The 142,128-nt window shown below is 36.6% G+C and overlaps 8 protein-coding genes and 1 long non-coding RNA gene across 12 annotated transcripts; 4 read left to right on the top strand and 5 right to left on the bottom strand.

The window, feature by feature from the left end:
* Positions 1-16,952: 16,952 nt before the first annotated feature.
* On the bottom strand, positions 16,953-36,876 carry slx9 (SLX9 ribosome biogenesis factor). Its single transcript, XM_056265867.1, has 6 exons — positions 36,607-36,876; positions 36,329-36,455; positions 27,107-27,175; positions 20,758-20,923; positions 18,362-18,430; positions 16,953-17,391 (listed from the first exon to the last, which is right to left on the bottom strand). Exons 1-6 carry the CDS (start codon positions 36,796-36,798, stop codon positions 17,271-17,273), a joined length of 744 nt encoding a protein of 247 aa, XP_056121842.1. The 5' UTR covers positions 36,799-36,876; the 3' UTR covers positions 16,953-17,270.
* A 1,741-nt stretch (positions 36,877-38,617) lies between these two features.
* Positions 38,618-55,042, bottom strand: plcd4a (phospholipase C, delta 4a). Its single transcript, XM_056265848.1, has 16 exons — positions 54,494-55,042; positions 53,004-53,057; positions 52,082-52,240; positions 50,468-50,696; positions 50,083-50,212; positions 49,693-49,924; positions 49,268-49,469; positions 48,962-49,106; positions 48,101-48,253; positions 44,794-44,961; positions 40,752-40,908; positions 40,544-40,660; positions 39,715-39,893; positions 39,501-39,633; positions 39,033-39,182; positions 38,618-38,941 (listed from the first exon to the last, which is right to left on the bottom strand). The coding sequence occupies exons 2-16, from the start codon at positions 53,041-53,043 to the stop codon at positions 38,850-38,852; spliced, it is 2,286 nt and encodes a 761-aa protein (XP_056121823.1). The 5' UTR covers positions 53,044-53,057; positions 54,494-55,042; the 3' UTR covers positions 38,618-38,849.
* A 4,492-nt stretch (positions 55,043-59,534) lies between these two features.
* cnot9 (CCR4-NOT transcription complex subunit 9) lies at positions 59,535-65,036 on the bottom strand. Its single transcript, XM_056265866.1, has 8 exons — positions 64,859-65,036; positions 64,092-64,274; positions 61,940-62,055; positions 61,729-61,838; positions 61,537-61,646; positions 61,288-61,386; positions 60,977-61,068; positions 59,535-60,060 (listed from the first exon to the last, which is right to left on the bottom strand). The coding sequence occupies exons 1-8, from the start codon at positions 64,874-64,876 to the stop codon at positions 59,892-59,894; spliced, it is 897 nt and encodes a 298-aa protein (XP_056121841.1). The 5' UTR covers positions 64,877-65,036; the 3' UTR covers positions 59,535-59,891.
* Positions 65,037-65,817: 781 nt separating this feature from the next.
* Positions 65,818-71,537, top strand: ftcd (formimidoyltransferase cyclodeaminase). The gene is made up of 14 exons (XM_056265862.1): positions 65,818-65,927; positions 66,746-66,929; positions 67,017-67,145; positions 67,243-67,331; positions 68,176-68,355; positions 68,507-68,644; positions 68,747-68,878; positions 68,951-69,012; positions 69,107-69,236; positions 69,952-70,113; positions 70,295-70,338; positions 70,777-70,915; positions 71,083-71,178; positions 71,377-71,537. The coding sequence occupies exons 1-14, from the start codon at positions 65,874-65,876 to the stop codon at positions 71,458-71,460; spliced, it is 1,623 nt and encodes a 540-aa protein (XP_056121837.1). The 5' UTR covers positions 65,818-65,873; the 3' UTR covers positions 71,461-71,537.
* Positions 71,538-74,404: 2,867 nt separating this feature from the next.
* On the top strand, positions 74,405-77,563 carry mstna (myostatin a). Its single transcript, XM_056265864.1, has 3 exons — positions 74,405-74,911; positions 75,859-76,229; positions 76,847-77,563. The coding sequence occupies exons 1-3, from the start codon at positions 74,557-74,559 to the stop codon at positions 77,213-77,215; spliced, it is 1,095 nt and encodes a 364-aa protein (XP_056121839.1). The 5' UTR covers positions 74,405-74,556; the 3' UTR covers positions 77,216-77,563.
* A 1,547-nt stretch (positions 77,564-79,110) lies between these two features.
* Positions 79,111-98,193, top strand: stat1a (signal transducer and activator of transcription 1a). Its single transcript, XM_056265853.1, has 25 exons — positions 79,111-79,248; positions 80,364-80,508; positions 82,097-82,247; positions 82,328-82,423; positions 82,652-82,741; positions 84,731-84,809; positions 85,669-85,760; positions 85,850-86,001; positions 87,018-87,176; positions 87,757-87,849; positions 87,943-88,002; positions 88,161-88,184; positions 88,834-88,921; positions 89,009-89,050; positions 89,701-89,784; positions 89,876-89,974; positions 91,804-91,939; positions 92,032-92,087; positions 92,213-92,304; positions 94,021-94,160; positions 94,356-94,544; positions 94,650-94,725; positions 97,178-97,250; positions 97,345-97,368; positions 97,492-98,193. The coding sequence occupies exons 2-25, from the start codon at positions 80,381-80,383 to the stop codon at positions 97,513-97,515; spliced, it is 2,247 nt and encodes a 748-aa protein (XP_056121828.1). The 5' UTR covers positions 79,111-79,248; positions 80,364-80,380; the 3' UTR covers positions 97,516-98,193.
* Positions 98,194-100,549: 2,356 nt separating this feature from the next.
* glsa (glutaminase a) lies at positions 100,550-120,272 on the bottom strand. Of its 4 annotated transcripts, none has more exons than XM_056265858.1 (18): positions 120,027-120,272; positions 110,609-110,705; positions 110,303-110,421; positions 109,382-109,511; positions 109,212-109,291; positions 108,890-109,053; positions 108,421-108,479; positions 106,610-106,642; positions 106,453-106,511; positions 106,002-106,068; positions 105,869-105,919; positions 105,521-105,697; positions 105,278-105,409; positions 105,091-105,183; positions 102,317-102,378; positions 102,110-102,186; positions 101,918-101,981; positions 100,550-100,819 (listed from the first exon to the last, which is right to left on the bottom strand). In XM_056265858.1, the coding sequence occupies exons 1-18, from the start codon at positions 120,182-120,184 to the stop codon at positions 100,666-100,668; spliced, it is 1,776 nt and encodes a 591-aa protein (XP_056121833.1). In that variant the 5' UTR covers positions 120,185-120,272; the 3' UTR covers positions 100,550-100,665. The 4 variants fall into 4 exon arrangements, with proteins under 4 accessions (XP_056121833.1, XP_056121834.1, XP_056121836.1 ...); XM_056265859.1 differs by having other exon boundaries at positions 110,609-110,699; XM_056265860.1 differs by lacking the exons at positions 100,550-100,819; positions 101,918-101,981; positions 102,110-102,186; positions 102,317-102,378 and adding an exon at positions 104,034-104,275.
* Positions 102,778-103,042, top strand: LOC130100405 (uncharacterized). The gene is made up of 2 exons (XR_008808862.1): positions 102,778-102,880; positions 102,983-103,042. It is a non-coding gene; the product is annotated as an uncharacterized LOC130100405 (long non-coding RNA).
* A 2,959-nt stretch (positions 120,273-123,231) lies between the features above and the next one.
* Positions 123,232-134,575, bottom strand: nab1a (NGFI-A binding protein 1a (EGR1 binding protein 1)). The gene is made up of 8 exons (XM_056265872.1): positions 134,300-134,575; positions 131,907-132,691; positions 131,629-131,762; positions 130,512-130,563; positions 128,932-129,051; positions 127,579-127,738; positions 127,321-127,464; positions 123,232-124,443 (listed from the first exon to the last, which is right to left on the bottom strand). Exons 1-8 carry the CDS (start codon positions 134,400-134,402, stop codon positions 124,370-124,372), a joined length of 1,572 nt encoding a protein of 523 aa, XP_056121847.1. The 5' UTR covers positions 134,403-134,575; the 3' UTR covers positions 123,232-124,369.
* Between the last annotated feature and the right edge of the window lie 7,553 nt (positions 134,576-142,128).

The following is a 142,128-nucleotide window of genomic DNA, read 5'->3' as shown; positions in this document are numbered from 1 at the left end:
TATCCCTTTAAGATAGTGGTTCTCAACGGGGGCGGTACCGCCCCCCAGGGGGCGTTCAGAGAACAACGGGGGGCGTTAGACGCAAGAGTCTTGAAAGGGGGGCGTTCAGGTGTTAATGGGGGGCGTTCACGAGTAACGGAAATTTGTGTTCATTTACTGTGATTCATTTTAAGCATTTAGTCATTTATTTGTAATAAACACTTTAAGTGGGCTATTAAAAAAGTGTTAGGACCATATATGTTAAATGATGTTGTAAAACATATGCGTAGATTGTGATGTCATATTGTGTGTGCGCGCACGCCTATGGTGCGCGTGAAAGAAAACGTCAGCAGCGCTCAAATAAAAAAAGAAAATCATTCGTCCGCGGCCGTTCTAGCCTACTCCTGACCGCAAGTCCACCGTCAGTATACTAGCAGGTTTTTTGTGTTCATTTCTATTGCATTACGATTGAAAGCATTATCAATAATGTCAAAAATATAATGTGCAGTCAAGTTCGGGTGTGAATGCTGTTTAAATGAGTGTTCTCACCGACACGCTTGTTGTGATTCTTCTTCCAGTTTAATGTACATGTAGCCTAAGCTATGTATCGTTACTTTTGCAACGACTATATTATTTTTCCAGTTATAGACCAGCGCTCTGACTAGAATCCAGCGCTGGCTAGAATCTGCATTCACGCGCTCAAACATGTGTTTCGCGCTGACAACAATCCAGCGGTGGCTAGAGTCACGCAGCGGAGGAATGGAAAGTTGACATGCCATTAAAAAGTATTGACTTAAGTATTGAAACACTTCTATTTTTTCAAATATTTTCAATAAATCATGTTCCCATTTACTCCGGCGACGAATTTCAAAATTAAACTAAATTCTATTTATAAGGTAAAACTTTAAATTTTTTAGGCATTAACTAATTCCAATGCCTAATGCCAAAATGTTTTCTTTGTTCACCAAGTAATTTACTGGTCAGGCATTATTGTTAACTCAATTTGAAAATGACAATTTGATGGATAATTTTTATATTATATTAATATTTAAATATATTCTGCAATCACATTTTGGTAATGTAGGCTATTCATTCCGCCATCACATCTGAGAGCGAAACGCTGCTTGGGTAACGTTAGTTTCAAGATATAAAAACAATTAATAATACAATAATAATTGAATTGTTCGTGTGTTTATTCTTGTTAGAAGATTTTTCTTTTTACTGATTATGAAAACAAATTAATCACGACAAACCACATTAATTGTAATTGTATTAATTATACCTGATACCAAGGTATTTTAGGCCTACAATTTTAACATAATTTTTCATGAAAAATCATGATTGTATATTTATTTTTAAGTAAGGTTAATGTAAGCAGCTTCTTGCAATACTCTCCTAAATGCTAATAAAATCTACGTGCAAACATTACCGCTTTAATGACTGTCCTTTATTTTTCAGTGCATTTGTTTTATAATATATGGCTATTTATGTCATGGGATTAATATAATATAACTATTATTATGTAGTAGTGTAATGTAGACAAACACAACTAAAAGAGGTTTGAATTTTTCTTTGTTTAATTTGCACACTGAATATGGGTTGGAGCTTTTAATTTTGAACTCTCAAAGTGCACCAGATTGATGCATTTAACATTAAAATGCACACATTTTTCTTACGGGGGGCTTGCCCCCCGAACCCCCCTAGAAGGCCCGAGGTTCACCCACCACAGATTTACCAAAAATCCTGTGAGAAACACTGCTATTGCTATTCAATGCAGTTTATAGCTTGTTTTTTGGATTAATCGCTGTGGAGTATAGTTCGATTGTATTAATAAATGACAATTTTGTACTTATTTCATCTGTTACTCGTTCCTGCTCGCTCATTAGTTTGGGGGTGGGGGGCGGTCGGGGACCTGGATATTGGATAGGGGGCGCTGGCCCAAAAAAGGTTGAGAACCACTGCTTTAAGAGGTGGTTTGAATGTGTTGAAATCTTAAACGCACTAGCTAAATGCTGCCAGAAGACGGCGCTGTAACCTCAGTGTAAACACAGGGTGAACTTCCTGCGTCCTCAAGCTGATGTCTAATAAATTAGAACATTTAGAGAGAGTGATCCAGACTTTTTAAGGAAACAAACACAAATAAACAGATACTCCCAAAGAAAACAAAATATCATCACAAACATAGTGTCGCTCTTTGTATTCTGTATATGACAAAATCTACCAGATGTATCAAAGCCAAACTCTCTTTCCTTTTGTGTCGCGTTTGTCATGCTGTGAAGCTCCGCCCACCCAAATCTTATTGATTCAAAATCCTGCTCCTTAACTGTAATTTTAATTGTGCCACCCAGCACTTTTGCTTTTTAATGTGGACAAATTTGTCACAGTTAAAGGGATAAATGAAAATTCTGCCATTAATTCCTCACCCTCATGTTGTCACAAACCTGTAAGACTTTCATTAATCTTCGAAACATAAATGAAGATCTTTTTGATGAAGTTGGAGAGCATTCTGCCCCTCCATTGACAGCTACGCAACTACCACTTTGACGCTTTAAAAAGTTTATAAAAATAGTGACATGTGAAGTAAAAGTATTGAATTTGTCCTCTGCGCACACATAAAGCCCGGGACACACCAAGCCGACGATCGGCCGTCGGGCAACGTCTTGGCGTTTTTGAGCGCCGGCCGACGTAGTTTTTCCGGTGTGTTCCACAACGTTGGCTCTAGTTGGACGCCGTCGGTGAAAGAGGGAACTCTGATTGGCTGTTCAGCTTAGTGAACGAGGAAATAATAGCAAAACAGCGAGCAAAGAAGTCAAAACGGTACAGATAGCTTATCTGAGTCTTACCTAAGTGTTCCCTGGCGAATATTTCAATATTAACACGAGCGGAGTGGAATAAATAAAGAAAGTGTTTAGCAGGATTGATATTCAAAACGGAAAGCACACACTGCTTTGTTTACGGTTTGTCTATCTGCAACCTGCTTCCCTTTTTGAATGACGAATATATCTGCAGAAATAGACAGTTGTATTATTTACACGCAGAACGTAGTTCTCTAGTTCTCTCGACGTGTTCTTCAAGTGCAGCTTTTTTTCCCCTGACGCAGGCGACGCGAGGCGACAACACAGTCGGCTTTCATCAGCACTAGTTCATTGGCGTCAGTTTGGCGTGTCCCTACCTTTAGGAGTAGTGAGTAGTGAACACACACTGCAAACCATGTATACGCACACCCGGAGCCCGGGGACTGATTGGGGTTAGGGCCTTGCTCAAGTCATTTGCCAGTAACTCATCAACTCAACCTGCCAGTATTTAGAATTGAACCCGCAACCCTTGGGTTACCAGTCTGACTCTCTAACCATTAGGCCACAACTGCCCCACTATAGAGATAAAGAGATACTGCCCCACTAAAGAGATCTTAAAACTAATCCATATGAATTGAGCGGTTAAGTCCAAATTTTCTCAAGAGACTCAATCGCTCAATATGATGAACTGATTGAATTTAGGCTTTTATTCACATTTAAACATTGATCAAGGAACACAAATTTGACCTAATAGACCTAAGCCCTACCATAGACCTAATGTCTGATGAGGAAGACGGCATCGTTGGCGGGGTGTCTGGATGGATTGTGCGACCTCCGTCTTTTCGCAGCCAGGAGCTCACAGAACTCTGTGCCACACTGCAGTCTAGATTAGACGCGATGCCAAAATACAGGGCAACGCACCACAGACGACTGCAAAATGGACCAAATTCGGACAGAATTACCTACAGCTCCAAAGCTGAAAACAGACACTTCATGGTGCTGTAGGATTTTGGGCTTCTCGTGAGCTTCCAATTTGTTGTGTGGGCAGATCTCATATGTTTGTATAGTTTGTGTGTTTGTGCAAATAAAGCTCTTTCTTTGAATAAACAGCATGTCCCTGGCAATTTATTTTCCTCAAATTCATTAGCATATGATATGAATTTATTTATATATAAATAATTATAATTAAATATAAATAATTTTATATATATAATTATTATAATTTTGGGGTTTAAATTTATAATGAGGCAGGGTGACCAATAGTAACAGAGCTGCCAACCAATCACGAGTGATTTTTCTTGTTTAAATGTAGTGGTTCAACCAATACTGAGTGAGGAAATTCAAGCCATTCTCTGGCAAGGCGCGGGCGCTGCTATTCATATGCTAATTAGAGCCATTCGCACCTCCCGCGAGCTCTCCAAATACGTCATGGTTCGTTTCCGTCAATATGTGGCACAGACGAACGCGACATTCACATGCTGTAAATTGTCGTTAACTGACGAAAATTATGGAGATTTCTGGCCGTTTACGGGGACGAAAATCCCACTTTTCATGCAGTGAAACAGAAGCTCAACCGAACCTGCTTGTGAGTGTAATGGACGTATGGGCCGGTTCTAGACATTTGGAGGCCCTAGGCAATATTCATGTTGGAGGCCCCCCACCCCCAATAAAAAACTCTTGAAACAAATATGATTCCAAACCTTTTAATTTATACAACATTTAATTTTAAATGTTGTATATTTTTACTTACACAGTACATAAGTTTGGACACATTATACTATTTTTAATGTTTTTGAAAAAAGTCTCTTATGCTCATCAAGCCTGGATTTATTTGATCAAAAATTCAAAAAAAATAATATATAGTGAAATATTATTAAAATTTTAAATAACGGTTTTCCTATTTTCCTATACTTTAAAATATATTTCTGTGATGCAAAGCTGAATTTAGTGTCACGTGATCCTTCAGAAAACTTTATAATATTATGATTTATTATCAAATGTTAGAAATGGTGCTTAATATTTATTTTATAACCTGTGACACTTTTTTTCAGGATTTTTTTTGATTATTAAAAAGTTGTTTTAAAAAAGTCTTCACTATCACTTTTTATATATTTAACACATCCTTCCTGAATATTCCTGTTTTTTTCTGTATTTTTGATCAAATAAATGCCGACTTGTAGAGCATAATAAAGAACTTCTTTCAAAAACATTACAAATAGTTATTGGTCCAGACTTTTTACCATAGGCATATGGTATGTACTAATGTATGTATGCCCACACTATGCCCTGAAGAAGGCTCCATGCCGCTACGCGTGGATGTTTTAAAGTTGTCCGTTTAGGACATGTAATTTTTGCAATAAAGACATTTTAATTAAGGAGTGCCTCGGTTATCAGAGAATTCTTTCTCTACACTGTCTATTTAAAAATGTTGTAGTGTGTTGGCTTTTTAACTTTGAATACAAACGTCTTGTCTTTTACTTTTGTAGCGTTTTTAGTCAGCTCCCGACGCGATGTTATTCATTGTACGCGCAAATTCAAAGCGTCGCGTCTGGGCACGTTAATGACGCTCGCGCTCTTTTAAACACGCAATAAAGCGGTGAATCGTTTTCCCAGAAATGACGCTAATCTACAGTACAAGTTTATATTTAGAATATATTGCAATCCCTGCAAAATAGATGACGACAACGCACACACCTGCATTACGAGCTGTGCTTCTTTGCGTGCCTATTTAGGCTTTTGCTTCGCAGCACCTGATGGATGCGTCCGTTACACACACTTTCAGAAGCCGGCACCCGCTTTGAAACGGAAACATTAATTGGTTTAACTGCTGATGAGTGACAATTCAACAATATCCAAGGAACAATGAGGCTAGTATTTCTGCCCGTCTGGTGGACTATCTAGGGGATGTTACGGTTATGGAGGCCCCTCCTCAAAGCCCGGGGCCCTAGGCAATCGCCTGCTCTGCCTATAGCTAGCGCCGGCCCTGGACGTAGGCCAGTAAGAGCTGAGTGTGTTAACCTCACTCCACTGGCCTCGAGGGGCGGGCGAGCGGCTGTGGTCTGTAGTGTCCTTGGTTTGAATCCTGAGTAGGACCAGTTACATGGGAACAAACCTAATTGGTTCTTGAGGAAGCTCAAACGTGCTGCGTAACACGGGAATGTACTTCATTGGTTCTCACACGTCAAGTGAACATGCTTGAGCTTCCGTTTACCGTATGAATGTGTATATGTGAATAAAAGCCTAAATTCAATCTGTTCATCATATTAAGCGATTGTGTCTCTTCATAAATTTTGGACTAGACCGCTCAATTCAAATGGTTTATTTTTTTTTAAATCTCTTTATGAACTTTTTGAAGCATCAAAGTGTCAGTTGCATAGCTGTCAATGGAGGGACAGAAAGATCTCAATTTCATCAAAAAGATCTTTATTTGTGTTCTGAAGATGAACAAGAGTCTTACGGGTTTGGAACGACATGAGGGTGAGAAATGAATGACAGAATTTTGAACTATCCCTTTAAGTTAATAAACTTAAATTTAACGCTAATTTGCCTTCAAAAACGCATAGATTTAATTTTCATGTTCTTTTAGACATATATCAGCATCAAATATGTAGGTGAAAAAAAAAAGTTTTTTAAAAGAAGAATTGTAAGCCTAATTTGAGAAATGTTAATTTTGGGTTCTTCGTGACATGAGTTAGATCAGAGGAGAAGGAAACCTCAAAAGACCTTCAGTTATGATTGGCTGTCATGACCTTGCGTAAGCTCGTTAGGCCTAAAATAAGAGACAGCCAGTTTCACATCATGTACTGGATGTTAGTATGTGCATTTTGTGTTGTGCTTCACTGTGCTGAAAAGGAACAGGAAGTCCTAGAACAGTCTCTTTCATTCAGACTAGAGGATCTGTATATGGACCAGACGTTAAACGATAGCTGAAGAAATACTGATGTAGAAAAAAAAGACAAATGAGTTACTAAAGACAAAAGTTGGGATCGCTTACAGCTGAAAAAATCTGATTGAACAACACAGGAAGTGCTACCAAACATATTTGATATATGGAGTTTCTCACTGACCTCTGAGACACGGTAAAAACTCACACACAATAAAACACCACCTGCTGCGATAAGAGCCCACATATGTGCACAAAAAAAAAAAAACATGAGCTAGAACAAGTACTGACAGGACATTTTCTTTACAAACTATGCAGGAAACAAATGTTTGCCTAATTGAATTATGTTGAATTACTGAATTATGTTGTTATTTTGAAACATAGCTCTCATGTGTGGTTACATACAAGGTTTAATATTTAATAAGGTTTAAAAATTAAAATTAGATTTAAAAAATAAATAAAACCATTTAAATAAAAATATTTCAACAACAACAAATGAAAATAAAATAATTTAAATAAAAATATTACAATAATAAATATAATAATAATTAAAATAAATAATACTAATTTAAATAAAGTATTAAAAATAAAATACAAATTGAATCAATTTAAAAAAAAAATCTATTTAAATAAAAAAATGATTTGACAAATCAAACTACTTTTGATTCTCGAACTTGTTTAACCCCCATTTCCCCTGCACAAGGTAGGTTGGATATCTGTGAAATTCCTCACAGACACTACCATTTAACTGGGGAAAAAAATGGTGATTGAATGTTACATACATTCATATGAAACCACCATGACACCGAAACTGTATCTCTCTCTCTCTCACTCACACACACACAAACTGCAGGGCCCGGCTGAGGATCACATCAGACCCTTAGCATTTATTCCTAACATAACGGTTCCTTCGTTAACTCATTTAACATTTAAGACTAGACCTTCAGTCTGAATCATTTAGACTCAATTTGGATACATTTAGCATTTAAGTGCTTCTTAACCCTTGCAAATACCTAGAGAATTGGCTCCGTATGGAAAATGTTAGTAACTCCCTATTCTTTGGAAATATACTGATACATTTACAACAAGAAAACAAAACACTAAAATGAGTTTTCTTTTGCAGTCCCTCGGGAGGAAACGTTCCCAACAAACACCATTTACGACGCCGCACGACAAACATGCAAAAAAATGTTTTTAAAAACGACTCCCCGTCTAATCTCCTCCAGTTGTGTACGGCCGCCTTTTGCTTAATATTTACAATTAAAGCTAAAAATAGATGCAGCAGTCTCCGCAGTTCAACTGCGGTCGCAATTTCACTGCGCAAAACACACACACAGTCCCATTTATGAGACAAATACAAGCTGATAAAAACAATGTATAATTAAACACAAGCTGTTTTGTATCCAAATTAAAATTTAACATCAGGAGGCACGTCAAATGAAACCACAGGGCAGACCGTGAAAACATATTATCGGAAAATTAAATATTAGGGGTTGAATGAGCAAATCGGTGTATCTGTTATAATAGGATAATATGGATATAATTCATAAAGTAGCTTTCCTCCTGAAGAGAAAAAATACTTTGCCTTAGTCTCCAAGGCCAAAACATCTAATGATACTCCAAAGAACACTTAAATACATGAATATTGTGGAAATTAACATTTCAGTTTCTGCAGATAATGTGTCTCATGTAAACATCGCTTAAATTCATCCAACCAGGGTCAGGTGACCCCAAAACCAGTCTTAATTAAACAGGGCTTCCTTAAGACTAATTATTGGAATAGTCGTGCAGGCAAAAAACAGGCAAAACAAGCTTAAAAATGAACGCCAAAAAATGGTTTGACCTGCTCTGAGGATATCAAATTAAAATGTTCCTGTTGAGTAAGTTCACAGAGTCCCAACGCCTCTAATGGGCTCGTATCTGCAAGGGTACAAACTAATGTTTCGCGGTGTCAGCTGCAAACGAGTATTATTCGTCAGAGGACAATTTGCAAAGAAATGCACAATATATCAATTCAAGATGAAAACGATATTAAAGGTAGGGCAGGCAATGTTTTTCATACGCACTTTGTTATACTGGTTAAAACGGTAAAAACTCTCTTCAAATCCTGATATTAACCAATAATTAAATAAATAAAACCAAAAAAAATTACATATATCTTCTATGGAAGTCTCAGGACCAAATAAATGTTTGTCCAATCATTACATTCTGTTCGAATGATAGGATGTCCTGCCTGTCAGTGTCAACATAATGTATTTCCATACCTCTGCCCACCTGCCAAAAACAAACTGCAGCCGCCTTTTACAGTTCTTCCTGAATCAAAACAACGAGCTTATGCTACGTTCACGCATGTCATAATTACCATAATTAAGAGATGGCAACTTAGCTATACTTGGCTAACTTCAACTTTGACAAGAAAGATACTCTCAAATCAGTTGCTTTACTAATAGCAGTAGTTGAAATTAGCTATGTTTGGCTACTAATGTTAGCTATACTTTGCTAACTTTAACTTCCACAGCTAAATTATCTTTAAACTGTTGCTTTACCCTTTCTGTTGTCTATTTCGGGTATGGCCAGTTGAAGGCGGTTTACACTAATGCATCCTTTGCAGTAACAAAGAATTCAGACACAATGAAGTATGAAACAGAAGTTGTGCAGCCCGAGTTCATAGAACTAGACCTAGAAAGACGCATTTCCAATTTTCCGTCCTTCTTAAAGTCCCACGTTGTAAATCAAACTAGACAGTCAAATCTTCAGTAATCTGTCTTTACTCAACCCTGCTCCAAAACCTCATTCATTTGCAGGCAAAAGCACTGCACAGATGGGACCGCCTGACAGAAGATCATTAAAAGAGATGGATTAAATCTTTTTTCCTCTTGTAATGCACTCAATAAAGATCAATACTTAAATGGAAACAGTTTTATGCTTGAACAATGAAATCACAACTAATTTTATATATAATTCAACTCACAGAATAGAGAAAACGATTTAAAAAAAAAGTGTGTACAACTTCTGGATTGCACTGCAGTAATAACCAAGGATAGCTATCGATTAGCGTTAGCATTTGCATTCTCAATCTAATGAATTTATGGAATGAAACCCTAATGAACCCTAATGAAAATTAACCATGTTTTAACTATGATTTACCATAGTAACTACAAGAATGTTTCTGAGGTAATACCATGGTTAATTTTTAGTTACTAAGGTTTTACTACAGCATTTGCAGTAAAACCATAGTAACAAAAAATTAACTACTACAGTAGCCATGAATTAACTAGGATATTAGCAGTAAAACCATAATAAATACAAAATTAAATATGGTTTTACTATTGTGTGTTTACTACTGACTCATTTATACTGAGGGAGAAATAATTAAGCATGATTTTATGAACAAAACATTTCGTTTTCAAAATTCCAAAACAACAAGGAACAAGATTTTACAGTCGTTCAAAACTTGAAATCTGCCATGTAAAGTTCGACCTATCTGGTCCAAGTTACCTCGACTAACATTATTGGTGTACTTGAGGGAACATATAAATTACAAGAGTGTAAAATACTGACCCTTTAAAGAAAAAGTGCACTGAGGCCTCTCACGTGACGCAACCCATGAGCCAAAAATGATGAATCATGCTTCGTGACCTGATGATTCAGCTAGAGACGCTTGATGTGTCTTTGCTAACAGCTGGCTCGTGACTGCACAAACAGAGATAAAGTACAAATGCATCTCATCATGACGGGAAGAGCCACTTCACCACAAAGACTCCGCTAAACGCCCACCTGCTGCATATTTTTCAGATCACCTGCTTTTGGCTTATTAATTAGCTTCAGTTTATTAACCAAAGGGTCACGGTTTGGCATGATAACATGGCCGATTGAATTAGCTGCTGGAACTACACCACGTTTCGCACCTTTTAAGGTGCAGAATATTAACTGGAGACCTGGAGGGCTTCTGGGTTTGACCTACGACTATATTCTCCACACACTGAATGGAAATGTATCCCACAATGCAATGTCCTTAACCATCTACACTGTAAAAAAAATATTCAACAAGTCATGGCAACATATGTTTTTCAAAATAATAATTGACATCCTATTTTTATATGGAATATTGCCGTATTTTTACTATAAAAACGAGGTCGCAGCAATAGCGGACAACAATCCAATGGTCCAATCAATTCCCAATGGACAAAATCAAGTCCCGCCCTACATTTTTTCTTGTTCTAGAAGCAATTTCACTCGAATATACGGCAACTTCTGTTTTATGCCGACTTTAACCTGGATGAAATATCTATTCACTCTCGATATAACCGGTTAGCACTTGTTGAACTAAATGTGCAACAAAGTAGGGTAGCATAGCACAGTTTGAAAAGTTTGTATATTGCATACTGTTTTTAAAATGGAAAAGAATGCAGTTTAAAGCTGCTGTGTGCGCAGTATCCAGAACTCTTGAAATCTGATTCACAGGGATTCATTCGTCACACAGGGGTCAAGTCGGACACATTGCATTCTGGGATATAGGCTAGTATCCAACGCAGCACACTTTACTTGTCAGGTGCATTTGCAGAAAACGCAGTATGCCAACTATGTATTCTATACAACCGAAACATTTTCATATTGTGCGCATACTATTTCACATAAGTAATAGATAACTCAAAACTCTTTAGCAACTTTACTTTCAGAAAGGAATATTTGTATGATTTAGTGAAACAAACCTTGTGGCAAACCAAAAAGCAGTTAAAAAAAAATCAAATTAATCAAAAAATGGAATCCAAAAAAATATATAAAAATACGACTGGGTAAATATGATTAAATATGATTACTCAGTAAATATGAGGTCAGTGTTGCCAACTATTTTCAATGGAAAATATCTAAAGCCTGCTCAAAAAGTCGCTAAATGTCGCAGTTTACACCTCTCCTTTTAATATATAGCCGAATGTCCAATAAAGCTTTTCTCATCTACATATTTTCTGTCAGACAACGGAACAGGTATAGACTAGTGACTGACTACATGTTAACCAGCAATCCAAAAAGTCACTAGATTTGCCGCTAGTCACTTTTCTGAAGAAAAAAAAGTCACTACAGGGTTTCTGAAAAGTCACTAATCTAGTGACAAAGTTGCTAAATTTAGCAACACTGTATGAGGAAAAAACAACCACAAAGGTTTCATCAATAAGCTCAGGGTTAAGATTTCAGCATAAAGCACCAGCAAAAAAAACATCAAATGCTACGATACGGTAATTGACAAAAAGGTGGAATCAAACAGGAAAGGCAAACCAACAGAAGACAAAAAAGATATTTTCAAAGATAAAGACATGCATATACTATTTTTTTAATAACTAAAGTTCTTGCAGATGTTAGAATATATATTTTTGTATTTACCCTGAAGAAGCTGCAAACGATATTTAAGTATAATCTACATCAATTTTAATGTAAAAATATGAATTGAATTAATCAGTTGTGTGTACGTCCGTCAAATTTTCCTGGATCTCAACATCACTGAGCAACAGTGCAGAAAAGCGCAAATGTGCAGAGCATGCTGGGAAACAAAAGAGGACTCAAGAGCAGTGGGAAGATTCACTTCAGGACAAAACAAAGACTAATGCATCACTAAACTATCAAAGACTACAAGAACTCAAAAAATGTACACTATTGAACAGTATAGATGGTAAATATGTTAAAATTATCTTTATTAAAATATCATGTTTTATTATTATTTATTTACACTAATATATTTATGAATTGAAAAATAATAATTATAATAAAATATACAAATAAATAATACAAATATATTAAATATTACAAATATATTATTTATTGCAATTTTTATAATGCCTCTTTTTTGCTAAATAAAAAAAGCATGTTTTTTTTTAAGGGTATGCGAGCTTTTGCGCTCCTGATCTATAGTTGTTGTAATATTAATGCAGTTTAAGTGCAATTAGTGTAATGGACTTAAATGTAGTATTCCCCATCCTGATTCTGAACAGTTAGATGTAAAACGGGCTGCCGCTCAGCAATTCAGTAAGATCATCTAACCAAAGCTTTCAAAACCAACCCACAAACAGGAAATGAGGAAGATCCTAAACCAGTAAAAAGCGTTAAACCTAGTCTAGAACGTTCACCAAACTTAAAACTGTTCTGCGTTCTGTATTCTCTTTGACTTTTGATTGTGCATTTTGTTTTTCCTTTCATTTAATCAGACCAGGCTCAGTTCCACGTCTTTGCACACCTCATTTCTTTACTTGCAGAATTCATACTCGCCCGGGCAAGAGTTTTAGATTGTTTTTCTTAAAACAAACTATGATTGGAATCCAAACAAGAGGAGCAAAGCAGCTTTCAGCATCAGTGTAGAACTGCGACAGTTAAATTACTATTTGTATTAATTGTTCACAATTTGTGTCCTTTAGTTAATGTGAACATTTTTGAACATTTTATAACAACATACCAATATATATATATATATATATATATATATATATATACACACACATATTTTATGACTATATATATATATTGTATGTATAGACATACACTACTGGGCAATCGGATTAAAAAAAAAATTAAATAATTTTACATTTAAGAAGTCTTTTCTCTACATTACAACATTGCATATCTAATGCAAACACATTAATTATCATTTGAATTTTCACTCAATTTAACCTTGTATTACCGGTACTTCGGAACACTGTAAAAAAAGTTGCTGCCTTAAATTTTTAAGTACAATCAACTTGGATTATTTTGATGAGTTAAAGCAATGTAAGAACATATGTCATAATTTATTGATCATATAATTTTTACAGTGAAGACTTTTGTCTTTCAAACACATTAAAATGTACACATTTATGTTGATTTCATATTTACATGCAATCCAGGGATTCCCCAACTTTTTTGGCAACTGAACCTCTTTGCCCTAATATATATTTACTTAAAGTAAGTCATTAGATTAGAAGTAAATAAGTTAGGTAAATAATAAAATTAAGTCCGTAATAATAATCAATAATAATAAAATTGTTGACATGACATGCAGGTAAAAACATTTATTTTTTATTTTTATTGTTTTTATTTTATTTACATTTTAATTTGACATTTTTATGACTTAATAGCTTTTTTTTAAAACACACGAAACAGATGGAAGCAGTTCCATCATGAACCCCAGTCTGGGAAACCCTGAGGTAAGGTAAAATTTAATACACTTCATGTTGTTGATAACAAAGAATGGAATATATTTTCCTTCTCCTTGTATTTGTATATCAATATAAGATGTCAATGTGATAAACGAGTTAGCTCAAAAGTAATCTAAAAGTAATCTAAAAGTAGTCAGAATACATTACCTAAAATGAGTAATCTAGATTACATTACTAACCACAATTTTTTTTCCATGTGATTTTGGAAACAGTAACAGACTACAGTTTGTAAGTAATCTACCCCACTCACACACACACTCACACACACACACACACACACACATATATATATATATATATATATATATATATATATATATATATATATATATATATAAATATATAGGATATATTTACTTCTTGACAATATATCAATATTTCTTTGCGTGACAAAAGCAGTTGGGACAGATGCTCAGTTCACTGGAGTGTCTAAAAACTCTTCAGTCAGTGCATCTGTTTAATAGTTAAAGAAAAGAAAAAAAACGGGAAAAAAAAGAGATCAACCACATCAGTATCTAAGTCAAATCTGAAGCTCATGGATGCTGAACTGTAGATCACGGACCATTCACTGCATTCATCTATTTATATGATAAGACTACAGGGATCTTTGAGTATTGGTAAAAACACAAAATAATGTAAATTAAATGCATGCTTCTGTAGGCCTATTTTTTTGTGCATGAATAGCCTAAATGTGAATATTACTCACAGTACGATGTTTGGTTGATATCCTAGAGATGAATCCTGATGAACAAAAAGCTTCCGATGAACAGCACGTAATATAAGGAATAAAAGATAAATACCGAATGCAATATGTTACAAAGCAGGCGTGTAGCTCATGTCGACAACCGTTGAATTATCGCACGCGGAGCATCACTGCATTTCACACCGCTAGTCGTTTAATTATGCCTGTTTGCATCTGTGATACGAATAGAGTGATGATACGGAGTACTAGGCGATGCTGAACCCTGATTGGCCAAAGAGTGGGGGGGCTCTTCACTCACTGCCGTTTGATTTGTGGATCAGGCTTGACAGGTAAAATTCTCGCGCTGATTGGTCAGAGAGACAGTCGTATTGTTTAATTTATACGGAGAAACTTAAAGAGCTGTAAAACTCCTACTTTGAACAACAGAAAAAAAACATGTTTTTTTAATAACATAACATTAATATTATATGAGATTATATATGTATAAGGTGTATTATTTTTTGTTTTTATATAGGCTACATTACTATACACCATGATGGATATATCTGTCATATAAGATAGATAGATAGATAGATATATTGATTGATAGATCTTTATCACATGCACAAAAGCATATTTTATCTTGACAGCTGTCTCCTCCCACAATATGTATCCTAATACTCATATCATGGATTCTTTCTTCAAATGCGGCTTGATTATTTATGATTCTTCTGTGTCACACAACGAACACTCTCCGCTTTTAAATCTCTTCGTGGGTGTTTTCTTTTGCATTATTTATATATAAATAAAATAAATATTTTAAAAACATTTATTTCAATGTGAAATTTGTATGTATAGGCCTACACAGTGTTTTAGTTATTTACTGTAGGCTATTTAGGCTATTTGCTTGTTTATGCATGCATGCACAAAGCCTATGCCTAAATAAATAATGATTTATATAGCCTAAATACTGCACATTTTAAGGCTGATAAAGATCAGGACGAACAATCGCTCCATCTCCTACTGACCCCGTGTGTGTGTGTGTGCGCTGACTCACATGAGTGGGGATTCTGGGGTGGCGTCGCTTGTGGTTAAGAGGCCGACCTAGTGAAGGATGAAGAGGAGACGAGGAGGAATCACAGCACGGGCACGCGAGCAGCGGCCACCCGCCTCCATACACTGACGCATTTCGCTTTATATAACTGCCAGTTCGTTATTTTAGAAACACTCAAATCATTTAAGACCAAACATCTCACTTCACACACATGCCATTGGCCTAATTATTGTCTAAGTTGTGTTGATTTCACACTAAAACCATAATGAAAATGAAGCTTATTTTATGGGCCATTAAGACCGTAATTCTCATTACTGTAATAAAGCATTTACATGTAAAAGTAAATAAAATAAATACAAATGTATAAAATAAAACACAAAAAACATTCTGCAATACTACAAAACACACACACAAAAGATTAAAAAAACAAAACAATAAAAACAAAAATTGTCACATCACATATGAATGTAACTAGATTAGTAACTAGATAGACAGACAGACAGATAGATTGATAGATAGATAGACAAATACGCATAGATAGACATGAATTTTAAAATAAAAATATAATTCATAACGTGAGGAAAAAATATATAATACATGCTTATAATAATACATGTCAATTTACTTGACAAAAGTATGAAACTGTGTGCTGACTGAGGCAAAATATAGATTCCAGGGGTCAATATAAAAAAAAAACGATTATAATTTCTAACACTGACGGCAAATGTGGCAATAATTATTGGTGAGAAGATATTAATGTGCAAAAGTTGCTTTTCTTTTTCTCTTTTAACTACATGTCACTGAAATCAAACACATTCTAATATCTTACCTAAAATAAAAGGATTTAGGACAAAAGAACACATTTGTGTGGGTGAACAACATCTAATATCTATACTCACATTCCCATCAGGTTTCTCAGATTATCTCTGGAGGACTAACAATCACATTAGTCCATCGCAAACATGAAACATTACATTCGTGTTCACTTATGCTGGTGTTATTCGATAATGTTGCCCGTTTATGAGAAACCCAGCATTTGACAGGGTTGTGAAGTGGATCTAGACGAGATCCAAGAAAAGATCCTCCTCAATATCAGACATCCAAGAGCCATGAAGCGATGAAGAGAAGTCAGGGTTCGGGTTCCCATGTCTCCTTTATCTCTAAAAGAGCTGCCGCCCTTTCCTTCTTTTTGCAACGTGTTGTCATGGAAATGCAGAGGCATTTGATATATTAGATCTCACTTTAATGAGAGGTTTTTGTCTGTGAAACTCCAGCAAGTGAACAAATGCATCAGGTAGAGTCATTTTTATCGCCTGTTTTATCGTTATAAGTCATGCTTGTCTTGGGAAACACCCCTAATAAAGAAATATCACCGTAATTATTTTCAATTGGATTTATTTGTATCTAGCCAAAAGCATGTGGAATAGACAGCATGAAAACACTCATAATATCTGATAGCATGATCACTAACGCAATTCATTTTACACTTCGACTCATTTTTGAAATGACACAGAGGAACATAGCATCCATAGTGTTTATACAGTGCCAGATAATGCAAAATTATGCTAATCTTGGCATTCCTCTTCGTTTCATAATCTGTTATGAAGTACAAAACCGATTTGAATGTTTCGATGTACCAGCGTATAATAAGATAGTTTTTGTAGTCTAACAACAGGGCGGCGCTCCAGAGTTGCGATTAAGTCTGTTCGTCTTCCTGTTTGAGTCGTTTTCGCAGATGATCACCAATTGCAGCCAAAGGGTTGGTCTTGAAGGCAGGGTTTTTCATGGCTTCGTTGAAGTAAGATGCTTCGGTCTCGCTGGAATTAAAAAAAATAAACAATTTGATTAAAATTTGACTTAACTGCACAATAAAAAAAAATGGCGTGAAAAAAACAAGAATATATATTTAGTATAAAGAAAATTAGGCATATTTGTATAACCTGAGACAGTAACATTATTTACATGGCAATTATATGTTTGGTTATTGTATTTAAATATTTAAATTTAATTTAATATAAATTAAATAAATAATTTATTATAATAATACAATACACATACAATACTACAATTATTTATAGTAATAAAATAAGTTTTAATTATATATGTTTTTACATTTAAATTAAATATATTGCTTAAATAATATATAAATATGAATTTATATGCCATTTTTAATCATTTATTTTTGCATTAAGGTAATCTGCTTAATTTTCATGACAATGCAAAAAATAATGAATTAATAAAAAAAAAAAAAAAGTAATAATATCCCTGAAATAGACATTAGTTATTTTAAGCAAAATACTTATTTTTCATTATTATTATTGACTTATTTATTCTTTTTTTTAAGGTAAAATGTGACTTGGACATGTTCTTGGTTTTGTGAGATTTTCCCATTAACCCCTAGGTTTTTGTTAATTTAATTTATAAATAAATAAATCATTTATAATATTAAAATGTATGATATATTTACAATTAAAACAATTAAATTATTGAAAATAATAGTAGTATAAATATAAATTTTGCATTTAAAAAAATATATTATTTAAATAATATATAATACACAAATAATGTTTGTAATAATGTATTGGGTTTTTTTCATTAAGGTAATGTGCTTAATTGCCATGACAATAATGCAAAACAAAAAGAAATGGGGGGGGGTTACTCTTACAAAAGAGTAAATGTTTTTATTTTTTTTATTTTTTTATGATTCTATATGATTGATAAAATAAAATACTGATGTGAAATTAACATTAGCAAAGTTTGGAAGTTTGAGGGAAGCCATTATCTTACAGTAGTTTTCGTTTCTGGGCTGGTTTCATCAGGCTGAAGTCTGTGGGTTCTGGTTTCTTCTTAACCGAACTGAGACGAGAAAACAAGAACAAACATTTGTGTTACATGCAGAACCATTTATATTTAGCATCATTAACTTACTAACAAAAAATAAGGGGAAAAAAGCCTGTCTGCTGAAATTTTTATAGAGAGACTTAAAGGCATGTTTGAAGATGCGCTTTGAAGTTGTCCAGAGCACAGGCTTTCCTCACACAAGTGGGGTTTTTTTTTTTTTGAGTTACTAATGCAAGACAAAGCAAGACTTCACAACATACATTCAAATGACTAACAGATAAAAAAGTACCAACGCAAACAGAGAAAAACAGACAAATGTGTTTTGGATCAAAGCAATTACACAGTTGTGAAAAAAGCTTCGGACCTTCGCACGCTCAGCCAAACACCCGATTAATCTAAATAAACAGCAAGACTGCTGCCGACCCGTGGCATGCTTTATTTCTTAAGAAACACATTTAGTGTGTGTGATATAAATATACTTTTTTTTTTATTATTAGTACAATCTGCTTACAATATTTACAATTTGAAATATTGATAGCGGGTATTTATCTTGAGTTGATACAGAATTCATTTGTAAAACAAAATGCAATTTTATGTTTTGGGTTTAGCATTTTATTACAGGTCTTTTTGGGGAAAGGGATCTAAAAAAATTAAAGTGCCCCTAATATGCTTTTTTTGATATGGTAATGGGCGTTTGGTTTCCAACATATGCTGCAAGCAGTAGATCAATAAAAGACTGGCAGCGAACAGCCAATCAGAGCAGCGAAGACCAATCACAGCAGACTGAGTCATCTGACCAATCAGAGCAGAGTAGATCAATCACAACAGACTGGGCCATCTGACCAATCAGAGCAGAGTAGATCAATCACAACAGACTGGGCCATCTGACCAATCAGAACAAAGTAGATCAATCACAACAGACTGGATCATCTGACCAATCAGAGCAGAGTAGACCAATCACAACAGACTGGGTCATCTGACCAATCAGAGCAGAGTAGACCAATTACAACAGACTGGGTCATCTGACCAATCAGAGCAGAGTAGACCAATCACAGCAGACTGAGTCATCTGACCAATCAGAGCAGAGTAGATCAATCACAACAGACTGGGTCCTCGGACCAATCAGAGCAGAGTAGACTAATCACAGCAGACCGAGTCATCTGACCAATCAGAGCAGAGTAGCCAATCACAACAGACTGGCTCATCTGACCAATCAGAGCTGAGTAGTCTAATCACAGCAGACCGAGTCATCTGACCAATCAGAGCAGAGTAGACCAATCACAACAGACTGGGTCATCTGACCAATCAGAGCTGAGTAGACCAATCACAGCAGACTGAGTCATCTGACCAATCAGAGCAGAGTAGATCAATCACAACAGACTGGGCCATCGGACCAATCAGAGCAGAGTAGACCAATCACAGCAGACCGAGTCATCTGACCAATCAGAGCAGAGTAGCCAATCACAACAGACTGGCTCATCTGACCAATCAGAGCTGAGTAGTCCAATCACAGCAGACCGAGTCATCTGACCAATCAGAGCAGAGTAGACCAATCACAACAGACTGGGTCATCTGACCAATCAGAGCAGAGTAGACCAATGACAACAGACTGGGTCATCTGACCAATCAGAGCAGAGTAGACCAATCACAGCAGACTGAGTCATCTGACCAATCAGAGCAGAGTAGCCAATCACAACAGACTGGGCCATCTGACCAATCAGAGCAGAGTAGACCAATCACAACAGACTGGGTCATCTGACCAATCAGAGCAGAGTAGACCAATCACAGCAGACTGAGTCATCTGACCAATCAGAGCAGAGTAGCCAATCACAACAGACTGGGCCATCTGACCAATCAGAGCAGAGTAGCTTTCAGAAAGGAGGGGTTTAGAGAGACGAATCTTCGAATGAACCGTTTCAGACCCTGTGAGAAAAGAGGTGATGCTGCAATGTATATTATGATATATTAAGTGGTTTTGACCTTGGATGCATGTAAACCTGTTGTAGGAGACCTCCAAAACAAAAATAGGAACCTTTAAAATAGAATAAAAGGGGCACTTTAATAATACTATAAATATTGAGTAAATCAAGCGGCAGAAAGAGAGAAAAAAAAACATGTACACTGGGTAGCAGAAAATGAATACAAATTCGGTTTGAATCCCATTGCAAGAGAAACAGGTGTTACATGAAATCTGTTAGTACAATGTGTTGTTTAGAGACTATTAACGAGCGCTTACTCATGCCAACAAATACATGCATATGCACAAATGATCACAGAGGATAATATGCTGCCAGCATACACAATCATGTTTCTGTGTAGAAATGAGGAAAGTGAGTACTTACGCTTTATTTTTCCGCTGTGCCCTGGTGGGGGTTCTGAAAGAAGGGAGGAGCTGGGAGAGTTCAGGAAGAGCGTCGGCTAGCGGCCTCATGTCGCCCACAACAGGAGTGGCCTTCCTCCGCGCTTGTGCCACCTGCTGTTCACGGGCCAGCTTGATCCCACTGATCTCTACAGATGGTAAAGAGACAAACAAACTTCAGACCAAGACGCATACGCTGGGGGCAAAAGGGGGTTTTCTGATCACAGAGCAGTGGATGCAAAATCTTGTGCGCTCGTTCATTCAAATTCAGACACGCTCTTTGAACTGTTGTGCTGATGTGGGTAACACAAGTTTGATCCTCCTCTTCTTGCCATATCTTGTTCTCTGGCAAACAGCATAAAAAAGGAATAAAATAAAATAATTAAATAAAAGGCATAAAAAAAGCTGAAACAGTTCATATTAAATTTATATAAAATAAAAACCAACAAAATAAAATTAATTCATAAATTAAAACAGCATAAAAATTAATTATAAAAATATAAAAGCCTAAAATAAACAAATAAACAACAAAAAGTGTAAAATAAAAAGCATATACATTATAAAAGAGATGAAACCGAAACAACAAAAATAAAATACAAATTAATAAAATGGCAAAAAAAAATAAAGCAGAAAATAAATGAATACAAATAAAAAAAAGCATACATTACAAAATATAAAATAAAAGGCATAAAACTAAACATATAAATTAATTCAAAAAAAGCATAAAAAAATATAAATTCTTAAAATAATAGGTATAAAATAAATGATGAAAAGTAATAAAAAAAATAAAAGAGGGGAAAAAATTAAAAGGCATATATTTAAAAACAAAAAGAATACATAATAGGGGTTGAACGACTTCAGATTTTTTTAAGTCGACTGTTATGACATCAAAGTCGAGTCGACGTCGACTAGTCGATGACGTCATTCATAAAAACACAAGAGATGGGACTGCTTTGCAACATGCCACAATTTGCAATTAATTAACAGAAAATTATACAGATGCTGACAGACAGCTCATAATGGGGCCGTTTACACCTCACTTCATGTTTTTTTACTGATCTGATTTATCAAAACGATTCCATTTAGCCACACCTGGTCACATAAATATGTTTTCGCAAAACAGATATAAATCCGATCTTCAAACAACGCGCTATGCAGATTTAACGGAGTTCACGTCACCGAAAGCAACAATAATGAGCTGCATTTTATTGATCATCAGCTAATTTCAAAATCAAAGACCGCAATAAGAGAGACAGCACTGGTAAGATCATTTCTGTTTCTTTACTTTTAATGAAGATGATTGTGTGTTAAGCGTCTGCGACTTACTTTCACTTTGATTTGCGATAGTTTGCACGTTGGGAGAAGTCCAGTTTCAACAACCAGATGCATTTACACTTGTCCAGTTTCGTCTGTTAAGCGGCCCAGACCTCCTCCTGAGGCGGTTTGAGCGATCGGATTTAAATCCGTCTCGAGTGCGTTTCGGAGGGCATTTACACCTGGTCTTTTCACGATCGGATATAGCTATCAGATCACAGAAACACATGAAGTGGCCTGGTGTAAACAGCCCGCAGTTACATCATCATTTAGGATGAAAAGAAAAGGAAAAAAAGCTATAAATTCACATCTGTGCCTTAGTGATGCGCAGATCCAAGTAATACAAAATAATATTCCAATTAACTGCGGGTGAATTAGCTACATCATTAATATGTTTAAATAAATAAATGAAAAAAAAATGTTTTAATGATTTTAATAAAGAAACTGAACTCTCATTTCCGGTGAGCGTGCGTCATGCTTTTACTTTCGTTTTCAACAATATCTAGTGTTAGGTTAGTAAAGTATTTACACACATTTGATGTACCAATGCTGCTTTCTTGCTGCAATGGCCCTCTGGGCTCTTCATCTGTTGTCGTCTGCAACATGTTAGTATCAAAAGTAGCGCAATCATAGTGTCACATGATCATCGCGACTAGTCGACGTCAAGCTTAAAGCGTCGCGGTGTTTCATTAAGGTCGACTAGTCGACTAATCGACTAGTCGGTTCAACCCCTAATACATAATAATAACTACGTTATTACTACATTATTACTACCTTATTAATTATTACATAATAACTAACTAAAATACAACAAAATAACTACGGAAATTTAATTGAATTTAATTGTGGTAAAGAATCGGATAAATGCATTGCTTTTAAACAATGGTCTGAAATCCCAGACATCACAGTAATGTTACAGTAGGTCACATCATTTCTGATAAAAAAGTTGGGTCAATTCATTCTGGAAGGCCTTTATCCAGAACGACTTCCTGTCCAGGTCATAGACAGAAAATAATAGGGGTGCACGATTCAGAAAATGTCACGATTCGATACCGATTTTTTGTCTCAAGATTCGATTCAAAATCGATTTTCGATTCAAAAAACGATTCGCAGTATATAAATGTAGTTTACTTTTTCCTATGTGATTGATTGCAGTAGACACAATTTAAAAGAAAAAAACCCACAACAAATTAAATGTAGTTTAAATATTACTTTATATGTCTTCATACAAAAATAAAAACTTTTGCAACTAAAAAGTGCAAAGTGCCAAGCTTTGGCCAGCTTTCAAATAGCCTACATTTAATTCAAGTTTAAAAATAAAACTTAAATACATTTACATTTACATTTAGCTTTAAAGTGCTGTAGTCAGATCAAACAAACAATTATGCTAAATGTGGTTTAAGGACTACTTCAGCTACCAGGTTGACTGTTGAAATGTGAACTCGACTGGGCACATTGAACTTCCTAAAAATATATACTAATGTCATAGAACCCTTGCGAAATTATTTTAAATAGATTTAAAAAAGCCACCGCTACTGGTAACATCTATGGTTAGATTGATTTGTTTAGATCCAGTGAAGTCGTTCATATCTCCAGTTAACTAGCAGAGCATTAATTTAGTTCGCTATTAAATAAGAGATCTGTTGTTTTTGAAATCAAGCTGAGCGCTCGTGTCCGCTGCTATCAGTGTCACGGATACAGTGTTCTCTGTGGCGCAGTCTTCACTCGGACACGCGCTTCAATCTATCGCCGTTGTGGAGACTCTGGTGAAATCACAAAATAAAATGCACACAAACGTGATGAACATATGCGGTTTTGATGAGAGAGAGAAAACACTATACGAGTGCGGTTTAGAACCCGTAAACTCTGACACGCTTGGCAAAAGATCTGAACTCAAACATAAGATCTGCGGATCGATGCATTTATTTACGGGTTGAGCAGAGAGGCTGCGGTTTGACCAGCGCGGGCGGCAAGAACTTGCAATGTAACCAGGGTTCTCAAGTCTCACGCATTGGCCGTGAGACACGCAATTCAACCAGTTCACACGCTCACACGCCACACCATGTATTTCTCACGCTGAAAAGGCAATGCCAACCAAGTTATCCTGCAAGCTTTATACACTCACCGGCCACTTTATTAGGTACCCCATGCTAGTAAACGGGTTGGACCCCCTTTTGCCTTCAGAACTGCCTCAATTCTTCGTGGCATAGATTCAACAAGGTGCTGGAAGCATTCCTCAGGGAGTTTGGTCCATATTGACATGATGGCATCACACAGTTGCCGCAGATTTGTCGGCTGCACATCCATGATGCGAATCTCCCGTTCCACCACATCCCAAAGATGCTCTATTGGGTTGAGATCTGGTGACTGTGGAGGCCATTTTAGTACAGTGAACTCATTGTCATGTTCAAAAAACCAATTTGAAATGATTAGAGCTTTGTGACATGGTGGAAGTAGCCATCAGAGGATGGGTACATGGTGGCCATAAAGGGATGGACATGGTCAGAAACAATGCTCAGGTAGGCCGTGGCATTTAAACGATGCCCAATTGGCACTAAGGGGCCTAAAGTGTGCCAGGAAAACATCCCCCACACCATTACACCACCACCACCAGCCTGCACAGTGGTAACAAGGCATGATGGTTCCATGTTCTCATTCTGTTTACGCCATATTCTGACTCTACCATCTGAATGTCTCAACAGAAATCGAGACTCATCAGACCAGGCAACATTTTTCCAGTCTTCAACTGTTCAATTTTGGTGAGCTCTTGCAAATTGTAGCCTCTTTTTCCTATTTGTAGTGGAGATGAGTGGTACCCGGTGGAGTCTTCTGCTGTTGTAGCCCATCCGCCTCAAGGTGGTGCGTGTTGTGGCTTCACAAATGCTTTGCTGCATACCTCGGTTGTAACGAGTGGTTATTTCAGTCACTGTTGCCCTTCTATCAGCTCGAACCAGTCTGGCCATTCTCCTCTGACCTCTGGCATCAACAAGGCATTTCCGCCCACAGAACTGCCGCTCACTGGATGTTTTTTCTTTTTCGGACCATTCTCTGTAAACCCTAGAGATGGTTGTGCGTGAAAATCCCAGTAGATTAGCAGTTTCTGAAATACTCAGACCAGCCCTTCTGGCACCAACAATCATGCCACGTTCAAAGTCACTCAAATCACCTTTCTTCCCCATACTGATGCTCGGTTTGAACTGCAGGAGATTGTCTTGACCATGTCTACATGCCTAAATGCACTGAGTTGCCACCATGTGATTGGCTGCTTAGAAATTAAGTGTTAACGAGCAGTTGGACAGGTGTATCTAATAAAGTGGCCGGTGAGTGTATAACGTTGTATACGAGGCGCAGACACACAAAGTGAAGTTTCCTGCCGCCAGCGCGTCCGTATCTCGGCCAGATTGCGTTCGTTACTAGGCAACATAGATGCGCGAACCACACGGAAGTTGACGGAACATTCTCGGCCATCGCGCGAACGTACGCACACACATTCTCGGCCACCGTACGTTCGTTACTAGGTAACCAACAATATCGCGCGAACACACGTCGTTATGGAGAAGGTAAGTTGGAAGAAAGCTCGTCTAACATTTTTAGGCTAGAACATTTAATATATAGCCAATCGTATACATTATTATTGATGCAGTCAAAAACTCTACAACTACTTTGCAACCAAGCCAGAAGCTTTTGCTAAGGAAAATGTTAGTGGGTATGGGAAGGAATGAAGTTTATTGAAGAATTGAATTTTATTTTAAATTATATATTATACTGTATTAATAGTCTTTCTAGTTACATTAAGGCTACATGTATTAAGGCAGAGTGCTCTGGGTAATATTTTATATCCTGTCAAAACATACATTATAATCATTGCCATTGGATTTGTATTTTTCAAAGATGTCAGGGAAAAATGCAAAAAGATTTGTTTTTCCAAACTGTTTGGATTTTTATTATATTTATATTTATTTTATTATTTTATTATATTTATTTATTATTATGGACCAATTATTATAATTTTAATTTATGCTGGTTAATTATGAACAATGGGTAAAATTGGGGGGTGGGGTGGGCGGGGCTCCACTGGGGCTCCTCCCCTTGGGCTCCTCCCCTAACCGCATGTGATCTCACTCCAAGCTTTTGATAAAACTTGAGAACCCTGGTAACTATTTATCAGACCGGCCCTCGCGGCCTCGAAACACTACCGGACCACCGTTAAAAGTCCCGACTCACCCGATTGCCACTCCGCCCGTGTACGCCATTAAAAATATATATATATGAATCGATTTTTGGAATTATATTAATCGATTCTGAATCGGTAAAGATTGAATCGCGATTCAAATGTGAATCGATTTTTTTGCACACCCCTAGAAAATAACTACAATCACCCGACCATCTAAAGGCACTAAGCAGGACACACCAGGTGCTTCAGTCCAAAAACAACACAGTACATGTAGGGAAGAAAAAAACAGATCTTTGACAGAAGCACTTAGTTACATGTTCGTCTTTATGCAAACACAAATGAAATGTCATTCTTCACCTGATAAGTGGCCATTTCGGGCGTTAAGATCTTTTATTTTACAACTACATCCCTGTATATAAGTGTTACTGTACACCATTTGTTAAAACCTTGAAGGTCTTTGAGCTTTATGAATCCATCAACATCTTAATCCTCCCCCCTTTTTAATTTCCTGAAAATCTGACATGCAGTCTGAGGCTTGGGTTTCGGCTGGAGCCGTGAGCCCCATTAGATCCTAATTATAATCACCTCGGACGGAGCTTGTGTTACCCGACGCATTGATCGGCCGGAACGATTACAGGCGTCAGAAACGGGGTGTGGCGTTAATGATCCTGCCATATCCATCTCTGAGGTTCCCGTCGGCCCACGAGAGAATCGCAGATCAGTTCACGATGAAAGAAATATCCTCATACGAGCGTTTCGGGATTGTGTTTTCTGGACTTTTGATGATATTTGCGGGAAAGGAAAAGGTCCTAAGAAGAGAAGGATAAAAAAAAAAATCACTCACTGTTGAGCCATCTTTCCCTCCGCTCCTTCATTTTTTCTTTCTTCGACTGATGTTTCTTTTCCTCCGTGCCTGAAAAAAAAAGGCATTTCCATATGGATCATTCATTATTGATCAATTCAACAACATGCATGACTGGCCTGTGAAGATCCTATGCATTCAAGCATTTAAACAAAACAAAACTAAAAACTAAATAACAACTTTATTTGCAAAAAGGGGATGAAGAAAAAGCAAAACAAAAAATGCTTGATATTTACTTTAGAATGTAATGCAGTTTGGTCAATCATTTTAATAATCAATAATTTAGCTAGAGAAAGAAATAATACATAAATATTAAACTAAATAAAAAGTAATTAAATAAATTAAATAAAAGACAAAACAGGAATAAAATTTAAAAAAGGCACAATATAAAGCCACAAAAAAAGTTGTAAAACGATAAATGATTAAATTGGTATAAAATGATAAATACATAAAATGGAAAAAAAAAGAATAAAAATAAATCTAAATAAAACGGCATAATATAAAGCCATAAAAAGTTGTAAAACGATAAATGATTAAAATGGTATAAAATGATAAAAATACATAAAATGAAAGAAGAAGAAAAATCACAAGAAAGGGGAAAAATAAGAAAAAAATAGAATAAAACATAATAGAAAGGCATAAAAAGGAGTAAAAAAAACTCATTACTTTTAAGAGGAAAAATTTAAACCAGTGTTATTTTAGTATTTATTAAAATTTCTAATTACCTTTTTTATATTTTCAGTTCTTATTTTAATTCTAGGTTAAGTTTTTGTAATTTTGTTATATGCTTGTCATTTTTATATTTTTTATATTTCTATTTAGCTTAAATGTATTTTTATTTCAGTGTAACAAACATTTTTTTTCAGTTAGTTGCAAGGCTATATTTCTAATTTGAAACAAATTTAAATAAGTTTTAGTTAATCACAACACTGGTTCAAACAGAAACAAAAACACACACAAATGCACTGGAAGTTATTCTTTGAAGAGGGCTTTATATTTGGTGTGAATGCAGGTGTTTTGGTTCATTCTGGTTTTGTTTAGTCTGCAGAGATTGAACTCTGTGCACCTGTCAAAATAACGTAGTGGGAGCCAATCAGTTAAGGAGACGAACGGCTGCTGACACAAAGGTTGCAGGTTCAGTTCCCACCAGGAACGATGCAGGAACTGCACTGCTTAGATCTCAAACCCACATAAACACTGTAAATCAGCATTAGCAGTATGTTTCTTCTTCATATAAAATAATGTAGGGTTGGAATAAAATAAAATTCTTTTTTTGAAATTACACACTATTTTTCACAATAAGTCACTATTTTTAATCAAATGTCCACATGAGAATATTATGACATGTGCCGTGGCTGTGGGATTGTATATATCGAATGGAAAATAATGTGTGTAGATTACCAGAGGATGTCTGTTGTTTTAACTGCATGTAACCTCCTGTTCCCAGATAGTGAAGTCTTATCAGGAGGAGCATATTGTGTGTTTTTCCCATTTGACAGAGGTCATTCACTGTCCACAGAGGTCAAACCACAAATAAACCTCTTTTATGTGTGACACACAAGACTTACATGCTTCAATTACAGAAAATGCAATTATTAAATTGTTACTAATCATTTAATATACTGAGATATCACAGTGCATTGAAAAAATAAAAATGTCACAAGATTTATGTTCTTCAGTTTTAGAAAATTCACTTTTTTGTGTGCTTAATGATAATATTGTTATTAACCCTCTGATGAATGGTGACTATTACAGATGCGTAACTCTCTCAGAATTAATAATTCCATATTAGATATGCAATCATAAAAACGCCCAAAAACATTAAGATCAGTGTTGTTACTGTTAACTAAAACTATTCAAATAAATAAAGCTGAAATCAATTAAAATAAAGCCTAAATATTAGATGAAAAATTAATTAATTAGATTAACAAATAAAATAAGTTATTAAAAATTACTAAAATTGAGTACTAAAATATGCTAAAATGACTGAAACTAAAATAAAGCAAAGCTAAATAGACATATTAAATAACTAATACAAATTACAAAAGAACAAATTGACTAAAACTTAAACGAAAATTATTATAAATATATAAATTATATTAAAATAAAAAATAAGTTTTGAAATCTAAAAATTCATGAATCACAGTGTTATTAATTGAGTATTATTATTATAACTGATTGTAAGCATAATTAATTATTATAATAATAATTATTAGTTAAAATAATGCATTGAAAAAATTAATTACCACAAACATTTTTTTCACTTGGCACTCTGAAATGATCTGTGTTAAGCAACATACGTTAAAAAAACAGTTAAGCTACAGTTTGGTCCAAAAATAACACAAATGCATTAAACCCAGAGAGAAACGCATGAAAATGAGTTGACCTCTGCGGTTTCGATCACCAGGGGAGAAGCTCAGCTCAACAAGCTTTTGGTTGCTACGAGCAACATTCAGAGGAAAAGAGCATTTATATGAGTTATCTGGTCATCAAAAACGCCTTCACATCTCTGCAAAGGTCCATCACTGAGAGATGGAAGGAAAAAGTCTGACCGCCTGAATGACCTGCGCTGACCTCTCGAGCCCTGCTGTGGACATTTATCAGGGCTGTGAACAACAAAAGTCCTCAAGAACTTAGCTTAAACATATTTTCAGTTGGTTGCCAAGGCAAAAATAAGTGCCTTGGCAACCAACTGAAAATATGTTTAGGCCAAGTACTAAAATGATTCAAACTAAAATAAATTTAAACTAAACAGAAATAGTAGAAAAACCAATAAAAGCAATCAAAATCTCCAAACAAAATGATTTAATTCAGTTTGTTGAATCTTTCCACATCGTTATGCCAAATAGTGTCTTCACTGATTTCACAGCCATGCAAAGCAAATTAACTTCTGTAATCCAATTGGACAAATGAAGCCACATCCGTAGCATTTCTGTGAATGCGTGTCTGCTATTTTGTATGTGTCAATCACTCGGAGGCGACTGGCCTGTTGTGTGTTTGCAGGAGAAACAGCATCTCAAATGTCCGTCATCTTCCTGTGAAGGAAAGCTGAAACTTTACAGATTGGATGCTGGCCGTCTGCAGGAGACCCAAGAGAATAACACGAGAGTTACTTATTAGTCATGAACGATTACGTGTCATGTACACTTCAAAACAATTTTTCGCTCCGTTTTTTAACAGCCCCTCAAAGCTTTATATACACACGCGCAGACGTCTATGCGTTTTTGTCTGTATATGGGCATGACGCGGCTGTGGTCGACCTCTGGAAAATAGTCTGGAGAGGCGACTCGATAAGAGAGATAAACGTCATGTCCTACGACCCACATTTCAGGGTCCAGACTGATGATCTCTGACAGAACGGCCCACATGTAAAGTCCAGACAAAAACACCCTGGGCCTGCACCCTTCAATGATATGATAAACAGAACAGGAACATTTGCTTTTACGCTTACGACACTGGAGAAAAAGACAAAATGAGGCAACAAGGTAGAGCCTGCATATATATATATATATATATATATATACTTATAAATGTACAAGTGCTGTCAAATCAATTAATCGCATTGTGTTTATATAATATATGTGTGTGAATATATAGTATTATTTATATATATTATGTGTGTGTGTGTATATCCATACTACACACACACATACATATATGTACACACACATATATTATATAAACACAAGCTTTTATGTTAGATGCGATTAATCGATTTGACAGCACTAATATATATAAAAAATACAAATATATAAAATATACATATAATATATCAAATGAATACTATCATATTAAATATTATCTTAGTATAATCTCATATATTAATATATAGTAATATAATCTAATATGTAAATATACTATATATAAATATCTAAGTAATATAATATATAAAATAAACAAAATGTTATTTACAATAAATATTATCATATTACACGTACACTGTTACAGGATAATTAAATACAATCAAAAACACTTGTGTAATTTTGTCAAATTTACATTCTACCCTGTTACAAAAAATGTGGCCATGTAAATATCATCAAATACCCTGATTTGTGTGATTTCATTATTTTCTACCAAAATTAAAACTTTTTTTTTTTTTTTTTGGCAAGAGTTGATAATTTAGCTGAAAATAAGATCAGTGACTAGATAGTTTTAGGACCATGTGTTGGTTTTTAGTTGCTGATAAACTGAGATGGTCCTCACTGCAGAACACGAGATCCAGATCCAACTCCTCTCACCTTACATATACCTAAACCGGGGGTAGGCAAGTTCGGTCCTAGAGAGCCGCTGTCCTGCCAAATTTAGTTCCAACCCTAACCAAACGCACCTGAACAAGCTAATCAATGTCTTCAGGATTACTAAGGCTATAGGCAGAAGAGGTTTTTTTCAGTGTTGGAGCTAAACTCTACAGGACAGCGGCTCTCTAGGACCGAAATTGCCTACCCCTGACCTAAACCTACCCATCTCCACCCCCTGATCCCTAACCCCAACCCTACCCATCTCCACCCCCTGATCCCTAACCCCACCCCTAATCCTACCCATCTCCACCCCCTGATCCCTAACCCCACCCCTAATCCTACCCATCTCCACCCCCTGATCCCTAACCCCACCCCTAATCCTACCCATCTCCACCCCTAATCCTACCCATCTCCACCCCTAATCCTACCCATCTCCACCCCCTGATCCCTAACCCCACCCCTAATCCTACCCATCTCCACCCCTAATCCTACCCATCTCCACCCCCTGATCCCTAACCCCACCCCTAATCTTACCCATCTCCACCCCTAATCCTACCCATCTCCACCCCTGATCCCTAACCCCACCCCTAATCCTACCCATCTCCACCCCCTGATCCCTAACCCCACCCCTAATCCTACCCATCTCCACCCCTTAGATCTGAAATCCAACTCCGCCCCCTGGATCTCGTGTACTGCAATGAGGTGCTACTGGATAAACTTAAAAGAAAATAATTATCATATTTTTTTCTTACAATAACTTAACAGGGTTGAAGAGACTGCTATGCTGTTGAAACGCTCCGGATGATATTACGTCAATTTCGCTGCATATACGATGGTTTTAAAATTGACTCTAATTCAAGACATTCTAATTCAAAACGCCATTGATTAACAGTAAAACTTCATATTCTTTCCATTCAACATTTGTTGCCAATTTCCAGGCTCTATCTGATCCACAACCAGTTTTCCACATTCAAATCCTAGTCTAAACCATTCAAATGCCTCACTAAACTGCTCTCAGATCAGAAAAACCCTCAGCGAGTCGATCCAACCATGAGCCACCACAGAAATAACAACAGTCGTGTTTTTTCTGCTGTATCTGCCCGATAGGGATCTCCGTCCTGCCGATATCTCCCTCCACCACTCCTGACGCAGGAAACACTATCTCGCCTTCGCATCCGTCTGTTTGCCGCAAACGAGGGATAGGGGGGGAAAATCCATCATTCCCACCACATCCATCCCAGAGAGAGCATCATGTTCAGAGAGCTGGCTGAAACGGACACCGCCAATTAGGAGCGGACAGAACAAGCGGCTGCCCTTTCCTGGCCCTCTGCACTTGCACTTCTCCTCTCCCCGTCCCGCACCGAGGTGAGGTGGCAGGGTGTCAGGGGAGCTGAGCTGGAGGTGAAGGAGGTGAATTTCCGAGGTCAAGCCGAGACACTGATACCCCAATTAAAGAGACGAAAGATCTCGTTCTGTCAAAGCAGTGCCACAGGCACATCGATTCTCTGTGTCAAACTCTCTCTAGTGCAGCCGCCACTCTCAAAGAGAAGTAGATCCTTCATCTACATAATATGAAGCATACTTAGAAAATTATATAAACATATTAAAATAAAATATCAACATATGGAACAATTATTTTAAATTTTATGCACTATATATATATACACACATACTGTATATAATGTACAAAATATCTAATATTGAATATCTAGTTTGATTATATATTAAGCAAGTTAAAAAAATTAAGGACATTAAAATATGTGTATGTGTATATATATATGTGTGTATACATATATTTTTTTATTAAACGTACTATATACACATTTATATATTTGAAACAAATCAAGGATTACAAAAACGTCAAACGTTATACAAAAATGTATAAATATACATATAAATTGATTTAATTAACTTATTAGATTTATAATCATTGATTTGTTTCAAATATGAACTTTTTGTTGACAAATGTTGACTACTATATTTATATCATTTATTGAATAAATTGTTTAAATATTATTGAAACATGATTTCATGTGTAATGTATTTAGGATACATAGAAATGCAAGCTATGAAATTAGCGTGAGCAAGACAGCAAATGTTTGAAGCGTCACTTCTGCCACAGAATGATACTGAATATCTTCTGAGATATTAAGGGTGTGAAAAGTAGAGTTTCTAAAAAGTCTGCAGGGCCAAAACAGCCTGTAGTTAAAGAAACGCCCAAATACTGAAGATAAACAGTAAACATACTGTAAACTACAGAAATATCAAGACCACAACAACAGCAGCCAAGACCACAGTGAGGCATAAATCATTTGCTTTATGAGCAAGGCTGAGAATGAAATCGAATACTTCCCTATTATACAGTATGCGAAAAACATTACGCCAACAGAATAGTATGTCCAAATACATAGTATTCGAAAAACAGTAGGTCAAAAGTACACGGTTGACCTACTACTTCCTCTGAGATTCTTAAGTACACATTTGGTGGACACTTTACTATCCCATTAAGGGCCACGGGTAGGGGTGTAACGGTACATGTATTCGTATTGAACCGTTTCGGTTCGAGGCTTCCGGTTCGGTACGCATACAAACCGAACGATTCCTTGGACCATTTTTCTTGCCGACAAAATTCGCGCTGGCGCGATCACCACAACGTTGCGCAACATCAAATGGCAAACGTAATGAAAGCGGAACGAAACTGCGCTACTCATTATATTGTGCTTCACGGATCGTTTGACCAACATCTGTGCAGCGCGAGCCGATCTCGATCAAACGACACTGTTACTACACAGCGCTAAGAGATCCAGTAAAGAAAACATTTGAATTCGCCACTGAAGTAATAACATCGCTGCGAGATCTAGTGAGAAGCATTCACATTTCTCCGTTATTAACCATAGATCTCTATTAGATCAAACAGCGCTGACGTGGAAACCAGGAGAAACATTGTGCCGTGAATGAACTAGTAATACTTTACGTCCACAGACCAGCAACATTCACCATGGATTTAATATAGTAGGCTAACACTAACTGTAACCAGTTTGGCTGGAATAGTGAACTGCTTTCAAGTACTTCACACATCTTTTTCCAGCTCTTCAAAACTCAAATAATATATAAATAAATATATATATATTTAAATGTTATTTTTAATGTGATGACCAAAACATTATTTGTTCATCCTTCAAAGATGACCCCCATTTATAAACCCGAAAGTTTCAAGATGTAGGAAAACTAAGTTATTTAAAAATATTTTTTCTTTTAACAAATAAGAAATTTTTCTGGCATTTCTTTCTTTTTGCTGTATCGAAAACGTACCGAACCGTGACTTTAAAACCGAGGTACGTACCGAACCGTGATTTTTGTGTACCGTTACACCCCTAGCCACGGGAGTGGATTTATGAATGGCAGTGAACTGAACGCAACTGACGCTGGAAGGTCACATGACAGTAACAACACGACGGACGTAGTACATCTGAATTTCATTCATACTCATGCTATAGAGGAGCATACTTTTTTCAATGGTCGCAAAATCGAAATTTAAAAGAAGTACCTACTCGGACAGTACGCGATTTCAGAGGCACTAGAGAAACGGCTCCTCAGTTTTCACCCTTACTAGTTGTCTTGATAAGAGAAACACAGTGATTCGCTCTCGTCACATCAGTGCATTGATGCAGCAGCACTGTGATGTTCATGCATGAGATATTTATACTGCAGACAGCCAGGAATAGAACAGAACCTCAATACTCACACACAGCTGACATTTATAGAGAGGGAATCAAAGCTAGAGGACGCGTGAGGTGAAAAACACTCTCGCTTTCATCTAATGACAATATGCATTTATTAAACTGCTCCTAATTTTACTGCTTGGTTCTTAGTTCTAACAACTTTTCAATGAACAGCCTGGATCTTTAACCACGAAGCTACACCACCCCCTCTGCTTTCAGTTCTAGCATGAAGCAAATTTTTGTTTTCGTTGATTTCAAACATCCAATCTTCAAGATATATTACAGATTTCCCAAAATAGACATTAGAATTAACAAGAATCCAAATATGTGCCACTGTCTGCCATCTTGTGGCCACAAGCATTTTGGCAAAAAGATTATGCATTTAAATATTATTATTTAAATATTTTTTTAAAGATATTATTGTAATTATATTTTGAAATATATAAAATTATAATATTATACTAGTAAAAGTTAAATTAATAGTATGTATTAACAATTGATACTTATGTATAAACAAAAAAATCTGTGTGGAAATTCCGTTAAAATATTATAATAGAAAAGGTCAAATGAATATTAAATGATTATGACCTATAATAAAAAGAAATAAACATTTCTTCATTTAGCATGTCAAAATCATTAAACAATCTGATTTAAATGTAAAAAATATAATTATATGATGAATTATAACACCATAAATTACAATAAAATCATCTATATATTTTTGAACATGTATTAACATTAAATACTCGTTATATTTTTTTTTAATACTTGTACAACTAAGCAAATCTGTGAAAAATAAATATTCAGTGATGATCTATAACTAAAATAAACATTCTTCATTTTACATTTTCTTTGTTTAACATTTAACAAATTCATTAAACTTTGCCTGTTCTTTATTTTAAATGTAAAAATATTATTATGTATTATAATACATGACATTACAATATATACATTTTTACTTTTTTGAATATGTATTATTAAAAAGTTAATATTCAGTTGAAATACATATTTAAAGCAAAATACATATTTAAAGCAAATTTGTGCAAAACAATTATAATGGTATAAGTAAAATTATTATTAAAATATTTATATTTTTCAAAATCATAAAACTTTGCCTCCTCAGATTTATATGTGAAAAATATTATATATATATATATATATATATATATATATATATATTTTTTTTTTTTTTTATTAAATACTTTAAATATTCAGTTGAAATATTTTAAAGAAAATTCTCTCACCTTTCTGTTCTCCTGCAGACTGTTTGCTTACGATCACATTTGATGGTTCATCAACCTTCAGTGTTTGAACTAAAGAGTCGGGGGAGATTTTAGTTCCAGCAAAAACTCCAGTGGGAAAACTGAAAGCCTACATGGAAAACACATGAAGCTGAATAACGATCTCATTTAGGACAGCTCATCTGAGGAGAAATTACACTGGGAATACAGTATATGGCACTGACATGATGTGAAATTATTTAATAGCTTTTGAAAATGGAATCACAAATAAATAGCCATACCTTTGAACTATTGCTAATACTACTGTCAGATGTGTTGGTTTTGGGCTGTCGTGAATCTGTTTTTGTGAGTTGAATGGATTGGATCGCTATCTTCTCCAGATTCCCCAGCATGGGTCTGTTTTCATGCTCATTTTCCAGCTTTACAGCGCCGTGATGGAGCTTCTGTCGTATCCGTTTAATTTTCCCCACCATTCTGATTCACTATATGTGATTTTGATATATTTTTTATGTGTATACAACGCTCAAACATACAGAAAATGACCCGCACGTGTTAAAAGTGACTACTTGTTTGTTTGGCGTTACAGCTAATTTTGTCCGGGTAAAAATGAAACGGAAGACAAGTTCCGTCAAAAGTCCTCTTCAGGTCGTCGTTGAGGATCGTCTACTCTACACTTGAAATTGAAAATGTTCAGGTATAGTTCAGGTATAACAACAAACAAAACTTAATCAACGAACACAAACTGTAGCATAAGGCACATATCTAATGTCAAAAAAATAAGAAATTTAACTTTAACCGAACCGTGATGAAGCAACTTTACTGTAGCTAATGTCCGTTTTCCCATACTTTAACGTATTAAACATAATTCTAACATTGTCCCGCTATTTAAGTACTTTTTAAATATAGGCTACATTTAGACTTAAGTTGGTTAGCAACATTGGGGTCTATCAACCTGACCAGCACAAGTTCCCAAAAACCCTCCTAGACCAGTCTGAACATGCTAAGAAACCATCTTAGACTTGTTTGTTTGATGTAATTCATAATTTTTAGTCTTCTCATTCTTACCACGTTGTTTTATCATTTAAAAATTGGTATAAACTGGAGCTTGTTTTAGCAACAGAAACAGGAAGTCCTTTAAAATATCTTTATTTTTTGAAGAATATGGCAAATACATAAATATATACAAGCAAAACAGACAGTTTACAGTTAGTTACTGAGCAATGCTACAAAAACAGTATAGATCCGGCTCATACGAAGCTTAGAATTACAAAAAATAACACTATTAGTCCAGCAGCATACATTTGATTTAACAAATGACTTGACATGATTCAGAATAATTCTCTGTACATGCTAGGTGAAAGGTGATGCATTTAAGAGTATATGTATTTTAATATTTTGAAATGTATACAGTATACTGTATCCAGGTAGGTGGAGCTGGGTACAGACGGGGTCATTTTCACTGCCTTCTGTATCTCTGTGTAACTGAGTCTGGCCCCTGAGGTACTTCGGGGCCAAAGGAAGATTGTAATTGAGCCCTGGTGCCCATTATCTCTGTTCTTTATTCCAAAGGAGCAGTTAACACACACACCACTGTAAGTACTACTGAAATAGTCGTACGAATAAAGAACCAAGCCTTTTCTATTAAAATGTTTCTAAAAATACAAAAAGCAAGATATAAAGACTTGCCATGCATGGTAACAATAAGAGAGGGGGAATCTCATATGATATATATGGGGCTTTGGGGCTGTTTACACGACAATTTTCATCTAAAAACGGAAAACTATGCATTTTTGGCCGTTAATTTATACGACAACAGCTTTTTGGGAGCCTGAAAACTCAAACTTTTGAAAACGAATTTCAAAGTGCAAGTTTTTGAAACCGATATCATTATCGTCTCCATGTAAACTACAAAAACGTGAATTAGTGAAAACGGTGACGTCATGCTCATGCGTATTACATGTTCAGTCTATAGGCGTGAGGTGTTTCTTTACAAAGTAACGTTGCGAATTACTGGCCTGACATGATAATACAGCGGTTTTAGTCCTTTTCACAGATCCGTGTGAACGGGGATCATTTTGACAACACTGTCGTCTGTATGCGAAAAAAAGTGAAGGAAAAACTTTTCCGTTTTTAGTACATCGTTGTCGTGTAACGTACCCTAAATTTTAGTCCTTGAAACAAACCAAAATAAGCTTCATTATCTTGTTGTTTTTCTTTTGATTTCGAGGTTAAAATACAACCTGGACATGTATCTCATTGAAGTTGAACTTAGACATAGAAAATCACACAAATCTTTAAAGTAAATAAAATAACTATAAAATTATTTGGCGTATAAATGAACTAAATCTATAGCAACACAACTTTACCTTAAAAGTGTGAATTTTAATACATTTTTAAAATTGTATTCATTATGATGTCAGCATTCTGCAAACAAGTGTTGACTGGGAAGACTTGAAATTGTTGCATTTTTGCTTCTTTTGTGCACGTGTCAATGTAAGACAGCATTAAATTCAGTCTCTTTGCTTTACGTTAGTTTAGTTATCCGCACGTGAACAAAAAGCGAGGAAGGAGGTATGCTGGTGCCGTCCTTAGACAGGAGATGGATGTGACGATATCCTATGAGGAAGAACAAAACGTGCTTATTTAGGATTAACAGCAGCTCCACGGAGGATACATTTTTGATGCATTTGGTGGAATGGAGACGTACCTGGTTGAATACAGGTGAAAGGGAGAGTGAACTGTCCCACAAAGTCGTTCTTTGATGTTTTATCATAGTCCTCCACGACAAACCGAACCAGCGCCAACTCAGGGGCGTGAACGGTGAACTGAAGCATGTCGTACCATACCGGGTTGAAACCTGCAGAGACAAATAGGTTGTTGACATGAAATTTCAAGCATTAACAGTGCACAACATGCTGTTCTACTGTACAGCTACAATTTTTCAAAATGTTCTATAATTGTTATATAAATAATAACTTATATTTAAATAAGCTAAAATAAGATATACCAGTGACCTCACCAGTTTTACACAGTAGATCTTAGTGCATGTCCATTGAAAACCATTAGCTCAAAAACAAGATTTGTTTAGTCTTTTGAATGCAACAAGATCTCTGTTTTAACTACGTCTAGACTTTCTCAGTCTAGACTTAACTCAGTCCTATACATTTTAACTGACCGTTGTTGTCAATGTATCTGGTTTCCTGCTTGGCTTGGTCCAGCTGTATGCCATGAATTTCCACCCGAACGAGGGGATCAACAATTGAGCCCTCCTTGATGTTTACCTTGGGAAGCTGTTGGCCACTGATGACCTGGAATGAACACACAATGCAAGTTTAACATATACACACGTTATCTAAGACCAGCACATGCACAGAAATGCAGGTTTCTACCTGTATAGACAGGCTAAGCGGATTGTAACCATCTCGGTTTTGGGGGGTTTCTGGGTCAAACCTCTCATCAATGTTGCGCATGAACGCTGGTTTCAGTACGTAGCCACAATGCCCGTTCTGACTGAATAAGCCATCGTTTAGATCCATCTCAACCCCTGCGGTCTGAAAGTTCAGAGCAACTGAGAAGAGAAGAGAAGAGAAGAGAAGAGAAGAGAAGAGAAGAGAAGAGAAGAGAAAGAAGAGACGGCTACACTTAGCAATAAAATGTTTATTATTCCGTAGTAAAAGATCCTGCATAAAACATTTCCTAGTTGAACATTTTCCATTTTCATGGAAAAAGCATGACAATTTAAGCTGTTATACTTGTGATGTCTTGGCTAGTTACTCTAACTAGCAATGCTCATCAACTGAATATTCTATATTAAGCCATCCTATGATTGTTTGCTATTCTTAGTTGGGTTTAAGATGGTTTAGCTGGTTTCCCAGCCTGGTCAGGTTGGTGGTGTTTAGCTGGTTTAACCAGTTGGTCAGTTGGTCTCCTAGTTGACCTAGCTGATAAGTGCCTAAAATTTCTATGCTAACCTAACCAGCTTGATTGCTAGCTAAAACCAGCACACCACTTGGTTAAAGCTAGGCTGTTTAAATCTGTATTTTCAAAAGACTTGTAAGACTAATTCCTTGTACATAACAAGTATGACCCAACAAGTAGAAATTAATCACATCTGTATTATGCTAATAGACAGTTGTGCTATGTTCATCAATAGAGAATATTCTAAAAATATTCTATGAAAGCTCTCAAGAAACATATCTTAGTCTCAGGTAGGCTTACCAATTTGGCACCCTGCGTTCCACATGTCCTGTGGGTTGAAGTTGGATGAGTCAGTTCTCAAGCCACTGGGGTAAACCCGGCTCAACTGATGAGCGTTATGGAGAACAAACTCTGCTCCTGTAGCACAGAGACAAAGTAAGACAATACAATTCTCTAAAAATAATAATTGATGAGCTGTTATAAGCAGTCAGACTCATGTTTCCTTTACCTGCCTCCCTTATGTGTTTCCGGGCCTTAGACTCCGTGAAGGAGGAGATCTCGTAAAACTTGGAGTGTATTCGTGAATGTTTAAAGCTGCTAAAGTGGACACTCTTGCAGTAAACCACACAGTCGGACAGCTCTTTAGACAGACGCTTCTTGGATTTCTAGACGGTACAAAAACAGTCCTTCAGTTCAGTTTGACAGTTCCACATTTGTTTCATTTTCTTAGCCTTAAGTGGTTTTCTGGTTTTCCACGGATCAGGCTTATCTTTTGTGATATTTTAAAGGGGGTGCGGGCACTTGTCAGCTGGTCAGGCCTTTGAGGCAAGCTTGCCAACTAGCTAACCCAGCTGAACACCAGCTTAAGCCATTTAAAGGGTTAGTTCACCCTAAAATTTAAATTCTGTCATTAATTACTCACCCTCATGTCGTTTCAAACCCGTAGGACCTTCGTTAATCTTCGGAACACAAATTAAGATATTTTTTATGAAATCCGAGAGCTTGCTGACTGCAACGTTATTACCACTTTCAAGGCCCAGAAAGGTAGTGAAGACATTGTTAAAATAGTCCATGTGACTTCAGTGGGTTCATCCTTAATGTTATGAAGCGACGAGAATACTTTTTGTGCGCAAAAAACTAAAATAACTACTTCATTCAACAATTTCTTCCGTTCCGTGTCAGTTTCCAACGGTGTTCACGTGAGCACCACGATGCGTGTGTGGTGCTGACCCAGGAGCAGGCCAATACTGAGCCGGCGTTCTGACCTAGAACCCGGAAGTGCTGCACTGTGTTTACAACGTAAACAGCATAGGAGACTGACGCAGACGAGAAGAAATTGAGGGGCCAGAAAGCACTCGGACAACCGTCAAATCAAAAACCAATAGGAGTGTCAAACCTGACGCAATTAGTGAGACAACAACAAACCGCTACCTTGCTCTACATCGTCTTTGTTTTTTTCATGTTTTCTTTTCTAGAGAAGCCATGATCAAAAGTAATGCTAGAGATTGTTTTTGTTTGCTAGCCACCATTTAAATCCCGCATGTAATGCAGCTCACGTCACTGAACGTGTCATGGACTGGTGATGTAAAACCCTGGATAAGTCTTCTTGCGTGCATCCATTTTTAATGCTTCTTGACGTACATTCTGATTTTAATGACAACTGAGATCCCACTGAGATATCGCTTACAGCGGGGATCATGTACATACAGTCTGACTAGCAACAGTCGTAAAGGTTATAAAGGCTATTATAAATTGTACAATATGCACCCGTCTTTACTAAGAACTCAAAATAGCTAATTTTGTCAGTCTTAAAGGGATACTCCACTTTTTTTGGAAATAGGCTTATTTTACAACTCCCCCAGAGTTAAACTGTTGAGTTTTACCGTTTTTGAATCCATTCAGCCGATCTCCGGTTCTGGCGGTACCACTTTTAGCATACATCATTGAAGTGGACAAGACCATTAGCATTTAAAAAAAAAAAATGACCAAAGAGTTTCGATATTTTTCCTATTTAAAACTTGACTCTTCTGTAGTTACATTGTGCACTAAGACTGACGGAAAATGTAAAGTTGCGATTTTCTAGGCTGATATGGCTAGGAACTATACTCTCATTCCTGCGTAGTAATCAAGAAACTTTACTGCCGTACCATGAGTGCAGCAGACGTAATGATATGACGCAGCGCCTGAAAATAGTCCCCAGCTCGGTAACTTCCAACGTGACCGGGACTAAGTGCCTGCGCCTGCTGCACTCAATGGTACGGCAGTAAAGTTTCTGATTACTACGCAGGAATGAGAGTATAGTTCCTAGCCATATCAGCCTAGAAAATCGCAACTTTACATTTTCCGTCGGTCTTAGTGCACGATGTAACTACAGAAGAGTCAAGTTTTAAATAGGAAAAATATCGAAACTCTTTGGTCATTTTTTTTTTTAGAAATGCTAATGGTCTTGTCCACTTCAATGATGTAAGCTAAGCTATGCTAAAACTGGTACCGCCAGAACCGGAGATCGGCTGAATGGATTCAAAAATGGTACAACTCAACAGTTTACCTCTGGGGGAGTTGTAAAATGAGCCTATTTCCAAAAAAGTGGAGTATCCCTTTAACTGTTTTTAACTAGCCTAACAGCTTCTAAAACCTTTCGACATGGCTGTGGTGTTTTGAGAAGTCAACTAGCTAAATTGAATGATGTGGTTTTACTGCAAGCATTCAATTCTGCTAATTCAACACAGGACTACTTAGACAATGTCATGACAGACGGCCCATGTGTAATAAGGACCGGTATCCACCTGGCTTCATCTTACACTTCCATTTGTTGGGTTTGTCTTTGCTAACCTGCTGTGCCATCTTAACATGATATTCAACGTGCCTAGGGTGGCGTAGCCTTGATCTGGGCTGGTAACCAAAAGTTGTAGGTTCAAAGCCAGTAAGGGTTAATTCTTTGAAATTGTACCCTTGAGCAAGACACTTCCAGAGGGACTATCCCTGTAGGAAGGGTTCTGTAAGTCACCTGGGATAAATGTGGCATTTAAATAATTATTAGTAATTAGCCTAAATCAGTTATCTGACAAGACTGAGTCTGAAGAGCAGTGTTAATGATCAAATTAAATGTTAAACATAACATGACAAAATGTTCCAGTTGACAAGTCAACAAGTTGACTATCTCTGGAGAAACCAAGATGGGGGATCCCTGACTGCAGCTAACCAGAGTTCAAAGAATCAAGTGTCGCATGGTAACAGCAGTGCCAGCAAGTGCACATGGCCACCTATCAGATGGCAGAGGACCACAGAAGACACGCCGTTTCTGTCTTATCTATCTGCGACTTTCTCTCTTGCATTTTCTTGTTTGTTTGTGTACTTCCTTCCCAAGATTGCTTCACTCTAACCCCATTCAACTTTCATTAGTGCTTTATGTAATCAGCTCGTTTTCAGGGCCACTGTGCAACTCTTGTCAGTCAGAATATTTTGCTACCTTCAACATTAGACAAGCTGGTCTACATTAGGTAAACTGCTTACAGCCCAGAACAGAGAAGTGGAAGTTTCCATGGATGATCCAAACAAAGGAGTGTGTTCAACAGGTGTTACATAAGTAGATTCTAATCTTGTGGTTAAAGGGTTAGTTCGCCCATTTAAGACATGAAGTTGTATGCAATCCTTACCAGCACTATAGTGCATACACACTGACCCACTCTGTTGTCACCTCCCTGGTCAGAGTTCTGGCCGCTGGAAGTTTTTCAATAAAGTACTCCCGGTTATTTTCCGGTGCCACAAAACTGTGCCTTTTTACGTGAAAAAATTATTTGCGTTTCAAAGCTTGATTAATTTACCACACAAAAAACACGCCGGTCAAAATTCATACCTCAGTTTTAATCGGCACTATTTTCTATCCATTTCTATCAATCCTCGCTGTTGTCAGCGAGTCGCGCTATCAACAGCTGATCGGAACGTGCGAACTGTTGACGTTGACAGCAGCGCGGATTGATAGAAATGGATAGAAAATAGTGCCGATTAAAACTGAGGTATGAATTTTGACCGGCGTGTTTTTTGTGTGGTAAATTAATCAAGCTTTGAAACGCAAATAATTTTTTCACGTAAAAACGCACAGTTTTGTGGCACCGGAAAATAACCGGGAGTACTTTATTGAAAAACTTCCAGCGGCCAGAACTCTGACCAGGGAGGTGACAACAGAGTGGGTCAGTGTGTATGCACTATAGTGCTGGTAAGGATTGCATACAACTTCATGTCTTAAATGGGCGAACTAACCCTTTAAAGTCTAGGCAGACTGAAACTCTTGCTTGAGGACTCAGCAGAGCTCTGGTGAAGACCTGATAAACTACTAGTGAGACAAGTCCGACGGTCAATATTTTACAATCCACACTGGCACATGCAGTAGCTAAAGAAATTGTACTCTAGATATGGCCCATTATTTTTAACATTATTTCCTTTTGATAGTTCATGTATCTACATTTGATTGGGTTCAAACTTACAACTTTTCTGTTACCAGTTCAGATCTTTGCCCACTTGGCTAATATGATTTGAAAGTATCACTGTACCTTGCCTCTATGTCGTATGCTGTCAGTGCGATGATGGTCATCATCAATTTCAGCAGTCTCCTCTTCATCGCTCACCTCTCCTGTCAAAGGGTCATCCACCACCCCATTCATGCTATCCTCTAATCCACCTATCTTCTTTCCTTTCAACAGAATCTTCCCTTTCAGATCCTACACACACACAAATATGGAGAGGATACACTTTCATCAGCAACAATCTGAAAACTCTTTTCCAGTGAACACATTGACACACAAACTAGAAATTACTACTAAAAGCTAGGCTAGGCCCTAGGCTGACTAGTGGTTGGTCGATTAGGAATGTATCTCTTTTAAAGGAATCAATGAATTTGGACCTAAAACAGTAAGACTGCCTTAGTCAATTCGCTTTACCAGGAAGACAATGATGTTCAGTTAAGTGCTGCTAGTGGCTAACAGCTAGATCTTGATATGGCGCTTCTGGTTAGACCCTGCTGAAATGACGATGGTGGTGTGCAGGTATCCCCACCAGACCTCTTAACTAGTAGGGTTGCACGATTCAGAAAATGTCATGATTCGATAACGATTTTTAGGCTCAAGATTCGATTCAAAATCGATTTTCGATTCAAAAACGATTCTCGATTCAAAAAACGATTCACAGTATGTAAATGTAGTTTACTTTTTCCTATGTGATTGATTGCAGTAGACAATTGCATTCCTAAAAAATATACTAATGTCATAGAACCCTTGCAAAATTATTTTAAATAGATTAAAAAAGCCACCGCTTCTGGTAACATCTATGGTTATATTGATTTGTTTAGATCCAGTGAAGTCGTGTCATAGGCGTAATTTGCGGCTGGGACGGATGGGACATGTCCCCACCCCGATTGATATTGTCCCCCACCACTTTTTGAAACATTGCACGGATGTACCTAATACAAATAAATAAAACATCTCCAGTTAACTAGCAGAGCATTCATTTAGTTCGCTATTAAAGAAGAGATCTAATGCTTAAATCTGTTGTTTTTAAATCAAGCTGAGCGCTCATTGCCGTTGCTATCAGTTGCATGGATACAGTTGTTCTCTTGTGGCTCGCGTACAGTCTTCACTCAGACGCGCTCTTCAATCTATCGCCGTTGCGGAGACTCGAGTCTCTATACATTCCGGTGAAATCACAAAATAAAATGGACACAAACGTGTCCCTGCTTGATATAGACTGTAACTAACCACTGATGAACATATTCGGTTTTAATGAGAGAGACTGTAACCACTGATGAACATATTCGGTTTTGATGAGAGAGACTGTAACCACTGATGAACATATTCGGTTTTGATGAGAGAGACTGTAACCACTGATGAACATATTCGGTTTTGATGAGAGAGACTGTAACCACTGATGAACATATTCGGTTTTGATGAGAGAGAAAAAAAACCTATACGAGTGCGGATTAGAACCTGTAACTTCTGACACGCTTGGCAAAAGATCTACCACTAGACCATTTAAGAACTCAAACAAAATATGCGGATCGATGGATTTATTTACGGGTTGAGCAGATAGGCTGCACAGTTTGACCAGCGGGCAGCGGGCAGCGGGCAGCGGCCAAACACCAGGTCGCCGGATGGAGTTGCTTAGAACTTGCAATGTATAACTATTATCAGACCGGCCCTCGCGGCCTCAAAACATACCGGACCACCGGGAAAATTCCCGACTCTCCCGATTGCCACTCCGCCCCTGCACGCCATTCCAAAAAAATATATATATATATATATATATATATATATATATATATATATATGAATCGATTTTTGGATTTCTATGAATCGATTTTGAATTGGTAAAGGGGGTGGGGGGGATTGTTGTTTGCTTTAATAATTAAGTGTGGCTGGGTTGCATGGACATAGATCATATGGCTGCCACCCCAGGTAAACAGCCGGAGAAAGTGAATGTATCATGGAGAGGTCACTGCACTCTGAACTCTGATACACACGTCTGCTTGTGGGGTGGAAACTAGGGGTGTGCCAAAAAATCGATTCAGAGAAGAATCTAGATTCTCATTTGCAACGATTCAGAATCGATCTGATATGTCCAAGAATCGATTTAATAAATAAATAAAATCAGCTGGCTGTTCGCCTCCATTTTTGTAACTATAGCCTATAAGGGACGTCCGGACGTCATGCACGCAGTCGGTTTTTGAACGTGAGCGGCAAATCAGAGGAAGCAAATATGGATGCTTCTATGAAGCTTCTGATGCTTAAATATGATGCTTCTACATTCATCTGCCGTGGCCGGCCGCCACACCTAAAATAATCCCGCCACGGCTGCAGCTTCTCAGTGAGGTCCGATATTAATGTGTAGGCTATACTATTGTGTTATTGTTAAGCTAAAGGCATAAAAAACATTGTAAAGCACCATAAAGTGTTCGCACTATATTCCAAGACTTCTAAAGTCATTCAATAGCATAATGTGAGGTAAAAATGAATATTTAAGTCGTTAGTTAAAGTTAATAGAAACTCATCTCTCCTCAGTCATTCTCCATTCAGCATTCACACAGCGCGTCGCGTTATAGCGTTTTCTAAATCATAATCCTTTCACCCGGGTGTCTGTTAGATTACAGCACTGGAGAGCGCTATGAATTGGTCTTCATGCGCACTGTTACTGAAATTTAAAAACTGTTAAAAGAAAATGCTCAATAAACCGTTGCATATATATAATACATTAAGCATAGATAGACAGATATAATCTCTTCTTTTGTGCTTTGAACTTTTCAATCCGGAGCGCTGCGCGCTGTGACTTCGCGTTGCTTCAAGTGCATCATTCTGCGCATAATCGCTTTACCGCTCTTATTCGAGCCTTTCATGTTATAATGTTATAATGCTTAGGGGTGGTTTAAACACCTGGGGTAAGGGGGCGTGGCCAATGGGAATATCACTCATGGGCAACGCCCCCTCCCCCTGGCGAAATGGGCCTGCCAACAGCTGGAAAAAATCCTAGAGGAAACACTGGTCTCCGTTTGTCATTCTGTATAGCAAAGCAGATGAGAGTAGATCATGATCAGAAACCCGATTAGAAATCATTATGGATAAAATCGAATCGTTTTAAATCGAAAATCTTTTTGAATCGAAAATCGATTTTGAATCGAATCGTGGCCTCAAGAATCGGAATCGAATTGAATCGTGAGATGGTAAAAGATTCCCACCCCTAGTGGAAACTTCAAGATCTTTGCCGAGGACACTTCAAAATGAATGAAATTGACTGCCACTTAAGCATTCCAATTAAGTGGACTTGTTAAGTACTTGTATAACTGACCACATGCATCCATGCTCTCCGGCTCACCTCAGGGGATGGGAGGCCGATGGGAATCTTTCCATCTAAAGTGCTTTTCAGCAGCTTGTCTCCCAGGATCTGGGTGAGGTGTTGGGCCATGACTTTCTGCTGCTCTACACTGCAGTGGTTCTCAATGGACAGGATGACAGGGTACTGCGATGCCTGAGGAGGGGAGAGTGAGTGAATAAGTGATGGAGTGAAATGGAACACTCGACAGAAAACAACGGCTAACACACTGCCAGGCAGGGGTCGACTGCCCTAGATCACATTACACACAAACAGAAGGGCATGGTGCCCTGGCCCCAGTCTGTCACACACACAAAAATGCAAGCAAGTACAGTACTATAACCTGGTTTAGAAAGATTAAAGATGAAGAGATAAAGAAAGAAACCAAGAGGTTTATAAAAAGTATTAAGATTATACCACGTTTATATCAAACTTGGTATTTATATCAGATACCATCCCCTTACAAAAGAAAGTACTGTGGCACCATAGTTTAGTGATAGAATCAGATGGTTAAACTATGGTATTTAAAAATATACCATGGTACTAATACTAATACCTTGGTTTTCTTTGAAGAACCTTCAATCTCCCTGGTATATAAATCAAAGTACCATGGCATTACCATCACTATACTTTTTTTAAGTTAAAAAGTACCTTGTTAATGACATGATGTTTGCATTATTATACCATGGTATTCCTTGATGTACATTAGAAAATCATGTAAATACCATAGTATTTGAATATCATATTTGAAAGTACTGTGGTATTACCATATGATAACATCATTATACCATGGTACCACCACAGTTCTTTTTTGTTAGGAACTTGCAGTTGTGAAAGAGTGAATCAACATAGTTTGTGACATACTTTGAAGGCATAGTTGCTCAGCACAGTAACAACATCCTTGAAGAAGATTTTGGAGGTAAACGTATGTCCATGGTAGACGATTGGTTCTCCATTTGGTCCATCCCAGCAGTCCACTTCTACACATCGACAGCCACGTTTCAGTGCTCTGAAACAGTCATACAAGTTAATGTTTATGAATATATGAAGAATTGCTCCATCCGTATCTTTTATACCAGATAAATGCTTATACTAACATGGAAAAGCCTGCGGATGGTGTGTTTTATGGATTAGGAAATGTCTACTTGATTTTTTTAAGAACATGTGTACCGTATATAGCCTTCCACACTGCTATGTCCTCTGATTTGGTCCTCCAGAAGGTATGTGTTATGAGAAGATGAAATGAAGTAATGGCAGAGAGGCTGAGTCATGTCCTGGGACAGTTCCACCATGGTAGGGTTGAAGATGGAGCCCTCTGATGAGCTCAGGTACATCAGGAAACCATCAAATGTCATTGCTTGCAACATTTTTGCTGGAGTCAAGAAGAACACAGCATTACGATACCTGGAACTAAAAGTTAGTAAGTTTGAGTTTGAAAGTTAATGATTTTTTGGAACAAGAGGCCAAACCACCAAAGATGACCAGAACAGATCAATGGCAAGTGTGACGTAAAATGCAAACAACATAAGCTTTGAAGAAACTTCAGCAAGACAAGTACAACTCTGTTAGCTATGCTTCATCACAAAATGAATTACCTGTGTCTGAAGGTTCATAGCGTTCAATGAGATTGAGTGCATACTGCTGAACTCCATCCTCGTGAAGCTGCTCCTCCAGCAGGAAATCTTTCAGATCTTGGAGTGTTAGCTTCTGCCCATCACTTGAATATTCCTGAAACACTCGCAGGATGTCTTCACGCTGAGTCAGCATCTTATAGAACAGCACAAACTCATCGTCTCCAAGAGTACCTGACTGAGACTTGTCCGCCATCTGCAGAACAAGAGAAGCTCTAAAATGTACAAATACAAACAACTGGCTGGAAATGGATCACCAAATAATGATTCAAGTGTGTCAAGTGTCAAAACCATAATTGAACTGAAGCTATATCAAGCAGTGTAACCATAGGCTGGCCATGAAAGTGCAGTTACCGTAAAGAGACGGAGAGCATGATGCTCATTCATGTCCACGTTCATCATCTTCAGCAGATCTCTGATCTCCTTAAAGTTCATCTGCCCATCTCTATTTTTGTCTGCTTTTTTGAACCAATCACATATCCATCTGGAAACAGCATTAAGGGGAAACCAAAGTGCTGACACATGATTTACCAAAGTAGGACAACTATAATCTGATTTCAGGGACTTGGACTTCAATCCAGGTAAATTAAGAATCTTGAGGACATCAGAAATGCTGCTGTCCCAGTGTATTTAAGTGTCTTTTTAATGGCATTTAGCCTGTGTGTGTGTGTCTGTGTGTGTGTAAGATGGACAGAGAGCGGAATGATAGACAGATAGATAAAGTCACAGTAAAGGATACTGGTCTAGTTTCTCTCTCTGCCCCATGTTCTCCAGGTTATCGATGAGTTTGCGTATCCCATTTATCCATGATCGTGCCTCCTCTGCTGATTCGGCCACTAGGTCCAAGTTGCCTCGTCGACCACGAAACACAAGGGTGAAGCAGCGGTCAGGTGGGAACTCGTCAGCAATGCTAAGCAGAACCTCAGATTGATGCCCTTCCCGCACGGCCTCCACATCACCCACAGAAACTATATACACACATAAACAATAGCTATCTAAATAGGGACAAACCCTTAGAGTTAGAGTCAAGACCATACCATTTTTCTGACCCATCAAGGCCCAGACCCAGACCAATGCCACATTAAGTTGGTCTCGAGAGATGTCCGTACCAAAAAAACAACAACAACAAGATCAAAACTTGGCTGACTCTCAGTAAAACACTACACCTTGTCTAGACTGAGCAAGAGGTACCCAATCCTGGTCCTGGAGGGCCAATATCCTAGTTTAGTTCAAACCTTAATTAAACACACCTGAACTAGGTATTTCTAGGTATCACCAGGCTAATCAAGGTATTTGCAATAACTAGAAACAAACGGTGTTTTGGCAATAGTTATTGAGGATTTAGGGGGTGATTTCGGATTTAGCCTAACATTGACCCTCCAGGGACAAAAGTGAACACCCCTGGTCTAGAGGTTCTGAAATCACTGTTCTGTATGAAGCTGTTATTATATATATATTTCTGTCTAGGGTGATGGTGTACTTGTTCTAGGCTTGCTATAGAAACACAGGAAGAATCAATCCATGTACTATCACCATTGTGACCTTAAGTTAGACACTTAAGCTCAGGTTTCTCCTATTGCAGGGGTGTCCGATCCTGCTCCTGGATGGCCACCTTCCAGCAGAGTTTTACTCCAGCCCCAATTAAACACACCTAAACCAGTGTAAGGAATTATAGTCCTCTCCGATCCAACTTCCACTCCAATATATACATTTAAATATACTCCTTCCCTAAAAAGAGCTTATTTATTATCGAGACAATTTCTTCCGAATCTCAGTAATATGTAAATAGTATCACCGGAGTGATATATTATCACTTATAGCGTGGGAGCGGCAGCGGTAAAAAAAAAAAAAGAACCATCCTGAATACAGGGATTTTTAAACAATCTTATCACCTTAACATTTGGCTGTTCTTATTTGAAAGAATATCGAAGATGTGGGAACAGAAGGCTATCACTTTCATTGTTATCCTCAATTTACATTTAAGGCGGAACTTCATTTACATTACGAGTGGTAAACTGTAACAGGATAAAAGGTTTAAGATTTGGATGTTCTGGGGTTCATTCTGACGCCGGTGAACCCAAGGTGCTTCGTGTACCTTGCCACTGCTATGCTGTTATAAACTTCATTTTTGAAATCTTTGACATCCACATCATTTTTTCTTACACCAGCTAATCAAGGTCTTCAGAGTCACTACTTCCAGCCAGATGTGTTGGAGCTACCCCCTGCAAAAAGGTGGCCCTCAAGGAGAAGGATTGGACCCCTCCCTGCCTATGGGATTTTAATACATCCATTGCTTTGGATAAATGACTAATAATTACAGATTGTGGATTTCAGCCTTGTTAGCTCTACTTACAGGTGGAGTGGGCATTTCCAGCTTTCTTGCTCTTGTACCATATAGTCATGCAGTCTTCTTGTAGCCGGAAATAACGCTGCTTTTTCCATGTGCGAGACTTGATTTTTCTCATCACTGTGCCGACGATCATGGACTTCAGGTTGTCATCACCCTGGATACCTGAGGAGCAAGACCGTACAGGAGACGAAGAGGGCGAGGAGGGGTCAGACGACAGGTAATGCACCTGACCCAGATTCACAGTACATCATGAAAACAAAATACACTAAAACACCTCTGTCTCTCATGACCAGATAATGAATCCTCGTTTTGTACGTTTGATGGGTTTATGCACACATCTTAGCAGTCCTTGTAACTTAGTGTGTCGCTAGCACCAGAAACACTTTACTTCCACTTTGCAACAACATGTCAACTACCAGTCATTAGAGTATTAGTAGACTGTCTACTTAAAATCACTTTATTTTGATGCTACCCCAACAGGCATTCTACTGACTATAAGTAAATCTGAAACTATGTCAACTTATTCTACTAAACTTAACCTAACAGTCTACCAATACTCTCATGAGAGTCAGTTGACATGTAGTTACAAATGAATGAGAGTTATTTGACATGTAGTAGCAAAGTTACTTATAGTTATTAGAATGTCTGAAGAGGACTATCGAAATAAAGTGTAATCCTGTAATCTACAAATTGAGCTACTGGAACTATTTAGACTTGTCTTTAATACTTTGCATTTTATATGCAAAACGAGATACAATCAAGCCCTTTTATCAAGCTTTCCTAGTCTGGACCAAATGTTTGTGGAGACATCTGAAGACAAGATCTACCAAAACTGATGAACTAACTTTCATATCATCTCAAAAGTGTGGCTACATGTTTACACTTTGAGAATGTGAAAATGTAAAAGTTTTTAATATAAACTTACGTAGGCTCCTTTCAGAAGAAGCCATCTGTCGTTCTGTCATTTTTTAGACGTCTCCTGTTTTTGAATAAAGAGAGAGAATAAATTAATCGTCTCTGACATAAGCAGAGAAAAATAATATTAAAATGAATCACACAGTTCATTAAATATGTTTAAAATACAATAACATTTAAGCCTTTAATATAATGCATTAGAGGCAGGCACATTAAAGAAAATCTTGATTTTATCAGTAACATTGCAATTTTAAATAATAAAAGTAACAAACCATTGACCATAATTTTATCAACATAAATGTGAAATATTTAGAATACAATCTTTAAATAAATCGAACTGCATCAGTCATGCCCACTACCCTTAATATTAATTCTAAGGACTCTAAGGTTTGGTCTGTTCCTATTTGACAACCTTTTCACTGCTTTTTTTTAAACAAACACACATGCACGACCTCAAACAAGTAATTTCAGGCAGTGTAAATGGCTGTTGTTAGTGAAAATCCCATGGATGTCTGGCTTTAATACAGGGATCAGCACTAGAGCTGTTGCCTCAGACGCTTCAATGTCTGTTCTTTGTGAAAGCATCTCACACTTGCCCAGCCCTCAAATACTGCACAGTCATGCAAAATCAAACAAAAACACACACAAAGAGATGACGATTGAGGAATGCGGTCACTATTAATGAAATGTAATTAAATTGTATTAACTAAATTCTGTTTATGTTAGTGCTGTCAAATCGATTATTCACGATTAATCACATCTAACATATGTTTTTTATACACACACACATATATGTATTTACAAACGTATATGTTAGATGCGAATAATCGCGATTAATCGATTTGACAGCACTAGTTTATGTTAAAATTAAGAAAATGCCAATCTTAAAACCAAAAAAAGACCAGAGCATTTAAAGATGTGATGTAATACCCAGCCAAAGTTGCCATGAAGATTCAGGTTTCACACGAAGCAACGGTCAGTCGACTTAAACATGGCGGACAAAATGTCCATCATTGCTGTTGAGTTGTTAACAAAAACATGCTCAACTCATGCATATTTCTCGATTCTCCAGATTCTTTCAAATAATTTGTTGTTAATTTCTCTTACAATTTACAACTAAGACTTTTTAAAACAAGAAATTATAAAAGCATGACAACAACAACAGTGTCAGTTCACTATATTGTACAAAAATGAGTGAAAACTTATTGATAACTACAAAGTACTTTTAAATGCATTTTATTTTCATTTAAATTCTTTGTTTTTATTAAAAATAAAACAATTTCAATATAAATAAAACTACACTATAAACGTTTTAAATGGGCTAATTTATCATTTGTATAAATATTAAAAAATAAAAATGAAGCAATTTGACTAACAGCAAAAAGACAAAACAAGCAACAGGTATGAAGAGTATCTGTACAGGTATCCTAACATGAACTTTCATAATAAACTATTTATGTATTACAGTTTTTAATATCTGAGGCTTGAAGGTCCACTTACCCTAAGTGGGCTCATAGTCGGATCTGTATTTGAGCTTTGAAGAGGAGCCGGACTCAGGAGAAGCCAGTGTAATGTGGCCCCCGCTGCAACAGAGCCGGACTGACTGTCCACATCTCAACACAGCTGATCGTACCACAACACGCCTCCCTCTGACGCACAACCACACACACCCACAGATCCACACAAGCACACGGGCCTTTATCCACAAAATACACTTTCTTTCTCCTTTGGGAGTCAAAATATCTCTTGTCCTCCTCCCTCCTCTCCGGCTGCTTTGTCTTGTGTCTCTCTGTCCCTCTGTTCAGATAAAACGAGGGTATGTCAGTTTTGTGGACGAAACACAATACTGTGTATTACGTAATTGGAGTGTTGCATTCCTGCAGTGTGACAACCTAAAGGTTTTATCGCCACAGAATACATGTGGAGATGTGAAATTTAACACTTTTCTAACTAATCCTGAGTGAATTCAAATAAATAACACCCCAAATTACAGATTGGCTCTTATTGAAACTGTCTGTACATTATGCAGAACAGAGCTTTTTTGGATTTTCTAAAGTTGCTATGTGGTTGCTATGAGGTCTGAGTCAAAATTGCTATGTTGTTGCCATTCTGGGTGGTTTTTAATCATAATGTTAGGGAGTTGCTGCACAATTGCAATTTTAATTGTATTGTATCATTTGCTAAATGTTTTCTAGTTCGTTGCCATGAGGTTTTTAGGTGTTTGCTTACTGGAACAAGTCAAAAGAGCCGCAAGGTTGCAATGTTGTTGCTGTTCGGAGTGGTTTTTGGTGTGTTGCTAACATAGGTAGACACGTCAGCACGCCACCATCTTGGATGGTGGACAGTGTATCGTCACTCACAGTAAGAATCAATAATGCCACAATATTGCCCAGATTCTGGTTGTGAGACCGCTGAAATTTAAATCCCGAAGAAATGGGATAACCTTTTACAGGTGAGAATGTGATGGTTTGTGTTTTTTATATGTAGGTAATAACTCAGCATTAGAGGTTTTTAAACTAAGGTAACTTTTTAATGCTGTGTTAGCTTGTTGTATTGTGTTAGTTTAGCAAAATCGTCTGCTGAAGTCTATTTCATATTGATAATCATACATGCGTCTAACTATGGTTGCAGACTCTCAGTCAACTTACTCTTGAATGTTCACAGACCAGCTTTGACCGTTCCAATATGGTGGATGGCTTACATAAAGCGACCCATAGAAACAGCCACTAATGAGGCATCTATGTATATATATATATATATATATATATATACGTATCTATGGTTGCTAACATGTTCTGAATGCTTTGTAGCATGTTGCTATATAGCCACTAGGGTGTTCTGGATAGATACGATCACGTTACTATGTGGCTGCTATGTGGTCCTTCTCGCCCCTCTCTGAGCGGGACTGGAACCAGTATCTCCGGCATGGGAGGCAGGTGCGCAAGGACGCTAAATACCGCAGTCTCTAGCGTCAGTCGCTAGCACGCCTCTTGAGATCAGGTGAGTGAGGTTTACCTGCACAGCTCTCACTAGCTGGCCACACTCATCCTCACTCCTATCTATGTCATGGCACCAATGTAACCCCTCCGGTCCTACTAGCCCCACTTCAAGTGGGACTCGAACCGGCGTCTCAGGCATTAGAGACAGGTGCGCTAATAAGGACGCTAAAGACCACACTGTCTAGCATCAGTCGCTAGTGCACATCTTGAGGCCAGGGGAGAGAGGTTTACCTGCACAGCTCTCTGTAGCTGGCCTCCGTTACACTCACCCCGAAACCTCACTCCCATCCGGGTCGCGGCACCAATGTAACCCCTCCGGTTCTACTCGCACCGCTCTGAGAGGGACTGGAACTGGCATCGCCAGCATGGGAGGTGGGTACGCTAACAAGCACACTAAAGACCACAGTCTCTAGCGTCAGTCGCTAGTGCGCCTCTTGAGATCAGGGGAGTGAAGCCTTGTACAGCTCTTACTAGCTGGCTTCCACTACACTAGGATAATTACTTGCCTGCACAAGTTAAAAGTACAAATCCTGATGTATACGATGTTATGGCTGGATACTATAGCACATTACTTTGTGGTTGCTGCAAAATTACTTTTTTTAATGCATTTTAACATGTTGCTATGAGGTTTCTAGCCATTTGCTTCCTGGACCAAGTCATAAGAGCCGCAATGCGAGGGTGTTGTAGCTATTTTGTTGATAAGATGTTCTAAGTTGTTTTAACAAGTTGCAATGTGGTTTCTAGGGTGCTACTCTTCTGTTTGCTTACTAAGCCGAATCAAAACAGCCACAATGCTACGTTGTTTCTGTTCAGCTAGGAAGGTATTCTGGATGGGCTTTAGCATGTTGCTATTTAGTTGCAACTGAATAGTGTCCTGGGGTCTATACCAAGAAGCCGGTTTAGGTGGCTAGCCAGGTATGTTTCTGTTTAGTTTGCGCCAACCCTGGGTTTTAGGCACCATGAAAGTGGTTTGGCTTTTAGCAGTGTTCATCACCATAGTAACTTCCACTCCACGGCTAACCTGGTCCGGGGGAAGGTTATGTTCCAGGTAAGAGGTTCCAAACCGAACGTAGACCAATCAGCTGTGAGCAAAGTGACACGTCTGATAGGATAAAGTCACTCCACCTGTTTCTACTCCAAATTAAAGGTCACTACATAGCAAATTATTTTTAAAGACAAAATCGTTTTACTAATGCTTATTTAGAATAATAATTTTGTGTGATTTTAGATATTACATATACCCTTAATCGATCACACATGTACAATTTTAGTTTATCAGTTATTATTATTGTCCTCTTTCATAGACAGCTATTTTCTTCTTGCTGTGTAAATTTGTTTAAATTTTTCAATCTTGTAATATTCTGCAGAAGAGAGAAGTGAATCGCGCTGCTTCTCTCGCGAGAAATGAATCGCAGTTTCACTCTTTCTCAAGCATGTGATTGGCTGTTCGCCACTGATGTCACACCTAAACTCAGGATCAAAGCCTGAGATGACAGAGAATGTTGATAATCAGCATCATAGTAACAACAAAGCCTGGTTGGATTGGTTTGGTTTTGTCAACTCGAAACTAATCCTGTAATCCTGAGTTTGTTCAACTACCATCATGGTACAGCCCCCAGGTTGGATGGTAGTAGTGGTCAAAAGAGCTACTGCTGTTCTGAGTAGTTTTAGCATGTTGCTATGTGAATGCTAGGGTATTCTTAGTGGATGATAGGTAAATACTAGAGATGGTCTTATTATTGGGAGATAATTGTTTTTTCCTCAAAAGCAGTTTATTTAGCATAGTGAAGCCTCTCCTCTATTGACATCCATTAAAAAAAAAAAGCCTCTGGTCTCCTTCCCGGCGTAACAGCGTTAGCAGGCGTTATGCTTTTTTTTTGTTAACCTTGCAGAAGTGCCTTCAAGTGACTTTGGTAAATACTTACCTGCACTAGTTAAAAGTACAGAACAGTATGAGAAATAGTAATAGTGACACTAGCCTAAGTAAACAGCACCAAAATTTAACCCATGACTGATTTGGGTTTGGAGATATTGGTCAGTAACTATTACCATATTACATTGTGCACTAACTTTATAAAAAGCGTTCCCTCTAAGTGTTATGAAGGAGCATTACTTCAGTATACACAAATGATCAAAAAAGCAACCGAATGTATATCAAATATTGAAATGCCTTCATGGCATGTTGAAAGCCGTATATCGGACCGCGCCGTCCAGAAACACGCGTCAGGGAGTTTAATGCGTGTTTGTAGAGCACAGCTCAAGAGTCTATTGTCTACGCTTGACTTCCCTCACTGGGGCCCTTTTAACGGAGCCCCCAGATGATCGGATCCAGTTACTTAAGAAGGCATTCAACATTTAACAACTCTGTTAAACTGTGTTTAGACAGAAAGAGGAAAGGGGAAGGAGAGCAGAAATAACTTTTTAAGCCAATTTAGGCCATTTTAGACCAAGCATCTCAAATTCGAAATAAACACATTTGGGATACTTTATTCCTATCAAGGGGTCTCGCCGGTCGATTTCGGTTGTACCTGGCTTCATCTCCTATTCGGAATACTACTTCTCTGTCCCTTCCTCGTGTGTCTGTTCATGAATAAAACAACTGAGCTCAATGTCTGAGCTCAGCTTACACACACAGCGCTGGCATCTTTAAAAGGGGGTCCCTGCCTACTGGCTCAAAGGCTGGAGCGCTTCCAGACTCCTATACGAACACACACACACACACAGTCGAACACTTTCCATCACAGACATCCCCTCAATGAAACTCTCACCTTGGGTTTAACGGCGTATCAGTTCATTAATTACACAAAGGTGATTAGCAACTAAACTCAAGTGACCGTTCGGTTGATATGACGCTTGTAACTGCATGGGATTTTATTTCACTGTTTATGGAAAATGGCTCATATACATTTCTGCATGGTGAATAATGGAATAAAACTGAACAGGTATCATTACTTTTATAATAAAAATTGTTTACCGCCGGGCGCCGGTATTACTGCATAAAAAATAAATCTTTATTTGAAAACGAATGGCCATGATTGTATTACTGCTCCAGAGCATGTTTTTGCAATGCCACTAATAGCCAGCAGGTGGCAGCCAATGATGCAAGTAATCTTTTTTTTTGAGGCAGGTAATCAAGATGCAAAAACAGTATGTAAAGTTTAAACTGTAAATTTTTGAAACTGTAGTATTCTTTATTTTTGTCCCATTACGTCATTAATTCAGCGAGTGTCATCCAGTGATCTCAGAGGGAATTAAAAAAAAAACATTATAATAGTATATTACTGTGTATCAAAATGATTAGAGTTAAATGCAATATTATCCGCTCAACTTGTTGCTCCAAAAGTCAGGTCTAATTTAACCCTAAATTAACCTGTTTTATGACGTTGTGTTTGGACAATTATTGAACAAATTATATTTCTATACGCTCTTCCTCAAATTCATTCGCGTAATTTCAAATAGTTCAATGAAAATTTACTAATTAGCCGAAATATTCGAATTCATCCTCAAAACCGGAAAAGCACCACAGCGGTTGGCAATTTCACTTGACATTTACGATGACATGAGACTGTTTATTTAACAGCATTCAAAATTACAAACACGTTCTCTTTTTTTTGTGATGAAAAATACAGACAATACAGTCTTTCAATTCCTCTCGATTCTGTCAAAAAGGCATAGAGGAAAAAGAAAAGAAAAAAGCAACCTAATAAAGGATGAGACTGACTCTTCCTCAGTCCAGCAGAGTCCAAAGTCAATTTTAATATCTCGAAAAACAAACCGTAAATGCTGAGCACCGTTTCTGATCATCTTGGCAAAAAATATTAAGTGCCCTTGTATGTAAGAACAGTCTGATGTGTGTAAGGTGAGGTGCTGGCCGTTCTGGAGGGTTTTGGATGAGTGTGTTACTGAGGCGGTAAAGGGATGCCGCGGGGGTCTGTGACCTGCCCTTCCTGTAGGTTTTTGACGAGCTGTGAGAGCCAGCGTTTGGTGGTGGAGTCGTCCTTTAGCACTTGAGCAAACGTGGTGTCCTTCAGCTGGTCCGGCAGACACTGACGCAGAGCTTCTCTCGCCCTGAGAAAGACAAAATAGTGTTTTAGAAAATCAAGTACACTGTAAAAAATGATATGATCAATAAGTTATGACAACATATGTGTTTACATTGCTTTAACTCAGTAAAATAAGTTAAGCAGTTTTCAACTTTTTTTTATAAGTTATACAAGATTGAACTCGTTTTTTAAGTCAGTTTAATGTAATTTAAGTTGAAATTACTTAAACATCCAAGTTGATTGTATTTCATTTAGGACAAACTTTTTTTACAGTGTAATATATATATATATACACATTTAATAAAAATAATTTAAATATTATTTAATTAAATACATTTAAATATAAATTAAATCAAATGTTTTAAATTAGAAAAAAGAAAATTATGTATATGAATATAAAACGTATTTTCTAAATGTATATTATAAATTGAATTTATCTGTTGTATTCAAATCTTTTTTCTTTTTTTTTTATTCAAAATGTATTTGGTTTAAATTTGGTTCAAAATGTAATGTATTCAAAATGTAATTTGGCTTAAAAAAATTATTTTTTATCTACACTATCATTCAAAAGTTTAGGGTTGGTAAGATTTTTTTAATATTTCAGAAAGTGTCTTCTGCTCACCAAGGCTGCATTTATTTGATAAAAAATACAGTAAAAACAGTAATATTACAATGATTTTTTTTTATCTAATTTATTCCTGTGACGCAAAGCTGAATTTTCAGCATCATTACTCCAGTCTTCAGTGTCACATGATCCTTCAGAAATCATTCTAATATTAGTGTATTTAACCAGGTTTTTATATTTCACATTGTATTAATTGCAAACATCAAATGATTAAGCAGCACAAATGGGATCCCAAATCTTCAACTTTTCCCAACTGCAATGTGTGCACCTGCTAAAACATGAGCAAGGAACTAGAAAATCAGAGGAAAAAAAATACCTGGAGTTATCAGAGAGTCGTAAATAACATCGCACAACATGTTTCAATAGGCGAGCCGAAGGCTCTTTAGACAACTGAAGAACCATCTTCCCCTGCAAGACAAAAAGCACAAAAAACCCCACACATAATCCTTCAGCTTAAACAGCATTTAAATGAGCCAATCACAATCCAGAACTGCAAATAGCCAGCGAATCAGAGACATTCTGCAATATAAAGTGTCCAACATGTTTAACTTTCAGTCTGATTGACATAAGTAACAGATGCCAAAAAAGCATAATAATAATTCTGAACAATACAAATAAGTTACTCACCAGAATCATGGCAACATGCGAAAAGCGTTCGTAGGTCTGGCAGATATACGCAAGACCCGTGTCATCCAAGAGGATCTTCTGCAGTATAAACGTGGCCACCTGAGAGAGAGAAACAAACGCTTGTGGTTTAAACACCTGCAAAATACATTCATCTTTCTGAATCCTGGATTTACCCTAATATAAGTTCAAAATTGGCCAAAATAATATATATATGTGAGATGAAATTTGGTGATGTTTTTGTAACCGAACCGTTTTCGAAAGCTCGCTGCCGGACTCCATGATGCGCAGACAGAGAGGAATGATTTCTGTGGTCAACAGGAAGTTGATCACCTCCTGCTCGTCTGTTTTCACCAGCGCTCCTATAAAACAACCACATGTCATTGCACACTTATTTACTAAAACAGTTGTTGGATTTTTTCCTGCATTAGCCGGTTTTCTTACCGATAACACCCAGACTTGTGAGTCGCAGGTATTCGAAGGGTCGAGTTTTACTGACCGTGTGCAGGAAGGGATACAGAAACAGAGGGATGTGAGCTGCCAGGAAAGCAGAGCTGAGGATGAAAAACAAACAAAAGGAGAAAAAAAAAAAAGAGTCAGTGTGGCAGAGGACTAAAGACAGTGTCATATCTGTTGTATACAGGAAGTGAGTTACCGTGTCTCTACGTGAGAGGCCACACACTGCAGCAGTGCTAAAGCGTTACACACTCGGTTAGACTGATGTGCTGTCAGTGTCGGGGGATTTATGGATGGGTAGATGTTCACAATTTCCTGTAAAAAAGAGAAAAAACAATGACACTATAACCTGGTAATATCTCTTTAAAAACAAATTGTTTTAACCTATATTATGAAATCTAACCTTTACTGTTATTATTATTTATTTTATCATTTTCTAATGTTTGGATTAGTATTTGAATACTTGAAAGATTACTTTCAAATTATTTTACTGTCAAATATCAGAATTTCCATTCAAACCATTATATTTATAAACCAAATTTATAACCTGAAAAATCAATCAAATCAATTAAAAATGCAGTTACAAGTCACTTTATACATAAACATTTTAAAGTAAGAATTTGTTTGTATTTCTTTAATAACTAAATTTATCAATTGCAAAAAATTTCCATTACTTCATTCATTCATAAATCCCCCCCCCCCCCCCCCTGCAAAATGACAAATTACTTATAGATAAATATTATTAAATGTTCATATTATTGTTTTTGTCCCCTTTAATATTTCAATTAATATCTGAATATTTTAAAGATTTTACTGAAATGTCATTGATTTTCATCCAAAATCTTTATAAATGTATCAGTCAAAATAAACATCAATAAAAATGCAGGAAAAAAAATCACCTTATAATCATCTTTTTTCTTTTTGTATTTCTTTAATTGTTTTTGTATCATCATTTGCAAAAATATATACTATATTTTATACATATTTTAATTAAGAATTTTTCTGCAAATTGATACATTAATTCGTTATATATAAATATTTTTATTTTTACTTTTTCCCCTTTTATTTTTTTCTGAAATTTGAATTTAATATCTAAATATTTGAAAAATTATTTTCTAATTGTTGTACTATCAAATGTCATTCATTTTCAACACAATAAAAACAATATATAAATAAAAAAAATGTTTAACCAATAAAAATGTAGTTACAAATCTCTATTAATTACAAATCACAATTTGACGTAAAAATATTCAGTTTAATCATTTTAGTTCTGTTTTTGTTTAGGCCTACACAGTTGTAATTATTTAAACAATATTTTAAATTATTAGTTTCTTATTCTTAATATTTTATAATTAATAACTAATCGTATTATTATTATTAAATCACACATTCATATCTAATCTAATGCCTAATCTAATCTAATCTAAACACATTTATATCTCAACAAATAAATGCAAAGTTCACTCATGAAACTCTGCCGAGCAGCTGATTGGTTCTCAAAGCCGACCGCCAATCGGTCTGTTTGTTGCATCTACGTAACCTACTGATTTCCGTCCCAAACCGGCTCAACTCAGGGTGCTTCTCAATACTCAAATTGATGCTTCCTCGCTCCTACGTCCTCCAGCCTGAGACCCGGAAACCGATCATACTCAGGCATCTAGAAGGGCATCTCAATTCTCTAATTGCACATCAAGGAGACAAAGGAATGAGGAGTGAGGAAGCTTCACCGAGGGGTCATAAGCGAGGATACACAGGTGTATCCTTCCCTCACGTTTTCAGGGGGTTGGAGCCAAGACGCCAAAGGAATCGAGGGAAGAAAACGAGGATGCACAAATAAAAAAATGAGAAGCACCCTCAGTGCAGCACGCTATGGGAATTTTCCTTCCTTGCTCCTTCTGAGGGGGTTCTCACAGAAAGCCGCCTCTCGGACAGCGTGCGATCCCGAATTCGTATTGCTTGCCACTGTCGCCTCTGGCTTGCTTAGTTGGGGACACTTAATATTATTGATCAGACTGTACTGACGCTGCTGTATGGGAACTCAGCTAATCTGGATGATTGCATCATTTTGTGCAGAACTGATTTATAGATGAAATGAACTAATTTAATAATTGATGATCTTTAAAACGAAACTGACTCAACCACCAAAATGCATAATTTTCCTGTTATCATTGTAAAGACGCTTTGAAACAATCTGAGCTGCGTTTCCCAAAAGTATTGTGAGCCATTGCCACCAATGTTCTCAATGGTCAATTTACCTCATGATGCTTTTGGGGAAACGCAGCCCAGTATTGTATAAAGCGCTATGATTTGACTATACTTGTTGAATTCAGCATTAAGCGATTGACAGGCACCTGTAGGAGAGCCGCTATAGTCCCGCAGGAGTGCCAGAGCATCGGGGCCAGATCCGTCACAGACTCCCTCTTCTTGCTGAGCTCCAGCAGGGCGTTCTCGCGCGTCTCAGGACTGGAGAGCTCATTGATCCACTGATAGATCTTCTCACGGTCCACCTGCGCCAGACCCGCCGTGGTTACAGTCTACAGGACAGACACAAATCACACAACTTACTTCAAAATGAAACAAGAGAAATCCAAGCAACTGATGTACATCAGCAATTCAGAACCAACTTTTATTAGGCAGTCAAGGCTGATTCCCATTCCCATTTTTATTATTGGAAATGTATTTATACTCTTTTCTCCTCAATTTCCATGTCTTATTATTGCTTGTTTATGCTTTTACGTTTCTTATAATTATAATGTAATAATCGTATAGGCCTATTCAATTATATGAATTAAAGATTTGATATCTTTAAATGTTTAATATTCCTTATCCAATCCTTAATTATTAATCCCACATACATAACTAACTAATGCCAACACATGTTTACAAACAGCACAGGGCACATGTGGAGAAACTAGATAGACTCAATTCCTTACGCTATACGCACGCGAATAACTATATAGAGTCACACTGCGCAAGATAAATACGCATATTCTAATATAAAGCAACATATATGCTTTAATATATCACCATAGTAACCGACTGCATTAGCTTTAGCCGTTAGCTCTATTAGGCCCCATTATAAACAAGCGTAAAACGCCAAAAACCGTTAAAAACGTACCGCTCCTGTAGCCAACATCCTCCTTATTACTTTATTGTGATCTCCAGAGTAAAAGTGAGGGGTAGTTTTTAAAACAACGAGAAATAGACCGGGTTTACATTAGCAAATGAGCTAATAAAAAAAAAAACCGCCTTCCGCTGGTGTTTCTTCTTGAACGGTTCTCTTCCGGTTGGCGTTTCTTCTTCTGCGCGAGTATTGTGCGGGGAATGACGAATCCAGTGTTCATTGCTGCCACCATGCTGACTCTGCATGTTAATAAATGTATTGTTATTTTTGAATAGAATGAATAATAATATGATAAATTATAATCATTATAACTTATTATTGCAATATATTATTATAAGTATTCAAATAATAATATATAATAAGCATAAGGACAATAATAATAATAATTTGTATCTGCCTTGAAAAGCATCCTGAAAATTGATATTGCTGAGTTTCACTCATTCTGTTTGCATTCCATAAGTAACTGTTTTCTGTTTTTTTTTTTGTGAACTTTACACTTCTCATTCTTGCATAATGTCAGTGTTGCTTTGAGGGTATTTTTGTGCCATCCAAAAACATGGGGAGGGGTAAAGTTGTCCTCGTCCAACTCTTTGGCCCCTTTCTGGATCATTCATTAACCAGACATCACAGCCTGTTTTTTGATGTGATACAACTGTTTTGGTGCTTTTCAAGACTCATTTATGCTATATTTGTTGCTAGTTGCTACATACTGAAAGACCAAATGTCATTAAACAACCATAAACCCAGTCGTATCCAGAAACTGTTTTAAAAATGACAATACTGACCTTTTGGGAGGTTTTCCCAAAGTCTGAACAATGTTTGATGGAAAACCCTCCCCAAAAGTGTTTATCTGTGAAGATAGAAGAATCATTGCCAAATGACCTAAATCCAGTCCACAGGGCAGGTTAATTATTCCAAATATATTTTTGCCGACGCTTTATATGTTCCACATTGGGGAACCAGTCAGTAGACAAGTGGGTGAGAGGAAAGTTAGTGTTTTCTTGCAGTCATGGCTAAATTGGTGGAATGTGTACCCAATTTCTCAGAAGGGCGGAACAAGGAGGTAAGATTTGACTGGATTAATTAAAAAGGTAATTTGGTAGGCTACTGATAACCAAATGATCAGTAGGCCTACCCATCATCTACCAAATTATCAGGTTCTTCCGTCGATGTTGACTGAACACTACTAAAATACTCTGACAGAGCATATTCAACGAAGCCTCAATCAAAAACATGCAGTCCGTCTGACTGTAGTCCGATTCCCGAACGAAATTATTCATATGAGCCGGTTCTAGTCCGAGTCCCGAACGAACGACTCTAATTTGTTTCTTTTTTAGTGCATTAAAAATATACACCGAGTCAAATCAGTGAGTCGTTTCTTTTTATAATTTACAGCACGACCAGTGTAGTCCTATTGCTGAATGAATGACTCGTATGCGCTGGTTCTTTTAGTGAATCAAACCGTGCAACCGCTGTCCGATTTTCAAGCAAATCACTATAACGAATCGGTTATTCTTAATTTGCATTATGGTCAATCGATTCTTGAACGAATTATAACGAATTAATTATTTTTAGTGAATCAAAAACAAATATCGCGACCTTTGTAACCCTATTATAGAACGAATGACTCTAATGAGTTGGTCCTTTTTAGTGAATCATTCACTTAGGCTATAGTTTAACAGCAACTCTGAGTCATACCTGGTTGTTTATATGACAAATACAATAAGTGTTTTTGTTTCGTTTCTTTGTTTAGTAGCCTACACAAAATTAATAATGTTTAAATGTTGTTGTTGTTGTTTTTATTTAGACCATACATAGTACAGTGTACAGAGTTTTTTAGCATTACATGACAATATTTTGGCCAATATATATAATATCCAGGTCATTGATGCCATAGCCGATGCCATCTCTGCCACGGAGGGCTGCAGCTTGCTGGACGTCGATCCAGGGTCTTCGACGAACAGGACTGTCTACACTTTTGTGGCCCCACCCGAGGCTGTAATCGAGGGGGCTCTGAACGCTGCCCGTGCTGCGTTTAAACTTATAGACATGACCAAACACTCAGGTACAGGTGTGGAGGCAGTATCTGATATACTGTAAAGTCATCATATATCACATTAATTTATTTTGTAAAAATGATGTTTTTGAACAGGTGAACACCCTCGGATGGGTGCGATGGACGTGTGTCCCTTCATACCGGTGCAGAACGTCACCATGGAGGAGTGCGTACAGTGTGCCAATAAATTTGGCCAGAGATTGTCAGACATGCTGCATGTCCCAGGTGGGTTTGTATGGGCCAAGGTCATGGTGTCTATTGCCTGGACTATTTGAGAATCACTTCAGTCCCATCCTCCATTATTCTTGTCTTTGTCTTGTAGTCTATCTCTACGGAGAGGCGGCTAGAAAAGAAAGCAGAAGGTCACTTCCCTCGGTTCGTGCAGGAGAATACGAGGCATTACCGGAGAAGGTAGACCTATTATAGACTTCTAGTCTAGACCTCAATTCTGTGACCTCTCATTTCTGAGATCTCATTTGATGTCATATCTGTGACCTTACTGCTTTGAGATTGATGAAACGGGAGTTGCGATAGTCTTTTCTTCCCTGTTGTGACATATATCCATGTGAAACAGAATCTCGAACAAGAAAAAATGTAGGGCGGGACTTGATTTTGTCCAACGGGAATTCATTGGATTGTTGTGGTTTGCTAATCGATCTCATGTGAGTGACAGGTTGCCCCACTCTCGTGCCAGTAAACATGTCATCAGAGAAGACGCTGCAAGAGGGAGAAGTTATTTTGATTAAAGATTACGGGGCCCAATGAATTAAAAAAATAATGTGCACAGATAAATACTTTATAATAAATATACCCTGATATACTTTAAGTGGTGTAATTTTGAACAACATCAGGCTAAAACGAAGCTCATTTGGAGTTTGTTTTGGGAGTTTTGAAACAGCTTGCCAAAGCAAACTTTCCGGAAATGTTTGCTCCGGTTGGTAAATATTCAGAGCCACACCCACCTATTACGTAACCGCCACTGACCAATGGTAGTTCGAAGGTGTTAACCAGCAGGAGAAAACTCCCAAAATGAACTTCGATTGGGCTTATTTTGTTCAAGATGACTTCACACCAGTTCGTGACTGAAAACTGAAGCATACTTTGACCTTTAGACCTCAATTATGTGACCTCATACCTGTGGCCTAATTTCTAAGAAACAGCACTGTTTTACATGCCATATTTGCATCGAAATAAGTATACACCTTAAGTTAAAATAAATTAACCTTATTTTCTTGCCCTTTTGTGCTTTGTGCAGTTGAAAAAGAGCGAATGGACCCCTGAATATGGCCCTGCCACCTTCGTCCCCTCTTGGGGCGCCACGGTCACCGGTGCCCGAAAGTTTCTCGTCGCCTACAACGTGAACCTTCTGAGCACAAAGGAACAGGCTCACAGAATCGCACTGGATATTAGAGAACAGGGCCGTGGCAAAGATCAAGTATGTCTTTGTCTGATGTCACTGTATTGGTCTCGGTTTTCAGTGTGCGTCAAATCTACAACTTGAGAATCTGACTTAATTATATCTATCACTTCCTCGAGGTTTTTATTATGTTCTTCTTCCTTCTTGTTTGTGAATGCTTCTGCTGCAGCCCGGGCTTCTCAAAAAGGTTCAGGGAATGGGATGGTACCTGGAAGAGGTTAACCTGGCTCAGGTGTCCACTAACATCCTGGACTTTGAGGTGACGCCCATGCACATGGTGTATGAGGAGATCTGTAGAGATGCCAAGGTGAATTGCTTTCAATCATTCAAATCTCAATTGGAAACAGAATCAGAATAATTTGAAATTGCATGAATCAGAATTGGATTTATATTCATTTTACCTGTATAGGATTTGAACCTGCCAGTGGTGGGGTCTCAGATAGTGGGTCTGATTCCTCTGAAGGCGATGCTGGACTGTGCAGACTTCTACATCCAGAGAGAAAAGCTGTTCGTTTTGGAAGAGGAGCACAAAATCCGACTGGTGGGTTAAAATCAACACGGTCAAACGTTCAACACCATAGCAAATCAATCTCTCATTATTTTCCTCTCTCAGGTTATCAGCAAACTAGGACTCGACTCTTTGGGGTCATTTGTTCCAAAGGAGAGAATCATTGAGTAAGTCGCAAAAGTATGTTAGTGGAATAACAATGATTTGCCATCTCGATGACTAACTGAAGCACTGTATCTAATTGGTTCACGCTGAGTTTAGGTATATGGTACAGGACAATCAGGGCGATGGGCGGCTTGTGTCTCTGTCTCTGCAGAAGTTTGTCCACAGCGTTGGGGCCAGAACAGCGGCTCCTGGTGGAGGGTCAGTTTCTGCTGCAATCGCTGCTATGGTAATTATCAGTTTATAGGCTATATATATATATATATATATAAAAAAAAATTAAAAAATTTTTTTAAATGTAATAATTTTTTTTATTTAGAATATTTTTTGAATATCAAATATTTATTAGATGCATATATACATTATAAAATAAATATTTTATATTTACTTTTTTTCAACATAATTGTATAATATATATATATATATATATATATATATATATATATAGTATGTAAAATAATTATATTTATAAGCAATTTTATAAATATATTAAATATAAAATGTGACTGTAATGACTGTAAATATGTACTATCTTGAACATTTTACATATATATATATTTATATATAACATTTTATATTTAAAATATTCAGTTAATTTGATCACAATTATTATAATTTACATATACATTTGACATACATTTTAAATTTATATTTATAATTTACATATAAATATACATTTATATTTAATGTATTATAAAAAGTTTGTTTAAATAATATATGTGTGTATATACATTATTATATTTATTTATATATGTGTCTGTGTGTGTGTGTGTGTATATACTATACACACACACACACACACACACACATATACATACATACATATATAAATAAAATAAGATATATACACACAAATTATAAATAAACACACTTTTATGCTAAGTGTGATTAATCGTGATTAATCGGTTTGACAGCACTAATAAATACATGTATCTCATTGTAAGGGTGCAGCTCTGGGCTGCATGGTCGGTCAGATGACATACGGTAAGAAGCAGTTTGAGTCTTTGGATGCGGAGATGAGGAAACTTATCCCTCCATTTCATGAAGCCATGAACGACTTATTGTTAAAAGTGGACGCTGATTCAACGGCCTTTAACAGCTACATGGTACATAACCAAACACACACAAACAACATTAAATGACTTTAAAACGAATATTAAATGTATGAATGAATTTGCCATTTTAAATACACCACTTTTGTAACATCAGACCATCGAAACTGCTGTTAAATATATACAGTAGAATCTAGATGACAGTAACAGGGTATAATTATTTCTTTTGTTACAGGCTGCCCTGAAATTACCCAAAGCCACAGCAGATGAAATCAAACGGTGCGGTTTATCACCTTTGTGATATTTAATCAAGCAAAACAGAGCTTCTCATCCATCAACTATAGAGACCAAACATGTCATTGGACAATTGAGGAACATTCTGTATCCTGATAAACCAGTTTGATGGTTTGGTTGATGTTAACACATGTCATGAATCACAAAAAGAAACAAGAAAGCCTGACAATTATATTTGCAGAGGAGAGCCTGACTGATAAAACTAATATTACACAATCATTCAACCTGCATTTACCTGTCAAAGTAAACTTCTTCCTTTGCAGAAATGTAGTTATAGATTGTAAATTACAACAGCATTGGCAAAAAACACATAAACATGGCACAGTAGCTACAACAACCTTTCAGATGGATCAGCCCCCTAATGTGGCTACAATTATTTTAAATGAGTAATGAATATTTTAATCTTGTTCATGGATTGTACAGGAGGGAGGAAGCCATGCAGGAGGGTCTGAAAGCGGCGGTGGTCGTCCCTCTGTCCCTGGCTGAAAGAATAAACACACTGTGGCCCGTTCTCAAAGAGATGGTGAAATACGGAAACGTGGCATGTAAATCAGACATTCAGGTGAATTACTAAGTAAAAGACACAAAATAAAAAATAAAAACATCCTTCCAAACAAAGCACTTTGCACTAACAGTAAAAATCTTGACTTAACAAAAATAGCATGACTTTTAAGGTTAAAAAAGCGGACATCAGTATTTATTTCAATGCGTGATTCCTGTCATGTGCAGGTAGCGGCTAAAGCTTTGGAAACGGCAGTATATGGAGCATATTACAACGTCATTATAAACCTGAAGGACATCACGGATGCTTCATTCAGGGCTGCTGTGAGTATCTGGAAACATTCAAAAACTATGTAGGTCAAGGTTGCCATGATGCTTAAGCCACACGGTTTTCTTTTTCGCATTTAATAACCCACACACTATGTGATACGAAACTTGTTTTGAGGAACCCATGAATGTCAAAAAACCAATTAGCATTGTTTCCGGTGACCATGACCATTTTTGTGGTTTGTTGATTTTTAGACTGAAGCGAAAGTGTCTGTGCTGTTAAAGAACGCCAGAGAAAATGCCAATGTTGCACTGCAGATGGCTGAGCAGAGGAAATGATGGCACAGTCTGTACGGATGGCATGGCACAGACAGTAACTCACTACAGATCAAATAAAGACACTAGACTAGACACACTGACATGCAATTTGTGTTTTTTTTCTGCTGTAAAACTCTCTGGTGGACATGACCACATTTAAGTGCGTTCCTCTAAATGCATTTCCCATTTCTTTATGCCCAGTTTGCCCACTACAAAAACATGAATGCTAACTAAAAATTGTGCAGCTTGTTAAGGATATATTTGTTATTACTTTCTTAAAGGGATACTCCACCCAAAAATGAAAATTCTGTCATCATTTACTCACCCTCAAGTTGTTTCAAACCTGTATGAGTTTCTTTCTTCTGCTGAACACAAAGGAAGATATTTTGAAGAACGATTGGAACCAAACAGTTGTTTGGCACCATTGACTTCCATAGTAGAAAAAAAAAAAATACTATGGAAGTCAATGGTGCCAAAGTTCCAATCGTTCTTCAAAATATCTTCCTTTGTGTTCATCAGAAGAAAGAAACTCATACAGGTTTGAAACAACTTGAGGGTGAGTAAATGATGACAGAATTTTCATTTTTGGGAGGAGTATCCCTTTAAGGAACTGGATTTACAATTTTACCATGCGAGACCATAATGGTGAACTTGATTTCACTAAGTGATCAACACTTTGTTGATTCTGGAACAACATTCCAATTGACCAATCAAATTTGAGGGACAAGTTTACAGTTTATATCATGTTTAGGCTTATAATCAGGGTTTGGTGCTTCTACATAAGTGTTATTCATCTATCATTTCCCTCTGATTTTAAAGATAAGTTATGGGTAGGGTTAGGTTTAAGTCTAGGGATATGGTTAATAGGACTACATTTTCGGGCAGAAATGTTGTTCCGGGATTAACAAAATATGCTGATCCAGGAAAATCACGGTTACCAGACCATAAAATGGGCCAGAGTAACAGAGATCGAGGATGGTTTGACTCAAGCAAACAGCCAGAACATTATAGCAACCACCTCTCAACACCCTGGCAACCACCCAAAATACCTTAGCATAATTGCAGCGAGTTTTGCTCTGACAAGCACCAGTCATATTTTCATTAGACAACATAAAACCTTCTTGCCACTCCCAAGTAATTAATTTAAAGCTAGTGACAATGTAAGCAATGTGATAATTGCAATGTAAAAAGATCTAAAACTTTTTAGGTATGCAAAAGAGCCTGTTTAAATGACATTTTTCATAAATGAGAGTTTATGCAGTGCAGAGTTTGTGAGTTTGGTTTGTGCAGTCATATTTTGAATAAGCAGACCCACACGGCATCTGAACCCAAAGCAGCATCATCCTTGAAAGAACTTGATAATCCACCGACCAGCGCCGGGTGGTGCTGTGACTGACCCACCAAAGGCCACCCTCAGTATCCCACTCCCTCTGCTATCAGCTGTTGTTATTTATGCATCTAATAAAGCTGCACTGCTGGACAAAGAGAGACAGGGAGAGCAGAGACATCTGTATCGGCAAATGTTACAGAACAGCTGTAGCAATAATTTCCTCAGTCCATGCATATTCAAGAAGCACCACATCACCAAAACACAGAGTTAAAAGTTACAGCCGTGGTCTAAGAATGAAAAGAGCCCATTCACCAATATAAACTGGTGAATGCACCCATTTTCAAGAGTTTAGACAGAAGATATTTTGTACAATACTTATCAGAACAATAGCATCCCCCTAGCAACTACCCATATCATGACATGAAAAAAACAACAACCTCAGAACACCATCTTAATTGTATAGCAACAAGACAAAAATCACTCAGAAACCCCTAGCAGCCACCTTGAAACATTGTGTCAACCATATAACAACACTTTAAAAACATGTCAGAACAACCTAGCAACCCCTATTAACGATCCATAACGCTAAAGCAACAACACAAACGCGTTTTAAGAAGAAAACTCTCCATTGTACAGCAACAAGATAAAAATTACTTTAGCAACAACCTACAAATACAATCAAACCACATCTAACACAGTAAAAACCTCTCAGAACAACCTAGCAACCCCCTAGTAACGATCCATAACGGCAAAGCAACAACATGACGACGTCTTAAAAATAACAATCTCAATTATATAGCAACAGGACAAAAATCACTCAGAAACCCCTAGCAGCCACCTGGAAACATTGTCAACCATATTGTAAAACTTTAAGATCCTGTCAGAACAACCTAGCAACCCCCTAATAACAATCCACAATGGAAAAGCAACATCATGACGACGTCTTAAAAAGAATACTATCAATTGTATAGCAACAAGATAAAAATCACTTTAGCAACCTCACAGCAACCACCTACAAATACAATCAAACCACATCTAACACTGTAAAAACCTTTCAGAATAACCAAGCAACCCCCTAGTAACGATCCATAATGGCAAAGCAACAACATGATGGCATCTTAAAAAGAACACACTCAGTTGTATGGCAAAAAGCTAAAAATCACTCAGAACCCCCTTGCAGCCACCTAGAAACATTGTGTCAATATAACAACACTTTAAAAACCTGTCAGAACAATCTAGCAATGCCCTGCAACTACCCATAACATGCTAAAACCACTCAGAACACCCTCACAAATGTATAGCAATATGCAAAAACCTCCAAGCAACCATCCTATCAACCACATAGAAACGTCTTAGCAATCCATATAGAATCCTCAGCAGCATGATAAACATACATTTCCAGAGGTCCAAGAAGTATTTTAAAACATCTGAATGGCTACACACATGGGCTCATCTGATTTAAATTAATCATTATAATGAAATCCATATGATATTTATGGTATTTGCATAATAAATTCATGGTATGTACAACAAAATAGACAGCTCCTGAAAATCCTCAAATCAAAACTTGCTTTCAGAATTTACCCAAAGTGCAGAACATCTCTGTGCTGTCTCATCTAGACTTGTTCTTATCAATCCAACCAATCACATGATATCTAACAGCAGGGAATCTTAAGTATAAATATGCCTGGGAGGCTGTGCATCTGTCCAGTGCTGCTTGGAGAGAGTGCGTAAAGGTGCTGTCCATTTCCAAATGTGTAAACGTCTACAAAGATACATCAGAAGAAATGTTTCTCCTTCTTTATCTGAGCTTTTGGAGTGTGCTGGGTTCACACAGTCAGAGCCTGAGTGCAACAACAACATCGCAAGCATTTGTGACACCTGGAGACGACAACGGCCAGTGCACGACCTGTCAGTTTAGACAGCAGAGTAAACTCATGCGCTTGCACTCCATCAAGTCTCAGATTTTGAGCATCCTGCGTCTAGAACAAGCTCCGAACATCAGTAGAGACACGGTCAAGCTACTCTTACCCAAAGCACCTCCACTGCAGGAGCTTCTCGACCAGTATGACCAAAATGGAGGCATTGGTGAGAATGAGGAACAAGGCAGCAGTGAGACCATTATTACCATGGCCACAGAACGTAAGTACCACAGTGTACTGCAATATATAGTGACCCCAAAGATATTCGGACAATGTATGTCAATAAAATGCATGATAAGTTAGTTCTGAGAAAAGGCTAGCATCATTTGCAGATGCCACTTGGTTTGTTATTTTGTTGTAATGCAATGAAAAGGGCTAGCATCATTTGCAGATGCCACTTGGTTTGTTATTTGTTACTTTTTGAAGTGTGGCTAAAGTGTCCAAATACGTTTGGGGGCCATTGTACTATCTGAAAGAGATGACTATGAACCGAATGGTTCATTCATTCAGCTGTTGTTGGAAGATGGCCAAAGGCAACAGACCTTACAGAGCTGTGCACAAGAAACATGCAAAGCACATTTGGCCTGTGAAAATAACTCTTACAAAGATGTACAATGGAAACCTTAGTTTCTGCCAAAATACAGTAGTTATTCCGTTGATGTTACGTCAATAAAACTGGCAACTGGTATTTTCCACAAGTGTCATCAGAAAAAGTAAGATTAATTAAAGGTTTAAAAATGTTTAGGGCAACTCTGCCCCTGGATTTGAGTTTGGCCATAATCAAACACACTGGTAAGACTTCAATTAGATTGGACAAGTGAGTTTTATTAGGGTTGAAACTAAAATTCCTGGGAAAGTGGTGCCAGGAGAAGAGTTGCCCATCCCTATAGTTTACCATGGTAAATGTTTTTACACTGTCAGAAAAATGTGCAGAATTTTTTCCTTTAAAGAGACAATTTATCTACCCTTAAAAGGAGCGTATTAGAACGTGTATCTTTAAAAGTACTACTATGACCATTTAGTAGTAAGTTTGTAATAAGGTACAAAAGTTGTCCCTTTAAAGGTATTGCCTGAGTAACAAGCTGTTGTACCCCTAAAGCTTTTTTTTTTCTGAGAGTGTAAGGTGAAAAGGGTGTACATGGTCTTAGTAAACTTAATACCTTGCAGCGCAAGCCATCGCCCATCTTGAGGGAATGCCGAAGTGTTGCATTTTCTCACTGAGCCCAAAGATTATGCCCGACAGCATCCTGAAGGCCTTGCTCTGGATCTATCTCCGACCAGCTGAGGAGCCAACCACAGTCTTCATCCAGATATCTCACCTGCGGTCATCTTCTGAAGGGAACAGCCACTCAAGAATACGTGCACAAAAAATTGACGTGAATGCCCGGACAAACTCCTGGCAGCACATTGACATGAAGAAGCTGTTGCAGTTGTGGCTCAAACAGCCCCAGAGTAACTTTGGGATAGAAATCAAGGCCTTTGACACGAATGGAAATGATATGGCTGTGACCTCTCCAGAATCTGGAGAGGAAGGACTGGTAAGTCAGTGCATGGATTGGTACTTAGGTACATACTTCTTTAGAATAGAACAAACTACAATTATCAAATGCTGGACAAATTTTGATTAACAAATCTTCAAAAGGTTTAAGGAAGTGTACATATTCTTCTTACAGTACCTTACAGAGTAGTCTAGTCAAGTGGATAAAGGGATACTTGACCGAAAATGATTATCATCAAATTCTGGTTGTTATTCATCATCTTCCTCTCAAATGTGCACCTTGTGGAGTTTAAGCGTACCTTTAATAACCTTGCCCTCTACCATGGCTGTCAAATCTTATTCAAACTTTGCACATCCTGGCAAGTCTGAATGAGATTTGAAAGCAATGGTGGAGGGACACAGTTTGTTTGAACTCAACAAGGGCCTGTAATTCTACTACTTCGCCTTTCACCCTTTTTGGGGTATAGGCCATCAACCAGAGCTCGCCCCGTATCTCAAGGGCCATTATACCATTGACCAAAGGTTTAGTTGGATCAGCTTGGTCAAGGGATCTTCCTGTAACAAGTGCATTGCAATTCATGTCAAGTATGTGCTTAATTGCACCTTTGCATACCTTGTATGTATGACCATAACTTGTTCTTATGTCCGCCCTTCCAGCAACCCTTCTTGGAGGTGAAAATATCAGACGCTGGCAAGCGGTCCAGAAGGGACACTGGCCTTGATTGCGATGAGCATTCCACCGAGTCTCGTTGCTGCCGGTATCCACTCACCGTCGACTTCGATGACTTCGGGTGGGACTGGATAATTGCGCCCAAGCGCTACAAGGCCAATTACTGCTCCGGTGAATGCGTGCAGAGGTACCCTCACAGTCACATCGTTAACAAGGCCAACCCTCGAGGCAGCGCAGGCCCCTGCTGCACACCAACCAAGATGTCACCCATAAACATGCTGTATTTCAATGACCGTGAGCAGATAATCTACGGAAAAATCCCTTCAATGGTCGTAGACCTTTGCGGCTGCTCTTGAGCCCAAGGGCTTTTCTAGTCACTATGACAGCAAGCCCTAACTGCTTTGGACCAGAGGGAAGTGAAAACAACCTTTACCTTGTCCCTTACGAAATAGTTCCTGCTAAAACAATTGACCACACCGGGTCCCAACAAGCCAACTTAGCCAAATCTTTTTGTTTGTTCTCATCAACTGTTGTACACAAGGACAGTAAAAGGTGACAAGGGTTTCTTTATTGAAGGTATAAGGGTTCCTCTGTGAAATCATTTGAGCATAGAGATGACCTGATGGGCTTTACCAGTGTGATTTCAGAATGTACAAATTGCAAAAAGTACTTTTAAGTTTTAAATTAATTTTAAAGGGGGTTGTAAAGTTACAAAAAGAGGAACACTGACCCAGAAACTTACTCAACATGACGTCCAAACAACAGACTTTTGGAATTCTGCAGTTGGTTCATAGCATATGGGTAGTTGACAAATGACATGGATAGGAAACTTTTTAGTGCTGTAACTGCTCACAATTTCAATGCTTTTTAAATAGTTTTAAACATTGCTGGAACATGTCAACCATCCAAAAACATGCTTCTTATATTCTTGTCAAAAAACTGCCAATTCAATAGTAATCCTACAAAATGTCTTAGGCTAGAGATGGTCATAGTGATCTTTTAAAACATGGAATTAATTGTATAGATTGTATGGTTCAAAATCATGTTGTAGTTTTGATCTGTTGTACCAAGTAAAATGCCTGTTACTGATGTTTTTGAGTAGTTTTTTTTTCACATGTCCTTAAGGGACCTCTTCAATGTTGTCCCTTCGTAACCCTTAACAGAGTGACACCATTGACACCAATCCAAGCATGTGGAGCACATTATGGCACTCAAAAGCAACAACCGCATATTCCATGGAAGCTAAAGCCTCTCCTGTGTTATTTTGTTATTTTGAGGGCTCCCCAGTGTGATGGAGGCCCTGTGAGGCAACAATAGTAGAAGTCTGTCCACAGGACATTGAGTGCACTTCGAAATGTCCTCATTTGCGTTTAAAATAAGATTTTGCACACTTTACTGCATGATTCAATAGTTGCACACTTTGAGTCAGCAATTAAGTAGGCTGAAGTTATCTAGAATTAAATGTATAATACAGAATGAAAATAAGATATTCCCTAAGTGGGTGTGCTTTTTTACCCCCTGAATCAAACATTGAGCCATCAGAAGGATCAAATATTAATAGAGATCTTTTATAGTTTGCACATATTGTTTCATGTTGAAACTGATATACATTGACAGAGCTGGTGACCTCATGCAAAAGGAGAAAAAAAAAGATTCTCTTCTGTTGTAAATGAAGACACAGAAGATACATCCTGGTTTTGGAACCTAACAGGAGGATGAAAAGAGGGCAAATGATATATACAAAAAAGGCCTATAATCGTGCATAGATATGATTGCAAATAAATAAATAAAAACGGCTTATCAAGTTTTAAAAGTGAGGAGAAAACACACTAGTCCTGGTTTCTTCTATAGAACAAGATTGTACGGCAAATCAGAGGGAACTTCACCTTATTTGACCCCACATTCCATGTAGTCCTGTCACTCTTATTATTTACCTCTTAAAACACATGTGTTCCTTATAAAACACTATAAAGCAGATCGTAACATGCAATCCTCCTACAGCTTTTACGTAGTGATGAAATGGACATCTTTCTCTAGTCTAGTGTACTACGCAGTTTCAGTTTCTTATAAATCACGTGGGCTGCGCTACAACGTTGGTCCAAAATTCCAGTTGCGTCATAAAGACAGCAAGACACGCTGATAGGATAGTGCATAATGTGACAAACAACACTTTGCTCGCTGATTGGTTGATCTAGCTTTCACTCAAACACACACACGCGTGGTACTCGCGCAGAAAAAGTCGGACATCTACTGGAAAGGCTATTTCAATAACAAATCGACAATAACAGGGAACTCGCCTGTTCTTCCGTGTTATTCTGCTACTATAGAAGACACATCAAACATATATCTGCGGATTCTTAATTTAACCGTATTTGGAGAACATTTGGGGGTGAGTAACAAAATAACAACTTTAATTTCCGCATTCATAATTTTTTTGCTTGACAAATTACAGGAAGTTTGATCTCACGTTTGATTACTTCATGGTATTCCTGTATATGCGTGTAATCCTAATATTTCACATGTTATTTGAGGATTTTACTATTAAGAAAGCAATGGAAAAACACATAAAAGACCTTTATACACACAAGGCCATACGTAAACTGAGCTATTTATATGTGGTCCGAATGCAGGCAAAACAATATCATGCTATTATGTTCATGCGATTCTGTTATGCTAAAATTATGATAATATCTTTCAATATAACTATATTATTATTATTATTACTATTATGGATTGATTCCAATTTATACCGAAGGATAAAATTTGCTGAGCATAAAAAATTAAATAAAATAAAAACACACACCCCTCATACATGCACCCACCCTGACCCACGTTTACCAAAGCTATCAGAATGAGGACGTACCATAGACGTCTATTGTATTTATATTAAGCCTCTAAAATGTATTTATACAAAACAATACTGCCAAACCATACCCTACACACACGTGATAGAGCGCACTTAATTTTTTTAATTTAAATCTTTTCGACAACACTATGTTCAGTAAAGACATAAATAAGCATGCATATTCAAACTAATGTTAGCCTATTCTTATTGTACTCATTTTAAATGATACCTACTATAGACTAAAACTTTGAAAACTTTTTAATAATAATAATAATATAAAATCTTTTTCATGTTTCTCTGTCTTCGAGCTCCACAAACACTACATACTAAACCTAATCTTTGGTCTACAAGAAAACATTTAGCATTTTGAATATAAGAAGAAATATTGTTTACTTTTTACATATCTTTCTTGCAAAATGTTTTGGCAAATCTGTTAGTAGGTACTAGGTTAGAGAAACACACAGCACAAAAACCTCAATATGTCCTGTGCTTAAATTGAAATCTCATCTTGCAAAGAAATGCTTTGCGCAGTTTGCATGTCTGCTGTCTTCCGCCTTCATTTTACTTTGCATAATCAAGATTTTCTTGCAGAAATCAGTCAGCTATTCACTGTGGCCCATCCTTAACAAACACTTATTTTCATTTATTTTACCTCTCAGCCCACAGAGTCGCAGAAATGAGTCAGTGGATGGAGCTTCAACAACTTGATTCAAAGTTTTTGGAACAGGTCGACCAACTGTATGATGACAACTTTCCAATGGCCATCCGGCAGTACCTCAGCAGCTGGATAGAAAGCCACGACTGGTGTGGATGAAAGATTTGATACCTTCATTAGCTTTATCACCATTTCAAACACATAACCACAAATCTCCTGCAAGTATAATAATGCTAAACTAGAGTAGGCATTGGCAACCTGATTTTTTATTTTATTGTTTTTTTTGCAGGAATACATTTTACAAAATACACATAAACAACAAAGTGCAAGTTAATATTTATTAAAATATTAATATTAAAATTTGAAGAAATATTTTTAAATGTGCATAAACATTTGTAAAGGTAATTTGAATACTATTAATAAAATTAATTTAAAATATGCACCTTTAAAAGTATTCATTAATTGTTTCATGTTTAAATATTTTAAAGGTCGTTAATTTGATTATTAATTAAAATATCAACATTTAAAAGATAATTTTTTTCTTTTTTTAATGTGCATAAATATTTTTATAGGTAATTAAAATATTACTATAAATTAGAATACAATAATAAAATATTAAAACGTGAATTAATACTTTAATAAAAAATGAAAGGTATTCAATTATTCATTAAAATATTCATCATATTAATATTTTGAAAGATGCATAAATATATTTAAATGTATTTTTTGTACACCTCAAATGTAAATGATTTCGATTCCAATTCTTATTGAGTCCCAGTTTCAATTCCAATATGTTTAAAATAAAGAAATTCAAACATTTAGATATCAAACATTTATTCTGTCATTTTGCAAAACGTTCTGTTGCAGCTGAATACCATGACCAAAAATCAGCAGCCTAACAACTAACTGAAACACAACTGAAAGTTCAGACATGTAAAATAATCCTTATTTAAATTACAAAAGTGATTCAGTCAAGATCAGTGAGTGATTTTCTTTCTCTTTTGTTCTTTGATTAACAGTAATGACAGACGGCAGCAGGTTTATTAGGCTGCTGTCCCTTTAAGACCTCAAGATCTCATTCGAAATGTTAATTTTGACAAGTATCCGATTCCTGACCTTAAAGGTGCAGTAAGCGATTTGAAACCACCAAAACAAACACGCCCTTACCCAAAAGGATCACACCCCTATCTTGATAGCACCGCCCCCAAATTCACAAAACAGGCACCTCCCCCTTATGAGTGTATACGTCCCTTACTGCTGATTGGCTACAAGTGTGTTTTAGTGCTCGGTCTGATCCACTTTCAGCAGTGTATCTTAGAAATCGCTTACTGCACCTTTAACTATCCGATTTCAGAAGTAAAATAAATGTTCAATTCCCAACCCTACCGATCAATCTGCGTTAACTTCACATAAAGGAATCATGGGTCCTCCAGAGGTGGTTTGGGGCAACAGAGAGGTAAATGCTGCCGTATCAGCTGTTTAAGAAGACAAATGAGTGTCAGCACAACGTATACAATTACTTACTGCAGTTATTATTGCTAAACAAAGTGTAGCAGTGATAACTACTAACTATTTTATATGTCCTTATCTTACTGTAAACATCTTTACTTTCTTATTATACTTGTCATCCCAATAAGAGGGATTATTTAGGTACAAATATAGGAATTGTACTAAAATAGAATTCAAACCAGTCTCAACTTTAGTTGACGTAAATCTTCTGTTCTTTGTTCCCCAAAGGGAGCATGTTGCTAATGTGGAGAACGAGTCCCTGGCTACCGTGAGGTTTCATGATCTTTTGACCCAGTTAGATCACCAACACAGCCGCTTCGCGATGGAGAAAGACTTCCTGAACCAGCACAACATCCGCAAGATCAAGAGGAACTTGCAGGTGACTGACTGCAACTGGCTGCATGACTATTTCCTTTTAGTGTGGTGTCACTTTTAGTTAATTTGAACCTTGTTTTCCAGAACCTCTTCCAAGACGATCCCGTTTCCATGGCTATGATCATCAGTAGGAACCTTAGCGAAGAAAGGAAGATTCTGTCCGCTGCCCAAATGTCAGAGGTCAGTAATTAATAAATGACAGCCACTGATCTCCACCACCTAAACCTGAGATTCAAATATATTTTAAGTCAATATGACATTTAGATGTCTTTTGTAGGTGTGAAGTTCCATTATTAGAGGAATGGTTTAACCGAAAACAAAAATTCATTTACTCACCAAACCTGCATAACCTTTTTTCGTCTGTAAAACAAAAATGGAATGAAGTTAGTAATTAGTATTCCGTTGCAGAATCGAACCGAGAGCACCCAAAACGACATGATCGTGGAGAAACATCGAGAAATGGACGGAAGGGTGAAAGACATAAAGAACAAAGTACAGGTGATGTATACACACAAAAAACTTGTCACAACTACAAGATATTTTGGATACATTTTATTTCGATGGTCCACTTTAGACATTCTTCTAACTACAAGTAACCTTGCAACCACATGTCTACATTCTCTCAACTAAATTCGTTAGAGTGTTAGACTATTAGGGTTCGGGTTAGTAGAATAAGTTGACGTAGTTGCAAAGTTACTTATAGTTAGAACAGACCCGGCGCCAGACACAAATTCACGGACGGGCATTCATTTTTTTCAGGGGGGCACAAATGAAAACAACCTCATTGCATCATAACAGAATCGATTATGATACTATGCAATGATCGATAGAGCATAATAATTATATAATAGGCCACTGACGCTAAAGGTACGTTTACACACTGCCTCCGCAAATTTCGATTTAATTTTTTAAGTAGGTTTGAGAGGTGTTTTCGGGTCATCAGTGGGTGCTGTGAATTATTATTGAAAAATAAATTGGGCATGTTGTGTGGACCTCTGTCCCAAGGGGGGTTGGGGGGCATTCTCCCCCGCAAGAAAATTTGGTACATTTTAAGTTTAAATGCATCAATCTGGTGCACATTGAGAGCTCAAAATTAAGAGCTTCAACCGGCTTCGACCCATGAACTGTGCACATTGAACAAAGAAAAAGCATTGACTTGTATACCTAAAGAGGGCTCAAACATCTTGTTATAGTCTCAGCCTACATTACATCGTATTTTATATTAAGCTATAGAATAGGAAAATTACACTACTTTTGTCCTAATTTCTTCACTTGTAAGAAATAAACCTTTGAGCTTTTATTTAGGAGAAAACACAAAATCACCATGCTGATCGTGTGAGCAAGAGCGCACTTTTCTTTAAATCACGCAGCACAAACAGAATGGCTAACGTTAGCCTACTTAATTAAAGTCTTGTGCTGTTTAGCCAAAAAAACGAAATATAATACCGAAAAAACTCGACATGTCAACAAAACATAAACATCTTCCCAAACACATATCAAGCTTATTTAAAAACCTCGAAAGCATAAACACTCATTCAAAGTAATACAACGTATTACGTATTCAGAATACAAATTATGAGTAGGCTAACAGTAGTCTCCACAGAGCATAAAATATTCGTTTCATTTTATTTTTCGTGTTCGCATTTATGAGGAAAAAACAATGTTACGGACGTGAGCGCTCTGAAAGCGGCACTAAAACATGCTTTAAAACTTTCACAGAGACATCAAACAGAAAGCAAAACCTTTCTTTAAAGTGAATTTCGTTTTGTATTAATTGTATCTTAATTTTAATCAATATTTCATCAACCAATTGCCTGGAGGGATTTAATAAATAAGAAGTAAATATAGCAGACGATAATGACGAACCGGAGGCGCCAGCGCGTGAACTGGAGCTCGTCGCAATTGAACCGAAACTCGTGTAGGCGTATAAGGTAGCCCGCCTCACAGACATGTCTACTTTTAAACAGAACAGTTCAAAACGAAAGAAAACAGACTACAGACTGCTCCCTGCTCATGTAATCCGTATGAAATGTGCATTTCTCTATGGCGTTTGAACGAAACGTTTGAATGAATGACTCGCTTAATAAGACCGCTATCACATGCATTTCCGCGCTCTCTATCGACAAACCAATCAATACGTTTACAATTAGAAAAAAATCAGACCAAACACATTTTTATTTTTATTCAGGAGTTATGTATATTCAAAAGGATAACTTTTGATAACAGTAGCCTATTGATAAAAAAGATATTGTGCAAACAAGCAAGGACTGGTGGGACTTGAAGTGGAGTTGGTGAAGGGAGAGACTCGCTCAGGGCGGGCACTAGTGACTCACAGGGCGGGCCAGGCCCCCCAATGCCCGCCCATGGCGCCGGGACTGAGTTAGAAGAATGTCTAAAGTGGACCATCGAATAAAATGTTACAGATACGTGTAATTCTCCTTGTCAAGTCGTGTGAGAAATCTTTTTTTTTTTTCTATTTCCGATTAGGACACCGAGCAGATCATCAAAAATCTGGAAGATCTGCAAGACGAATACGACTTCAAGAGCAAAACTCTTCAAAGCAGAGGTAACGGGATTAAAAAAATGCTTTCTTTGTAGTCGAAAAGAGCTTGATTTAACATGTGGTCCATAGAATGTAAAAAAAAAAAAAAAAAAAAGGACAGCATGTCTCCCCTTTCCATTGTAGAAAAATGGAAGCCAAAATAACTTACGGTCTTTGCCAATTACGTTGTTCGGGGCCCGAGACTGCGCGGTATCAAGCTGCGGTATTAAGGTCCCGCCCACAAAGCACAGCTGTCAATAATGACGTTACACTCCATTTTTATAGCATCAAATAATAACTAAAACCAAACTTATTTGGAAAATGAACATTGCACATACGTCTGCATGATAAGAACTACCTAGAATAACAGAAACCCTCTTTGGGACCATCTTGTGTCATTGAATTTTTTAGTTTGGCTCGCATCCCATCCGATTACATGGAGAGGGCAGGGTTTAAGACCTACTGCAGCCAGCCACCGAAAAAATGCTTTTGCAAAATTTTACAAGCAAAAATTTGTCTCTTGTCAGTAGTGTATATAGTAGTGTAGCGATGTATATTCACAAAAGAAGTCACTTTGAAACCAAGCAGCTTTCTGTTGGTCAGTGCAGCGAATTCGCTTGACCAAACTGAACTTATCGGCCTTTACGTAAATTTCCCAATCGTTTAAATTTCGCAAGCGGGAATTCGCTGAACAGCGGGAAATGTGATCGCGCCTTAGGCTACAACTAGCTATTTTTTCACGATAGAAAGTTTAGAAACTCAATATTGCTTATTTTGATTGCAAAAATTCAACAAACAATAATAAAAGTGACAACTTAAGTCAGAACTAGCTGTTTTTCCACAAGTACAGAAACTCAGTATTGCTTGTACGTCTGTTTAACAGAGGAACTCAACGGGACCATTTCAGCGGAAGACTTGAATCGGGAGAGACTCACCATCCGCGCCATGTTTATGAAACTCCACAACACAAGAGAGGTGAGAACATTGGAGATCCATCGGCCTTCGCTTTGGTTAGTGAAAAGAAGCCGTTGCGTTCAACTCTGTGTGTGTTTGTGTCCATGTAGAGTGTGATTGGTCAGATGTCAGAGGTGTCGAATCTCATGGATCCGGTGATCTTTGAGCTGATCTCATCAGAACTGGCCGATTGGAGGCGCCGACAACAGATGGCTTGCATCGGTGGGCTGAGCAATGTCTGCTTGGACCAGCTGCAAAACTGGTAACAAATGCAAACCACAAATGAATTCATATTTTCTTTATAAACATATGGAGTAGCAATACTAGCAATATATGCAAGTTGTTTTGCTGTTCTAAAATGTTAAATGAAAAAAAAAAATCAGTTGCAAGCTTACAGAAAATTGGTCTGGAGAAGCGCATCTGTAGGAAAAGTGTAATGTACTAAACTATGAATATTAAACCTATTTTCCATACAAATTGATTATCAAGAATCACATGATAAAAATCATATTCAGATTAGTTTGCTAGCTAAAATACTTGACAGAATTTTTCATTCTACCTAATAAAAAAAGCGACCCATCAATTTTAATGCCGCACGAAGCAACAAATTTGATATTTATTTATATGTATGTGGAGGGAGATTGTGGACCAGTAAGATTTCGCTGTGGGCGGAGCTACACAGTGTGATGGATATATGTTGCATTTAAACCAGAATAGTCATAACGACCAACTCTCATAGTTCTAGGGGCGTCAGATAATTATGATATCGATCATAATTACGAATTTTTAATGTACAATATGCATTTTTACACAATTTGTGTACTATTGATTACGAATAGCAATAGTGGTGCGGTTACATTTACTGTGGAATGGCGAATTTCGCAGACAAAATCCTTTAATTTCAATAGGAATCTCACAAATGGGAAATTTGCCTGAGTGCGAAAGATTTCCAGACAGATTTCGCAACAGGTTCAAATTGGTCGTGCGAATTTTTTTGCACTAACCAACAGAAAACTGCTTGTTTTGAAAGTGACTTCTGTGCGAGTTGATCTCCATACATCGTTCCGCTGTTGACGATAGACAACCTTTTTTGCATGCCAAATTTTATTTGCTTTTCTGCGTTGAAATATTGACGGTATTAAATAAAATGAAAATATATAAATATTGATCATTTTGCAAATATTGTCAATGGACCTTTATGTGGCGGTGCCTTACAAAAATCATGGCTCGCATTTTAAGTCATATGTCATTGAGTTCTGTTTGTTTCCCCCCCCCCAGGTTTACCTCTATCGCAGAATCTCTGCTTCAGCTCAGGCAGCAGCTCAAGAAACTTCTGGAGCTGGAGCAGAAGTTCACATACGATAAAGATCCCATCACCCTCAGCAAAAACACCCTGGAGGACAAGATCATGTCAAACCTCAAAACTTTAATCACAAAGTAAGAGCATTTCTTTGCTTTTTTAGGCCCTGATATACTCACGGCGAAGTTCTTTTTCGTTCTTTGCTTAGGGGTGAAGTTCGAAACACCTTAATCGTGGAATATTTCCATGTCAATGAAGGCGGAGTCTCAGAGCCACACCCACTTATTACATAACCGTCACGGACCAATGGTAGTTCAAAGGTGTTTACCAGCTGGAGCGAACTTTTCTGGAACTGAACTCCGAACGAACTTTGATTGGGACTGATTTTGTTTGAAATTTCTTCACACCAGTTTGTTCTTCGATTTGGTTTGAAGTACCGGTATAAGAAAATAAAGCAGAAAATCAAGAAAGTCATCAACTATGATGTCAAAATGTAAGGTTGCAGCTGATTGGTCTGTGGGTTATTCTGAGGAGAAGTGCAGCTAGAGGAAAAAAGGCCACTTGATTTTAGTCTTGAGACGTGCTAAACTACGAATATTAAACTTTTTTTTTTTTTTTTTGGTTTTATTCGATTTCGCTTGAAGTATATCGGGGGCCTTTACACCACTGCTGAAATGTGTCGCTGACAATGAATCATTTTGGTTTGCGTGTTTTCAGCTCCTTGGTAGTCGAGAGACAGCCATGCATGCCGACCCAACTGCAAAGACCTTTGGTGCTGAAGACGGGTGTTCTGTTCACTCTCAAATTACGGTAACTTTAAACAAATGTCAGATGATTCACTTCTCTGCAAGCAGAAGCCAGATAATGATCAGATGATGAAATCAAAATTTTCTGTGCCTCCAGGCTGCTCATAAAACTTCAGGAATTCAACCACACTGTTCGAGTGAAAGTCCATTTTGATAAGCAAGTATTTCGAAAACTTTATCTCAACTAAGTCATAGATACTTTCTTTTGCCTGTAGATTACTTGCTTGATTCATGCATTTTTAGCTTAACATACATTCAGAAAAGACAACATTTCATATGTTCTTGTGTTAACACGTGCCTCTTTTTGTCTTCCAGGGATATCGTTGAGAAACGGAAAGGGTGCGTCTTACGTAATTTCCTTTGCATACCATATTAAAGGGAGAGTTACACTAAAAATTAAAATCTGTCATCATTTACTCACCCTCATGTCATTGCTGTGTTTTTTTTGTGGAACATAAAATATATTATTTTAAAATGTTTGTTACGCAGGTCTTGAAAAACAACAACAGTTGTAAAAAAAAAAAAAAAAAGTCCACTACAAAAAAGCAAGCTTGAGTTAATGACAGAATCTATATTTTTTGCTGAGTTGTTCCTTAAATTCAGTTCTTTTTAAATTTGTTGAATCCCACTTAAATTAAAGGGATAGTTCACCCAAAATTCTTTCAACATTTGCTCACTTTATGTTGATCCAAACTTGAGTTTCTTTCGTCTGCTGAACATTTTAAAGGAAGTTGGTATTCAAACAGTAGACGGTACCGATTGACTTCCATAATAGGAAAAAAATACTATATAAGTCAATGGGTGCCGTCATCTGTTTGATTACCAACTTTCTTTAAAATCTCTTTTGTGTTCAGCAGAAGAAAGAAACTCATACAGATTTGGAACAACATAGGGATAGTAAACATAGTAAATTATGACAAAATGTTCATTTTTGGGTGAACTATCCCTTTAATATTATTCTGCTTACTTAGCTATGTTCCTGTTTTAGGTTTCGGATGTTCAACATCTTGGGAACAGCCATGAAGGTGATGAATATGGAGGAATCCAATGGGATGGCTGCAGAATTTCGTCATCTGGTAAAGTGAAAAGAAAAACAAAAGAGCAAATTATACTGTAGCTCCAGTCAAACAAGTAATAGTAACAATATTCATTTTACTTCACAGCAACTGAAAGAGAAGAAAGTTACCGGAAACAGAACTAGTGAGGTGAGGGTTCAGTCTTCACACTACCGTTAAAAAGTTTGAGCTCGGTAAGATTTTTAGTAATGCTTAAGTCTCTTATGCTTACGAAGGCAGCATTTATTTGATCAAAAATTACAGAAATAGTTTTACAATTTAAATGAACTGTTTTCTATAAGAGTATATATTAAAATGTAATTTATTCTTGTGATTAAAGCTGAATGAAATAGAAATCTTTTGTAAGATTCTAAATGTCTTTACTGTCACTTTTGATCATTTTAATGTATCCTTGCTGAATAAAAGTAATTCATTTCTAATAAATTACTGAGCCAAACATCAGTTGTATACTTCTTAAGATTGTCAAATACTTTTCTGTGTGACTTTTCTATTTACTTACCCTCATGTCTTTCCAAAGCTGTATGACTTACTTTCTTCTGTGGAAAAGCTCCAAAAAACCCCCCCAAAAAATCACATAAAAGTATGATGAAAGTAGTCCATAACTCTTGTGATCTATTTTCCACCTCTTCTGAAGTCATACGATCGATCTGTGTAAGAAAGAAGCAGAAATTTAAGCTTCCCCTCATTTGAGCTTCTGCATGTTCAAACTTTAAAACCAGTTTGAACTAATTTTGTTCAACTTTTTTTTTTGGCTAACCTGTTTCTTAAATGTTCGGCAGGGTCCTCTGATCGTCACGGAAGAACTTCACTCCATCGTCTTTGAGGCTGAGCTTTGCTGGTCTGGACTGGTCATGAACTTTGAGGTCAGAAGACCCTTCAGAAGAACAGAGTTCGGAACATAAACATCACCAAATCATGATCATCATCAACTTTCTTCTCTCTCTCCATCTTCAGGCTACATCTCTGCCCATAGTCGTGATCTCCAATGTCAGTCAGCTACCCAGTGGATGGGCCTCCATCATGTGGTACAACATGCTGAACTCTGAACCAAAGGTTAGTCCTCCTTAACACTAATGTTATGCATAACAGATTTAGGACAAACTGAAAATTGTATTATATGATACAAATCTGAAACTAAACAAAATGTATCGAAATTTTGCCTTGGCAAATAACTGAAAAATGTTTAAGTTGAAGCACTATAATTAAAATAACTGAAAATAAATTAAACCTAAATAGAAAAGAACAAAAACGACAAAAGCACATAACAAAATTATTAAAACTTAAACAAAACTTTAAATGAAAACAAAAAATATTGGATTAAAAACTTGATGAAAAATGAGAAATGTTTGCCTTTAAAAACAACCGAAATACGTTGAAGGACTGGAAATAATAAATAAATGAAAACCGAACTAAAAGTAAAACTGAAATAAATTAAACCTAATAGAAATATTTTTAAAAAGAACAAAAACAAATACAAATGACAAAAGCACATAACAAAATTATTAAAATTTAAATATTAATATTATATATGAAAATATTATGTATATATATATATATATATATATAATTAAACCAAAAAAATGGAAATGTTGCCTTGGCAAATAACTGAAATAAGTTCAGTTTGATATCCTATAATTAAAATATATATCCTAAAATTACTAACTGGAAATAAATAAAAACTGAAATAAAATTAAATCTAAATAGTAATTTTGTTATGCGTTTGTCTTTTTTTTTTTTAGTTTTTTGTTCCTTTTACCGGTAACATATTTCTAAAACTTTTAACTACATGAAATTATAAATATCAAAGGATAAACTTAAACTAAACAAAGAATGAGAAATGTTTCCTTGGCAAATAACTTAAGTTGAAGCACTAAAATTACAAAAAAAAAAAAAAAAAAGAACCTAAATACAAATATTCTTTAAAAGAACAAAATCTACTAAAAATGACAAAAGTAAAAAAGAAAACTGGTACGTCCTATGAGTGTCTAGGGTTAAGACTTAAGATTTTAAAGAGTATTTGTCTGGGCTCTGCCACAGCACCTCAACGACAAGATTCTTCTTAACAGTTTTATTCAAAAGCTCTTAACAGATCACAATTTACCTAGAGAGTAAAGCTTGGGGAGGAAACAAAGACTTCAGAAGGGGTATAACAAGAAAGAATAGAACAAATAAATAACAGAAATGTACACTCACTCCCTACCTGACCACAAACCAGGAGAAAACAGGGGATAGCAAAATAAAAAAAAGAGGCACCCACCTCCCTACAGTTCCCAAGCAATAAAAATTAAATAAAAACAAACAATCAGGAGAACAACAGCTTAAATGGTAAAGCAGAAGTTATAGACTAGGATGTCTCACTAAGAAGCAACAGTGCCTTAGGCTACAGCATTCAACAATAAGCGGCAATAAAGCAACAGTACTCTAAGCCAAAACAAAAGGAAAATGCAAAGAGTCGCACAGATCCACAAAAAGGAGCACAACAGCTCCCAACAACTGGGCCAGGCGGGACACAGATCATGCTCTGGAGAAAGGTTCTCCACGATTGATAGTTCTGCTTGCTTTTATGCTGCTTCCCTCCTGGTTGGTAAGCAATCAGCTCTAGTACCTGCCAGAGTGAAGGAGTGGGAGGAGCCAAAAGCGAGCAGGAGACACAAAACAACAACAAAAGAAAGCAAACACATACCACAGTACCACGCAGTTCTCACAAAAATATACGTCTTTAGACGTAACGAAATACTAAAGTAAAAGCAAATTCAAAGATAAGTCCTCAACGCTCATGTTCTTGAAAAGTTTCATCAGTAGAAATGAGCTCTACTTACGTCCGCACAAAACAGATTGCAGGATGTGTTCGCACAGGTTCTGACTTGCCGTTTCTTCTCCAGAACCTTTCGTTCTTCGTCACTCCTTCTTCAGCCACTTGGGGTAATCTAGCGGAGGTGCTGAGCTGGCAGTTCTCCTCCATCACCAAAAGAGGTCTTAATCAAGAACAGTTGAGCATGCTGGGAACTAAACTGCTAGGTGAGTCTGATAGCTACTTGCCTGCCATCGAGCGGCTGATCCTGTTGGAACAGATGAACTAAATGCACAAGCTTTTGAACTTTGGCCCACAGGTCCTAAAGCGGTGATGGATCCTGAAGCTCAGATTCCTTGGAATAGATTCTGTAAGGTTGGTCTCTATACTATATGTTTTTACTTATTCGTTTAGCCATTAGGTCGAATCTTCTGAATTGAGCACACTAGTTTTGTTAGCCATGATTGTTAAAAGTGATTTGAGTCTTGTGTATGATGTAGTCTGGCAGTGAGAAGAACTTCACCTTCTGGTTGTGGATTGAAGCCATTTTGGATCTTATAAAGAGACACCTGCTGAGTCTGTGGGATGATGGGTAAGAATTCAGATGTTTGGATTATGAAAATTCTGCTAGAATCACATGATCACACCTTGATCACATGCTGTTGGGGTTAAGATCAACCAGGTTGACCAGCTAACTAACGTGACCATTTTGGACATCTACGGTACCATATTTCACATACCAGGGTTATTATCGTTAACTAGAACTAAATCTATTCACTTTAAAACATTTTTTTGAAATAAAGCTGAAATGAAATATAAATATTAGGAAAAAAACTAAAAGTAAATGAAAATGAGAAATGTTGCCTTGGCAAATAACTGAAATGAGTTGAAGTTGAATCACTAAAATTACTAACTGGAAATTATTAAAAACTAAAGTAAAACTGAAATAAAAAAGTAACTAAATAGTAATATTTGCACAAAATGACAAAAAAAAAGAAGACAAAAGCACACAACAAAAATACTAGACTAAACTAAACTTAAATTAGAAATGTTACCTTGGCAAATAACTTTGGCAAAGCACTAAAATCACTAACTGGAAATAAATAAAAACTAAATAGTATACATAAATAGTAAAACAAAAACTAATAAAAGGGACAATATCACATAACAGTTTACAAAAAATGTAACTAAAATTAAAATGAAAACTGAAAATATAAATATTTGATGAAGAACTTTAACGAAAATTAGAAATGCAAAACACACTTAATGGAAATAAATAACTATAACTGAAATAAAAATAATAACCTAATAGTAATATTTAATAAAAAACATTTAGCTAAAATTAAAACTAAATCCGAAAATATAAAAGCATATTCAAAATATCAATAAAAACTAAAATAGTATATAAATAATTCTACATTTTTGTTAGATTTATGCTTTAAACAAGAAAAATGTTCCAGGTTAAATAAACAAATAAATATAAAATTTAACCTGTAACATTTTTATTAAGTGGGATAGTTAATTCTGTAAAAAAAAATAAAAACAGACTGACGAGTCTGTGGCATGTTTTCAATTACCAACATTGTGTCCCCTATTTTTAGTAAAAACATGCATTTACCGGTATGTTAACTCTTTCCCTGCCAGTGTTTTTGAAAAAAGTTGCCAGCCAACACCAGCATTTTTGATAATTTTCACAAAAATTTCATGGCCCCCAAAATATTTTGTTGTTTTAATATCTGAACATGATATATGTCAAAAGAAAGAACAGCCCCTCTGCTTTTACACAAAAACCTATTTTATTCTAGCTTAATGCATTCTTTTTTTTTATCAACACTTGAATATGGTTAAGTTTCATTAAAAACAACATTTGGAGCAAAAAGCTGAGAAAATCACATTTTTGTCAAAGACTACATCAAGATTGGATTCAGAAATTCAAAAAAAACATAGACCCCCGAGTCCATCAACACCCTCGAAGCTTTACAGTCCTATACCTCGTCCTGGTATGATGTTTCATTCTGTAACATTAGGCAGTTTTGATTTATATGCTGTTTAATGTTGGTGATCGCGTTGTTTTACATATTCCTTGCATGTGTTTTGATCTAGAGATTCAGTACTTTTTCAGAAGATGCCATAGCGCCCCCTACCATATAACAGTGAAAATACAGGAAAACTATTTCCGTAAATGGTGGGGAATGACGGGAATTTCAGTCATTGGCGGGGAACCAGTTAATAAACTTTGGGAGTCTGGCACATTGGGAGTCTATTGGTCAAGCGGTAACATTGCTTTAACACTGTCCATCTCTCACAGGTGTATAATGGGGTTTGTGACCAAGGACCGTACTAAAGCTCTGCTGTATGACAAAGCTCCCGGGACGTTTCTGTTGCGCTTCAGTGAGAGCAACCGCGACGGAGCAATCACGTTCAGCTGGATCGAACATGACTCAAACGGTGAGGCGCTCCTCCCTTCTGACATGCCGTGGAACACTAAACAATTAAATGAAAGCAAATAAAATAAAGGATTTTTCTTTGGTCTTGATATCAAAACGTCAACATTTAGATTTTGCTTAAACTTTGTCTTGAAATCAAATCCGTTTTTGAGTAAATGTATTGTTGATTACTGTGTTTGGCTTTGTGTTGGTTTAGAAGAGCCGCAGATTCGCTCTGTGGAGCCCTACACGAAGAGGGAACTCTCTGCCGTCTCGCTTCCCGACATTATTCGAAACTATCGCGTGATGGCCGCCGACAACGTCCCAGAAAACCCTCTGCGGTTCCTTCATCCCAATTTACCCAAAGACGACGCCTTCAAAAAATACTATTCCAAACCTACCGAGAGTAAGAAACGCAGTTGTGAACTATGTAAAAAAAAAATCCCATTAAATGTATTAAAAAAACGTATAAATGAAATTCTTACTCTTTCTTCGTCTTTTGTTTCTCCAGAGCAAGAACCAATGGATGTCGACAAGAAGTCAGACGAGGGATACATCAGCACCACTCTCATCTCCATCTCTGAAATGTGAGTCAGTGTTAAAGGGATAGTTCACCCAAAAATGAAAATTAGCCCATGATTTACTCACCCTGAAGCCATCCTAGGTGTATATGACATTCAGATGAAAACAATCTGAGTTATAAAAAAAAATGTCCTGGGTCTTCCACTCTTTGACTAAAATAACTGACCTCCGACAGACGGCAGTACGCATCGATTTACGGCAAACTTGACGCACAACGTAATGACGGCTATTGACGCCTCTCGCGGTTCACACAAACAGGGCTGGGCAACCGCGTTCGTCATTACGTTGTGCGTCAAGTTCAAGTGTTACTCTTTTGGCGTAAATCGATGCGTACGGCCGTCTGTCGGAGGTTAGTTATTTTAGTCGATAAAGATTTAAATATGGATATTTTTCTTATACGAACGCATCGCTTCACTTCTGAAGGCCTTTATTAACCCCCAGAGAGCCGTGTGGAGCACTTTCACCATGAATAGATGCGCTTTAAAGGGGTCATATAATGGTACATGCACTTTTACAAGTTGATTGTACTGAAATGTGTGTTGGCAGTGTCTGTACACAACCATCATAAAATGATAAAAATCCATCCAGTGGTTTTGTTTTAATCTCCTTATATGTTTTCCCCTGCCTCAAATCGAGCCGTTCGAGCCTGTGACGTCACACGCTCGGAAGCCCCTCCCACGATTGTTGATTGACAGCAGCGATTCAACACAGACCCGCCCTCGCTCGTGAGCGAGCTGTCAATCATAGTCTGCGCGGACCGGCGCGGTCATTGTTGATATGCTGGAGCACTGTCTATGAGCAGAATGGCGTCTAAGCGATTGTGGTGTTCTGTTCTTGGGTGTAATAACAAACACAGCAGTCATTTTAATGTTCCTAAATCCGAACCGCTGAAGACGCAGTGGCTGAGTTTGTTTTCGAAGGGAATATTCCACACGAGCAACGTCAATGCTTTCATGTTTGCGCGAATCATTTCTCACCAGACTGCTTTATAAACGAGGATCAGTATAAAGCTGGTTTTCTATGTATGATGTTCTCAATATAATTCATAATCCCACGTTTATACTGAACAACGCGTTATGGTTATTGTGTTATTGTGTTACAAACGGTGTACACACAGAACAGAGAGGCGGGGTGAGCGAAGCTCATTATCATTTAAAGTCATATGCACTGAAACGGCGTGCTGAAAACAGAGCTGTTTTTGACCAAGTAAAATAAGTGTTTTCTTACAATACTAATGAGAATTTTTAAATAAAGTATATTACAAACTTTTAATTTAGACCCTAAAGAATCATACTAGCTTGTACAAAAATGGCATTATATGACCCCTTTAATGTACTTCCAAAGACATATGGCCATTCACTTACATTATCAAGCTTGGAAGAGCCAGGACATTTTTTAATATAACTTCGATTGTATTGGTCTGAAAGAAGAATGTCCTATACACCTACGATGGCTTCAGGGTGAGTAAATCATGGGCAAATTTTCATTTTTGGGTGAACTATCCATTTAAAGCAATAAATCCCGCAAATGTCATTTCTGTACAGAAGCTTGTTTCCACCACCACCAAAAAAAAAAAAAAAAAAAATGAATGCGACTTTACTGTATATCTGACAATTCAGACTATTTCTCGCATTTTCAAATTTTTAACTCGTAACTGCATGTTTATATCTCGCAACTCAGACTTTATAACTCGCAATCCTGACATTTTACTTGCAATTGCAAATTTATATTTCACAAATCTGACTTTATAACTCTCGCAATAATATCTCGCAATTCCGACTTTTTTAACTCGCAATTCTGACGTTTTTCATTGTTTATATTTCGCAATTCAGATTTTTTCTTGCAATTTCGAGTTTGTAACTTGTAATTCTTACTTTCAACTCACAATTGTGGGTTTATATCTCGCAGTTCTGACTTTATAACTAACAATTCTGACTTTTTACTTGCAATTGCAAGTTTATATTTTGCAAGTGGGATACCATAATTTGAAATTCTGATATTTTAATTGCAATTTAGTTTTTAAGTTTTTAACTCGCAATTCTGACTTTTTTATTATTCGCAATTGCAAAGTTTACTGTATATCTTGCAATTCAGACTTTATCAAGACGCAATTCTAATATAACTCACAATTCAGAATTTTTATATCTCGCAATTCTCACAATTGCGATTTTACTGTATACCTCTCATTCAGACTTTATTTCTCGGAATTCTGACTTTTTCTTGCAATTTCGAATTTGTAATCCACAATTCCTATTTTTTACTCGCAATTGAAAGTTTATATATCGCAACTCAAGACTTTATAACTCGCAATTCTGACTATTTCCTCATTTTTATACGTTTTATTCCATGATGGAAACAAGCTTCCATATTTCTGAGCTACTAAACAGGATTGCAAAAATAACGACTTCTTTTTTTAATGTATTTTTTTGTGTGCGTTTAAATATGTTCGAATTTTAGGAAACCGCAAGAATATAATGACACGCTCATGCCAATGTCACCTGAGGTATTCGACCAGCTGAAGCTGGAGGTGGTATGTAAAATAATAATCTATATAATTACAAAATCTTTTAAACCAATAGTTCAATATTAACTGCAGTTATTCTCTCCATTTCTCTTTATTCTAGAACCGATACGATATCCGACTGGAGGTAGAGTACTACTGTTCCTTTTTATAATCTATAAAATGCATATCATCGATTTGACTTAAATTTATAAATTGCACACTGCATAGAGTTAGATGCTGATTTTGTTTTTTGTGTGTTTTATCGCAGCCGTCAGACTTCAGCCTTTCTTAAGTCACCTGAAAGATGACAGATGACTCAGGAAAAAGTAAAAATGTTTCCATCATTCTGTGTTTTTAACAGCGCAAATGAAATGGGAGCAATTCGTGTAGCCATTGGGTTTGGTATTCCTCTCTCTTTCATTCTAACATTGAGGAAATTATTCAAAAAACACTGTATACCCTGTCAACTATCGCAAAAAGTGGAAAATGGAGCCAATTAAACCCCATAGTAATGCTACTGTTACCTCAGCACTTAATCTAAAAACTAAAGCAACTTTTAAGGCAGGGAAGTTGTGTACTAATAGTACTCCATTTAGTGTAGCACCAAGTAGTAAACGAGAAAGTAAATGCCGAGCAGTAAATGAGTGAACGAGAAAGCTAGACGGATGAATTTCACAAAAACTGTTTAATCTATATTTTCTATAAAGAAAATTAAACCTATTTTTAGGACTACTAAGATTTGTTTTAACAGTTAAGCACATTTTAATCCACATTTTTTCTTTATAAGAATGCAAACAAATCATTTATTTAATCGCTTTGATGGGAAAAAACATTTACATCTCAGGGTTGTTTTTGTACTGCCTTTAATTTATGCTGATTTTAATACAAAAAAAAATCTAAAGTTTTTACTGTAATACTGGAATTAGTGTATCACAGTAATAAATCCATTATAAGAATAAAGAAAATAACAGTGGGGAAATGTGCTGAACTGTCATGAAAAATTCATAATGCAATAAATAAAATAAGAATGCAACAAATTGTCCTAAAATAGGCTTCCTTTTCTTTAAAAAGTTTCTTCTGTTAGATTTTCGGTTTAAAAAAAAAACACCTGGACGTGTTTTTGTAAGATTCACCCAGAAAGAACTAAGAAATGCAGGGATTCGGGTTTCCTAAACTGTTTCTGTATAATGTGAAATTCCTAAACTTGCAGGTGCTTTATTAGTATCATGTCCACCTTATGTACTTTATGTTGTTGTTTCTACTTTTTGCACTGCTGTGTTTAATTACAGAGCAATATTTGCCAGTCTAATTTGTTTTGGGCTTCATAGAAAATTTTGGTGGAAATCCATTTTGTTTGGAATGCCTTAAAAATGTGCACCTGGAAACTGTTGGTACAGACAATACGAAAATACACCCACATACATTGGCGAGAGCATACCTGGAAAGCATAGTTTTAAAAAAAATATATTGTGTACGGATGTCTGAAAATCAAAATATATCATCATCCGGATAAAACCACCAGAAAAATTGAGTAAAAAACCCCATTTATAATCTGTGTTCAATGTCTTTATTTTTTTATCTAGTATTCTTTTGTGTGAAATATAGTATCAGCATCGACGTTAAATTCGAACAAATCTAGAACATCTACAGCATTTATTTTAATTAAATAATAAAGTAAAAGGAAATTTCACAACACAATGCAAATACATTCATAGCAGTAAATAACAAATGCTGAAAAAACAAAAGAAATTACACAAAGCAACTAAAGTGCGACACATTGAAATACGATCAATGACCTACTTTTGTTTGTACTTTTGGTCGTGTTGCTTTTTCTTTTTTTTTATACAATACATAACATTTCCCAGTTAAGCATGTACACACACACACACACGCGCTACAAAACACATTTACAATACTTCAATAATAGTGTCCCACTAGAAAATATTCACATATTGAGACTGACTGAGCTTTGGAGGTTCCAAGTATACGCACGCCTCTTCGTCGTCCGAAATGTACATTAAAACAATCAGTGTGCTTGTGCGCATACACATGTGACCTACTGTTTTCAAATAGATTCTCAAAGTTACACAACATGTTTATACTGCATTTTGAAAATTGCAGTCAGTGTTAATACCAGTGCAATTTTTGTTTATTTTCAACTTTCAACCTTGCTTGTCATTTCACCATGTACTAATAAAACCGGAAATATACCAATTTTGCTTGGTTCTTTTTTCCTATGATAGCTAAACAATAATCACATGACAAAGACTTATTAAAAGTGTAAATTCCTTGCAGTTTGTCTGATTGCAGAGACAAAATCCATTTCCACATCCTGGAGTTTTGCAGAATTTAAAACATTGCAGAATTTAAAACATTGCAAGTCATTTGTAAAACCTTTCCAAATAATGATCCATTAGGCGACTGTCGTAATATTTACAGTACACCAAAGTATTGAAATTTTGTTGTTGTTGATGATATAGTTTTAGAAAATACAGGAAATTCCCATAGTACAATGAACAAACAGGTCCTCTAGTGCTTTAAAGTAATTTTGGTAACATTTTACAATAAGTTTTCATTTGTAAATATTAGTTATGTATACAGGTATCAATTTTACAGCATTTATTAATCCTAGTTATTGTTAATTACTACATTTACTAAAACATGTTAAATTATACATTGATAGCATCAAATATGTTGAAGAAATAAATACATTTTTATGATGCCTAATTTAATGTTAACAAATTGTAAAACTGATAAAACGTACTTGGAAAGAACTTACCTTAAGTGTTACTGTAATTGCATTTGCAAAAATATTTGAAAAGACAAATAAATAGATATAATAATAAATAAAAAAAGTGCAGTTATTTTTGACATTCAAAGAACAGTGTCATATTTGGAACATATTCACAAAATGATACACAATAAAAAGGCATAAAGAACTACTACTGTTGATTTATAACCAAGTTAAGACTAAAGTAGAGGATAAAGAAAAAGTAAAAATATAAAATAAATCAAAATGACATCACACCCAATGCTACCCTCTCCAGTTAAGCTGCCGTTTCTTACGATATCTATCTTATCTATTTGACATCTATGAAGATTCTCAAATTGTAAATGAATGTTCATATACACTGTTTATATATACTTGTTTTGAGTATATGAAATTATATTGTATGTTTACATGGATATACATCTAAATAAGACCTTTATGACGCTACATTCCTACATTTACCGTACGAGTGTACGATAAAACAAAATTACCATGTTAACGGAGGTTACACACACACACACACACACACACACACACACACACAACAGAGTAAAAGGGGCCAAACACTTTTTCCCCCCCACATTTGTAAGTTTTCTTCTTAAATAAATGCGTACCTCAGACACACAGACTCAACGGGAAAAATCTGAAGTGTTTTAACTCAACACATCATCTCTACAGCAGGCCGTCCAGGTTCTTCTCGGCGGTCTCTTTTTCGCTGTCGGCGGTGCTCTCCTTGGGGCTGTAGGTGTTGTGATAGTCCTTCAGAATTGTTACGACATCATGATGGCCAAAATGAATGGCCTCGTCCATGGGAGTGTTGCCCCACCTGTACAGAGATCAAACCCCAAATTTGGTTACCGTCAAGTCATTTTGATTGAAACAAAACAGCTAATATGGAAGTTGAATGGGCGAATGTACAGCACACACATTAAAAATAAACAGTTCATGACATTAAATTAAACTTCATAGATCAACAAATAAAACATTTTACTCGATTTATGTCATTTAAAAAACAAGATTTCGCTTTTAAACCCTCCAGTGCGCTTGCTCTGTAAATTTCCATTGTAAATGGCTTATTGTAAACATTGAAATAAAGCAGTATGAAATTTGGTAACACTCAGTAAGTTTCTAACAATCTATATTTATTAATTAACATAAAAAATAAAAGGTTAATTATTAGTTTATACCGAATTAACAAACTTAACTAAATGTTAACAAATTGTAAAACTTATTTTAATAAAACTTACTATATATATTTTTTTGCTGTAAGTTAATTTGAAAAAGATAAAGAATTAATATATTCACCACAACCACTGAGATAGTGTGTTAAAAATAAAAGTAGTGTCCAAAATATTTTACTTGCCACCAGAAAGTGTTCCATCTGTAATTTCTATAAATATTAATATTATTGCTAATAAATTAAGTTAGTTTAAGCACAAGGAATTGACACAAATGTTCAATTCATTAACATTGTTAGTTTATGATCTACCTAATCTATATTTATTATCATTAACCTAGATCAATCAAATATGTGCAAATGGTTAATTATTAGTTTATAACTAATGTTAATAACTTGAAAACAAAAGTAACATCCAAAATATCATGTTTTACCACCACCCACACAATCTTTTTTTGTTTTACTGAAGAAAGTGTTCCAGTGAATTCTATAAATAATATTATTGCTAGTAAATTCATGGTTATTGTTAAGCATAATAAATTGACACATAAATGCATTGAAATACAGTGGTATGAAATACAACCTTGTAGAGCAAACTTGAGAGCATACTATAAAATTGCATTTGTTTTGCAACGGACTTTTGTGACATACCTTTCACATTTTGGCGGTTTAAGTGGTAACGTTAAAGTTACGTAGGTTATGTAACAAAACGCAAAGATCTACGCTAGTAGTTTTTGAGATTCGTACCTGTCCTTGGGCACCGGGTTCACCTTACAGGCTTCTAGAAGAAAACGCACAACCTCAGCGTGACCTGAAAGCCACAGATTATACATTAGCATGATTTCCACACAGCGCGGAGAGAAAATAAGGTCAGTGACAGGAAACAAACAGCAAAAACAGGATATCGATACATTCAATAGATGAGTTGACTGACTCTACCTTCAGCGGCAGCTACATGAAGAGCCGTTCTCGAGTCGTAATCTCTCTGCTCCATATCCATCGACGAGAGAGCAAACCTACGCAAAAAAAAAAAAAAAACACCCATGAAGTAGGCATAAAACCAAAATAATTGAGTACGAAACTACGAAAATTCTGTACAGTAAATGCAAAAAAAAAAAAAAAACGATGGCGGTGCGGTAACGTTACCTCCTCAGAGCGGACACGTCCCCTGTGTAGGCCGCGAACAGCAGGTTGATAACGGACTTGACCTGGAAGAAAACAGACGAGTCGTTTTTGATAAATCAACGACATCAGGACATCAACGCGACAAATCGTAAAAATACCCCATACAAGACTTGACCTGGAAGGGTCGAATTTGCAAAAACAAAACTACAGTTTAACGAAACTAACAGTTGCATTGTTTTCAAAAAAGCAATAAAGAAAAACTACACACTAAGTAAAACAAAATTTGTTTTGATCACTCGTTTATTAAAACAGTAAACCACAATGACAAAATAAATAAAAAATAAGTCTAGCTTGTTTAAAGAAGATAATCTTATTGGCACAAACAAATGGTTTTTAAATAGTTGTGCATATCAGTTCACATTCATATCGCAGAACCATTCCATAATGTCAATGTTAAAACTGAAACAAATCATGTGCAGACATAAAAATCCCATCCAACGGTTCAATAACAGAGCAAATGAAATGCCAGTCTCTTGAAATTCAGCAATACATTCTTAAAAATAAAATATTAAAACAAAACATCAAGTTCAAGTAGTCAGTTTAAATAGTAGACAGTTTGTTAAATGGAAATTAACCTGATTCAGTAAGCACATTTGTAAGCGCATTCCTGGATTTTAAGAGGCACAGTTTCTGAAATGATTCCCTAAACTGACAAAGTAATGACAAACTTTTCTGGTATCAATAAACCGTTACAGTAAATATTTAATTCAAGTGAGAACTGGGTTACAGATGATTTGAATACAGGATGACATCAAGATAAACTTGCATTGTGAAGCCACTAGTCACACAATCTTTCCTGCCTGATCATAGTCGACTAGTTCCGCTCTAGTTAGCGTTGATCACTTGTTTGGTTTTGAAACACAGTTTGGTTTGTAATTCTACAATGCTTTCCATTTATAAGTTACAAATAACACAAATTTTTGTATGTGTGTGCAAACAATCAAAATTAAACATTGTGGCTGCTGGATTGAACCCAGAGAACAGGAGGATTAAAGTAACACTTTAACAGTCTCAGATTTTACCAACACATTCACCAAACTTTTAGACATTACATAAAAAAACGGGTGAATGAAAAACAATAATGTAATAAATGTACAGATAAAAAAATAAAATTGTAAATGTAAAGAACAATTCTTTTTGAAGGTCTTTGTGGTTACATATCATATATATATAATTATTTTTTAAACTTTTTTTGTCATTTTTGTGCCTCTAGCAGCAACAAACAGAATTGCGCAACTGCTTGCTATCAAACCAGTTTCCTGAACACTCAAGAAGTCCAACCAAAACTCAATGCTGCCGTTTAGGGCAGGTTCAGGAAGTCAATGTACAAATGGTTTACTTCTAAATTAAGATCTCTCTTCACATTAAACTAGGATAGGAGAAAGTATTTTAGCTAGCAGTGGGGGAAAACAGTAAATATATGAATGAAGATACAATCAACAAATGCATCACAATATTATTGTATTGTTACCCAGATACTGATATTGTATTGTTTGGTCCTTGCTGATACCCCAAAATGTAACAAAATAATTGCACATTGGGTTTAAAGGTATTTGGCATGTTCAATAGTGTGCATTTCAAGCAAAAACCAACAAATCCTCGGCAAAACTAAAAACCAAACAAAATCAAACAGAACAAAACAAAAATGAATCAAACAAAACAAAAATAAAAACAAGACAGACAACCTCTCTAATCCCAAAGATTTATAAACTCAAGAAAATGAATGGATGACAAAACGAGGAAGAGTGGTCGCTGTTGTCTCTTCTAGTTTCTTTCCGCCACGCTTTCCATCCTATAGACTACAGAGGTGGAAGTGTCCTCGTCCGTCTCGGAAGGACAGACTTTTTTCCACACTTTGTCAGTGAGCGCTAGTTCCTTCTGAAGGCTCGTATAGTCCAGTGGTTCGAGATTCTGCTGCTGCTGCTGCGGTTCAACCAATACGGACATGCATAGATTATCAGATTAGATTATTTCATCATGGAATTTCCTGCTTGGATTAGTATGAATGGGAGAGAAAGAAGAAAACACGGAAACGGTGGAAACTTAAGCAAGCCAGCCGATCAGAACGGCACTGAGGTGTTATTTTCTAGTATAGATATGTATAATTATCATATTATATTATATATTAGCAGGTGTATGCAATTTAGCTTCCTCAAGTCACATGGATGTTAGTGGCAGTTTAAAGCAGAGAGTACGCTGGTCCTCCAGAAGAGGGCAGACATTGAAGAAAGAAATACGCAATTGCCAAGAGAAGTGAAATGTTTGATAATACAGGTTAAGATTGCTGGACAGTTTGTCAGCACGCATACATGTTTGCAATGTATGCATGTAATCATAACATACATACATAAGCACACACTCACACTATGTCAACGTTACAGGATCATTTGCTTTAGTTGCATCTAGAGGTGGGATATACAGTGTATATATATATATATATATATATATATATATATACACACACACACTATATAGTTAATCCAGATAATACTTAATTACATCAAATTAATTAACTCAATCTGATGATTGGTAGCAGCAAAGCAAGCACTAGTAGGAAAGCTTAATACATATTAAGGTTCACATACCTATTTTTATCTAATAAGCTCTTTCTCATTGTCGGTATGAATTTAATTCAATATTTGTTTTGTACAACAATATTCAACTAATAATGCCAGGTTATTGCCCACCCCTAGTTGCATGTTGTTTGTGGTTGAAAGGTTGAATCTGTCACTCACCCGTTGTTCTCCGCCCTCTCTGCGTGGATCCAGTTTCTTGGCAAAGTGGCGCAAATTATCATAATTGTGGAAATTGAAGAGCTGGACCAGATCCTACCAAAGGAAAGAACAAAAGATTTAAATGCAGTGAAAGAGCAAGAAATCGACCGATTCTTCTCAGTTAGCTGAGATGATGTAGATTTAGTACCGTGCAAAACTGGATTCCTCGCACACTGTTGCCCAATTTGTCAAGAGGAGGAGACCAACACATGATGCCCATCACATTGGGCACTACCAGCAGGATGCCTCCGGCAACACCTGATTTAGCCGGGAGACCAACCTACAGCACAACACACAACTTTAATTTGACCTAGATTGTGAATGCGCTTGTTTTTCGTTGAAACTACAACCGTTAGACATTTTCCCAGGTGCGTTTACGTGCGAAACTCACATGGAAAGCGAACTGTCCGGAGAAGTCGTACATGCCGCAAGAGTGCATGAGACTCAGAGTGTCTCGTACGGCCTCGGGGTTCAGCACACGCTCGCCCGTGATTGGACAGAAGCCGCCATTCGCCAGGGTAGCTGCCATCACACTGGCACTTTCGCAGGTTACCTCAATGGAGCACAGCTCAATAAACAAAACAAAAACATGTTTAATTATAGGTTTTCTGATATTTAAATCTAAAGGGGTCCTTTTATGCTTTTTTACATTTTCAACTTTTTTTAGTGTGGATCCTCTATATCAGCAATTAGTTTCTGAACTGTGAGTGAAAATGGTTGTTTAACTTATTATACTAACCTGGAAGTAAAGGTCCAGGATGGAAATCATGTCTGTACCCTCCGGGAAACACTGCAAGTATGAAGAATAAAAATGTATGTTTTTAGACGATTTTCAATGATCTCTAAATACTGTAAAATGTTTAAACACGTACCTTCTTCTCCTTCAAGTAGTAACCAATGGCAAAATTTCTGTCACCTGACAATCGCTCTGATTGAAACCTGCCAAGAAAAAGAAAGAATGTTTAGGAATTGTGTTTTAAGTAGGAAAGTCCGAAGAAAAGGTAGTACCGGTAAGTTTATACTAAAATAATAACTTTCTTTACATTTGATATCAATGTTGTGTTAAAAAGTGTTTGTGTCACTACTGTATATCAATAATTGATTGCTAGTTCTGAATTTTAAATTTCTGAATGTTAAATTGAATTTATGCTGCCGTTTAGATATTTAAAAATCTATTCTTCAGTTTGATTCACTTGTTTATTTTATTACTGACTGACTACTTGATAATTTAACTGTTTATTTAACTGAGAAAGTACTTTAAGTAGTATCAACATTTGTGTTGAACAGTGAAATTTCATTGTTATTAGTATCTGGAACACTTACGTAGCATTGCTGAAACCAACATACTCATTTCCGGCCAACTTCTTCATAAAGTTCATCACCTACAACAAAACAATGCATTAAACATAGCAGCTCTCATCATGATTAACAATAAAAATCAACAAAAAATAAATAAACAATTATATTGTATTATACTTACATAATCAAACTTCTCAGCGTTGCCTCCACCTTGCTGTAAATTTAAAATAAACTGATGAATGTGTTGTATAATTGAAGTATTTTGTATAGTTACAAACTTTTGAAAGCATAGGCATTCAATTAAAGGAAACATTATTAAACTACCACATTATTTAGACATCCACATTGACACAGATGTTCTATAAATTAGATTGACAATTGTAGTAAATTAATTTTTCTACAGCATTTCAAATTATGAGGATTCTGGCTCACTATATTCGAGTAACATCACTCAAAGAAATGAAGGAAAACTGTTCAAGTAAGTATTACTATTGTTGTGGAATCACAAATGTAAGTTGTTAAAGGGGGTTTGGAAAAATCTGACAAAACTAAAAGATTAAAAGAACAATTTCAACACTAAATTGTTAAGTAATTTTTGTTGTCTGTAAGTTTGTTTTAATAGAGTTCTAAACAAACTGTAGTGAGACATTGTGCGTCTCATGCAATGCATTTATTTGAGGCTCTAAAATAAGTAAACTTTTTTTTCCACATTGAAGAAATGTTTATTTACAAAGAAAAAGTACTGTTTTAAACACTTGAATTTGTAAGTTGGGAAGTAACTAAAAATTAAAAAATAAAATAAAAATAAAGCTTGATTCCTTTTCCCACAGTAATTAAACAGAATCACATATGATTTTCATTCAAAGCAATGAATTTGTCAGACTTGTGCTAATGTAGCTTAGCATTAGCTTAGTTTGAAATTTGTTCAATGAGGAAAAACAAATAAATGAAAGGGAAATTACCAACGTCATTGACCTGTTGGAGGGTCAATATTTCCCACAGTTCCTAATGCTGTAAAATACGCAACAACAATAAAACCACAAAAAAGCCTTCACACAGACATCACACATTACCACCCCGACAGGCCTGAGGAAGATGCGCATCATGCAGTGTATTTACCTTAAACACCACAAATCTTCATCACAAATTTGTAAATTACAAAAAAAGTTATGTTGTTATAAATATCTACTTAAACATTTTAGTTTGTAGCATTGTTTATCATTGTTTTAACGTATATACATACAGTTGTAATCAAAATTATTCTAACATGCAGTCAAAAGTTCAGATATTTCATGGGTTCTAGCTTAAGCACACCTGGTGCAACTATTGAAGCCCTTGATTAGTTGCATCAGGTGTGCTTGAGACAACACCTGTTTTGCAGATTTGTGCTGTTGTGAGGCACTCTATTCAGGGGGTTGAATAATTTTGAGACTGCAGAAGTCAATAAAAGGGGCATTTTCATTTGAATTTGGGGAAACCACCTGAAACATTTGTGTTTAGCTATTTCAATTACTTCTGTTTGATTTGTTCATTGCAAACGGCTGAAAGTCTGTATATTTTGCCAATAAACCTGATTTGCAATGGGGGTTGAATAATTTTGATTACAACTAGTGTTTGAAACACTTTTTTTGGCCTATTTAAATTACTCTTGCATCTGTTTGCTCTTTTCCCTCTATCTTTCCCCATCCCACTTCCGTTTCCCTCTCTTCAATATAATCCTTTCAGCATGATTATTCATAACCTTAATCTGATGAGAGAGGGAAAGTAATCAGATTAAATCCATTCGTTCCTCTGATTCGTTCTCACGTCAAACATCCACAAACGCATCAAGCTAAATATTTGGCAAGGCAAATTCAGGCTATCAATTTAAGAAAAATAAAAAAGGAATTCTGCTGAACTTAACACATTGTGCAGGAACTACAGCTAATGGCAGTTTTGGACCCCCATTTTTATCAAAACAGAAGAAGAATGTGGAGAAAGAATGACATTTACCTTGAGAAGGGAAGTGCAAACTATAGCGCCAGCGTTTACCATGGGATTGTGAGGTTTATCTGGAAAAATAGATGAATGAATCAATAAATAAAGCCTATTTTGGTACAATTCTCTATTATTCTTATTTCTATAATTTTTAGTTTTATAAGTATATAATTGTTTTATTTTTAATGATTTATAAATGTAATACATTACAACAAATAATAAAGTATGAACAAATACTTTTTTTTTTTTTTTTTTTTTTTTTTTTTTACAGTAATGAGAACTTTTTACTTTATGGTAATGAGAATTATAGGGAACAATGTGCTTAATTGTCTTGAAAATAATGCGATAACACAATTTTTTTAATTTAAGTGTTTAATTTCTTTCTTTTGATTTTGGAATTAAATAGAACAAGACCATTCATTTAGTTCTATCTATTTCCTCATGCAAAATAAGTTTCAGAAACATTTATCATAGAAATCCTTACCATCTTCGTCAAGGAAGAGTTTGTTGAAACGAAGGCCGCTGGGTTCCTTCCCTATAAAGCGGTGGACGTATTCGGTGCCGTGATCGTGAACCGCAATTGCGTATTTTAACGGTTTCACACACGACTGCAGACAAAATGGAACTTTCGTGTCACCCGCAGTGTATCTGTAACATACAACAAGTCCGGTTTGGAATTACGACAGGCCATAAATGTTTGATCAATCACATTTTTTATCTAAATGTTTATCTACACCAGAAAATATTAACAAAAATACAGCAAAATCGAAACAATGTAGCTATTTTACTAAAGACAGAAAGCTCACCGTTGGCCATCTACAGTGCAGAGGGAAACGGCCCAGAGATTAGGACTGAATTTCGCTAGCTGAGGAATGTAATCTGCCACCTACACAAAAAAGTGGCAAAACAGAATGTAAAAATATTTGTAAACAAATAGCATCAGAAATTCACACTGTGTGTTATCTTCTAAGCGTACCTGGCCACCCGACATTGATTTAGCACCCTCGTAAATTTGATCGATGTGAGAGGTGAACGACTGAAAGTCGGGAATGACAAACTTTTTTCGGAAAGCCTGTGTTAGCAACACAATGTTGCTTTGCACACACCTGTAGGAAGAGAAAAGTGAAGATCGGGATTTATCTTTATCATTAGTACGTTCCTGCAAATCAGGGTTATTATCATTAACTAGGCCTAAAGCTAAAACTATTAAAAACATTTCTGTTAATTGAAATAAAGCTGAAAAAAATATATATATTAGTTGATTTTTCAACTAATATTTTTAAAACTTAAACCTAACAAAAATGAGAAATTTTTCCTTAACAATGAAATGAAATAATTAATTGGAAATTAATAAATGAATACTAAAATGACTATAGTTTTAGTTAATACTAAAGTTTTTGTGGAAAACTTAAAACAGAAGTTACTTAGTAATTGTTCTGCAAACAGTTCTGGAAACATAGAAATTATGAAGTAGTTTCAAATATTTCAATTTCTAATAATTATTTAATAGAAATAGAAATTTCTAATAGAAATATTTTAGAATATTTCTAAATATTCTAGCATTCCCATGCAATATAAAAGGCCCGAACTTGTAATATAAAGAGCTGTATGATGTTATGTTCAAATCTTAGGCATTTCTTTTTTTTAGCTATACTGAATAATTCATATACTGCAGGACTATCAAAAGGGCCTTTAAAAAATGTCCTAGGAAAATTGCTGACCTATGAAAACTGAAATCTGAATCTAACAGTGACAGTAACAACTGGACTTCAACAGACTAAAGAGATACTCAGAATTCATGCGAGAACTGGGATAAACACACTACAATATATTCTTATTTTCTCAACTAAAACTGTTAGTTTTAACCTTTAAACAAATACGGGTTTTGTATAATTACTTTTTGAAGAGATGTCGATCCAGAGCACCATCTGTAGTGGTCTTGAGGGTGACCTTTAACATCTCCATACACTCCCTAAGACGAGGGTCTCCAGTACGCAGACCTGTGGCCTTCAGTGCCTGAAAAACCACAACATTCACCCTAAATTTACAACAAATCTTGAGTTTCATTTGACCCGCAGTTTTATTGCAGAACATATCGAAGGATTCGTCATTCTAGACACAACTATTTGGAAACCAAGATATGTGCTAAAAGAGATATGGTAGCAATGGCTGTGCTTTGCTTGGCCAGCGGGTGTGTTTTTACCGTGGTAAATTTGTGAGCTGGAATTTTCTCCTGGCCCTCTGCAATGGTGTAAAACAGCAGATCTTCCAGGCTGGGCAAAATGCCTGCCTTCCTTCTCCTGTGACGTGAACAGATACACAAAGAATCCAGTAAGAAGACAGACAACAAAAATATAATAAATATATTCAACAAAAAGGGTTGATCAGCAGCAGGAGAGGTCGTACTGAGATTTCATGTTTTTAGTTTCAGAATTACTCTCAAAATGACAGGAAGTAGGTATTTTGAATAAAATAAAACCAATTGCATTAGTCAAATACCCACATCTTTGTAATTTGTAAAAAGGGCCAGGCCCAAAATATACTTGCTAACATAGTCTGCCACTAGGGGCACTGTAGCGGGTTTTAGCATAAACAGTCTTCTTCTATGGCAATTTTTTAAACTGTCAAGGCAGATCAACAGTTTTAGGAGAATCTTGCTATTTAGAACTAGTTACATTTATTAATAGTTAGCTGTAACACATACATGTATTTGCGTAAAGCATTTCTTTAAGAAGGATTTTTTTTTTTACCACTGACTGACATTTTGAGGTCATCTGAAAAAGGTTAGTCTGTTAGAAAAGGTAGTTGTGTAACATAATATGGATTTGCAGAGGTTTACTATGTTAAGCAGAAGCTTAGTAAAGCATTTGGGAATAAAACTTCCAAGGACCTCCTACAGTAGACTCAGAAGTTTCAACAATGGATTGTATTCTGGGAAAGCTACAGGATCCCATATAAGGCCTTGAAAAAGAAGCACTTTGGTTTATAAACCGACAACAAACCATCCCGAAATGAACTTAAGACACTAACTTCAGAACCGGTAAGTTGGTGGAAAAAATATTGTTCTTAAACCCAATTGAAAAATTGTTTAAACAATAGTGACCAATAGCGACTCAAGGCCTTTGTGATGTCATTTCGGGATGATACATGTGGTTCTAGAACACTGAACGGGAATGGGAAAAGCAAGCATAACATTTTGCAGGAGTGAGAAACAATTGGAAGAGAAAAATAAATGACATCATATAAAATAAACTTTAAAATGATACTTACACAAAAAAATGCAAAGTTCGCAGACCAACCAAAAGAGAGAGAAATAAAACAGAAATGAACGATACATTCAGACATAAAACACTGACTTAATAAATAAATAAATATACACCCACTAAAATATATATAATGTATAAAAAAATAAAAAAATGATGTATACATAAAATATACAAAACATTTTCCATAATGTTTACTCAAAGTATTGATAAATATTTTAAAAAAATATTATCCAATGTTGAGGCTGTCAATAGATTTTTGAAAACTGACACAGAACACAAAACAGACAAATATTGGTTGATTAATCGGCCTTGTCAATATTGGCCTTTAGTACAGCCTAATAGTCAAAACAATATCAGATGCAATTACTATGTGCCAAACACAACCCGTGCTCTGATGCGACATTAAACTAGGACACGTAACCTGACGAGAGCAGCCGCTCCTCCCGTCCCGTACACTGATGCTGAGTTAAGCCTTCACTTCCTAGCAAGTTCTCAGTTCTGATCCTCGCTAATGCACAGGCACCGTGCCAAACGGACTCTCTGGCGTCGCTATTTTTACACACAACCACACCGGAAATAATCCACTTGATGGCACAGCTCAATAAAACATTGTTTGTTTGTTTTTATGATGGTTATTTAACATGTAACAGTTATATGAGATAAGAAAAGTTGGTAACAAAACAGGTTTAGCATGAATAGCATCCAAATTGGATTAGCCCACTTCCGAAATGTATAAACTCTTTTCCAGTAAATTTTATACTTTAATATAAATCACTATTTTTCAAAACATAACTTTGACTTCTTGTAAAAGCTTTTAAAAGACTTTCCAGTAAACTACACTTTACTTAACCTCTTAACCCGCCGGCGGGCCCATTTGCCATTGCATGTTTAAAACAATAATATCTTAGTAAAAACCTAAAGTAATATTGCCAAACTATATATCATTTGAAAGCTTAAAATCTCTAGTTTTCATATTTGGTGGCTGTTATCTAAAATATATTACAGAGGAGCAGAAATTTATCAATTTGCAACAAGAATATTTCATATTCATTAGGAGTATTTAGGCCTTTATTTTGAAATAACAATAAACATGAAAAATCATGAAAGATTGGTAGAAACCTCAGTTTGTTTTCATGCCATGAGTTCAAAAGATAACACCAATTCCATTTTATGAGAAAAAAAGGTCTGAAAATGTTTTAAATATAAAGAAAAATGTATGGATTCTCGATTTGTAATGCGGCTGCGAGCTATAACGCTATAACGTAGTCTTTATGCATTTATTAGAGGTTTAATTCAAATCAAATACTGCCAAACCACCCATACTACTTCTGAATAGGATGTCTACTTCATAAATTGTATGAAAATTATGGAAATACATGGTTCAGATCACTCAAAACATATGAAAATGGAGGCGCCCTTATATGGGCAGTAATGGAGTCTGGTGTTCACCTAGTGAAAAAGTTGGGTACTGCGCCCGAATAAAATCTTACTGAAAGCTCATTTTTTGAGATATCAACCTATAATTTGGAATACAACTTGTTCAGATATTTGACTTTATTTTTCTTGCAGTTTTAGAGTAAAATATATTTTGTAATATATATATTTTATATAAAATATTAATCATTATATTTTTACATTACACAATTTCATAAACTCAAACTTATATAACTTTTTTTCTGTTTCATTTTTTACAATTTCTGGACTTCTACAATAATCTGGAAAATGTCTTCTTTAAAACAAGACCAGCCATAGGTCTATATTCCAAAGCATTCCTGAATTACAACCATTTAAGTTTCGATAGTGATTTTTATGTCTATGCAAAAAAAAGGGGGGTGCCAGTTAACAGGTTAAAACATAAAGCTAAAGCTATCGTTTTCGTCACAGTCTTGAAGCAGTAGGGATGCATGATATATCGGCAACCATATCGGTATCGGCCGATATATGTTCATTTTTAATGTTATCGTTATTTGGCTGATACATTAAAGCCGATAAATAATGGATTATATAATGGGCACTTGAGATGCGCACTGTTTGCCATGATAGTTTTGAATTGTTTGAAATATGAAACACTTCAAAAAGGAAAATACAGTTAAGTGCAACATGTGCAGCGCAAATCTGTCATATAGACAACATAAAATTATTATTACATTATAATTGTTTGCTTGGGACATGGCTTTTAATGGGGAGACTTTTGTTTTTGTGATCAGGCTCTCAAAAATTATATAAAAATTTGGATTTAGATTTATCGGACAATATATCTGTTATCGGCTTTGTTTCAAATATAAATAATTATTGGTATCGGCTAAAATTTTCATATTGCATTGTGGTGATACCATAGTATTGAATGAATACCATTCTCATGTACCATGGTATTTGCAGTGAATATTTCAATACGAATGTGTGTTTGTGTTGAAGCAAAATGTCAAAAAGACGTGTTTGTGAACACCTGGAAGTGGGATGATTCAGTAACAATATCTTCATTATCTTCTTACACCTCAACGAGAATCAGTCAAACAACCAGCAAAACAGCTGACACTCCCACAGAATCGCATGCTTAGAGATTCACTGCAACATATTTTGGCCTGCAGTGAATAAACACCAGAAAATGAACCAGCTGCCACTAACTGAAAAGTACCATAGTACTACCATGATTTTCTAATGTGATATTCCATAAAAAAGAACAGGGTTTATATAATTTGCTTGAGGATGCTCTGGCATAACCTGGCATGATTTCAATGCAGCAATGGCATGCAGAGATGCCATCAATGCCAGTGTCACACACACAGACACACACAGTCAGCTGGTGCCTTCATGTCAGATTAATCTCAAAGACGAGCGAGTCTACTGTGAGGTTATTCATTTGATACTCCCGTTAGTGTTCGCACTGCAGGATTTGCGTTAAATCCAACAAAAACAACTAAAAGTAAAATTAGCCATTATTTTAGTATTAACAATCTTTGTTGAGTATGAAAATTACATATACACAATATATTGGTCACTAGCTATATCTAACATAGGCATATTTTAAAATTATCGGTTGGAAACTGATATTAAGGCCACATCTAGAGTGTTAACTATAACAGTAATTATATTAGCGTCCACACCGACAGACTGAGAACATTCTGTTGATTATAAGCACGCTGCAGTTTTGTCGTCTGCCACTTTAAATGCTCTTTAAAGTCAGGTGGATTCTGATTGGCTGTCAAGGTTTTTATCGTTCATCCGCTGGAAAAATCATTCTGAAAGTGATTGTGTTGATATCACTGTTGTTATCGGTATAGTTGTGGTGTGGACCTCCATATTCTCACAGAATTAGAATGATTATTAAAAATGTATAGTTACAGTAATTGTTTCCGTTTTCTTCCTTGATGTGTGGATGAGCCTTTAGAAGCCAATATTTGTTTTTACTTTTTATGTAAGGCTGCAAAAGTACTAGACAGCTACATCATTTCTACTACAAAAAGTGCGGTCACATTTCTTTGACATTTTGCTGGCAAAAAAGCGAAACTCCTAATCTCACATTCTCCTGTTGAAATTACTGGATTTTGATGCACCTCTTATTTAAAATGTATGATTCAAAATTTGAAAAAAACTGGTGCTTGCCTGCTTGAAACTCACCTGTAAAATACTTGAAAAACTAGTTGAGGAACGACCACTCCTCGAGTGGATAAAGGACCTTGCTGAAAATGAACATTTGAACTCCCCCTCGTGCACTATTGAGACGAAGGTCTCACCTCCCTCATCCTAATCTACATTTCAAGAATCTATATGGTTTAATGTGAATAATTATCATCGAGTGTTATACATATTTAGTATCATTCGAAATGTCTAGAGAGTTTAGAGATATCTGGCACACAAAGGAACGTGTTCTCTAGTCTAGACAAATGGTCTCCTACCCCTAAAAGGTGTAACCTCTGAATGCAAATATCCATTGTTAGCACATGCTTCCATGTGAGAGAAATTTCTGTATGTCAGATCAGCCCGTGAATGCTGAGAGCCGCCGGGACTCTCAGCTTCATGTATTTCCTAATGTCGGGTTCGCATCTCTTCTCTTTATTCCAGAGCATTTGATGTTATTGTTTTGATTATATTTTGAATTGGTTATGAAATTGACATGATACATTTACCTGACATAATAAACTGTAAACATTTGATTTAATTCGAATCGACTTTTCAGTAAAGAGTTCAACAGAATAGTCAAACATTCGCTCACATTTAATGATGCACAGATTAAAACCTTTTCATTTATGGAGTCAGGTGAAATAACGAGAAAATACATATGATAAATGTATTTGATTTAATCAAAATTACTTTGCCATGAGGTTAGGCTATAACAAGCAGAGACCTTCCGTGCTGGTCGGATGCCGGATTTTGGGCCGATTTTACAATACTAAGCTATTCTGATTGTTTGCCAGGGTGTTGCTATTTGGTTGGTAGTGTTTTGGGGATTAAATGTAAAGATGGAATTTTATTTTTGCCCAGTTTTTTCGTGAAAAAATCATAACACTAATTATCTGCAATGAGAATATATGAAGAGGCCACATGTCTTGTTGTTGGAGACTCCCTCAGGACAGAGCACATGTGCCTCAGAAACCTGACACCACAAATTACAGTGCAGAGAAGAGCGATGCCCTGATAACATGATATTGAGAGACATTAAAAGAGTATTGGGTTCACCAATCAGCAGCGCTAAAAAAAAGAATGGGGGGGTGTCTTCTTATAATTCAGCATTTGTCTGAATGTGGTTACCATTGACAACCAGCTTATGCCATCCTCTATTGCTAAACTACGACATGAAAAATGACTGGATGTGTTCCAAATCCTGGTGTGCTGATTGCATAGGCAGCATTTTAGGCACCATGTGTGTGATCCTGACAAAAACACCAATCTTATGTGGAAATACAAATTCCAGAATGCATTGCAAACCATTCAACATGGTGCACGAGATATATATATATATATATATTGTTTTTAATACCTTGAGAAAGTATTAAAAAACAAATAGTTCAACCTAATTAAAAATTGCTAAGCTCTTAGCTTAGCAAGATGCTAACAAAACTCTAATCAAATCAATTACGAATTGTATATCTTTTTGCTATATACTTATTTGAGTATTATGCTGTAAGCTTAGCACCGTGCTATCAACAAACTCTACCCAAATCAAGTGCGAGTCACATCTCCTGTCAGCTATTTACTTATTTGAGTAGTATGCTTTTATCTTAACAACATGCTAACAACAAACTCTACTCAAATCAATTACGATTCATGTCTCCTGTGTGCTATTTACTTATTTCAGTATTATACTGTTAGCTTAGCAAAATGCGAACAACTCTGAAAACTATTTTTTTAATAGCAAATTGTATTTCCTGTGTGCTACTTGACAAATTGTTGCTGCCCATGTAGAGCTTTCAAAATTAATCATTAACTGTCTTAAAAGGCAGCAACCTACGAAGGTATAACAGATAGGGCAGCTCACAACATTTTGGAACATGCATTGCATACTGGCAAAAACTTCAACAATGACAACATTTCCTCAAAGAGAAACTTACAGATGTTGCAATAAGCTGAGACCTGACCTTCACAACTCCTTGACAGACAGATGGAGAGAAAGGTCAATCTGTCTCTCCAAGGACGAACACTCACTCATACAGAAAGAATGAAAGCACAAAGCAGTGCATACTAAGATTTAAGCATAAGCTACTCGGACACATCCAGTGCATACTGAAATGTCAGCTGAAGAGCAGTAGATTTAGAGGAAATATTTTTTGAGGAAACCCCGGAATCGACACTTTCTAGCTTTGAATGCCAGCGTTACGGGAAGAGGAAGTGGCTGATCTGGCCATACAGGAACTAACATTTAACTATTTAAAAAATAATATTAAACGATAACAAGAAGTCTGAAAAATTCCTGGAAGTAAACAGAGATTTTACTCAATTTTTTTTTACTTTTTCAAAGCTGTCATTGTTTTTTTTTAGAGTTGGACAAGGATTCTTGTGACAACAAAATATCAGTGATTAATCAGTCTACCATTCATTTTACTTACATTAAAATAATAAAGACAATAAAATTTCTAACCTAGAATAGTCAGTACAGGTTTATCAATTTGGCCTACTTATTTTTAACATTTAGGGCCCAAATATCTTAAATCACATTGAAAGAATCTAGAACCTTCTACACAACCGAATCATCCTGATTTGTACCAAAAAATTAATAGTTTTGGGGGGAAAAATGTTTAAAATGTATCAAAACCCTCCCTTAACCCTCTGGGGACCAGAGTGTTTTTGGGGCCCTTGGGATGTTTTGACATGCACTGACATTTGTGCTTTTTTCAGTTATTTATAAACATGTTAATGGCAAAGGTGTAAATTCACTCTATATAGCACAAACTTGGCATCCATGATATCTGAGCAACATGTATGTACATGTTTGTATTTTTAATAGAATAATGTTTATGCGTGGTTATTGAAAAAAATAAAAATAAAAGTTGCTGAAATAAGACCACAAAACACATATTGATTATTTCTTCACAAGACTTTTGAAAATTGTATCACATAGCCTAGAATATTTGCTCCAAAACTATGTGAGAATCATCCTGACTACTCATTCAGATAAGTCAATAAAGTCTTTTACATTTTTAATGACGTGTTTTGTTTGAGAAAGCTTTATGCAGGAGGCTTGATCTCTCATTAATATGTATGGCATTCCACACCTGAGAAAGACAAAGACCCTCCCATAATGGCCCTATTAGGTGCTATCAGGCCATATCATTACAGGAGCCTTGCACAAAGAATGAGGAGATTTAAAAAAGAATGGCTTTTAGATTGTTTGGATTTATATAAGGAAAATACAGGGTGCATACGTCTGGACACTTCTATCACACACCCTTCACCATATAGACATGGTTTTATTTCAGTTCAAAGTTAGAGTTGGAAACATCTTGAAAAGAAAATTGTCTTTCTCCATAAATGTCTTAGTTTGATCATACATATTTCAAAGTTGAGGATTCATTATTTTGATATAGCTTGAACAAACACTATAACATCTTAGTTGATTAGTTTATTGACAAAACATAGGCCTACTATATATTTAACATATGAGCAGAAACTCCTAAAAAAGCTTATTTGATGTCTATTTTAGAGTAAAAACTTTATCCAAAACGAGAAATGTTGTCTGTTATTTAGTCTGTAACAGTGCGTATCTGTGCGTTCATTCATTCATTCATTCATTCACACACACACACACACGATTCACATTTAACAGTATGCTATTTTTCCGTTTACAGACACTACGTTATTCTATATCGCGATTAGAACAAAGCACTTGCATAAAACACTTACTTCTCAGCTGAATCTGTTCATCCTCGCAGTGAAAATAAATCCAGTGGTAAGTGTCCCAGGATTGTTCCTCATATAGCCGCGCAAGACGACAGTAGATTAATCTGACTAAAAAATAATGTGTGTTTTCAGAGTTTATGGGCGTTAACGCGTCTCAATGTGTTGCTTCACATATTTGCGTTTGAATAGCGCGTGCTCTCCGTGGGCGTGTCACATTACCAGGGATAATCAGCTGAGAGAACGATAATGAGACGGGCTGACACGTCTCTCTTTTTATATAGATGACATAAACGGAGAATAATAATTTTAGTTTTGAATCGGATCATTTAAAAGTACAAACTCAAATGATTTAAAAGATATATTGCTTATGGCTGGGTGAATAGTTTTAGCTGAGTTGTGTTGAAGATTAGAGACGTGCTCCAGAAAAAAAGTTCACGGTGACCGAGAGGCAGAACGCACACCCTGTTTATTTTCTTTATTTTACAAAAGCACAATATTTTATTTCGATTGTATGTGGGCACATAAAAAAAGTAGACATTTAACAGATTATTTTCTCATATTTCTTAACTCTATATGAACAGAAATGATGGTAGTACTTTAAGTCTATTTTTCTGCTATGTGAAAAAAAACGAGCAAAACGCGCCCGCGCGTTTCTGGTCCCCAGAGGGTTAAAGCCCAACCTTTACGATTATTCACAGAGGCCCCTGAGAATTTGCCCCTCATCATTTATACAACCTCTTTCTCTCTGTGCACGCTGACCTACACATCTTGTACACCTAAAAAATCTAGAAGGTCTAAAGCTGTAAATATAGTAGAACAATCTTTCACATCCATCGTCGTGATCAAGGTCTGGGATTAATTTGTCGGGATGCTGGACCCCCATGAATGAATGGATGGAGGGATGGGTCAAATCCATTTTAAAAGTGAAACCAAAGCTGATATCTATTCTTCAATGACCCTGTAAAACCCCCACATGGGTGATTGAGGTTTTGAGCTGGTTTGTTTTTCAGCACTACTCACTTCTCGTTGCTCGCATCTGTCTGCGTGCACAGGGACCGTCTATATGAAGATGCGCATCCTCCGGCGGTTGCTGGATGATCCGAATTATTTTTCCAAATGAGCCTTAGATTGGGTTTGCAAAACTCCTTTAACGCCCACGAGAACCTAAACGGTAACATTTCAAAATCGACAGGCCAAGCAGAGTAATTTCCGACAACAGTACTAGTAATATTACAGTATTGTTTATGACAAATTATGAGAACATTCGTTATTTTAGATAGTCGTGCCGGTTTCTTCCCTCGTCTCCCCTGCTCGGTGTTTTCACGCGAGTGACGACGACAGAATCGAAATGATGCTCGCACTCCATTGGTCGCCGTCACGTCATGGCGAACGCTGATTGGCTCGGGCCTCCGTCAATCATCATTATGACGCCCATCCCTTCCCTGCGCCTGGTAAAGAGAGGCTGGCTGTGTGCGTCATGCGTCCTGCGTAGTGTGCAGTACACACAGCATACTGTATGTGAAAAAATAGTATGCCAAACAGTATGTAACCCCACGTCACGTTATCACTACTACAGCTATGAGCTCGGAAACACACACACAAATATTTATATGTGTGTATGACCTTCAAATGCTGGGAATTTTACCCATTATTTGTTTAATAGTTGGTCAGAGGCATTCTTACATTTGTGAGACAATATTATGCAAAATGACAGCGGTACTGCCCTGTGTGTTCAGAGCTTCTCAACGGATGACTGGCCTGCTATTATAAGGGCCAATGCAAACACAGTGAAAGTCTCAGCGAGGTCTCATACTGTAGGTTTAGACGGTTTAAACGTGAGATTGAGGAATTTGGCACTACAAATACGAGCTATTGTTCTGGATATCCTCAAATCCAACCTGCATAGTTGAATGTGGATTTGAAACCCTCATGAAAGCCTGCTTGGATCCAAAACGTCTGCTTTAATGTAGGCTACACCAGTCTAATCAGCTATCAAACTGATTCCTTACTAAAGTGTGTTTGTTTGCACCTCGTCTGTCAAAAGTGTATTAATGATCAATACTTGTTTTTTTCCCCCTCACAGCAAAGACAATAATATGTATAATGATGTATAATGGAACATTATACAAATATGCAATTAGATTAAATTACTGTGCACATATCATTACACACTCTTTTCATTTTACAAAAGCGTGGCAATACATTAGGCTTTTTTGCCACCTTGTGGGCAATTAAAAAAATTACCAGTCTTTTGTTTATACAGGTAATGGAGATCAATGATATAAACACTATACATAACAATTATGCAGGTTTCAATTTATATATATATATATATATATATATATATATATATATATATATATATATATATATATATATATATATAATATATATATATACAAATTATATCACAAAATTATACTATCAATAAGGTATGACAATTATGTTTTTACATTGCTTTAACTCATCAAAACAAGTTAAGCAGTTAAAAAATGAGTTATACAAGATTCAACTTTTATTATCAGTTTAATATAATTTAAGTTGAAATTACTTAAACAATTGTACTGAAAAATTGTTATATATATATATATATACACACACACATTAAAATATATAATAATATTTAAATAGACAAAAATATAGTAACATTTTTATTAAGGTATATATTTTGATTATATATATATATACATACATATACTATTCGCGTATATACATACATACGTGTGTGTATTATATATTTTTTATTATTTAAATATTTAATATTTTAGTGTAGGCTATATATAAAATATTAAATATATGAACTCATTATTTAGAAACATAAAATACATAAAATTAGATTTTGTTATATTTGAAATGTTATTTAATAAAAAATCCATATATATATATATATATATATATATATATATATATATATATATATATATATATATATATATATATAACATATAGAATTATTCTAATTAATAATAAAATATATTTTACATATATATTATAATTATTATTTGTTGTTTTTATTTATATATTATATTACTGCACAAGACAACTGAAGTAGATTTTAAAAGTAGTATATTTAGAATGAGGCATGTTTCCACTATCCCATTGAGACAAGAAGATCTACATGGCCTTTAACAGAGTGAGATATCAGGAAACACACGTTCATGGTTAAACCCATAGACAGTAAAAGAGGTTAAACCCAATCATGTAGGAGATGCGTCATGGGAAATCCTGCACTGCCGAGCCAAAATAAAGGTTTCAGAAACCTTTTCTAGTTTTTTTTTTTTTTTTTTTTTGAAGAGATGATGTTTTGCATTGTTTACTGCTAATCCCGACCCGTGGATATTTAATAATAATACAAAAATAAACAAACAAGTGCACCTGACCCTATCCCACTACATCATCAAGACAAAAGCCTTTGCTGTTCGAAATGTTTCCGCCCACATTCAGGCACCGCCCACACATCTGGGTCACCACAGGCGCACACGCAGAGACTCTGCTGGTGCTCACTGACGTGTCTCCCGAGGAACACCCATGTCGGGCTTCTTTAGATCTAAGCGACTGGTGAACACACACATTGTGTGTGTGTGTGTGTGTGTGTGTATAGAGCGTGGGCGCATTTTAGCATTAACGTATGTGTGTGACATAAACAGAACAGGAAGCTGCTTGGATCAACTCAATTTAAACTGCTTCCAGATTGAGCCGTGTTTTTCAGACCGCCTCTATAAATAAACTGTTTTTAAGTTGTTAGCTTGCTTATATAAAGTTTAATGGCAATCATAAATTAAAATGGGTAATAATTATGTAAATATTAAAGTCACCATGAAGTCTTTCAGTGCCGACTTTAAGTATATCTATACATCTAAATAATATTATATCTAAAATTCAAAGTAAATGTATTGATATTTTATACTTACATTTTACATGGTGATGGAAAAAGATTAGATTGAAATAATTTCAATGCTTTTACCTTTGCTTCATAGGCTTTGCTTCCATAACTTTTGTTACATGAAGAAAATTGGCATTAGTTAGCAAAAAACATTTCTCTCGTAAAATATAGTTTCCTCCCAAAATTGTGTGAGCAAATGCAAATTTTCAAGAAAACTGAAGCACTGAATTTTCAAGCACTGAATTATAATTTTCCCCTTTTCCTTCTCCATTAACATGTTTATGTTATTACTAACATGTATATTTTTTAGAACACTTGAAGTGAAGAGAAAAATGTGTGAACTATTTTTCCAGTTTGGTTTTTATTTGTAGAACGATTTCACAAAGACAAGACACAAAAGAGTGAAACACGACAAATGTGCATAGAAAAAGACACAACAGACTAGCATAGCGAACTAACAAAACACCCACGTGTGAAGAAAAAAAGTTTGCGAACTTTTTTTACGGAAAAAATCACAGTTACAATGTAACGGTTAACGTTTACTGACAGCGAAATACACAATATTGTATGCTGAGAATTAAGGCCTGTTCACCCCAAGGACGATAACTAGAACAATAAAGATATAGTTCTAAATCGTTCTAAATATAAAAGAATAGCAGATTTCACACCGCAGCTATTACGATAACGGCACAGAGAAACGATATCGCTGCAATCACTTCCAGAACTATTTTCTTCCCCAGCTGAAGAACAATAAAAACAATGACAGCCAATCAGAATCCACCAGATTTAAAGAACTCTAGAATTTAAAGTGGCAGACGACAAAACTGCAGCATGCGCTTAGAATAAAAAGAACGATATCGTCCGCTGGTGTGGATGCTAATATAGTAATCGATATATTTATAGTTATCGTTTTTTGGTGTGAATGGGCCTTGCTGGTTTCTGGTAACAAATACAGAACACAATTTCTTCTAGTACTAACATCTAAAGTGACGCAATCACAAAAACGCGCAAAGCTAATTCTACATATTCAGTATTCTTTTACGAAGTACACGTTAAGTTCATCCTCACTGACAAACTGTTACGAACAGATGAATGTCATCATTTAACTTTAAAATTATCAACTAATCTAAGGACTACACAACCGTTTTCTGTGAAACTTCAGTTGGGGAGTGCTTCTGTTGAATAACGAATAGTTTAAATAAAAATAGTTTACGAATAAGACATGCAATCAAATAAACGAACGCAGATTATGTACAAAAAAATGCACAGTCACAAATACGCTCTTTGACAATTTCTCTGTGTACACCGACTGCAAGACGTTCATGTTTTTTGTTATATTATTAGAAATAAAAATAATTTTTAAAAACTAAAAATCAAAATAAATTGATCTCTGGGCATTTACAGTTCTTAAGGCCACACAGTTTCAGTACTAGATCTACTGAGCAAACAAAACGCAGGTTTCATTCAGAGGCTGAAGATGTTATCTGGAGTCCTCTGGTTCTGATTTGATGGTCTTCTTGTCCAGAAGCCTGAGCTCTTTTTGAGACCCGTTTTCTGAAATAAAAAAGGCAATGGATTACACTCAAAGACTTTAGATATACAAAGATGGTGCACTCATATTACTATGAATAGGAGAAAGTGCAACGTGCAATATGGCAGAATAAGTCCCGCCTTCTAAATAAAAGAGCCAATTGCCAATTGGTAAAGTCATTGCGTCACTGCAGTTGCCTTTAGAAGATGGTTTAACCTGAAAAATTATTATTTTTTGTTATGATTTGAGCGTTTAGAAACAAAATTTATGAGACAATTGTCAGATTTAATTGGTGATTTCAAATTGTTTCAAATATGGCCGGTGAGTGAAATGACAGTCACAATTCATTTGTTTAATGTATCAATTGGTTAGCTTGCTTGCATAAAGTTAACTGGCTATAAAGAAATGTGTGGAATCGAGATTCAAGATGATTATGTGGAATAAAAAATAAAAAACTTCAAATTTCTAGAATGAGGCATTAGTCAAATCAAGCATAAATAATAATTTATTATAATTTAAATAATAAATATTTAGCTAAGTAATACTTAATACTTACCAAAATACCAACTATTTTTCAACATTAATGATAAAAGTTTTTTAGCATTAACTAACAATGAACAATTTATTTGCTACAGTATTTATTAATATCTTTATTAATATCATTGTTAGTTCATGTTAGCTCAGGTTCATTAACTATTACCATATATATGTATATATAAATATATATATATATATACATACAACTTTTGATTTTAATAAAGTATTAGTAAATGTTGAAATAACTGAGATTAAATAAATCCTTTAGTATTTGTCATTGTTAGTTCATGATAACAAATACATTTAACTAATGTCAACTTACGGTAAAGTGTTAATATAATATAATAAAATATATAGTATAGTACATGCATACTATATAGTATAAAATATTGTATAAAACAATATAAATAATAAAAATACTGCAGAGACAACAACAGTACTAGGTGGAAACTTAATAAAATTATCCCTGAACCCTGAATTTATTTAGATTTAATTTGTTGGATGTATTGGGAAAGGTGTACTTAATATCTTTCAACATAATTAGTCGTTTCTGTAATTTCTGTAGTTTTAAAAACAAGTAAAAGTGCATAAAAACACCTTAAACCTCACTGCCTCAATTCTCGCATCAGAACAGTTTCAATATGTTGGAATTTTCAATACATTTTAGCCATTTCCAGTAAACAAAAGCATGTCGTAAGAGTTTACGCCATAATAAGGGATGGTACTTTTTACTGTTTCAAATCTATATCACCGAATAGACGGTTGAGGGTATTAAATGTATTTTTCAAATATTCAAATCAGTTCAAACGACCAGTGTGCTCAGTAAATGACACTGATTGACATCAGGTTCTGCCCACATCGGGGCGGAAGAAAAAACCCGAAACGTCAAAAAGACGAGTAAATCCTCACCCCCTCCCTCACCTACTCGCGGCGGCGCGCTAACGCAGCTTGCACAGGCAGGTAGGAGTTTCAGAGAGAAAGTGCTACCTTCATCGAGGACATTTGCATGCAAGAGATTGCATACATTACAAAAAGTTCTCTGAAGCCCTGCTGATACGTTGACACATCAGGGTTTAATGGAGCGGTGTAGGTGTCAGTGTGACAGGATGATACTGAGATAAACCAGTGGCAATCCAGGCTACAACATGCATGCAAATACATGGTCCAACAAGACCCATTTTATTATGCACACCATTTTTGAGTTGGTTCTTTGAAGATTACAGCTCTACCTAGACAGCATTTGAAAGGCTGTTCCAAAAGGTAGGCGGAAACGATACGCTGCCTTCTGAAATCCCACATTTTGGCCAAATTATAAGGCAGAACCACATGCATCTTTTGTGAATAGTCTAGAATTCCCAGAATGCATTGCGACAAGAGAGAAGCTGCACACGGTGTGTCGCAGGTCTTCGAATTTCTGCTTGTTTAGATGATATTATTGAGCTGAATCAGGACATATTGAATGCATAAATAGCTAAACTATTGCAATATTTACTGATTATATCTGCATATGCCTAGAATTTTTTTCCAGATTAGTCACTTAGGAGGTTACATTTTAAATAAGATGTTGCTGCTTATGTACACTAAGTTTGGGGCCAGTACATTTTTTAAAATGTTTTTAAAATAACTAATTTATGCTTACCAAGGCTGCATTTATTTGATCAAATTGACACTTTTTTTTATGATTTAAAGTAACTGTTTTCTGAATATGTTTTAAAATGTAATTTATTCCTGTGATGCAAAGCTGAATTTTCAGCATCATTACTCCAGATGTAATGTAATTACTACATTACTCCATTACTTCAGTCACATGACCGTTCAGATATCATTCTAATATGATGATTTTATGGCTCAAGAAACATTTTTTTAAATAAATTTTAATGTTTAAAACACTTGTGCAGCTTAATATTTTTGTGGAAACAATGATGCATTTTGTTCAAGATTCTTTGATGAATAGAAAGTTTAAAAACAGCATTCACTTAAAATGGAAATTCTTTGTCAAAAAATCTTTACTGTCAATTTTGATCAATTTAATGCATCTTTGCTGAATAAAACTTTTGAATTGTAGTGTTTAGCAGCACACTAGGTTTTGGAATAGAACTTGGAAAGTTCTTGATGTTACAACATCATGAAAATAGATGGTTTTCTAAAGAACTAGAGAATAAAAAGTTCTTTGAGGAACTTCGAAAGGTTCTCCTATGACATCAGGCAGAAGAACACTTTTTAGTTCCAATTGGAACGTTAATTTCTCAAAGTAAAGTTAGACTACACAACAGGACAGATACATTTATTCTGGGGTATTTTTCTTTTCTAGCTTCACTTAATAGTAATCGCTAGCTCAAAGTTGTGAAGAATCTGTCACTAACCTGTGGCTGCCGTCATTCTCTCTTCAGAGTTCTGCTGGTTATGATGTCGTTCCTCTGCGTTCTGTTTGTGATGTCGCTTCAGCTCATTGGCCAATTGCCTGCCCAGTGGAACATCGGTCAGACGCAAGTTTAGGGGTCTCGCGCCTGCATTTAAGCACAGAAAGGTACGTATACTCAAACCACTGATAAATCACTCAAACCACTGTTGTAAATTGCAACAGTTTCAAAGTAATAGTACGCATATAAGGAGAAATGTACCAGAGAGATGTGAGAGACTGCTGTTGCAGTTCTGAGCGGTGGGAGCGAGGTATTTCAGTGCCGCTGTTGGAATCCGCCAGTCCAACGATTTCAATCTCTCCTGGATGGCAGCATCACGCAAGAGCTCCACCTGCTTGGTCAGCAGAGAGTCCAGCTGTCCCTACACACACACAAACACTGAATGTGAACTGAACAGGAAAATGTTTAAAAAAAAAAAGGTTTCAAAAAGGCAACGTTTTCAAACAACTTGAAAGCTAACATTTCAAACAAATATATATTCAAAATAATGTTTCGAACAAAGTAAAAAAAAAAAAACTACAAAACAAAATCTAAAACATTCAAACAAAAATTGTTTCCAAACATACTGAGGGTCAAGCAACTTTAAAACCAAACATTTACTAAAAACATTGTTTAAAACAACGAAGTTCAAACAAAAAAATAAACATTCAAAGTGCTTTCAAATAATGATTCTGTTGAAAAAAAGCTTTCAAAAAAATATTTCTAAAAACAAATTTCAAACAACATTAAAGGTGCAGTATGTAATATTGACAGCTAGTAGTTGAAATGGGTACTGGAGTCAAAAAATGTTCTCCCGCCCCCTCCCTCTCAGACTCGACGCACTGGTTGCCAGATTGAGGACACGCAACAAAAATGAGCGCAATTAAGGAGACTTACACACTGCAAGTTGATGAGTTGATTTATCCGCATTTTAATATGCCTCTGGATATAGAGCTTTTTAGATGGATGCTGATGCTTTTTAGGTCGGGTAGAATCTGTGATTTCTGACGCAGTTTGTTTGCTGGCTTCCATCGCTATACGCAGCGTTTTCCGCCAACCGGGTGTCGAAATACTATTGGATAAATTGGCAGTGGGCGGGATCACACAGACCAAAACAAAAACACACATTCCGACACGGAGCTCACATTTCAAAGTAGATCAACAAGTATGTGAACTTAGAATATTTCTAAAATATCTGCAAACATATTGTTTTTGCGCTTTAGTAAAAAAAAAAAAAAAAAAAAAAAAAATTGTAATAAATTACATACAGCACCTTTGAAACAAAGTTAAAATAACTTTGAAACTACCTTTCAAAAATTTTAAATTAACTTTTAAAAAAAACTTCAAACATTGTTTCCAAACAGAGTTAAAGCAACTTTGAAACAAAAGACGTTGAAATGAAAAATAACTTTTTCAAACAATGTAAAAAAAAAAGTTGAAACAAAGTTCAAACAATGTTGAAACTAACTTTAGTTTAGACAAACATTTAAACACTGAAACAAAAGTTCAAACAAATCATGCAAACGACAGACACCATGTTTTGCGATACATCAACTTAACGCAAACTCAAACTACCTGCAGACTATGTCTGATCGTCTCGTCTCCTTTAGATTTGGCGATTGCGAGCTGCTCTCTCACCGCGTCCTGGCGCGTATGAAGAACGTGAAGGGCCTCCTGTAGATCGTAGACACCGTCCTAAGAGAAAGAGTTAAAGAGGGATGAGCTCTTGGGAAACTTTCATTAAAACTAGCAGACAGGAGTGAGAGAATTTTATATCTCCATGATGGCTTGATTTATTTGCATCTCTGATGCAAACATGACATTTACACGAATGAAGAAAGCTGTTAGCACAAACTGAGTCATCACATCTGTAGTCCACAGTGACAGAGGAGGTAAGTCATGCTGCTGGCGAGATGAACCATCCAAAAAATCATATTTTACACTTTTGTAGCATCTACTTAAAACATATAGTTTATATACAAGTATAGTTTATATATAATTTTATTTTAAAATTGAAATTTGGTGATTAAACTTACTTTTTGGGTATTGGATACATAAAAGAAGACTGATACATTTGTGTAAATCGTTCATAAAACCTTTAAAAAACTAAAACAGTCATCAAATATACTGTAAGAGGCATAGTGAACCTTTATTTTTTACATTTGGTTTTAGTATTAGCATTATTAAAAAATATATATTTTTGAGTTTTTAGATATTATGAAATTAATTTCTATTGTTTTTAGATGCTAATTATGAAAAACAATCCATTGGTCCTTTTTTGAATGTTTTAATCTTGGTGAAAACTTCAAATACACTTAAAAATACTAACGCATAATAAAACAAATTCTGCCATGGCAACGTTCCGGTTTGTTTCACACCAGTATTTATCTTGTTATTCTAACAGATTGTCACCTTTGAACGAATTTTCACTTCGTGTCGCCCCTTGACAACCTCCGCATTTTCCTCTGAGGTCATCACGCATGTGTGTGTGTGCGTGTGTGTGTGTCCACGTATGACGTTAGACTCAGGCAGAGACAGCCACAGCGATGCGTGGGTAATTCAGTAAGCACCCACAGGATGATGTCAATTATGTGTTTCAGTCCACTGTGTATTTCTCCGCCTGTGTGGATGAATGATTGTGCGTCTGTGTACTAAGCTTTTCTTTATCCAGAGAACCCAACAAAACAACTTCCGTCAAAAACAAGCTTTTAAAAGTGAGCTAAAATTAATCGCAGAGAGTTTTAATTTGACGTCTTGAGAGTTTTGTTTGCTACCATTTTGTTGACTTAGAGGCCTCAAAGAGATACGAAAACAGCGATATCATTTACTTTTAGATGTTCACCCAGAGGCGCAGAACGTCGCTCATGGGAAAAAGCCGTGAACGCAACATTTCGGAGTGAATCATGACAGTAATTACCCTCCTGAGATTATTAACAGAGAGAGTGCACACACAAACACAGCATTAATTCAAACACGATGGAAAGGCGGCTGGCAATTAATATCATGACAAGAATGCAAAACTAATAAAGAAGTCCCGAGAAACCACCTGGAGCTCGAAATGATTACAAAGCTCAGGCGTCTCATGCAAATAAAGCAATTTGTCGCAGTTGGGTTTATGAATATGAACTGAATCTACAGAACTGGTTTAAACTTACCTCAGATTTGATTCTCTTGGGAGATGGTTCATCTTCATCACCACAGTGGGACCTAAAATAATGATTTGTTTTCAGTTTCCCAACTATTTTTACACCATAAACAATCATTGTTTTTCAAAAAGATGGTGCTTGTATGAATAAATGAAGACCATGAAAATATATAAAAGCAATTTATAAAAATAAAAAGCAAAAAATTGTCAAAACCTGGTATTAAGATGCTTTTAAGAATCCTGTTTACACCTGGTATTAAGATGCGTTTTGGTCGATCGGATCACAAGTGGGCGATGCTAAATACAGGTGTAATCTAAAACGTTTTGAGCTTGTCCACAGTTTCGACCACTACAGAGGTAGTCAAAAACGCATTCGACCGGATTGCTTTCGTAGTGTAAACGCTCATGTGTTGAATGTGTTCAAACAGCCACAAAAGACCTCCTGCTTTCCGCCTACTGACCTAATTCGTAAACAATATGGGAAGCGCGCTAGCCAGGTGGGATTTAAACTTTGTCGGCTGAAGACCCAAGTTTGGTTTGAAGATGAATAAACATACCAAGCACAATGTTCTCTCACCATTCCTGATTTCTAACACACAGCAGAAACGAAAGCTGCTGTTCTCCGTATGTGTTTTGGTCGTAACCGGGCACGTTCGTATGTAAATTGCGTACTTTTATTTTGTCCGTTAGACCAAAAGAAAAAAACCCATACAAACCCATAAGATCTGAAAAAGCCCATGCATTTACCTGCCCATATACCCTCCCCTCGAGGAAATCATGACAGAAGTGGTTGAAAGCGGACAAAAGAGACAGATTAAAACCAGTTGTAAACGGGTATGTTTACTTGTGATCCGATCGACTTTAACGCATCTTAATATCAGGTGTAGACAGGGCCAAAAAGCATTTAAAAATGAATACAGGACAATAGAAAAGGTCACAAGGTAGTATGCTAATTTTTGTCCAATAAAATGCTCTTTAGAATGACAGTGTCCCTCCCACAATATTCCAGACTACTATAACAAAAGCAAGTCCTTCGATAATGTCAACAAAGGGAAGGGTTAATACACTATTTTAAAAATGTTTTTTCCTATAGAATCAAATGAAGAATTGAAGAAATTGTGCCTTACCTGCTGGTCCTGCGGGTGTATTTGTATGTAACTTCGCGTGAAATCTGCCTGGCCAACGAGAAAAGCTCGTCTCTTCGGGTGAGCAGCGATAGATCTTTCATGCACAGCTGAGCAGATGCTTCATTTACCGTTAGCTACACAATAAATGACACAACAATGAAAACATCAAACGTTTAGAATCTTACGGAACAACAATTTCTGTTAATCGGCACAATTATCGTCCGATGCGGCAATCCCAATATCTTAGCATTCACCCCAACCAGAGGAATCAAACCAACCTCGTGCATCGTAAGTTGCCGGCCGTCCCGCCTCTTGGAATCAAACCGCCCATAGATGGCGCTGTATTTCCGAATCTCCACCTCCTTCTGCGGATCGTCTTCGTTCATCTCGCAGATGTGGCCGATCATCTTGCTGAGCTTCTTATTGGCACGCACGTGTTCTTTGACTTCCGTGAGGTCGCTCTTTGGCAACGTTTGGGATAGTCGCTCTACACACTCCATCACGCACTGGATGGCGGTGGAATCGAGAGTTTCGAGAGCGTCATGTGGAGAACACGGGGAACAGGCTCCAGACGGAGATAGGCTGTGCTCGCTCTCGCTTCCCCAGAAACGACTCTCGCTTGCCCCTTGCAGTGGGGAGCAGCCTGGCGTCCCGTCCCTGCTGAGATCCAGCCTTCCAGGACTGGGGCTTGTGGGTAATAACGCCCTGGGAACCGCAAGCTGGTTCTGTTGCCCGTTGCTGTGGATGCCCGGGGAACTTTCGGGTAGCTTGTACACCGGTATACTGCAAACGGGAAGAGATGTCAATGGTTGGTTGAAGAGGGAAGGGTTGGTGACCCAATCCCGTAGAGACTTCTGGAGCCTCCGAACATGGAGGGGTTTGGTCGCCATTCCAACAAGGGCCATGATCTCGAGGAACTCTTCCTCGCCAGCCTCGCACAGCTGCTGCACATCGTCGCCGCCCTGCTGGATGAAGGCTTCGTAGTAGCAGAGCAAGTTTGCCTTCTGCAGGATCCGGTACAGTTGTAGCTCCCCCAAGGAACGTGGCAGGACCACTGACATGGCTACATATGCAAACACAGAGCAAAACATAGCACTGTCATTCCAAGCTTCTTATCGACAATGTTTGAAGTCAACATGTCATTTATTTCCCAGGAAAGGTCTGTGAACTCATAATATGACTGTCACAGTTTGTCTACAGTGGTCATTCATAAAGCCGACGTGTTTCTGTTTGTAACGCCGGTAAAGAAGAATGACAACAAGAGCATTTACCCATTGCTTACTGACCATGGTGGGAAGAACAATTATTAAGCTACCCACAATGGACAAATGACCGCCAAAACAGTTGAAGGAAACATATGCTGTCCAAGGATACAGAGTCAAACAATGTAACTAATAATTAAGAAAGATAAAAAGTAAAAAAAAAGATTAATAATTCTGATTTAGCGCACACAGTTTTACCTGGAATAGACCTTACCTTACCTTAGACCTTAATATCGTGCTTTGAAGCACGATATTACATTTTTGACAGGAATGACAACTAAGCTGTGAGGGATAGCAGTATAGTGTGTTTAATGGATTGTACGGTTGTTTACCAACATGCCAATTATTTGACTGATGAAACATCTTTCCAAAAAAACTTACAGTAGACAAAAGCTCCATTAAACCATTTTGAAAATTAAAAAGCAGGGTAGGCGATTTGTTCCAGAAACATTTTTTTTGTTATGCTGGTTGAAAGTCTCTTCACATCCTGATAGCAATCACTTAAGTTAAGTGGTCTAAATGTTTTATATATACATCATCTGTGGAAGGCGTAGGACCATAAAATATTCATCCAATCATTGCATTCGGACCAAATGCAATGATTGGACTGTCCATCCTGCCTGTTAATATATGTATTTTCATTCCTCTGCTCACCCTGGTGTAAGTCAATCCCTCACAGCCTCGTTTTCATCCACGTAAAATTCTATGACACCCGCCCTGACTAAGGTCTTTACATAAAAAAATCCAGTCGGATGGTCACATAATGTTTATTCACACAAGTTGCAAACTTTCAAATCAATGCATTTGAAGCTCAAATTGGATCTAAAAATCGTGCATCCGTCAATGCAACCTCTGTCCTACTCTCAATGAGAAATGAATGACTTCAAATGGAAATGAATGACCAGTGTATCTTCTTTTGTTTGTAGTAAGTGGTGAAAAGATGGCTTATTGTTGCTTTTTAACGTTAAATTAACATATTAACTACACTTTACCTTAAGTAGTTATTTAGCAGACGTTTTCATTCAAAATGAGTTTTTATAATCTTATAATATTACAGGTACAATCAACTAACAGGTGCTTTCAATACAGGTACAAGCACAGCCTGGACCAGATCTTTTATCATGACATCACATTAAATGTTGCAAGTAGGCTGTCACATAAGTTCATACTGATGCAAACACAATGGTGCATTACATTATTCTTCACACAAGCATGGACAGGTTCCTGCAAACTCTCCTGAGAAGATCTCAAACTATTGCTTCACATGCACTTGGGAATCTCTATGAGATCAATGCATGCAAATAACTCGGATACTGAGCTAGCTCAAAACATGCTTTGACAGTTTACCCTGCCCATCTGAATGTTTATGTATGAAATGTTTATATTAGTCGGTCCTCAGGTTTACGTACCTCTCTTTCGGAGATGGTGCGCGCGACTGCTCCCGGTGCTCGCCGCTGTCTCGAGGCAGTGCTCCGCCTCTCGCGCAGGAGAGAAAGTGCGTTGAAGACTCATCGGTGCTGTCTCCCTCTCGCGCTGTCTTTCTCTCTTGTGCGGGGATATTCCGATGTAAGCTGCATTGCTCTCTCACTCCCACGCGCCGGCTTGACGCAAATCCTCGCGTGGGCGGCGCTGTGCGCGTGGGACGGAATACCGAGAGAGAGAGAGAGAGAGAGAGAGAGAGAGAGAGAGAGAGAGAGAGAGAGAGAGAGAGAGAGAGAGAGAGAGAGAGAGAGAGAACCTGAACGGTCACACACACGGTAAAATATTCACATTCATGATGACATATTGAGGAATATTAAGCGGTAATACAGTGTTTTTCCCCCCCGACATGAACCCACACAGCCTTCAGTAGGCCTACACCATATGAAGTTTTTTTTGTGGTGTCCATGTTCGTACATGTAAATAAGGGAAACCTGGGCAGATTGTCGCACTTTTTACCACAGTGAATGTTTATGTTTACTTTTGAAAGTCAGTATCTGTGAAAAGAAATGCTTAAACGTTTTGTAACAATTTGTTGTAAGTAGCTAACTTACCTGCTTTAAAGTTTAGTCCGCACAAAAAAACGAATACATTTTTTATATAAATGTGTATAAAAATGTGGTTGAATATACGCGAAGAGAGTTAAATAGCGATTTTCAACGAATAGCGATTTCAATTTTGACATTTAAACTCGTAAATAGCACCAACACAAAATATTTATTTTAAGTAGCCTACTTATTCAATGTTATGACTGCTAGTGTAATGACATTATGTCATGTGATGTGTGACTTTTATTTTAGTTTTCATAAATGAATGCTGTAATGTAAAAACCTTGCAACATTTTTGCAACTTGCAATGCGGTCGGATTTCTGCATTAGGCTAATGCATTGTGTGACAATTCTTCTTGTCCCCACAGTAAACCCCACCGGAAATTCACTCTATTGTGTGCAAAATCCCCCTGAAACCCACCTCAGTAAACTGCTATAGAAATGTGAAACGGTCAGAAAGTTTTTTCTCTCTTGCATCTCAGTAAAATTACAGCTTTAAATAAACACCTAAAATAACAACACAGCAGAATCTACCTATAAAGTTAAATGATGCTTTTTCTTTCTTCCCCCACACTGCCCTGGGAAAAAAAAAAAAACGCACAAGCTGCATATTAAAATGAAATGTAATCATATATCTAAAAGGCTGGATCAGAGGGGTGCATCAGCAGCCTCCCATCTGCCAGAGCATCTTGAGCTATTTTAGGAAGGAGGTTGGGCACAGCGAACAGCCCCTGGGAGGAAGTGCGTGGTGGTTGCTGTCATCCCCCAGTTTTGTGTTAGTCTATTCCTCAAAACAAAAGCTTTTCCAAGTCATTTTCCATCTTGTGTGACAAAAAAATGACAAGCGACAGCACCTTGACTGCAATCACAGATCCTTTTACTAGAGTTTTGTAAAGTGTATCTGCTCTCAAGGGAATGTGATGTGATATATATATATATATAATATAATATATATAGATACACACACACTAGCAAATGAGTTAACGTTTTTTCAATGTGGGGAAAAAAGTGGATTTGAAAAATGTTGCTTTTACTTTTGTTGTTTAGAGCCTATATATACATACACGTCCCTATAGTAGTTATGTGTGTGTGTGTGTGTATTTATCTACATATACACCATACATGATCTTGTTCCTTTTTATATAGGAAACAGCTGACCTCTAACATAAGCCTGAGAAACATAAGGAAAGAGAGGGAGAGAGAGAAAGGGGGGTGGCGATAAAAAAACTAAGATTCCTTTAATTTGCTGAGCCTATCCGAGTCAAGCGTGTCTTCCTACTCAAACACGCCCACACACACTTGGCCGCCTACGCATATATGCACACACACATATACATAGGCACTCTGTGACGTGCAAACACATCTCGGTTTGTGTGTGTGTATAGGGGCCCCCTGCTCAGAGTGGGTGTTGTCATTGCAGGGTAGGGCTGTTGACAGGGTACGCGTGGGTTTGCGGTTTTTAATGGTTAAGCTGACAGTTACTCAGAAAATCCTCTTTCTTCCTCCTTTGGCATGCAACTTCACGCTCACTTTCAGATTTAATTAATTGACTCTAGTTTTAACACGCTGAAGACAGTTCTGTCTATAATGCTTTGGTAAACTTGTCTGAGAGAGTAAAACAGTAATGAAGTGATGGATTTCATCACCGGAATAAACAAATAAAGGTTGTTCGCTATGAATCAGAGTTTAAAGCTGCAATATATATATATATATATATATATATATATATATATATATATATATATATATATATATATATAAAAAAATGTAAATAATTATATGCGTGTTTACATTTAGTAAATAAAATAATTCAATGTAAATAATAAATGTAATTTAAATTTTATATAATTTTTATTGAGCTGGGACGTCATTCACTAGCCTACCCCATCATTTAAGTTAGTCAACCTTCTTAGTATAAACAATATAATGGAAAAAAAATACAAAAGAATGTCTGTTTTCTTATTAATTTTTTTGTAAAAGATGGTGTATGGTCGCTCGTGACCATAATAGTAATAGTGTAAGTATATTTTTTCTGTGCAACAATAATTTAATCTCTGATATACAATCTCTGACTCATAAGTCTGATACACAGTGATGAAGTGGCGCTTCACTCATAGTTACCGCAGGCAAAAAAAAAAAAAAAAATAGGAAGTATCATCAGCAAAACTAGAAATGGCTCAACGCTTTACTGCAGAACAAGACCGAGGACAGTGACGATAGTAAAATTATCTGCTCAAATTCAACACTTCAAATCAAGTCAAGTCACTTTTATTTCTATAGTGATTTATACAATACAAATTGTTTCAAAGCAGCTTTACAGTGATAAACAGGAAAATAACGATTCAATGATGCCAACATAATTCAATTCTGCTATAAAGCAGCTCTAAAAAGACAACAGTAAACAGTCATTACTCAGTTGAAATCAGTTCAGTTTTGATTCATTTGTTCAATAACTGTAAAGTTAATCAATTATGAATTGAGTTCAGCTATAAAGCAGATGTTGAAAACAAGTGATGTCAGTTGAGTTCTCATCCAAAAGGAAACGAAATATGCTTTATTTTATTCTTTTGTAATTGTTATTAAGATATTAGGAGAGTTTTATACTATTGTGACAGGTTGAGATCCATCCATGTTAGATATAGATCCAGGTCGCTAAAGACCCAAATATGTAATAATGATTGTCGAAACATTCATGCATTTAAGGGTTAGGAAATGTTTTGTGTAACTTTAATTTTGTTAATTGGAGATCTTTGTTTACTTCAAATGTTATTTAACAAAACTATATACAACTCTATAAAGATATTGTCCCTTAAAATACCTTTACGGTTCACATTTCATAAAACAATTCAAGTATACGTTGCATTTTTAGAGTTGCCACAAGTCAGCCATTTAGAGCAGCCGTTTCTGTCAAAGTCAACTAGCTAATATAACATAGGTGTAACATATTGAACTAATACGTTTTAGGACCAGAACTATGCAGCAAAGTCACAATCTGTTTGTTCAGTTTAGACAGGGAATGGGCCTTCACATGAACCGAGATATGACGTCCCTTAACTGGGATGAATTTGTTTGTACTGAACAAAACAAAATATATAAACATAAGCAGTGACGTGTGTCAGATTACCATGGCGATGTCAGCGTTTCTGCAGTGCGTGGATCCTGTATACCGTGGCTTTATTTGGCAGGATTAGATGGCGTGCCGTTGGCGTGTTTTAAGATTGTGGATGCCACAAAATAAACCGAAGTGTGAAATGGATTACTGGCTGGAGCTTTAACCGCAGATTAGATGACAGCAGTTTACAAGCAGACGCGCCATCAACACACGCACACTCATACAGACCTACAGACAGACACACGCCTGGTTAATAGCTCCCTTATATAATGGAAGAACACCTCCACTGACCTTCAGTGCCCGATGGCAACCAACTGGGGGAGATTGTGTGGGCGAAAGTGACAGACAGAGCGAGAGAGATCATCCTATCCTCTCTGAACTGTCAACGCCACAACAATGCCCACCTATTTCATATATCACCCTATCAATCACACTTAGTGCTATGGGGTTGTTCAAATCACTAATCCTAGATTTTAAACTAACACGTCCCACAATGATTTGATGATTTTCACCTGGCAGACAATACAGATTTTTTTTTGAAGGTGTGACCCAAGCCATATCCAGGAGCCAGAAGATCCAAAAGACTAGGGCCAATAAGTAACAGCAACACGCAAAAAACACTCAGAACACCTTAGCATTGTGCCATTTCGCAGTGTTGCAGTTTGTTTTAAGTTAGGTTACGTACAGCATTTTTAAAAACAAAAATTCTGAAATCGCATGTAAAAGTAAAAAAAGAAAAGAAAAGTTGTACGTATTTTGGTTATCAAAAAAATTATCATGACCATACTGCAACTATAAAAAGTTACAATTTAGTTGCAAAAACATTTATACAGCATAATTTATACACTCACATAAAGGATTATTAGGAACACCTGTTCAGTTTCTCATTAATGCAATTATCTAATCAACCAATCACATGGCAGTTGCTTCAATGCATTTAGGGGTGTGGTCCTGGTCAAGACAATCTCCTGAACTCCAAACTGAATGTCAGAATGGGAAAGAAAGGTGATTTAAGCAATGTTGAGTGTGGCATGGTTGTTGGTGCCAGACGGGCCGGTCTGAGTATTTCACAATCTGCTCAGTTACTGGGATTTTCACGCACAACCATTTCTAGGGTTTACAAAGAATGGTGTGAAAAGGGAAAAACATCCAGTATGCGGCAGTCCTGTGGGCGAAAATGCCTTGTTGATGCTAGAGGTCAGAGGAGAATGGGCCGACTGGTTCAAGCTGATAGAAGAGCAACTTTGACTGAAATAACCACTCGTTACAACCGAGGTATGCAGCAAAGCATTTGTGAAGCCACAACACGCACAACCTTGAGGCGGATGGGCTACAACAGCAGAAGACCCCACCGGGTACCACTCATCTCCACTACAAATAGGAAAAAGAGGCTACAATTTGCAAGAGCTCACCAAAATTGGACAGTTGAAGATTGGAAAAATGTTGCCTGGTCTGATGAGTCTCGATTTCTGTTGAGACATTCAGATGGTAGAGTCAGAATTTGGCGTAAACAGAATGAGAACATGGATCCATCATGCCTTGTTACCACTGTGCAGGCTGGTGGTGGTGGTGTAATGGTGTGGGGGATGTTTTCTTGGCACACTTTAGGCCCCTTAGTGCCAATTGGGCATCGTTTACATGCCACGGCCTACCTGAGCATTGTTTCTGACCATGTCCATCCCTTTATGGCCACCATGTACCCATCCTCTGATGGCTACTTCCAGCAGGATAATGCACCATGTCACAAAGCTCGAATCATTTCAAATTGGTTTCTTGAACATGACAATAAGTTCACTGTACTAAAATGGCCCCCACAGTCACCAGATCTCAACCCAATAGAGCATCTTTGGGATGTGGTGGAACGGGAGCTTCGTGCCCTGGTTGTGCATCCCACAAATCTGCAGTTGATCACAAATCAACTGCAAGATGCTATCCTATCAATATGGGCCAACATTTCTAAAGAATGCTTTCAGCACCTTGTTGAATCAATGCCACGTAGAATTAAGGCAGTTCTGAAGGCGAAAGGGGGTCAAACACAGTATTAGTATGGTGTTCCTAATAATCCTTTAGGTGAGTGTAAATATAATTATAAATATTTTAGTGCTGTCAAGTCGATTAATCGCGATTAATCAAATCTAAAATAAAAGTATGTATATACACTCACCGGCCACTTTATAAGGTACACCTGTCCAACTGCTCGTTAACACTTAATTTCTAAGCAGCCAATCACATGGCGGCAACTCAGTGCATTTAGGCATGTAGACATGGTCAAGACAATCTCCTGCAGTTCAAACCGAGCATCAGTATGGGGAAGAAAGTTGATTTGAGTGACTTTGAACGTGGCATGATTGTTGGTGCCAGAAGGGCTGGTCTGAGTATTTCAGAAACTGCTAATCTACTGGGATTTTCACGCACAACCATCTCTAGGGTTTACAGAGAATGGTCCGAAAAAGAAAAAACATCCAGTGAGCGGCAGTTCTGTGGGCGGAAATGCCTTGTTGATGCCAGAGGTCAGAGGAGAATGGCCAGACTGGTTCGAGCTGATAGAAGGGCAACAGTGACTGAAATAACCACTCGTTACAACCGAGGTATGCAGCAAAGCATTTGTGAAGCCACAACACGCACAACCTTGAGGCGGATGGGCTACAACAGCAGAAGACTCCACCGGGTACCACTAATCTCCACTACAAATAGGAAAAAGAGGCTACAATTTGCAAGAGCTCACCAAAATTGAACAGTTGAAGACTGGAAAAATGTTGCCTGGTCTGATGAGTCTCGATTTCTGTTGAGACATTCAGATGTTAGAGTCAGAATTTGGCGTAAACAGAATGAGAACATGGAACCATCATGCCTTGTTACCACTGTGCAGGCTGGTGGTGGTGGTGTAATGGTGTGGGGGATGTTTTCCTGGCACACTTTAGGCCCCTTAGTGCCAATTGGGCATCGTTTAAATGCCACGGCCTACCTGAGCATTGTTTCTGACCATGTCCATCCCTTTATGGCCACCATGTACCCATCCTCTGATGGCTACTTCCACCATGTCACAAAGCTCTAATCATTTCAAATTGGTTTCTTGAACATGACAATGAGTTCACTGTACTAAAATGGCCTCCACAGTCACCAGATCTCAACCCAATAGAGCATCTTTGGGATGTGGTGGAACGGGAGATTCGCATCATGGATGTGCAGCCGACAAATCTGCGGCAACTGTGTGATGCCATCATGTCAATATGGACCAAACTCCCTGAGGAATGCTTCCAGCACCTTTGTTGAATCTATGCCACGAAGAATTGAGGCAGTTCTGAAGGCAAAAGGGGGTCCAACCCGTTACTAGAATGGGGTACCTAATAAAGTGGCCGGTGAGTGTATATATATATACACATTTTCTTTAATGTTTAAAAAAAACTGTATAATGTTTTAATTTTTACTAGGAAAACAACAAGACCAAACTGCAACATTTGAGGAACATTTTGTTTAGGTTTGAAAATAACGTCATAATGTTTCAACGTTTGGAGTTCTAAATTAAATAATAACATCTGCCGATTTAAGTACATAGAACAAAAATGATGGCTCAACTTTTTTTTTCAGGAAATGTAAATGTCTAGATTCATCTTATTGTCATCTCTAAAGCCCCCTCAAGACTAATGAAGTGCATTTATCACTTGGAAAACATCAGGACTACCTGTCACAGTTTTGACATTTCAAAGGTTTTATCTCAACATGAAAGATTCCGCATACGACGTGAATAATGTGACATTTCTTCATGAACAAAGAAACGAGAAAGGAACAATGGAAATTCTGAGATCTGACAAACAAAGGACTCATTAGACAAGAGCAACATTATAGAAGATAATAAACTCAATCACCCCTTTGAAATGCAGTAAACACATCAGGCGTGATGATTATCATTTGGAGTCTTTGATGTTTGGCCCTTCAGCTTCGAAAAATGGGACCCATGAGAAATAGCCCCGCCCACAACCCCACCCACCACACTGGAGGAAATCCTGACTCAATTCATCAGGCCAAAATAGAGAAAATAAGCCATAAATTCAACATGACTCGAAACGAACTGAAACCCTGCCAACCATAGTTTGACTAA

This window comes from Rhinichthys klamathensis, unplaced genomic scaffold (assembly GCF_029890125.1).
Source record: "Rhinichthys klamathensis goyatoka isolate OS25496 unplaced genomic scaffold, OSU_Roscu_1.1 h1tg000241l_1, whole genome shotgun sequence".
NCBI lineage: Eukaryota > Metazoa > Chordata > Actinopteri > Cypriniformes > Leuciscidae > Rhinichthys > Rhinichthys klamathensis.
Note: the sequence above shows the minus strand (reverse complement) of the source record. Positions and strands in the feature narration are given on the sequence as shown.

Excerpts from the sequence above, each read along its gene's own strand:
- slx9 (XM_056265867.1), bottom strand. The coding sequence starts at position 36,798 with ATGGTGGGGAAAATTAAACGGATACGACAGAAGCTCCATCACGGCGCT. Across the intron at positions 36,456-36,606 it reads GTATTAGCAATAGTTCAAAG|GCTTTCAGTTTTCCCACTGG; the intron begins GTATGGCTATTT and ends TTTTCCATGTAG. Across the intron at positions 20,924-27,106 it reads GAGGGAAAGATGGCTCAACA|AGATCAGTGGGATCAAGCTG; the intron begins GTGAGTGATTTT and ends TACCATCTGTAG.
- plcd4a (XM_056265848.1), bottom strand. The coding sequence starts at position 53,043 with ATGACAGAACGACAGATGGCTTCTTCTGAAAGGAGCCTAC. Across the intron at positions 49,107-49,267 it reads AGTGTGGAAGGCTATATACG|AGCACTGAAACGTGGCTGTC; the intron begins GTACACATGTTC and ends TGACTGTTTCAG. Across the intron at positions 39,183-39,500 it reads CAGATACATTGACAACAACG|GTTTCAACCCGGTATGGTAC; the intron begins GTCAGTTAAAAT and ends TTGTCTCTGCAG.
- cnot9 (XM_056265866.1), bottom strand. Across the intron at positions 62,056-64,091 it reads CTATAGCGGCTCTCCTACAG|GAAATTGTGAACATCTACCC; the intron begins GTGCCTGTCAAT and ends TCTTTTTTACAG. Across the intron at positions 61,387-61,536 it reads GCAGCGAGCTTTCGAAAACG|GTGGCCACGTTTATACTGCA; the intron begins GTTCGGTTACAA and ends TCTCTCTCTCAG.
- ftcd (XM_056265862.1), top strand. The coding sequence starts at position 65,874 with ATGGCTAAATTGGTGGAATGTGTACCCAATTTCTCAGAAGGGCGGAAC. Across the intron at positions 66,930-67,016 it reads AGACATGACCAAACACTCAG|GTGAACACCCTCGGATGGGT; the intron begins GTACAGGTGTGG and ends GTTTTTGAACAG. Across the intron at positions 68,356-68,506 it reads AGGGCCGTGGCAAAGATCAA|CCCGGGCTTCTCAAAAAGGT; the intron begins GTATGTCTTTGT and ends CTTCTGCTGCAG.
- mstna (XM_056265864.1), top strand. The coding sequence starts at position 74,557 with ATGTTTCTCCTTCTTTATCTGAGCTTTTGGAGTGTGCTGGGTTCACAC. Across the intron at positions 74,912-75,858 it reads TATTACCATGGCCACAGAAC|CGCAAGCCATCGCCCATCTT; the intron begins GTAAGTACCACA and ends AATACCTTGCAG. Across the intron at positions 76,230-76,846 it reads AATCTGGAGAGGAAGGACTG|CAACCCTTCTTGGAGGTGAA; the intron begins GTAAGTCAGTGC and ends CCGCCCTTCCAG.
- stat1a (XM_056265853.1), top strand. The coding sequence starts at position 80,381 with ATGAGTCAGTGGATGGAGCTTCAACAACTTGATTCAAAGTTTTTGGAA. Across the intron at positions 82,424-82,651 it reads CCGCTGCCCAAATGTCAGAG|AATCGAACCGAGAGCACCCA; the intron begins GTCAGTAATTAA and ends ATTCCGTTGCAG. Across the intron at positions 84,810-85,668 it reads CAAAACTCTTCAAAGCAGAG|AGGAACTCAACGGGACCATT; the intron begins GTAACGGGATTA and ends TCTGTTTAACAG.
- glsa (XM_056265858.1), bottom strand. The coding sequence starts at position 120,184 with ATGTTACCGTTTAGGTTCTCGTGGGCGTTAAAGGAGTTTTGCAAACCC. Across the intron at positions 106,643-108,420 it reads TTTGCACTTCCCTTCTCAAG|CAAGGTGGAGGCAACGCTGA; the intron begins GTAAATGTCATT and ends TTAAATTTACAG. Across the intron at positions 106,512-106,609 it reads ACGCTGAGAAGTTTGATTAT|GTGATGAACTTTATGAAGAA; the intron begins GTAAGTATAATA and ends GTTTTGTTGTAG.
- nab1a (XM_056265872.1), bottom strand. The coding sequence starts at position 134,402 with ATGAGTCTTCAACGCACTTTCTCTCCTGCGCGAGAGGCGGAGCACTGC. Across the intron at positions 129,052-130,511 it reads CCAAGAGAATCAAATCTGAG|GACGGTGTCTACGATCTACA; the intron begins GTAAGTTTAAAC and ends TCTTTCTCTTAG. Across the intron at positions 127,739-128,931 it reads CGATCAGACATAGTCTGCAG|GGACAGCTGGACTCTCTGCT; the intron begins GTAGTTTGAGTT and ends GTGTGTGTGTAG.